The sequence below is a fragment of the Canis lupus genome, chromosome 18 (genome assembly GCF_011100685.1).
Source record: "Canis lupus familiaris isolate Mischka breed German Shepherd chromosome 18, alternate assembly UU_Cfam_GSD_1.0, whole genome shotgun sequence".
NCBI lineage: Eukaryota > Metazoa > Chordata > Mammalia > Carnivora > Canidae > Canis > Canis lupus.
Window position 1 is genome coordinate 54,323,912 of NC_049239.1, and position 134,208 is coordinate 54,458,119.

The window sequence follows — 134,208 nt, forward strand, 5'->3', positions numbered from 1 at the left end:
ACAGCCCTTGGCGCAGGTGAGGGCAAGGGAAACCAGAGAGCAAGCATGGACTGGGCCTTAATTGGGGCATCTAATCTCCTGCCCTGTTCCCCCCATACCAGGACCACCTTCGAGGCCCAGGCCCAACAAGTCCCATCCTGCAGGCATAGTGCTCTTTTACCTAAGAAAGCTGGGAGGGCGGGACTTAATCCCAAAGGCTGTGGGTGAGTCCAGGCTAAGAATCAAAACTATGGTAGAAAGATCCAACAGAAAATCCTGCGGGTCTCCCCACAAAGTAAATGCACTTGGCACCTCCACTGAGGCTATCCTGGGAAGTCTACAAAAGCTGCAGCGGTAACAACCACCCTAATCGGCCTCCCTGCTAGCAGGACGGTCAGTGAGTCAGCGGAAAAACAACTTCAGACCACGCTCACTGCTCCAAACTCTCCCAATTCCCATCCCACTTCCTCAGACCCTGTGTGCAGAGAAGCTAATCTTACCCAACATCTGACCTTTACCCTTGGTTCCCCGGAGGGGATCTCTATGCCCCTGGAATGTCCTGACAGGAATGTCTGGGGATTTCAGACATCTGTCAGTCTGACAATGTGATTTACAAAAAGTGCTTTGGGACACATGACCTCTGGGCCCAGAAGTCGGGGGAGGTAGAGACGGAGTCAGCCGCATCTGAGATTGTGAGTAATCCCCCAGAAACCTGGACCCCACAGCTCAGGTCCCTGCTTGGCCACACTGTGTCACAAACCAGGAGGAGGTCTCAAGTCGAGGGCTCCCCTGGGAGAGAACAATCCTTAGGAAGCTTCACTCTTGGAACACCTCTTCGCATTCCCCCTGCCCACCCATTCCACCCCTATGCAACCTGTCTTTTGGCTGAACGCATATCCTTCCAGATATACTGCTTTCCTGAATTCGATAAGTCATTCTAGCAAATTACCCACTGAGGGTGGTTCCGCAGACCCAGAACTTGCAACTGGTGTCTGAAATGAAGTCAGTCTTGTGGGTCCCATGCCCTCTGCCAAATTCTTTGCACCCTTCGATGTGACCACCTTACTTGGGCCTTTGTGATCTGTTCAACCCCTACCAACCAGAACTCATCACCCCTCACCTCCCTCACTCTCAAGCAAGGCAGGCCCCTGCCATAGGGCCCTAGAGAGCCCCCTTCACCAGGTACCTGGCAAGCTAACCCCCTCCTTTGGAGGGCCTTTCATTCAGATGTCACCTCCTGGCTGAGGCCTCCTCTCCTTCCTCCTCAAGCTCCCTCTGCCCCAAGCCCCTCCCTCTCTTCCTGCATGACTTTTTTCCCCTTGGCACACTATCACTATAACCCAGCACTCTGAATTGTATTCACTTTATTTCTCCTCCACCTCCTCACTGCACCATAAGCCCCAAGGACAGAGAGATGCTGTACTTTGTTCCCTCCTGTAACCCTGGGACCTAAACCGATTTCTGGCACACACTGAGCGCTCAGTTGATTCTTTGTGGGGAGGAGATCCTGCCCTGGCAGGTAGAGGGAACTCAAGACCTCACCAGGCAGGAGTGACTTTTTTTTTTTTAATATTTTATTTATTCATGAGAGAAAGAGAGAGAGAAAGAGAGAGAGAGAGAGAGGCAGAGACACAGGCAGAGGGAGAAGCAGGCTCCATGCCGGGAGCCCGATGTGGGACCTGATCCCGGGTCTCCAGGATTGTGCCCTGGGCAGAAGGCAGTGCTAAACCGCTGAGCCACCACCCAGGGTTCCCCAGGAGTGACTTTTATTTGAAGCCAGAATATACCTTATCTGGGGTTTCATCTGTAATCTGTAACAGAAAAGGAAGAGAGGGAGGGAGGGAGGGAGGAGGGGAGGAAGGGAGGAAGGGAGGAAGGGAGGAAGGGAGGAAGGGAGGAAGGAAGGAAGGGAGGAAGGGAGGAAGGGAGGAAGGAAGGAAGGAAGGAAGGAGAAAAAAGAAAACAAAAGAGAAAAAAAGAAAAGAAAAAAGAAAGAAAAGAAAAGAAAAGAAACGAAACCAGGACCCAAAGGGCCAGAGGAAGGGAGGAATAATGTGTCCTGTCAGGCCACGTAGGGGAAGCGGAGCAACAGGCCCTCATGGGGCTCCAGGTTTAGATGCTCTAGCTCAAGAGAGGCATCCTCCTCATGGCCCAGATGGGTGCTGAGCAGCAGGTTGACTTTGGCTGGCAGGCTGGTTGTGGCCGGCAGACCCGAAACCCCCAGCTTGGCAAGCTGGCCTACATCCCCAAAGTTGAGCACTATCAGGAAACGCTCATTCTGGTCCCACTGGCGGATGTAGGCGAAGATGTCAGGCCCCGAAGAGAGTGCATGGAAATCTCCGTGCAGTAGGGAGCGTTCCTTGCCTCGCTGATCACTCAGCCTCCGGAACAGGGAAAGGAGGGAACGTGGGTCTTCATTCTGGCTCTGCAAATGATCAAGATAGCAAGAAAAGATAAAAGACACCCCTGGGCACAAACTCCTACAAGCCACCTGCCCACCCTCTGCTGAGCAGGCCTAGCCCACTCAAAACCCTTACCTTCACACTCATGTTGCTACTTCCAGGTCCTGAGGCGTTGGGGAAGCTGGATTCATCCCAGAGCATGAACGGAGCCTGCGCAGGCTGAAAAACAGGGAAAACAGGACTTGGAAAAGGCCTGGGCCTGCACTCCCTCCTCCTGTTCCCAGCCTCACCCATGCAGAGCCTCCCCCATGCCCCTACTCCCCACTCTGGCCTAATTTCTGCTGGACAAGCAAAGCAGGCTCCTGCCTTGGTCCCTGCCCACACTGTGCCCTCAGCCTGGAGGGCTCTTGCAGACAGCACAAGCTAGCTCCCTCATTGCCCTCTGGTCGCTCTGCTCAGTTGTCTCACCAGATCCTCTGTGGCCACTCGATGGAAAACATCCCCCCACTCCATGTTTTTCTTTTCTTTTCTTTTCTTTTTTTAAGATTTTATGGATTTATTCATGAGTGACACAGAGAGGCAGAGACACAGGTAGAGGGAGAAACAGGCTCCATACAAGGAGCCTGACATGGGACTCGATCCCAGGTCTCCAGGATCACACCCTGGGCTAAAGGCGTCGCTAAACTGCTGAGCTACCCAGGTTGCCCCACTCCATGTTCTCTAGGCCCCTGGCCCTATTCTCTTCTGCATGGTACTGAACAGCACTGAGCACCTTTATTCTATTTTACTATCTAATTTCACCACCTTCAGCCCTTCTGTGTACTGCTGTATCCTTTGTGCATGGCATATAGGATTTACTCCATCAAACTATGGATTAACTAAATGACCAGTTCTATAAATACAGCTTGGGTGTCCAAGCTTGTGGCTAAAGCTAAATGAGTGCCTTCATGCTCTTACTGATCATGGCAGGGGCTACCGTGCATTTCTCGTACTCATATGGGTCCTCCACTCAACTATGAGTTGTGGAGGACATAGAGTCCCCTTGAATGCATCAGTGAATGAATGAATGATGGCTCCCATACTGAACACCTACCACATGTTCAGGCACTGCATTTAAAAAATATGCTCTCGGGATACCTGGGTGGCTCAGGGGTTTGGTGCCTGCCTTTGGCCCCAAGACATGATCCTAGAGTCCCGGAATCAAGTCCCACATTAGGCTCCCTGCATGGGGCCTGCTTCTCCCCCCTCTGACTGTGTCTCTGCCTCTCTGTGTCTTCATGAATAAATAAATAAAATCTTTAAAAATATATATATGCTCTCATTGAATCCCAACTTCCCCACAAGAAATGCAATAACCCAGAAGAGATGATCAAGGCTATGGCAGTGAAATGACTTGCCGAGGCCACACAGTGACGAACTAGGTGGCTGACCAGGAATCAAATGCAGCTCCCCCTGAGGCTCACATCTGCCTGCAGTCATCCACACAACCATTGAGATAGATGAACATAGCCTCCCCCACTACCCTGGGGAGGTAGCAAGCCGTACCTGGCCAGGCAGGGCAGCTGCCTCCAAGCCAATCTCGTCTCCATAGCTGAAAACTGGGGTTCCGGGCAGGGTGAAAAGGAGCAGTTGGTAGAGGCGGAGGAGATGAGCCGGCACGAAGGAAGTCAGGAATCCCGCCTGAGACAACTGCAGGAATGGATGCACTGGTGAGCCCCAAAGCCCACCTCTGCCTCCATCCGTGAACACCCCTTCCTCTAAAAGGCCTCCTTCTGCGCCTTCTACTCCACACTATGTACTCACACTCCAGCTGCACCAGCGATTGTCAGTGGCATTCAAATACTGGGTCACTAGGAATTCTGTATGCCTCCCAGTGATATCAGGGCTCGACAAGTATGAGCTAGTCAACAACAGGTCTTTGGTGGAGCCAAGTAGGCTCAAGATCTGCTGAAGGTCAGAGGACTCAGTCCCCGCAATCAAGAGCCTGCACAGAGCAAGAAAATAGGACAAAGTTTGTAAAGAGCAAGAAAAGAAAAAAGGTGAAGAAGGTTCTTGGACTAGGGATCCCCCCATTCCTGGGGCCTAGCACTCAGCTGAGGAGTTCCCATGGGGAAGCTGAGTTGGCAGGGGAGGTCTGGCACCTACCTATCTTCACTGAAGCTCTTGGTGACGTTCTGCCATTCAGCCAAGTACAAAGATGCATCCTAGAAGGAAAAAAAGCAGAGTCAAGGAGGAGCAAACACTACCAAGCCCTGGAAAGTCCCTCTGCTCTGACCCAGGCTCTGCCTCTCACAGGGAAAAGGGACTTACCGTCAGATTCTCCACGTTCCGAACCTGGAACCCATCCACACCAGCCCGCAGCCAAAAACTCAGAGCAAACTACAGGGAAGGGGGCAAAAGAAAACAGACAAAAGGTATCAACACTCCGATGCAAAAGCTTACAAAATCCAGCCCACGTCAAACCATGACCACCACGCACTTCTCCATGACCTTGGGAGAGTCACTTGCCTTGACCAGCCTCAGCCTCCCTTAACCACCTCTATCATAAAGGTTTAGCCTTCGGTTCCCTCCCTTTTTGAACTATCACTGATTCTTAACAGTACAGCATTTCACTTCTCTGTTCCACCTCAGGGCAAATCACACGGCTTCCCCTTTGGACTCCTATAGGAAAGGCCCAAGAGAAAAGGTACATTCATAAAAATAACTTCATTTAATCCTAAGCATGTGTGGCGATGCCTGGGCGTTTCAGCGGTTGAGCATCTGACTTCGGCTCGGGTAGTGATCCCGCGGTCCCAGGACTGAGCCCTACATCAGGCTCCCTTGCTTGGAGCTTGCTTTTCCCTCTGCCTGTGTCTCTGTCTCGCTCTCTCTATATCTCTCATGAATAAATAAAATCTTTTTTAAAAATTTTTTAATTAAAAAAAAAAAAAAACCCAGGCAGCCCAGGTGGCTCAGCGGTTTAGCGCCGCCTTCAGCCCAGGGCCTGATCCTGGAAACCTGGGATCGAATCCCACATCAGGCTCCCTGCATGGAGCCTGCTTCTCCCTCTGCCTGTGTCTCTGCCTCTCTCTCTCTGTTTCTGTCATGAATAATAAATAAATAAAATCTTTAAAAATAAATAAATAAATAAAATAACCCTTAGCATGTGTGGAATGCTTATATACTCATTTCAGAAATGACAAAGCACTCTCAGAGGAGCAAGGAAGCAAGCCCACAACCACAGTCAGAGAGCAGCAGACACAGGGAATGCAAGCCAAGATCCCAAGACAAATGTCCATTATTTCTCTCCCAGTGTCCTGAGGTCTGGGGAGGGTAGGAGTGAGAGAGCAAGGCCCAAGAGGAAAGAGTGAAATTCAAAGCACAGCCCCAGGGCAGTCTTGATGAAGATCTGAAAAGAGGAGTCAGCTCTGCAGCACAGGGCCAGGCCTGAAGTGAGGGCATTGATGAAGGCAGAACATTGGGGCCCACCTCCACAGCCCTGTCCCCTTTCTCAATCTGGTCCCTGTGCTCTCTCTCCTCATCTCCATTTTCATCTGAGGCTACTAGTCCTCATGCCATACTGTCTGAAACATTCCTTCATCAATAACTTTTAAGAGACTTTATTTTTTTTTTTAAGATTTTATTTGTTTATTCATGAGAGACATGGGGGATGGGGGCAGAAATATAGGCAGAGGGAGACACAAGCTCCATGCAGGGAGCCCGATATGGGACTCGATCCCAAGACTCCAGGATCATGCCCTGGGCCAAAGGCAGGCACCAAACCTCTGAGCCACCCAGGGAGCCCGAGACTTTATTTTTTTAAGTAATTTTTTTAATTTAAGGAATTTTTTAAGTCAGCTCTACTGCCAATGTGGGGCTCAAAGTCACGACCCTGAGATCAAGACTCTAGGATGCCTGAGTGGCTCAGCGGATGAGCCTCTGCCTTTGGCTCGGGGCATGATCCTAGGGTCCAAGGATAGAGTCTCCGCATCGAGTTCCCTATGAGGAGCCAGCTTGTCCCTCTGCCTATGTCTCTGCCTTCTCTCTATGTCTCTCATGAATAAATAAAATCTTAAAAAAAAAAAAAAAAAAAGGAGTCACATGCTCTATCGACGCAGCCAGGCACCCTTCCTATCAATAACTTTTTTTTTTTTTAAGATTAATTTATTGGGCAGCCCCAGTGGCCCAGCAGTTTGGCGCCGCCTTCCGCCCAGGGTGTGATCCTGGAGACCTGGAATCGAGTCCCACATGGGGCTCCCTGCATGGAGCCTGCTTCTCTCCCTCTCCCTCTGCCTGTGTCTCTGCCTCTCTCTCTGTCATGAATAAATAATTTTTTTAAAAAATCTAAAAAACAAAGATTTATTTATTTATTCACAAGAGACAGAATGAGAGAGAGAGATGCAGAGACACAGGCAGAGGGAGAAGCAGGCTCCCCACAGGGAGCCCGATGCGGGACCTGATCCCGGATTCCAGCAGGCACCCAACCTCTGAGCCACCCAGGCATCCCCCTATCAATAACTTTTAAAGAGCTGAACTAGATGACCCTAAGGGTCCTATAGAAATTTAAGTAAAGAATTCTATTTCAGGAGGATCCCTGGGTGGCTCAGCGGTTTGGCGCCTGCCTTTGGCCCAGGGCAGGATCCTGGAGTCCCGGGATTGAGTCCCACATCGGGCTCCTGGCATGGAGCCTGCTTCTCCCTCTGCCTGTGTCTCTGCCTCCCTCTCTCTCTCTCTCTCTCTGTGTCTGTGTCTATAATAAATAAATAAATAAATAAATAAATAAATAAATAAATAAATAAATCTTAAAAAAAAAAAGAATTATATTTCAGTATCACGGGGGCCAGCAAAGAGTCTGGATCTGCTTCATTTTTATTCTATCCCTGCTGAACTTGTCAATATCCCAGGACCCAATATCCCATTAGGAGCTTGGATGACAAAGTCCCATTCCCAGCCTGCCCTCTTTGCACCTATACCTTCATTCAGTGAAGGCAAATTACCGAAATGAGATTACTTAAGACCTCAAGTCCTAAGCACAACAAGCTCCTCTGAACCTTAGTTAGCTTCTTCGTTTACAGATGAGAGGTGACAGGGACTTTGTGTGGTCACAGAGAAATTGAGAACACATACAAAGTACTTGGCATTGTCCTGCACACATAAGACCACAATGCTTACAATTTCAGACTGGGCTCCACTCCAAAACACATCAAACAAGAACTGGGAAACCAGACAGAACAGGAGTCCCACAGAGAAATGGCTTCCTCTCCCAAAAGGAAGGAAAATCAAACCCAGAGTAACATCTGAGAAGTTCCTTTCCTGGCACTGTTACCATCAGAATCAAGGAAACAAGATAAATACATGGCCAGAAAAGGAACAAGCAAAGACAGATTGCCCTGTTGGCCTACCCTCCTGCCTGTGGGAGGAGTGAGCCAGTTTGGTTCCCAGGAGCAAGAAACCCCTCAGCGGGGCAGCCCAGGTGGCTCAGCGGTTTAGCTGAAGGTTTCTTGCCGCCTTCAGCCCTGGACATGATTCTGGAGACCTGGGATCAAGTCCCACATCGGGCTCCCTGCATGGGGCCTGCTTCTCCCTCCCTCTGCCTGTGTCTCTGTCTCTCTCTGTGTGTCTCTCACAAATAAATAAATAAAATATTTTAAAAAAAGAAAAAAGAAAAAGAAACCCCTCAGCTAGAGCCAGGCTGGATTTATGGGGCTTGCCAGCGGGATCAACACAGCCCCAGCATCAAGCTCCCACCTGCTGTCAGCACCAACACACTCACCTTCATCTTGGCAGCCACAGCGTCAATCTCTGTGGGGAGGAACCATGAGTCCTGGCCCTTGTAGTTGGGAGTGAGGTCCAGAATGACCCGGATGCCTGGAACAATGGAGGAAAAGGTAGTCGTGAAAAAGACTTTGGAGTTAAAAGGAAAAAAATCAACAAACACAAGGTGGTAGACTATTCCCTATGTATCATGTGGCACAAAACTTAGATTTGAGCCCAGCTTAAGATCTTCCATGAGGAAACAAAAAAATGGGGCACCTGGATTGCTCAGTGGTTAAGTGTCTGCCTTCAGCTCAGGTCATGATCCTGGATTCCCGGGATCCAGTCCTGCATTGGACTCCCTGCATGGAGCCTGCCTCTCCCTCTGCCTGTGTCCCTGCCTCTCTCTTTCTCTGTGTCTCTCATGAATAAATGAATAAAATCTTAAAAAAAAAAAAAAAAAAACACTGACTTAGGGGCTGCTGGCTGGCTCAGTCAGTAAAGCATCTGAGTTTTGATCTCAGGGTCATGGGTTCAAGTCCCATGCTGGGCAGTAGAGCCTATTTAAAAAAAATTTTTAGGGCAGCCCTGGTGGCTCAGCGGTTTGGCGTCGCCTGCAGCCCAGGGTGTGATCCTGGAGTAGGGCTCCCCGCCTGGAGCCTGCTTCTCCCTCTGCCTGTGTCTCTCCCTCTCTCTATGAATAAATAAATAAATATTTAAATAAACATAAATTTTATTTTTAATAAATAAAAATAAATCACTGAGGAAATGTGGTGCCCACATTTTGCAAGTAAGGGCACCAAAGCCCAGAAGTTCAATGACTGGACACACAGCAAGTAGAAAATCTCTGAACCGCTCAACAAACTCATTTTAGGTTGACGCCTAAGAAACCTCCCCTGGGGATCCCTGGGTGGCGCAGCGGTTTGGCGCCTGCCTTTGGCCCAGGGCGCGATCCTGGAGACCCGGGATCGAATCCCACATCGGGCTCCCGGTGCATGGAGCCTGCTTCTCCCTTTGCCTGTGTCTCTGCCTCTCTCTCTCTCTCTCTCTCTCTCTCTCTCTCTCTGTGTGACTATCATAAACTAAAAAAAAAAAAAAAAAGAAACCTCCCCTGTACCTGCCTCAGGAAAGCTCAGAGCCAGTCAGGGGTAAACCCAACAAAAATCCTATCCTGTGTTTCCCGTGGCCAAAAGGCCAAGGCCTTCTCAGCTGCTCCTCTGACAACCCCAAGACACCCACTCTTTTTCTTGGCCGACTGCAAGAGATTGTCAAAATCTTCCTTGGAGCCGAAAGTGGGGTCGATCTGTTCCAAGTTGGTCCCAGACAGGTCATCCTTCTGGTTCCTGTGAATCGGGCCCAGCACAAAGCCCTTCACCTTCAGAGTGCTCAGGTAATCCAGATGCCCCTTCAGGCCTGAAACGGGAAGGAAGGGTTGAGGTGAACCCCCGCCCCGGAGAGACCCCAGATCTCCCCTATTCTCCCCTCCCCCCCGGAACTAAGTGTGGGGTCGAGGGCGAGCTGGGAGCACGAGACTGAGAGGAGCTGAGGTAAGATCCCTCGCACATTACTTCAGAAACGTCAGCGACCGGCTTCCGGCGCCCGCCGCAGGGGTGAGGGAGGACGCTGAGTCAGCCGGCCTGGTGCAAGAGGGAGGACGAGCGGTTTCTTCAAAGGACAGAAGGGGAAGCGACGCCGCGGGGGCGCGGACGAGGGCGGGGGCGGGGGAGCCTGGGGAAGGCCGAGTCCATCTGGGCACAGGCCGGTCACGCCGGGGGCGCGCACAGAACTCACCCACGAGGCCCCCGCCCCGGGGGCCCTGGAAGGCCTGAAGGTCGCCGATGCGGTAGAGGGCACCCTTGTGCCACCAGCTCTGCGCGGGCAGCTCGCGGCAGCGCGGGGCCCGCACGATGATGACCACGGCGCCCGCCAGCATCCCGAGCCAGCCGAGCCAGAAGAGCACCAGCAGCGCCCAGCGGGTGCGCACCCAGCCGGGGCTGCCCGCCACCTTCAGCAGCTCCTCTTTGGACAGGCCGGTGAACTTGGCCGCGGCCGCTGCCTCCGCCTCGTCGTCGGCCACCTTGATCTTCACCAGCCCGTTCTTCTCGGCGCCGCCGGCCACGACCACCGCCATGGCCGCCCCGGACGCCGCGTTCATCGGCTGCTTCTCGGGCTCCAGCTCGTTCAGCTCCACCTCCTTCAAGTCCACCTCGGTGTCCTGGCTCATGGCGCCTGCGGTCAGCTGGTGGCTGGACTCCTGCTCGGCCCTCTCGGCGTCAGCTCGGCCTCGCCGCACTACGCCACCCCGCGCGGCCTCGGCGACCTCGGCTGCTCGGCGGCGGGACCCGGTCACCCCGGGGAGGAGCGGGAGCCCCGCCCCCGCCCCGCCCCCCGCCCCGCCTCTTAAAGGGGAACCGCCCGGACTGCCCTTTGTGCGCTGCACCCGTGGGCGGCAGAGGGGATGCGCCCCTCCAGCTCCTCCTCTCCACCTGTTTGCCCCTAAAGTTCCTTCAGGTGGAGGGAGCCTCCCGCAGGGGTTCCGGAGCCCCTCCCGGCGCACTCCGGAGGCGGGTGACTGACTACCCCGACCCCGTCCTCCGTTTGCCCCGGGCCCTGGGCTCAAGCCACCGCGTGGCCGTCCCAACTTCGCACGGCCACGGAGCCCGCTAAACTCCGCTCCCCCTCTTTCCCCGATCTGGCCTTGTCTCCCCAAGCCTCTGGGACTTGGCGTTCGACCAGCGCTTCCCGCAGGGCTCACTCCCCCACTGGTCCTTCAAGACTACACTTGAGTCCAGTTCAGATAATTTCATCACGTAGCAACTCTCGAGCGCCCACTACAATACTTTGCTTTATTAACGAGACTGAATCAACTCTAACCCAGCCTTCCCCGAGATGTTTTTAAAATGAACCTGTTCGGACAGGAGAGTAGAAGCTGACACTCCCTCGCCCTACCCCACCCACAGTTTTTGGCGCCAGGATGTCGGGGGCCGCTAGGAATCCGACATCCAGATCTGTAGAAGCCTGATGGGCAACCTCAGGCCTGTAGCAAATATTCCAAGGTCGGGCTTCAGTTAGAGGCATCCACCATTTTCCTACAACAGACCAGACTTTCCCCCACTTTGCAGGGCTTCCCACATATTAGCCCAACCTCCCCAGGGTGCCAGGGTTACCTTCCCCACCCACACCCACCATCACTTCACTATGCTAAACCTTGGAGGCAGCTGCAGAGGCCCTGAAGACCCCCTAACCTCCAAAGAGATCCTGGGATGGAGAGTAAGTGGGGCAAGAGACAGGTTCATAGCAGGGACTGCTGGACACTGATACCATGGGAGGCACACACACTCACTCAGGAACTTCTTGTTCCTGACCAGTGCCAGCCAGGCTATTTTTCAGAGACGAAGTGAAGGAAAATAGTTCTTTCTCCTTCTCCCACCTGGGCTAGAAGCCAAGATAGCTGTGTAGTTGGAAGAAAGCAGAAGCCAAGATCTGAAGAAACAGCAGATAGAAAGGGGAGCCAAAGGAGACCCAAGGGTGTGAAAAGGCTCATCTTCTGCCATTCCCCTTCTGCATACCAAAGCCCATACCCCACTTCCACCCTAGGAGAGCCAGAACCAATTCCTAGAGGGGAGGCAGGCCAGGGGGTAATGGGTAGAGGTCAGACGGGTGTGCAAAGATGATAGTGAATCCAAGGTGCCCTGAGCATGCCAGATAAGCACCAACCAGAGGCTCTGAACAGACTTTATTCCCAAGGGGAAAGCTCACGGTTGAGACGGAGGGTCAGAAGCTCTCCTTGAGATGGTCCAACATAACACCCCAGGGAACATTACAGCCCCCCATGTTTCAGAAAGATGAAGCCAATTCCTTCTGCGTGAAGAAGCTAGCAACTGACCTCCCCAAGGTTATCACCCCCACACACGCCTTCCACAAAGACTACCCCTGCCTCCCTCAGCGACATCAGCTTTCGAACACCTGCCAGTCTCACAGCACATGCAGCTTTGTCAGGCCTCTTCATCTTTGTGCCTGCCATTCCATGTTTTCCCTCCCTGTTCTACCGCTTGACCTTAGAAGCTCACATTCCATTCAAGACCTAGCTCAGATTACAGCTTTTCTCAACTTCTCCAAAAGAACACTTCTCCATTTACCTCTGCTACAACACATACTGTTTGTTTACTACATTTCCTTTCTGAATGTCTGCACTTTAAGACAAGTGGCAGAGGCCCCGTGCTATTTGCTGACAGGCCCCCCTACTTACAGAAGGAGCATAAGTAGGCACTCCATGAGGTTTTGGAAAATGAGTGGATAAACTACACAGTCAAACCCAAATATTTCCCTCCTTAAAAACAACAAAAGTAGCATAGGAAGATAAATGGATAAAAATGAAACAACAGGGACCCCTGGGTGGTGCAGTGGTTTACCACCTGCCTTTGGCCCAGGGCGCGATCCTGGAGACCAGGGATCGAATCCCACGTTGGGCTCCCGGTGCATGGAGCCTGCTTCTCCATCTGCCTATGTCTCTGCCTCTCTCTCTCTCTCTCTCTGTGACTATCATAAATAAATAAAAATTTAAAAGAAAATGAAACAACATTGTACAATAACAATAAACAATGTTGTATAATAGCATAAATAAGCAAAACAGGGGTACCTGGCTGGTTGAATCCATGACTCTTGATCTCGAAGTTGAGTTCGAGCCTCAGGTTCTGTGTAGTGATTACTTGAAAAAATCTTTAGGGGCAGCCCGGGTAGCTCAGAGGTTTAGTGCTGCCTTTAGCCCAGGGCCTGATCCTGGAGACCAGGGATCCAGTCCCACATCAGGCTCCCTGCATGGAGCCTGCTTCTCCCTCTGCCTGTGTCTCTGCCTCTCTCTTTCTCTATCTCTGTGTCTCTCATGAATAAATAAAATAAAAATCTTTTAAAAAATAAAATAAATGAAATTTTTAGGAAAAAAAGGAAAGGGATGCCTCTCTCTGTGTCTCTCATAAATAAATAAAATAAAAATCTTTAAAAAATAAATAAAATCTTTAGAAAAATAAAAGGAAAGGAAAACAAACCATGGCTTATACCTGTTCAACCAAAATGAAAGGAATAAATCTAGGGGAAGGAGAAGATAGGGAAAGACTGAGAAAGAACGCACAAGGTGGCTAGGGATCCTCAGATCCTTCAGTGTTTTTTTTTTTTTCAGTGTCTTTTGATACATAACTTAATATTTACTGTAGGACGGGCACCTGGGTGGCTCAGTGGTTGAGCATCTGCCTTTGGCTCAGAGCGTGATCCCGGGGTCCTGGGATGGAGTTCTCCATCAGGCTCCCACAGGGAGCCTGCTTCTCCCTCTGCCTGTGTCTCTGCCTCTCTCTCTGTCTCTCATGAATAAATAAATAAAATCTTTAAAAAAAAATTTACCATAGGACTGCAGAGTCTATCATTTGTCAAGAAGAATTCAGCCTTCAAGAGAAGGCCAGGACAAAGCAAAGATAAAAGGCAGTTCAAAGGTCCAGTGACTACATCAGGCTACACGTCTTCAGGACTTTACACTCAGGCCGGCCAGTGGGGGTTGGGCCCTGAAATGCAGAGAGCTAACTGTACAGACAACATTCCTTTCTAAACCCCTGTTGCAAAAATTCATGTCACATGTTCCCAAAAAAAATGAGCATTGTGGTTGACCCTTAAACAATGCAGGGATTAGTGGTGCAGCCAAAAATCTGCATGTAACTTTTGACTCCCTGAACACTTAACTATTAATAGCCTACCATTAAACCAGAAGCCTTACTGATAACTTAAAGAGTTGATTAACACAGCTTGTATGGTATGCATATTATATCCTGTTCTCTTACAATAAAGCTAGAGAAAAGAAAATGTTATTCAGAAAATTACAAGAAAGAGAAACCACACTGAGTGTACTGTATATATAAAAAAAAAATTTTAATCTGCGTTTAAGTGGATCTGTGCAGTACGAATCCGTGTCGTTCAAGCACCAACTATACTTGATCTTAGCCAAAATATAGGGAAGTTATTTTCCCCCATGTGTACAAAAAGGATCTCCAAAGACAGAAGGAGAGTTCAAAACTCTCCAGGAGACTGTCTGCTCCAACAAACTCTACAACTTTGCCAGAGCCCAAGGCTTATTCCAAAGACCCAGAAACAAAGCATCCAGGCTCCACTTCTAAAATATCCATTAGCCTTGGGGAGTTCAGACATTGGAAAACTGGGTGATGGCTGAAGTTAAATAACTGAGTGTTTGAAAGTCAAAAAGCACTGTGGTGATGAAAACAGAGGAGGTTCACCCCAATCAAAGGGGCTCCCTTGGCAGCTGGTACTGGAAGAACCAATGTTAGAAAAAAGTTGTTGTTACAAATACTGCACAAGGGACACTGGCTGCTAAAGAAAAGAACTACCACGGTTGTCTTCATGAAGGATAAGGACTATGAAAGCCAGAAAGAATAAAGGAAATACCACCAAAGCCATCTTTTAGAAGAAGAGAAATAAATACACCAACTGAAAAGTGTTTGGTAAATTAGACAAATGAACAATACCACAGCCAGCCTTTCTCTAATGCAGCCAAGTATCAAAAGAGAGAAGCATCAGAGATCTAGCAGATCAATGCATGGAAGAGACAGAGAAGCATTTTTAACATATTTTTCTTGGATAGATGACATCAGATATTTATTCAGTTAGCCTTAAAAGGCTGACCTAAGTCCTCCAACATCAGCTCCTTCTGCCATCGTGGTCATACAATACTGGTGGGGAGCTTCATTTTCCCATCCCCTGTGACCTTCAAAACTTTCCATCATCACATTCTTTGGAAGAAAATTACCAACTGCATCCACACTCGAGATGTGGCATTAATATCTGCCTCCTGGGGCGAAAGCAAGACTATCTCCATGAATTACTGAGCAGGTGATTTGTCTCTTCTCACTCATATATCTATCTACCTATCTATTTGAATTATTCATTAAAATTTATTTATTTAAATTTATTTTAATCATTTATTTAAACTACTCATTTATTCATGTCAGTACAGACTCATCGATATTTATTTTATATGTTGGTTTAGAATTCAATACTTTATTATTGGGGTTTTCCCTCAAATTGCGCCAGCTTTGGCCACTATGAGCTCTTTCAGATTGGCTCCTTTAAAACATTTCTCTTCCCCCTGTCCCTTGCCTTCCCTGCCCAAACACACACATCCTTTTTTTTTTTTTTTTTTTTTAATTTATTTATTCATGATAGACAGAGAGAGGCAGAGACACAGGCAGAGGGAGAAGCAGGCTTCATGCCGGGAGCCTGACGTGGGACTCGATCCCGGGACTCCAGGATCATGCCCTGGGCCAAAGGCAGGCACTAAACCACTGAGCCACCCTGGGATCCCCCACACATCCTTTTTTTTAGCACTTCCTTTTGTCCTGGCACTACAAAATGGTCCAGGCTTACCTTGTATGCAACGAGGGCCCCAGTCCTAGAATCAGCCACTTCTCCAAGGAGCCCTGGTTTCTTTTATTGGAGAATGGTATTAGAAACCAAGATTGGTCGGTCCGGGACGCCTGGGTGGCTCAGCAGTTGGACGTCTGCCTTGTCTGCCTTCGACTCAGGGCGGGATCCTGGAGTCCTGGGATCGGATTGGGTCCCACATCAGACTCCCTGCATGGAGTCTCCTTCTCCCTCTGCCTCTCTCTCTTTGTCTCTCACGAATGAATAAATAAAACATTTTTTAAAAAGAAAGAAAAGAAAAGAAGGGCAGCCCCAGTGGCGCAGCGGTTTAGCGCAGCCTGCAGCCCAGGGTGTGAGCCTGGAGACCCGGGATCGAGTCCCACATCGGGCTCCCTGCATGGAGCCTGCTTCTCCCTCTGCCTGTGTCTCTGCCTCTCTCTCTCTCTCTCTCTCTCTCTCTCTCTCTCTCTCTCTCTCTGTGTGTGTGTGTGTTTCTCATGAATAAATAAATAAATAAAAATCTTTAAAAGAAAAAAAAAAGAAAAGAAAGACCAAGATTGGGGCGCCTGGGTGGCTCAACAGTTGAGCATCTGCCTTCAGCTCAGGGCATGATCCAGTCCCACATCGGGCTCCCCTCGTGGAGCCTGCTTCTCCCTCTGCCTATGTCTCTGCCTCTCTCTCTCTCTCTCTCTCTCTCTCTCTCTGTGACTATCATAAATAAAATAAAAATTAAAAAAAAAAAAAGAAAAAGAAAAGAAACCAAGATCTGGGCATTCAGGTGTCTTCATGAACAAAAGTTATTCATCAAAAGTGTTACCGGTCATGGTGGGATATGTGGGCTTGGAAAACAAACAAACATATCAGTGTTTTCTTTTATAGTCCACATTTTAATTTTTGGTGTCTTTTTTTTAAAGATTTTATTTATATAAAAAAAAGATTTTATTTATTTATTCATGACAGATGCACAGAAAGAGGCAGAGACACAGGCAGAGGGAGAAGCAGGCCCTATGCAGGGAGCCCGATGTGGGACTTGATCCCGGGTCTCCAGGATCACGTGCTGGGCTGAAGGCAGGCACCAAACCGCTGAGCCACCCGGGGATCCCTATTTTTGGTGTCTTATTTAAAAAATCTTTTGTGGGGGGCAGCCCTGGTGGCGCAGTGGTTTAGTGATGCTGCAGCCTGGGGTGTGATCCTGGAGACCCGGGATCGAGTCCCACATCGGGCTCCCTGCATGGGGCCTGCTTCTCCCTCTGCCTGTGTTTCTGCCTCTCTCCCTCTGTGTCCATGAATAAATAAATTCAAAAAAAAAATCTTTAAAAAAATAAATAAATAAATAAATAAAATAAAAAATCTTTTTTGGGACCCCTGGGCGGCTCAGCAGTTGAGCGTCTGCCTTCAGCTCAGGTCTTGATCCTGGAATCCCGGGATCAAGTCCCGCATTGGGCTCTTTGCATGGTGCCTGCTTCTCTCTCTGCCTGTGTCTCTGCCTCTCTCCCTATGTCTCTCATGAATAAATAAATAAAATCTTTTTAAAAAAATAAAAAACTCTTTTTTGAGGCACTTGGCTGGCTTGCTCAGGAGAACATGCGACTCTTGGTCCCCGGGGTTGTGAGTTAGATCCCCATGTTGGGTGTAGAGATGACTAAAAAACAAATAAACTTTAAAAATTCTCTAAAAAAATCTTTCTTTACTTTAAGGCTTCAAAGATATTCATCAACATTTTTTAAAAAGTTTTTATTTATTTATTTATGAGACAGGCAGAGACACAGGCAGAGGGAGAAGCACGCTTCTGTGCGGGGAAGCCTAATGTGGACCCCAGGATCATGCCCTGAGCTGAAGGCAGATGCACTCAACCACCGAGCCACCCAGGCATCCCTCATCAACATTTTCTATCCAAATATGTAAGGTTTTGTTTTTGACATTTAAGCCTTTAATCTATGTTTATTTTTTAAATCCATGTTTAATTGGTTTTTATTTATGGTATAAGATAGATATAGTTAAAAGCAAAGAGAGAGAGTGCAGCACAGACTTTGTTCTTGACACTGAGCTCCTAAATCCCTTGGAATTCCTGGATAATAAGAAAGTCTTTTCTTCCAACAAGGCAACTCTTTGTGGCAGCTTTGGGGTGGGGACTGGCCACCAGGAAAACCAAGGCATGACTAGACACAGTTGTAACTTCCAGTCCTATCCCCCAACTTCCAGCAATGGGAGATGGGCTAGAGATTAAGTCAATTATCAATGGCCAATGATAATGCCTGCATAATGGAACCTTTGTAAAAACCCTAATCAATGGGGTTTGGAGAACTTCCGGGTTGATGAACATGTACCAGGAAGGTGACACACCTCAAAGTCCATAGGGTCAGAAGATCCTGTGCTTGGAACCCTTCCAGATGTCACCCTATATACCTCTTCATCTGGCTGTTTATAACATCCTTCATAATAAATTTGTAATAGTTAGTAAAGAGTTTCCCTGAGTTTTACAAGCTGTTACAGCAAATTTAGACCTGAGGGGATTGTGAGAATCCTGATTTGTAGCCAACTCAGAATTGTGGATAACCTGGGACCTACAACTTGAGGTTGGTGTCTGCAGCAGTAGGCAGTCTTGTGGGACTGAGCCCTTAACCTGTGGGGTCTGTGCTAACCCAGGACAGTTAGTGTCATGTTGCATTAAATTGTAGGACTTCCAGTTTTTGGAAAAATTAGAAAATTGCTCGGTGTGGAAACTCACACATGTGGTGTCAATACTCTGCACAGAAACAGATCATAGTAAAAAAAAAAAAAAAAGAAAAGAAACAGATCATAGTGGTGTCAACCAAGAAGAGGAAGTGAAACTGGGGTCTCAGAATTGCAATTTGGGAGGCACAGATTCCAGAGTAACCAGAAAACATGTCCCACTCATGTGGGGAAAGTAAAAGGTTTTTATGAGAAAGTAGAGGGAGTAATAACATGATTTAAATAAAAAAGGAAAGCACCCCGGGTGGCTCAGCAGTTTAGCGCTGCCTTCAGCCCTTTAGACCGGGGATCAAGTCCCACGTCAGGCTCCCTGCATGCAGCCTGCTTCTCCCTTTGCCTGTGTCTCTGCCTCTCTGTGTCTCTCATGAATAAATAAATAAAATCGAAAGAAAAAAAGAAAGAAAGAAAGAAAGAAAGAAAGAAAGAAAGAAAGAAGAAAGAAAGAAAGAAAGAAAGAAAGAAAGAAAGAAAGAAAGAAAGAAAGAAGAAAGAAAGAAAGAAAGAAAGAAGAAAGAAAGAAAGAAAGAAAGAAAGAAAGAAAGAAAGAAAGAAAGAAAGAACCACCTGTTAATTTGGTGTTGACCCATTGCACCACTTTTGGTTACTATCTAATCGATTATTCTACCCGTGCTATCAAACGAAACTGTTTCTGCTATGCAGTAGTTAACTTTTTTCTCCTCATAAAATACCAGCAGTTTTATGGTTCAAATACCAGTTGTTCTGTTGGAATTCTATGAGCAACTGCTTGTAAAAGTCACTGCTTCTGGCCCAGTTAAAGAGTGCATTAGTCAGAGAAGAAAATGGAAGGGCCCCTGGGTGGCTCAGTCAGTTATTTGTCCAACACTTGGCTTCTGCTCAAGTTATGATCTCAAGGTCATGAGATCAAGCCCTGTGTCAAGCCCCAAGTTGGGTTCCCCATTCAATGGGGAGTCGACTTGAGATTCCCCCTTCCTCTCCCTGTTCACATTCTATCTCTCTCTAAAATAAATAAATGGAATCTTTTTAAAAAAATAAAAGAAATAAAAAAATAAAATAAAACAAAATAAAATAAAATAAAATAAAATAAATAAAAGAAGTAATGGAACATCCATATTATGCAATCTGATGCCTCTGAAAACAAATGCTCTATAAAATGCTACGGAATGAATGCAGTGTGCTACCACTGTCTGAGTAAGGGAGTGTGTGTGTGTGTGTGTGTGTGTGTGTGTGTATTCTTTTCTTAAGTGACAACAGAAGGATAAACCAAAAGCCAATATAAAATGGCTACCTAGGGACGCCTGGGTGGCTTCAGTGGTTGAGCGTTTGCCTTTCACTCAGGGAATGATCCCGGAGAACCGGGATCAAGTCCCACATCGGGCTTCCTGCATGAGCCTGCTTCTCCCTCTGCCTGTGTCTCTGCCTCTCTTTCTCTCTCTCTCTGTGTCTCTCCTGAATAAATAAAATATTTTTTTTAAAAATGGTTATCTGTAAGTGCAAGGAAAAAAACAAGAAGCAGGGGATGGCAAATAAGCATATGAAAAGATGTTCAACATCATGTGTCGTTAGGGAATTGCAAACCAAAACAACAATAATATACCACACACATGTATTAGAATGGCTAAAATCCAAAACACTGGGCAGCCCCGGTGGCACAGTGGTTCAGCGCCACCTTCAGCCCAGGGTGTGATCCTGGAGACCTCGGATAGAGTCTCATGCCAGGCTCCCTGCATGGAGTCTTATGGAGTCTGCTTCTCCCTCTGCCTGTGTCTCTGCCTCTCTCTCTCTCTCTCTCTCTCTCTCTGTGTGTGTCTCATGAATAAATAAATAAAATCTTTAAAAAAAAATCCAAAATATTGACAACATGAAAGGATGTAGTGTAAAAGGAACTCTCATTTATTTCTCGTAGGATAGTGAGATGGTACAGCTTTTACAAAACTAGTTTTTACAAAACTAAACATATTCTTATGTATAATCCAGGAATCATACCCCTTGATATTTATCCAAATGAGCTGAAAAATTATGTCCACACAAACACCTGCAAATGGATGTTTAGAGCAACTTTTTCATCATTGCTAAAACTTGGAAGCAATCAAGATGTACTTCAGTAGGTGAACAGATGAATCTAGTTCATCCAGATTTATCAGGTACATCCAGATAATGGAATATTATTCAGTTCAATAACAAGAAATGAGCTACCAAGACACAAAGACCCAGGGGAGAATCTTAAATGCATATTTCTAAGCAAAAGAAGCAAATATGAAAAGGCTACATACTGTATGATTCCAACTATATGACATTCTAGAAAAGGTAAAACTATGGAGACAGAAAGATCAGTGGTTGGCAGGAGTTCAAGGGGAGGAGGGGAGGAGGGTGGGGTGAATAAGCATAGGGTATTTTTAGGGCCATGAAACTATTCTGTATCATTGTAATGGAGGATACATGTCATTATACATGTGTCAAACCCTACAGAATGTGCAACACAAAGAATGAATCTTAATGTAAACCATGGTCTTTAGTTAATAATAATGTGTCAACACTGACTCATCAATTTTAAGAGGTGTACCTCACTAATACAAGATACTAATAATATGGGACGCCTAGGGTCGGCCTTCGGCTCAGGGTGTGTGATGCTGGGGTCCTGGGATCGAGTCCCACATCAGGCTCCTTACAGAGAGCCTGCTTCTCCCTCTGCCTATGTCTCTGCCTCTCTCTGTGTCTCTCATTTATAAATAAATAAAATCTTTAAAAAAATGCTAATAATAACAGAAGTGGTAGGGGTGAAAGGAGGACAAGGAAGTATATGTGAAATCTGTCCATTTCTCTGTAAATTTAAAATTGCTTTCAAAATATAAAATATGGGATCCCTGGGTGGCGCAGCGGTTTGACACCTGCCTTTGGCCCAGGGCGCGATCCTGGAGGCCCGGGATTGAGTCCCACGTCGGGCTCCTGGTGCATGGAGCCTGCTTCTCCCTCTGCCTCTGTCTCTGCCTCTCTCTCTTTCTGTCTCCCATGAATAAATAAAATAAAAATCTTTAAAAAAAAAAAGAAGTACACTTCAAAAGAAAAACTAAAACTAAAAATAGTACCATCAGTAATTTTTTTTTTTAATTCCAGTATAGTGGGCAGCCCGGGTGGCTCAGCGGTTTAGCGCTGCCTTCAGCACAGGACCTTGAACCTGGAGACCCCGGATGGAGTCCCACATCAGGCTCCCTGCATGGAGCCTGCTTCTCCCTCTGCTTGTGTCTCTGCCTCTCTCTCTGTGTCTCTCATGAATAAATAAAAAATAAAATAAATTCCTTTAAAAAATAATAATTCCAGTATAGTCAACATACAGTGTTATATTAGTTTCAGGTGTGTGATATAATGATTTAACACTTCCATACGTCACCCAGGACTCATCAGACAAGGGCATTCCTGAATCCCCATGCCCTGTGTCACCCATTCCCCCTACCTACCTTTCCTCAGTTTGTTCTCTATAGTTAAGAATCTGTTTTTTGGGATCCCTGGGTGGCGCAGCGGTTTGGTGCCTGCCTTTGGCCCAGGGCGCGATCCTGGAGACCCGGGATCGAATCCCGCGTCGGGCTCCCGGTGCATGGGGCCTGCTTCTCCCTCTGCCTGTGTCTCTGCCTGTGTTTCTGCCTCTCTCTCTCTCACTGTGAGCCTATCATAAAAAAAAAAAAAAAAAAAAAAAAGAATCTGTTTTTTGGGACACCTGGGTAGCTCAGCAGTTGGGTGTCTGCCTTCCGCTCAGGTCATGATCCTGGGGGCCCGGGATTAAGCCCCGCATCAGGATCCCCACAGGGAGCCTGCTTTTCCCTCTGCCTATGTCTCTGCCTCTCTCTGTGTCTCTCATGAATAAATAAATAAAATCTTTAAAATAACTCATATGGAATTTGTCTTTCCCTGACTTATTTCACTCAGCGTTGCATTCACAGTGCTGCAAATGGCAAGATTTCATCCTTTTTATGCCTGAATAATATTCCATTGTGTGTATATACCATGTCTTCTTTATTCCTTTATCTGTCAATGGACACTTGAGCTGCTACCATAATTTGGCTATTGTAAATAATGGTGCTATAAACATAGGGGTGTATGTAATCCTTTGAATTAGAATTTTTGTATTTTGGTGATAAATGCCCAGCAGTCTAATTACTGAATCGTAGGGTAGTTCTATTTTTGAGGAACCTCCATACTGTTTTCCACAGTGGCTGCATCAGTTTGCATTCCCACCAACAGTACAGGGGCTCCTTTTTTTCCACATTTGTGTTATTGATTTTAGCCATTCTGACAGGTATGAGGTGATATCTCATTGTAGCTTTGATTTGCATTTCCCTCATGATGAATGATATTGAGCATCTTTTCATGTGTCTGTTGGCCATTTGGATATCTTCTCTGGAGAAATGTTTGTTCGTATCTTCTGCCTGTTTTTAACTGGATTATTTTTTTAGGTGTTAATTTGTATAAGTTCTTTATTTTTTTCATACTAATCCTTTCTGGATATGTCATTTGCAAATATCTTCTCCCATTCAGTTGATTGCCTTTTAGTTTTGTTGATTGTTTCCTTCCCTATGCAGAAGCTTTTTATTTTATGGAGGTCTCAATAGTTTATTTTTGCTTATATTTCCCTTGTCTCAGGAGACATACCTAGAAAAAATATTGCTATGGCTGATGTCAGAACCTTACTGCCTGTGTTTTTCTCTAGGAATTTAATGGTTTCGGGTCTCACATTTAGGTTACCATCAGTAATTTACAAATAGGTAACTAACATTCAGTTTGGAAGAAAAATTGAGACCTAAATGTTTTTCTCTACTTACAGAAAAAACAAATTGAGGAGTGCCTGACTAGCTTAGTTGGTAAAGCATGAAACTCTTGATCTCAGGGTTGTAGGTTTGAGCTCCATGTTGGGTGTAGAGACTATTAAAAGATAAAATCTTAAAAAAAAAAAAGAAAACTCAAATTGAATCTACAAAGTTTTAGAATAAAGGTTCAATAAAAACTAGACACAAAATAATTCTGTTCTGTATACCAGTAGCAAAAAACTAAACTAGAAAATGTTTTAAGTTGCCATTTATCCTAGCAACTTTTTTTTTTAAGATTTTATTTATTTATTCATGAAAGACATAGAGAGAGAGAAGCAGACACACAGGCAGAGGGGGAGCAGGTTCCATGCAGAAAGCCCAATGTGGGACTTGATCCCAGAATACTGGGATCACGCCCTGAGCCAAAGGCAGACGCCCAACCTCTGAGCCACCCAGGTGTCCCTATACTAACAACTGTTAACCTTAAAAGTAAAACTGGCAGTTATTTTACCAGCAAAAATGGGTTTATTCAGGAATAGCAGAGAATTGCAATTCAGAATATGTGGGTAATTTGCAACAGCTATAGTACTGAAAATACTCTTGTGATTATCCAGAAATGTTACTACTAGGTGTATACACTGGAGAAACTCTCATACAAGTGCACAAAGCAACATACTACAGATTTCACTGCAGACTTGGTTATAGCAATAAATATTTGGTAATCTGAAAAAGGGTCTATCACTAGGGGGCAAAATAGTTTGTAGAAAATTTCTAAGTAGAAAACTATAAGGACTAATTTTTTTAAAGATTTTATTTGTTTATTCATGAGAGACAGAGGCAGAGAGACAAGCAGAGGGAGAAGCAGGCTCCATGCAGGGAGCCCACATGGGACTCGATCCAGGGTCTCCAGGATCAGGCCCTGGGCTGAAGGCTGTGCTAAACCACTGAGCCACCCAGGCTGCTCTTATAAAGACTAAATCTTAAAGAACCAGGACATAAAAGACAAAATATGCATCAAAAATATAGCATTACTCTGTGTGTCTCTCATGAATAAATAAATAAATAATCTTAAAAATACATATATATATATAGCATTAAAGAAAGAGGGGAAATAGCAGATTCATCTTCAATTTTCCCCCTGAAACCAAAATATACAGTGGAATACCAACAGCCTGCATTTAAACTGACAAGTATTCAGTTGGGAGGGAGAGACACATCATTCACGGAAGTACTGCAATATCAGATTGGTTTGTGGAATGAATGGAGCAAGCCTCTATTCAATCTCCCTGTTCCAAAAATCCACTTTATAAAGTATTCTCAGGTAGAGGAGTTATGAAATATTAAATAAGAACACATACTATTCATGATCTTGGGCCCAAAAATAAATAAATAATCTAAAATTAAAGTTCTCGGGATCCCTGGGTGGCGCAGCGGTTTAGCGCCTGCCTTTGGCCCAGGGCGTGATCCTGGAGATCCGGGATCGAATCCCACGTCAGGCTCCCGGTGCATGGAGCCTGCTTCTCCCTCTGCCTATGTCTCTGCCTCTCTCTCTCTCTCACTGTGTGCCTATCATAAATAAATAAAAATTTAAAAAAAATAAAAATAAAAAAAAAAATAAAATTAAAGTTCTCACTGCAACTTGCTTCCCAAACTTTCACTCAAGGCTATATTAAAGCTGTCCCTTATGAAATTCCACATCTCAACTCTTCCAAAAACCAGTCTAATCCTGTCCTGGGACAACTTCCCAATGGCATATTTCTCCACAGTTCAGGAAATAAGGAAATTCTGTTCTCAAATTGAATTTTTCCCAGAGGTGAGTGCCCTCCTCCCAGCTCCCAGCAGAGAACTCTGTATTTGCAATCCCTTCTCCTCCATTAATGGGTACAGTGCCTCTTGCTGCCAGGAGGGGGCAGACGCTGCGTCCATCCTCAAGGAGCTTCCCTTTGTGGGGAAGTTGTTTACAGTTCAAGTATTTCTCCCAACCACTTCTTCCGGAGTTTACTCCATAGCACAGGGCATACAATCAATCAATGAATTACAGGGGGTTTATGTGGGTTAAGTAGAGCAAGGGAAGGAGTGCAGGAGTGATATTAAAACTAAATTCTGGGGGATCCCTGGGTGGCGCAGCGGTTTGGCGCCTGCCTTTGGCCCAGGGCGCGATCCTGGAGACCCGGGATCGAATCCCGCGTCGGGCTCCCGGTGCATGGGGCCTGCTTCTCCCTCTGCCTGTGTCTCTGCCTGTGTTTCTGCCTCTCTCTCTCTCACTGTGAGCCTATCATAAAAAAAAAAAAAAAAAAAAAAAGAATCTGTTTTTTGGGACACCTGGGTAGCTCAGCAGTTGGGTGTCTGCCTTCCGCTCAGGTCATGATCCTGGGGGCCCGGGATTAAGCCCCGCATCAGGATCCCCACAGGGAGCCTGCTTTTCCCTCTGCCTATGTCTCTGCCTCTCTCTGTGTCTCTCATGAATAAATAAATAAAATCTTTAAAATAACTCATATGGAATTTGTCTTTCCCTGACTTATTTCACTCAGCGTTGCATTCACAGTGCTGCAAATGGCAAGATTTCATCCTTTTTATGCCTGAATAATATTCCATTGTGTGTATATACCATGTCTTCTTTATTCCTTTATCTGTCAATGGACACTTGAGCTGCTACCATAATTTGGCTATTGTAAATAATGGTGCTATAAACATAGGGGTGTATGTAATCCTTTGAATTAGAATTTTTGTATTTTGGTGATAAATGCCCAGCAGTCTAATTACTGAATCGTAGGGTAGTTCTATTTTTGAGGAACCTCCATACTGTTTTCCACAGTGGCTGCATCAGTTTGCATTCCCACCAACAGTACAGGGGCTCCTTTTTTTCCACATTTGTGTTATTGATTTTAGCCATTCTGACAGGTATGAGGTGATATCTCATTGTAGCTTTGATTTGCATTTCCCTCATGATGAATGATATTGAGCATCTTTTCATGTGTCTGTTGGCCATTTGGATATCTTCTCTGGAGAAATGTTTGTTCGTATCTTCTGCCTGTTTTTAACTGGATTATTTTTTAGGTGTTAATTTGTATAAGTTCTTTATTTTTTTCATACTAATCCTTTCTGGATATGTCATTTGCAAATATCTTCTCCCATTCAGTTGATTGCCTTTTAGTTTTGTTGATTGTTTCCTTCCCTATGCAGAAGCTTTTTATTTTATGGAGGTCTCAATAGTTTATTTTTGCTTATATTTCCCTTGTCTCAGGAGACATACCTAGAAAAAATATTGCTATGGCTGATGTCAGAACCTTACTGCCTGTGTTTTTCTCTAGGAATTTAATGGTTTCGGGTCTCACATTTAGGTTACCATCAGTAATTTACAAATAGGTAACTAACATTCAGTTTGGAAGAAAAATTGAGACCTAAATGTTTTTCTCTACTTACAGAAAAAACAAATTGAGGAGTGCCTGACTAGCTTAGTTGGTAAAGCATGAAACTCTTGATCTCAGGGTTGTAGGTTTGAGCTCCATGTTGGGTGTAGAGACTATTAAAAGATAAAATCTTAAAAAAAAAAAAGAAAACTCAAATTGAATCTACAAAGTTTTAGAATAAAGGTTCAATAAAAACTAGACACAAAATAATTCTGTTCTGTATACCAGTAGCAAAAAACTAAACTAGAAAATGTTTTAAGTTGCCATTTATCCTAGCAACTTTTTTTTTTAAGATTTTATTTATTTATTCATGAAAGACATAGAGAGAGAGAAGCAGACACACAGGCAGAGGGGGAGCAGGTTCCATGCAGAAAGCCCAATGTGGGACTTGATCCCAGAATACTGGGATCACGCCCTGAGCCAAAGGCAGACGCCCAACCTCTGAGCCACCCAGGTGTCCCTATACTAACAACTGTTAACCTTAAAAGTAAAACTGGCAGTTATTTTACCAGCAAAAATGGGTTTATTCAGGAATAGCAGAGAATTGCAATTCAGAATATGTGGGTAATTTGCAACAGCTATAGTACTGAAAATACTCTTGTGATTATCCAGAAATGTTACTACTAGGTGTATACACTGGAGAAACTCTCATACAAGTGCACAAAGCAACATACTACAGATTTCACTGCAGACTTGGTTATAGCAATAAATATTTGGTAATCTGAAAAAGGGTCTATCACTAGGGGGCAAAATAGTTTGTAGAAAATTTCTAAGTAGAAAACTATAAGGACTAATTTTTTTAAAGATTTTATTTGTTTATTCATGAGAGACAGAGGCAGAGAGACAAGCAGAGGGAGAAGCAGGCTCCATGCAGGGAGCCCACATGGGACTCGATCCAGGGTCTCCAGGATCAGGCCCTGGGCTGAAGGCTGTGCTAAACCACTGAGCCACCCAGGCTGCTCTTATAAAGACTAAATCTTAAAGAACCAGGACATAAAAGACAAAATATGCATCAAAAATATAGCATTACTCTGTGTGTCTCTCATGAATAAATAAATAAATAATCTTAAAAATACATATATATATATAGCATTAAAGAAAGAGGGGAAATAGCAGATTCATCTTCAATTTTCCCCCTGAAACCAAAATATACAGTGGAATACCAACAGCCTGCATTTAAACTGACAAGTATTCAGTTGGGAGGGAGAGACACATCATTCACGGAAGTACTGCAATATCAGATTGGTTTGTGGAATGAATGGAGCAAGCCTCTATTCAATCTCCCTGTTCCAAAAATCCACTTTATAAAGTATTCTCAGGTAGAGGAGTTATGAAATATTAAATAAGAACACATACTATTCATGATCTTGGGCCCAAAAATAAATAAATAATCTAAAATTAAAGTTCTCGGGATCCCTGGGTGGCGCAGCGGTTTAGCGCCTGCCTTTGGCCCAGGGCGTGATCCTGGAGATCCGGGATCGAATCCCACGTCAGGCTCCCGGTGCATGGAGCCTGCTTCTCCCTCTGCCTATGTCTCTGCCTCTCTCTCTCTCTCACTGTGTGCCTATCATAAATAAATAAAAATTTAAAAAAAATAAAAATAAAAAAAAAAATAAAATTAAAGTTCTCACTGCAACTTGCTTCCCAAACTTTCACTCAAGGCTATATTAAAGCTGTCCCTTATGAAATTCCACATCTCAACTCTTCCAAAAACCAGTCTAATCCTGTCCTGGGACAACTTCCCAATGGCATATTTCTCCACAGTTCAGGAAATAAGGAAATTCTGTTCTCAAATTGAATTTTTCCCAGAGGTGAGTGCCCTCCTCCCAGCTCCCAGCAGAGAACTCTGTATTTGCAATCCCTTCTCCTCCATTAATGGGTACAGTGCCTCTTGCTGCCAGGAGGGGGCAGACGCTGCGTCCATCCTCAAGGAGCTTCCCTTTGTGGGGAAGTTGTTTACAGTTCAAGTATTTCTCCCAACCACTTCTTCCGGAGTTTACTCCATAGCACAGGGCATACAATCAATCAATGAATTACAGGGGGTTTATGTGGGTTAAGTAGAGCAAGGGAAGGAGTGCAGGAGTGATATTAAAACTAAATTCTGGGGGATCCCTGGGTGGCGCAGCGGTTTGGCGCCTGCCTTTGGCCCAGGGCGCGATCCTGGAGACCCGGGATCGAATCCCACATCGGGCTCCCGGTGCATGGAGCCTGCTTCTCCCTCTGCCTGTGTCTCTGCCTCTCTCTCTCTCTGTAACTATCATTAATAAAAAAAAAAAAAAAAAAAAAAAAAAATTAAAAAAAAAAAAATAATAAAATAAAACTAAATTCTGGGACGCCTGGGTAGTCTGCCTTTAGCTCAGGGCGTGATCCAACCATCCAGGGATTGAGTCCCACATTGAGTCCGGGATCTGGCTCCCTGCAGGGGGCCTCTGCCTAGTCTCTGCCTCTGTGTGTGTGTGTGTGTGTGTGTGTGTGTGTGTGTGTGTGTCATGAATAAATAAATAAAATTTGAAAAAAAAAAACCGAAGTGGGCCTTGCAGGCTCTGCGGGTAAGCACAGGCTTGAACCTAAAAGCAAAGGAGGAGCACTGAGGATCTTTAGCTGAGTTCAGATTTTTTTTTTAAGATTGTATTTATTTATTTGATTGAGACAGAGAGTATAACCTGGGGGAGGGAAGAGGAAGAGAGAGAAGTAGACTCCTCACCCAGCAGGGAGCTAGATAGATGCTCAGTAGCTTGATTCCAGGGTCCAGAGAGGGGAGTCTGCTTCTCCCTCCGCCCCTCCCTCTGCTTGTACTCTCTCTGTCAAATAAATACAATTTTTTAAATTTTTTTAAATTAAAATTTTAAAAAATTTTTATAAAGTGTGCCTGAGTAGCTTAGTCGGTTAAGCGTTTGCCTTCAGCTCAGGTCATAATCTCAGGGTCCTAGGATAGAGCCCCACAACAGGCTCTCTGTTCAGCAAGGAGTCTGCCTCTCCCTCTCCCTCTGTGTTTTCTAAAATAAATAAATAGAAATCTTAAAAAAAAAAAAAAAAAAAAAACAAGAAAAGAAAGGAAAAGAAAAGAAAAAGAAAGACTAGTCTGGCTATAATGTGGAGAATGGATTAGAAGGGGATAAAGTCAGGGGTACCTGGCTCGCTCAGTGGCTAGCACAAGACTCTTGATCTCAGGGTTGTGATTTCAAGACCCATGTTGAATGGAGATCACTTAAAAACAAACTCTTAAAAGAAGAAGAAGGAGAAAGAGAAGAAGAAGGAGAAGGAGAAGGAGGTGGTAAAGTCAGAGCCAAGGAACCAGGTTGGGACTCCGTAGCAGAAATCCAGGGGAGAGTGGCTTAAGTAGGGTACTGAGAAGGAGAAAAGTAGCTGCTGACATCTAGAAACTAGCCTAGCACTTTCAACAAGGCCTTCCTTGATGTTCTCATGCTGATCATACTTTCAGAATACCAACATAAGATGAAGATACTCTGTGATCAAAACAAGCCCATTCCATAATCACATCTGAACATAGAAAAAACATGAACATTGTCCAAATCACAAAAGTCCAAAAAGCTTCTTATCATGGCTAATATGAATGACTGTTGCTTCTTTACCCATCATCCATTAGCCTCATTCTAGTCTTCCCTCCTTCTAGGTAAGACTTATTAAGAGACCCAATAATAAAACAATGCCACTTCCTAAAAACATTGAATCCAGAGCCTCACTTGCTTAAACCCTCCCCAAAATCACCTAACACAATCCCAAGTCCTATAATAAGTTCTTTCTAACACCCTCCGACTACCTACCTAACTACCCTGCAGTTTCCCATGGTATGTGTTTTTTCTCACTGTAATAAGTAATAAATCCAAGTTGCTCCAATACAAATATGTTCCCAGCAGTGTTTGGATGGAGAGCATTTACAGTGCATCAGCAAGGGGCACAGTAACCAACTCTGGCTTAGACAATTGAGCAAAAGAGAGCACATTGGATAAGGAACAGGCTTGTAGGAAAAGACAATGAATTCTGTTTTGGACAAGTTGAGCTGTTTATGGGCCATTCCAATGAAGATGTCTGGTAAACAGTCAGATACAAGGATATGCAGACCAGGAGATCCTGGGGTGAGATGATGTTGGGGACATGGCAGCATAGATATGGTAAATGAGGCCAAGGTGATGGGGAAGTTGCTCTAGGCAGAGCATAGCAAATGAGAAAACAAGAGGACCTAAGACAGAACCCTGAAGAAAGTGTAGGGATAGATCGTATGAATGGTCAACAAATAAGAAGAGGAGACCCAGGAGAGTGCAAGGTCCCAGAAAGCAAGGGTAGAGATCATTTCTGGAAGAAGGGCAGGTCAATAGTGTCAAATGCTATTGAGAGGTCAAGAAAGATTGAAGTATTTGGGGCACCTGGCTGGTTCAGTTGTAGAGCATGTGACTCTTGATCTCTAGGTTGTAAGTTCCAGCCTGGAGATTACTAAAAAAAAAAAAAAAGATTCAAGTATCTTCTAGGATTACGTGAATGAGGTCAGTAGTGGCCTTGGTGGAGGGGTGGGTACAGGAGCTAGAGCACGGATGGGTTCAAAAGAGAAGAAGAAAGGACATCACTAGAATGGGAATGGGGCAGTTTCAGAGATTTCTATTTTGTATTTCCCACTGTGATAGCTCTATTTCCCAGGCCAAAGACCCTAATGTGGCATTATTCCAACTCCAAGTGTATCAACCCTGTTAAACACCCAGGGACCAGGAAAATGATGTATGGAGTACACAAAGCAAGATCCTAGACAGCCCCTACTCCAAAAATCAATGGAATACATTGTCCTCAGATAGAGGACATATCCGATGTTAAACTGATAAGAGCAGATACCACGCTTGATCTTAGCCAAAATGCCAAGAATCTATACTACCTGTATCAACCTCCCATCATCCCTCCAGTCCCAAAGCTTCCTCCCGCAGTGCACAAATGCAACATGTGAGCCTGGCATCCTTATAATCTTCAACATCCTCATCTTCCCTGAGACCAGGCTAATCCTTCCCAATATCAAGCTCCACCACAATCCAGATAATTCTGTTATCAAATTGGGACCGTTTCTGGGACGCCTGGGTGGCTCAGCGGTTGAGCGTCTGCCTTTGGCTCAGGGCGTGATCTTGGAGTCTGAGGATTGAGTCCTACATCAGGCTCCCTGTATAGAGACTGCTTCTCCTTCTGCCTGTGTCTCTGCCTCTGTGTGTGTGTGTCTTTCATAAATAAATAAATAAAATCTTAGGGATCCCTGGGTGGCGCAGCAGTTTGGCACCTGCCTTTGGCCCAGGGCTCGATCCTGGAGACCCAGGATCGAATCCCACGTCGGGCTCCCGGTGCATGGAGCCTGCTTCTCCCTCTGCCTGTGTCTCTGCCTCTCTCTCTCTCTCTCTGTGTGTGACTATCATAAATAAATAAATAAATAAATAAATAAATAATTTTTTAAATAAAATAAAATCTTAAAAGTAAAATTTAAAAAAATGGGACTGTGTCTCCACTGAGGTTTAAATAAAATAAAATCTTAAAAGTAAAATTAAAAAAAAATGGGACTGTGTCTCCACTGAGGTTACTGGCAGGTCTCCCAATTCCTGCCAAAGCAGTGGTTATTTGCATATCCTCCTCCTCCGTTAGGGGAGGCAGTGCCTCTTACAGCCAGGTGGGGGCAGAGTTGCTCACCCAGCAAACTCGCCTGACTTCTCTGAGCAAGGAGCTCATTCCATTTGCAGGGCAATGAATTGGGGCTGGAAAAAGGTCATTCAAAATTTATGGAGATAGGGCAGCCCCGGTGGCTCAGCGGTTTGGCGCCGCCTGCAGCCTGGGGTGTGATCCTGGAGACGTAGGATCGAGTCCCACATCAGGCTCCCTGCATGGAGTCTGCTTCTCCCTCTGCCTGTGTCTCTGCCTCTCTCTCTGTGTCTATGAATAAATAAATAAAATCTTAAAAAAATATGGAGATAAACTAATATATACTGGGTCCTCCTTAGTCTCTTTCATTCTGCCAGGCAACAGGTATACAATGATGATTTACATAGGCATGATCTCTTGAACCTAAAAGAATTACAGTGGGAGGCAGGGTGGATCAGGCTTGGTGAGGGAGCAGTGGTTTAAAAAAAAAATGGCAAGGAAAGCAGGGCTCTTAACAGCTATATTGATGGTCTGGTCTTTAGCCTAAAGACTATGGAAGGACACTGAAGGATTATGAGCTGAGAAGAGAGACCTGACCACAATCTTTTTTTAAAGATTTTATTTATTTATTCATGAGAGACACAGACAGAAGACAGAGACTCAGGCAAGAGAAGCAGACTCCACTATGGGAGCCCATTGTGGGACTCGATCCTGAACTCCAGGATCACACCATGAACCTAAGGCAGACACTCATTTGAGCCACTCAGGGGTCCCCTGACCACAAAGGTTTTCTTTGGAATGATCACTCTGGCACCAGTGTGGAAAATGGATTGACTAGAAGGGAGGAAACCAGAGTCAGGGAACCAGATTACATTTGCTGTAAAAATCACAGGAAAGGGGCACTTGGGTGGCTCAGTCAGTTAAGCATCTGCCTTCAGCTCAGGTCATGATCTGAGGGTCCTGGAATTGAGCTCTGCTTCAGGCTCCTTGCTCAGCAGGAAGTCTGCACCTCCTCCCTCTGCCCCACTCACCACCCCCCAGCTTGCTCACACACTCTCTCTCAAATAAACTCTTTAAAAAAGAAAGGAAGAAAGGAAGAAAAGAAAAAAGAAAAGAAAACCACAGGATGAATGGCCTGAATTAGGGTAGTGGAAGGGTGGGGCTTGGACAATTGGGTGGAAACGAAGAGTGAGTTGAATTCCATTTGCTAAAATAGTGTGTCTGTGTGAAAAATCTGTGGAAAAGTTGGTAAGTTTGTGGACCAATCAAGAGATAACACTCATCCAGGGACGCCTGGGGGGCTCATCGGTTGACTGTCTGCCTTCGGCCCAGGGTGTGATCCTGGAGTCCCGGGATTGAGTCCCACATTGGGCTCCCTGCATGGAGCCTACTTCTCCCTCTGCCTGTGTCTCTGCCTCTCTCTGTTTCTCATGAATAAATAAATAAAATCTTAAAAAAAAAAAAAAACACTCATCCAGAAGGCAACTGGATGTACAGCTATGAAGCGCAGGAAAAAGATCCTGGGCTGGAGTTATAGGCATAACGGTGGTCATTAAAATCATGGGAGTGGAGGGGTGCCTGGGTGGCTTTTTCAGTTGAGCATCTGCCTTGGGCTCAGGTCATGATCCCAAGGTCCTGGGATTGGGCATGTTTGGCTCCCTGCTTCTCTCTCTCCCTCTGCCCCTCTCCTACTTGTGCATACGTGCTCTCACTCTCTCTTGCTCTCTGTCAGATAAATAAAATCTTTTTAAAAAAAATAAAGGCCCTCTCTGTCTGAGTAACATGACAAGTCCTCCCTTTGACCTCAGCATTCCCTCTCTCCTTCCCTGCTTAACATTTACCATGGCATTTAACTCTTAACATAGTATTTTTTTTTTCTCTATCTACTCATCAAAATATAAGCACCAAGGGAGCATAAGGAGACTGTCTGCTTTGTTCTTGTTATATTTCCTGCACCTAGCAGGTGCTCAAATAAATATTGGTAGAATAAATATTAACTGAATGTCACCTGTGATCTTCAAGGGCCAAGAACACTGCCTTGTTTGGTGCTTTTTCCCCTTACCCCCCTTGGAGCTTCCAAAAAGAGCATATATATTTTTTTAAGATTTTATTTATTTATTCATGACAAACACAGAGAGAGAGAGAGAGAGAGAAGCAAGCTCCATGCAGGGAGCCTGATGTGGGACTCGATTCCAGGTCTCCAGGATCACACTCGGGGCTGAAGGCGGCACTAAACCGCTGGGCTACAGGGGCTGCCCTCATATGGGTTTTTGACATCCCCTTGCTTTTGAGTCACTAGGCAAGAGGCTGCAAACTCACACTTAGGCCACCTTTGACTCACAGGCATATTTGGATTGGCTTATACAATGTGCTTAAAATTTTCAAGTTAGATGGGAGCCATCAAAATGGACAAATTAAAACACAGTTCTGGGTTTCTGCAACCTCTTGGTCAGATTTTCCACACAGAGATGATGTTTTAACAGGACAATAACCAGCTGAGCTAAAAAGCTGCCTACCTTGCCACCGACCCCTCTGGTTCATATCGCTTATAGCATTATTTACATATCTACAGGTGTATAAGTTGCAGATCCCAGACCCAAATTCCCTCTTTCCATTCCCATTGCCATCATGCTTGTTAGCACAGAATCCACTTCCCTATTGCCTAAACTACTATGACAATCTAATCAATGTCATTGTCTGCATTTATCCCTCCATTTATCAATTTCCTATCACCTCCCTGCTCAAAAACCTGTTTTTACCCCTCATCATCTATAGTTCACATAATCTTTGCATTCCAGGCCTTCCTCATTTGGCCTTCCCCAGGAAATCTTTTCCAGTTTTATATTATACAATTCCCCTTCAGCCCATCTTTCATTAATGACATCCATACTCTTCCTTTCTGTTCCAGCTGCGAGCCCATGCTCAAATTTTCTTTACCTGAAATCCTCCCCCCACTCCCATTCCTGCAGTCTATCTACTCTTCAAGGCCAGGCATTCTATAAAGCATTCCCAACTCCTATTCCCATATACAACCCCCCATATCCTATCTACCTATTCTGGATTTTCTGAACTGTCCATAGTTTGTTTCATTACATGCACATATTTTGTTTGTTTAAGTAATCTCTATCCCTAGCATGGGGCTTGAATTCAGGACCCCAAGATCAAGAATCACTGACTCTTTCAAATGAGCCAATCAGGCACCCTCATATCTTCTCTCTCTTTTTTTTTTTTTTTTTATTCAGAGTCAGAGACACAGGCAGAGTCTCTCTCTCTCTCTCTCTTTTTTTTTTTTTGTTTTTATTCAGAGGCAGAGACACAGGCAGAGGGAGAAGCAGGCTCCATGCAGGGAGCCCGACGTGGGACTTGATCCCTGGTCTCCAGGATCACACCCCAGGCTGCCGGCGGCGCTAAACCGCTGCGCCACCGGGGCTGCCCTCTTCTATATATCTTGTTAAAACTTCTCAATCATGTATTTGAACGAGCAATTAATATTTACTGAGTAAATAAACTTATTCTAGTCCCTAAATGTATTCAAATTGGAATTCTCTCAGTTACTCTGGGACACACATAGGGGCAACGCTGCGCCCAAAATAGTGACAATTGGTTTGGCGGGAGGAGGGGCAGAAAAAAAAATCTTAGACATTAAAGAGGTTTCTGGCCCTCCAAAGGGTCATCATACAAATATACAGTGTACCGTTGGTATTAAAGTTTCATTAGCGGGATTGGAGAGAGTAGTCTTTTTAAGACTCCTGGGGAGCGGGGGAGAGGATATTGAAAAAAAAGATCGAGATACAGTCCCAGGGAACATTCCATCTGTTCTCTGTGCATTTGCCGGCTCCCTGACTACCTCGAGCAGTAACTGTGTGATCAGAGCAGTAAAGCATAGTGGTCCGAAGTGCAGGCACTGGAGTCAGACTGAATAAGGGCCCCTTACCTTTAAAATAGGGCCAGTTATGGGCCAGCTTGGGATTTGGGAGAATTAAAGTAATCAATTAAAAAAAAAAAAAGTGGGATCCCTGGGTGGCACAGCGGTTTGGCGCCTGCCTTTGGCCCGGGGCGCGATCCTGGAGACTCGGGATCGAATCCCACGTCGGGCTCCCTGCATGGAGCCTGCTTCTCCCTCTGCCTGTGTCTCTGCCTCTCTGTCTCTCTCTGTGTGGCTATCATGAATAAATAAAATCTTTAAAAATTAAAAATTAAAAAAAAAAGTAACCAATTCCTGTAGTGTGCTTAAAATAGCGCTTCCAAAATTAGCGAATATTAGCCCAATTCCCAGCGACAGCGGACCAGACAGTAGGTCCTAGATGGCCGCTCAGGAAAAATCAGAACCTGTCAGAAAAGCGGAGCACTGACGGCCAGATTCACTTCCAGGCAAGGGACCCCCCACCCCCACCCCCTAAGGACCCCGCGCACCAGGCTAGGCGGCGGCCATGGAACCCAGATGACACCAGTCCAGGATTCGGGAGGTGCGGGATCCGCGGAGGCCGCACACTGGTTTAGGGTGTGTGTGGGTAAGGGGGGTGCTCAGGGCAGGGTGCCGGGACAGGCAGCCGTGACCGAGGCAGGGTCGGTGCGAAGCCTCCGCCCTTCAGTCCCAGGGGAAGCCGGGTACCAACCTCCCAGGAGAAGACCAGACCGCCCGCGCGCTTCCCTAAGGCGCATGCGCACCTTTTTCGCGCCCCAGCTCCAGGCGGGGCTCACTGAACTCCCGCCTTCCCAGGAATTCTCTACCCACAACCCCCCGGGTTCGCGCGCCCTCTCCTTATGCGCCTGCGTCGCCATAGTCCCGCCTGCCCCATCCCGTGGGCCCTTGCGAGGTGGTATTTAAGTGTCTCGCTGCGGTCCTTCGGCCTCATTTTTCCATGGCAATTGGTAAGCTTCGTTTTTGCTTTATGTTTTTTTTAAGTGACTTGAGCAGAAAAACTGGGTGAGCGTAGGATGCCTGAGCACTTTCAGTTTCACTCATTGATGGGCGAGGGAGGGATGAGAGATCTCGGCCGTGGCCTCGATTGCAGGGAGCCGCGGCGGAGCTTTGCGGAGCACAAAATGGCGGTGGCGGGCCGCACAGGAGGCCCTCTCTGTGATGAGAACCTTTCACAGACCTGTACTGATCTCCGTGAGGATAAAAAAAACTCTGAGGAGGGCAGCCCGGGTGGCTCAGCAAGGTTTAGCGCCGCGTTCGGCCCAGGGCGTGATCCTGGAGACCCGGGATCGAGTCCCACGTCGGGCTCCCTGCATGGAGCCTGCTTCTCCCTCTGCCTGTGTCTCTGCCTCTCTCTCTGTGTCTCTCATGAATACACAAATAAAATCTTAAAAATCGGAGACGGGCCTTGGCACAGCCGGAGTCCGACACCGTCGTAGCTCCGGAAAACAAAGCGCTTGTGAAATGAACGGCTGTTGATTTAATATTCTTTGGTCTGCAGGTTCCAGGCGCGCTTGGGAACGCCGAAGAATGGAAAAGAACCGACTTGCTAGAGTAAGTGTGACAAGCTTTACCGCGTTCCTCTGTTGTAGGGTTCAGAGAAGTCCTGTGGGATGTGCTACGGGGATGATACTAGGAATTGAACTCTCTCTTTCTGATGGGTTGGTGGAGAAAATGTAAAGATTCTGAGTAGCACCATTCCGCAGCAAACGTTTGCGTTTTTAGCGCGGACTTCTAGGAACGAACATGAGACAGACTGCAAGGTGTGGAACTAAGTGAGGGGTGCGCTTCGTTTTTTTTTTTATTTTTTCAGATGTGGTTCAGCTCCAAAGACCTTAAAGTTTGGAGGATGAGATAAGACCTGTCTCTATGAACTAGGCATTACCGCGGTGCTCCGGGTGGGTATGCAGGGATTTCCGCAGGTGTGGGCGGGCATGGTGTCTAGGTGGGGTTGCTTCTTGTTCAAATTGTGCTGACCACTCTATGATGAACATAAAAAAAAGACAAGCATATGGCTGAACTTAGAAGTGATGTCATCTTACTGCTGAGAAGTGGGCCAAGAGTACTTAAGGGTCTATGACTATAGTCATAGAAGTGATTATTGCTAGGTACATGTAATGCTTTCTGTTTCTGCGTGTAGCATCTCTTCTCTAAGCCTGAGAAATCCAACTGACCTCCACAGTGAATACAGGTAATAATTGTTCAAATGGGGGGAGGGGTTGGAGAATTCTCTCCAGTTTTGCCTACAATCAGAAGAGCAAATGTCCAGTGGAGCAGTGTTGCCTTTTTGCTCCTTCCAGCTTGTTCCTCTTGGAATGACTTTTCCTGTGGAGGGAGAGAGCAGCCCAGCTGTATACTTCTTGTGAGGCTATGCTCTCCCTTACCCCATACGTCACTGTCAGATGATTTGAATAGATATGCTGATCCTCTGTGAGGTACAACAATTAATAGCATGTTAGAGTTCTGATGACAGTTTCTGTTACCAAGGAAACTTTATTCCATCCTAATATTTTTGGGTAACTGTTTGTTCACCTTTTACAGGTTGACTTGATGGTGATCCATTCATCTATTCACAGTAAGAGCTTTTCCCAGTATTGTGATTAGTTAGCATATATGTGAATCCATAATCCAAAGGATGATGTTATCATCCTAGAGTTTTTTTGGTTTATTTGAGCAGAGACTTGATTGGCCCATATAGATTACTGGTTCTTTTTTGTTGTCTGTTAATCTTTTTTTCTGAGTGATTTTTTTTTTTTTTTTTTTTTACAAGTAGGCTCTGTGCCCAACATGGGGCCGAAACTCAGGACCTCAAGATCAAGAGTTGGGTGCCCCACTGAGCCAACTGAGCCAGCCAGGCATCCTTTGCTTTATTTCTTCTGGGTACTCCCTTGATCTGTCCAGGGTTGAGCTCTCCAAAAGCAACATTAAGGATGGTGAGTACTTGTAACCTTAATAGTTGTGGCTTGTCCCGAGTATGTGCCGGTGAGGAGAGCAAGCATCCTGTCTTACCCCCTGTTCAGTTCCAGAGCCAGTAATGGTGAACCCACTGGGACTGACTGGGAGAGAGGATGAGAATTTGTTCCATAGGGAACAGTCTGAGGCACAGCATATGCCTGTTAGTAACATTTGTTTGGCTTTTCTTAGCTTAAATCCAGTAGCCATAGCTAAAATAGATTTTGAATCTTCACTAATTTTTTGGATCCTTCACTAATTATGTGATCTCTTTCAGGAGCAGCTTGTTTCCTGTATGCTACCCCAAAGTCTCCAGAGTTAACAGGTTAGTTGATTAATGTCTGTGGCTCATGCCACCAAATCTGCAGTTTCCATGATGAGTCAAACTAGCTCACTATGACTTACACAATGAAAATAAGTGAACACCTGAGAAACTGGAGACAGCAGGAGTGGAGGGATGCTATGTGGAAGGGCCTTTTTTTATTCACCCACATCTTCATCCTCTAGGTCCTGTTACCTATAACCTGCTTGTTTGCTGAAAGGTGAGTAGTTTCCTTATGTGGTACATGAAATACATTGGGCAGAAAAGTACCCTTTTGGGAGCCTAAATCCATGATGACTTATGTGGAATCTCGTTCGGCTGATAACTTGCTGTTGAGACTCGGAATTCTGACTTTCCTAGGAATGATAGTTTAAGTGGGAAGAATTTTTATTGCTAGAGGTAAGCATTACTGATTCCCTTATTTGTATCAGGTCCAGTACCTTGTGTGGGACTCAAGAATGATTTGAGGTAAATGCCTTTATAACCCTATTATTTGGTTGCTATAAATTGGGTGGGGGTGGGGGTGTTTGGTGGCACTTTGGTCTTGGTAGTTGTAAGAAGACATTACTGGTTTACTCCAAAGTTCTGTCTGGCCATTCTGAACCACTTGCAACAAGCTCCCCCTCACCAGTGATGAATTCAATACCGCCCCAGTCTGATCACCGTGACTGAAAGGTATTTTCTGAGCAGTGAGCTTGTCTTGCTGAGGTGACAACGGTGAGAAATTTATCAAGTAGGTTTTAAGCCAGTAGGAAGTCTTGTGGACTTACTGGTGGTTACTGAAAAATATGTGCTGAAACCTTAGCTCATGATGAGAGGCTTAGTTGTCAATCATTCTTTTGCAGGAACCCTAAGCCATTTTTCTGTTCAGCTCCAGTCTGAGGCAAGTAAATCTACATACAGAGTAACCCAAACTAGAAGCTCCCAGTGAAGAAACAGTCACATGTCTTACCTCCTGTCCTAGTCCCAGAGCCTGTAAAGGTGAACCCACTGGGGCTGGCTGGGGGAAGGAAGGAGATTTGCTCCAGAAGGAACTGTCTGAGGGATCATAAGGGATTTCTAAATATGGGAAAGGGGAATTAATCATTTGGTGAAGTCAACTGTACGTACTTCTTTGTAGGTCTAAAGAAAGAAGGATCCCTGGGTGGTGCAGCAGTTTAGCGCCTGCCTTTGGCCCAGGGCGCGATCCTGGAGACCCGGGATCGAATCCCACGTCGGGCTCCCGGTGCATGGAGCCTGCTTCTCCCTCTGCCTATGTCTCTGCCTCTCTCTCTCTCTCTCTCTCTCTCTGTGATTATCATAAATAAATAAAAAATTTTTAAAAATAAAGAACAAAGCTTTTATGTAACAGGTATGTATCTGTTTAAATATTGGTGTTTCGTATTTAATAGACCAGGATAAACGAAAAATGTACCTAGAAAAAGGCTTTTAAAATGTGACCTAGGGGACATCCGTGGGTGGCTCAGTGGTTTAGTGCCTGCCTTCAGCCCAGGGCATGATCCTGGAGTCCCGGGATCAAGTCCCACGTGGGGTTCCCAGGAGGGAGACTGCTTCTCCCTCTGCCTGTGTCTCTGACTCTCTCTCTCTCTCTCTCTCTCTCTATCATAAATCAATCAAGCAATCAGTCTATCTTTTAAAAAAAAAAAATGTGAACTAGGGGCAGCCCGGGTGGCTCAGCAGTTTAGCGCTGCCTTCAGCCCAGGGCATGATCCTGGAGACCCGGATACAGTCCCAAGTCAGGCTCCCTGCATGGAGCCTGCTTCTCCCTCTGCTTCTGTCTCTGTGTGTGTGTTTTAGGGTTTTACTTATTCATTAGAGACAAGCAGAAGGCTCCCTGCAGGGAACCTGATATGGGCTAGAACCCAGGGATCACAACCCCTGGGTTGTGACAGATGATCAACAATGGAGCCACCCAGATGCCCTGAGCACACACCGACCATTGTGCCTTGTTGAAATGTTGGCTGGGTTTGGGTGATTAACTTTGGTGGGCTTGGCTGCAGGCACTGAAAGTCAGTGGGACATATGGACATCAAGGATTCCTTTATTCAAAAAAATAGCTGTCAGATTCTGGTGTTCCACTGCCCTTTTTCTGCACACGAAACTTAAACATGGTTGCTGTGGAGTCGGGTTGGTCTGTAGGAACAGATCTCTACAGCCTTTGAATTGCTGTTCTGTGGTGAACCTCCAGGTCTCTGAGTTTATTCCCTTTTTCTGGATTCCTCGTGTTTTTTTTTTTTTTTTTCCCTCTAGTTGTTTTTTTTTTTTTTTTTTTTTTTTTTTTTTTTTTATGATAGTCACACAGAGAGAGGCAGAGACACAGGCAGAGGGAGAAGCAGGCTCCTTGCACTGGGAGCCTGATGTGGGATTTGATCCCGGGTCAGGCTCCCAGTGCATGGAGCCTGCTTCTGTCTGCCTCTGTCTGTGTGACTATCATAAATTTTTTTTTTTTTTTTTTTTTTTTTTTATGATAGGCACACAGAGAGAGAGAGGCAGAGACACAGGCAGAGGGAGAAGCAGGCTCCATGCACCGGGAGCCCGACGTGGGATTCGATCCCGGGTCTCCAGGATCGCGCCCTGGGCCAAAGGCAGGCGCCAAACCGCTGCACCACCCAGGGATCCCTATCATAAACTTTTTTAAAAAAGGGCACTGCTAGAAAGCCTACCTTGGCCAATCATTGTCAATTTATGCTGTTGGTATATAGTTTGATTAGATTAATTGTGCTTGTGTCTCCATTACTTTCCATGGGAAACCAGAATTTCTATTCACTTAGGACATCTGGTAGGAGTGTCCAGTAAACATAACACTAAATCTTTTTTTCTACCTGTACCATTGTATCTGGCCATAAATTTAGGAAGTGGAGTTAAGATGTGACTGGGTACTTGAGAATTTAGAATCTCCTTCAGATGGTTTATTCCCACACATACCTAATTTTTAAAGATTTTAGTGTGAGACCTAGTGGGAGGGGGGGGAGACTCCACTGATTACAGAGCCCAACAGGGGAACTGGATCCCAAGATGCAGCTGAGTCACCCAGGTGCCCCCAAATGCTGCATTATTTTAGAAGAGTTTATTCATGAGCGAGGCATAAGCAGGCCCCCTGCAAGGATCCTAATGTGGGTCTCAAACCCAGATCCTGGGATCAATCAGCCTGAGCCAAACATGCTCAACCACTGGGCCACCCAGGTGTCCCAATACTGCATTTTTCTTTCTTCTAAGCCTGCATTTTAACTGTCCCTGGACAAGTTGGCTTTGGATGAAGGACAGTAAAGGAAGTTGTCAAACCTGAAACACTAGGTGGTAGTTGTAGGTGTGCTTAGATCAATGATTCTTTGTCTGCAGAGCAGCTACATAGTTTTCTACACCTGGAGGCTCAAATCTGCACACTTCACATTTTCACAAACTCTATCTCCATCCCACCAGGCAATTCTGGCTGCAATGAGTAGTTCTCATAGTGAACATTCTATTCAAAATGAGAGGATGGATGCCAAATGATGAAATTGGATTCACTTTCATATACAAGTTTTTAAAGTATATTGTGTCAGAATTACAGGGCAACTTAGGGATGCCTGGGTGGCTCAGCCAGCTGAGTGTCCAGCTCTTGGTTTTGGCTCAGGTCTTGGTCTTGGGGCTTGATATTTGTAACATCTCTATCCCTTAACCATGGGAGGAGGTGCTAGGAATCAATATACTCAGAAGAACAGAGGAGGGGAGGGCCAGCAGTTAGAATCCTACTGTTCAACCATTAGGCCAGGCTGTTACCTCTGGGAGCCTGGAGGCCACTGCTACCCTAATCCAGCCCAGAGAAGTGGTCTAGGCCAAAACAGGAGCCAGGCCATATTCACCAGGAGAGTGGTTGACAAGACTTCCAGGAACACTACTTTCACTATTTGGCAAATGAATTCAAATTCAGGTCCAAGTCAATGGCTACTTTGGCTGAAAGATGAGAGGAATAATAGACAACTTGGAGAAATGTGGGAGGATGACAGGCCTGGCTTGTGTTCCTGATGCCTCAGATCTCTCCCCTGAGCTTCAGGTGTGTCCACTCACCCCTTGACCTCCTCACTTGAAACCCAACTGGACGTTGAGACACCGGATTCCCTGCCCTGCTCAGATCTGCTACACTCCTCTATCCCCCACCCCTGTAAATGGTCACAGCGCTGACAGGCTGCTGTGCCCAAACCTAGCAGTGTACTCAGAAGAGCCACGGCCTTGCTCTTGCTTTTATTGACTGCTGTTGGGTTACATTTTAGAAGAAGAGGAAAAAGGAAAATAAGACCGCCAATACATAAGATTTGAGCACTGTGGTTTTCAACCAGGGGTGATTTTGACCCCCAGAGAACATTTAGCAATCCCTGGAGATACTTCTGATTGTTACAGCTTTGGGGGTGCCATATTACTGGCATCCAATGGGGAGAACCTACAATGCACAGGAGAGCTCTCCACCACGCCCCAAACAATTATTCAGCCAAAAATGTCAATAGTGCTAAGTTGCAGACACCCTGAGATACATGAGAAATGCTGGCAGAGAACGAGAATCTGATTTGGTAAGGTGGTCAGGGAAGGCATCTCTTGAGGAAGTGACATCTGAGCTAAGATGGGAAAGAAGGTGGAGAGATGTGGAGGCTGAGGAGCAACTCATGGAATGAAATGGAGTCATTCAGAATGTATTTTGGAGTAGAAGCAATAGGACTAGCTGATGGATGTGGAGGGGAGATGAAAGATGTTCCAGTGGGGACAGTGGGAACCATTTTGGATAGAGGGGAGTCTGAAATGCCTCCCAGACATCCAGGGAGAGAGTCCAGCAAAGGTGGTATGGCATAGGTTTAGAAATACGGGCTCCATAGCCAGGTTGCCTGACTTTGGAGTCCTGCCACTTACTAGCCGTGTGACCTTAAGAAAACCACCTAACCTGCTGTGGTTCAGTTTCCCCATCTGTTAAAGAGGGAAAATGATAGTAACTACTTCTCTCTCAAGGCTGCCAAGGGGCTAAGACCAATTAGCAAAGAGTGAAATTGGTGGCCAAAAGGAGAGCTGGTGCTTCTTTTCCAGGAGCTGCCCAAATCCATCCCAGAGTTGCCACAGGAAAGTGGGTCCAGTAGAGCCGGCTCCCAGAGGCAGCACTCTCGGACAACCCTGCAACCGGCCTCCCACAGGACCTCCCCATCTGTGACTCTACTTGGTATGACCTCTTGTTAGGTGTTTGGATACCTTCTGTCAAGTTCCCCAGCCTCTTTAGGACTGTGGTTGTTAACTTGTAGGCTAGTGAATGGGCCTAGGGGACGCTAAGGATCTGCCTGGAAATTGTATACAAAATGAATATACAGCAACTCATTTGGGTAAAGCTTTAACAGATTCTCAGAGCGGTTGGGAAATGCAATAAAGTTAAAATTAAGGGGATCCCTGGGTGGCTCAGTGGTTAAGCATCTGCCTTTGGCCCAGGGCTTGATCCTGGAGTCCCGGAATCAAGTCCCACATCGGGCTCCCCTGCTTTTCCCTCTGCCTGTGTTTCTGCCTCTCTCTGTATCCCTCATGAATAAATAAATAAAATCTAAAAAAAAATTAAAAATAAAGTTAAAATTAAGAATCTCTTCAAGTTGACTAGGCATTTTTTTTGACTTGCTCTATATTGTGCTAATTTTTAAGTTTATAACATCTGCTTAAGAACACCAAAAAAGGGTGTGGCTCAACAATTGAGCCTTTGGCCCAGGGCATGATCCTGGAGTCCTGGGATCAAGTCCCACATTGGGCTCCTTGCATGGAATCTGCTTGTTCCTCAGCCTCTGTCTCTGGGTCTCTCCTGAATAAATAAATCTTTTTAAAAAATGGGAGGGGAAATGTTAAAAGCCTTTGAATATTATGCAACAGTTAACAGAATATTGGTTTCATGAAAGTAAATAAATTTAGAATATGCACCTGGAAAGAATATTCTTCCTTGGCCTCACTTTGCCTGTCCTCAAAGCCAGTGATTCTCTGTGAACTCTACCACTTGCCTCCACTTCTGCAGTCAGAGCCCAAGGCCCAAGGCTCTCGCCTAGATGATCACAGGATTCTTCTCCCTGTTTTCCCCAGGAAACTGAACGTCAGGAAGGCAAGGACCCCATCTGATTTTATTATTGCAGAATGTGATCAACAAGCACAAACAAGTGAACAAAAGGCCTCCCAGGAGCAAATGTAATCCCAAGTTCTTATGGCACCTGCACCATCAGTCTCCCTTGTGTAGGAAGAAGAAGGGGTAACAGCAAACTGGGTGAAGGAGCCACTCCCCACTTGTCCTGGCTTCCGAGGAAGATGCCGGCTGCTGCAGAGTGCAGCCCTGTCTGGGGAACTGCCCACCACAAGATCTATGATCTGTGTTCCAGTACAAAGGCTGTAGCCTGGGCAGAAGGTGAAGCCTGCTCAGCTCGCGGGCTGTGGCTTGCCTGAGGTTGGGTCTTGCAGAATTTGGAGAAAGTTGAGATGAAAAGAAACTGAATTTGGGGGGCACCTGGTTGGCTCAGTGGTTGAGCGTCTACCTTTGGCTTGGGTTGTGATTCTGGAGTCCTGGGATCAAGTCCTGCATCAGGCTCCCTGCAGGAAGCCTGCTTCTCCCTCTGCCAAGTCTGCTTCTGTCTCTCATGAATAAAATCTTTTTTAAAAACCTGAATTTTGCTTTTGCCCCTGTATTCGTGTTTACTGTTGTCACAGATTACCACACTCGGTGGCCTAAGACAAAACTTGTTATCTTACAGTCCTGAAGGTCAGGTGTCCAAAACGGGTCTCACTGGGCCAAAATCAAGCTGTGTTGGTAGAGTTGCGTCCCAATCAGGAAGCTCTAAGGAAGAATCTGTTCCCTTGCCTCTTCCAGCTTCTAAGGGGCCGCCCATATCCATCTGATCACCTTCCATCTTCAAGCCAGCAATGCCTCATCCATCTTCTGCATGCCCCATCATTCTGACGTTGGCTCCTGCCTTCCCTCTCCCTGATAAGGACCTTTGTGATTACAGGGCCTACCAGATTATCCAAGATAATCCCCCAAACCCTAATTTAACCATATCTGAAAAGTACTTTTTGCCATGCAACGTAACACACTGGAGAGGCCCTGAGAATCAGGATCCGGGCATCTTGGTCTTGCTGCCACGCCCTCTCAATTCAGCACCTCGCTGGAGGCTCTGGGTTTACTTACGGGGACCTATAGAGACTGCGTCTATTAACATCGGGGACACAACACTGAGAGCCGTGTTCTCTAAAAGCACAGATCACACACATTCTGCTAGTTGAAAGCCTGTCCGGGAAAAAAGTTCCCACCAGGTCACTTCGACCCGGAGATTCGGATTCTATTTCCAGCCTGGGTATAGATCTTGTGAAGGGGGTTTGGGACAGAACGTTCCACATTTATATAATACAGTTTCCAAGGAAACGGGACCCCAAGTCCCTTCTCAGCTCGGCCTGATCTCGATCCCTTTCCTACAGCCGGACTTTGCTTTGAGCCTACGAAAAGAACTGCTTCGCTCAAGTTTTATCTGCGCTGGCCGCACCCCCTCCCTCCCACCCGAGTTTAGGATCCGGAATCCCAAAGGCCTTTCTCGGGGCCTCTTTTCCCCTCTGCGAAGAGCTCACGGCGTGGGACCGGAGAGCGCGGACCGCAAGTCGTAAGGGGGCGGGGGGTGGACGTTACAATCCCGGGGGCGGCGAGGGGAACGCAGCCCTCTGGGCCAATCCGCACCGCCAGCCCTAGCCGCGCGCACGCTGCGCTGGTTCTCATGACCCATTTAACAGACGCCGACGCGGTCGTCCAAGCTCTGGGCCTCGTGTTTTCAAGTCACCAACTAGGCAGCGGGGATCCCAACCCGGTTCTTCGGACTCCGAAGCCTGTGCGTGGGCAGCCGCCGCCTCGCCAAATAAGGGACCCGGGCGAGGGGTGCCGGCACCCGCCACGCCACCTGCTACCCACCAACCGAGACCGCCGCCCCACCGACCCCCGGAGGCGCCCGAACGCTTGCAGACGGGCGGACTGTCGCGACGGCCTAGGAGGAAAAGAGGCCACGCCCACGTGGTCATCCGACCTCTGTGTGGGCCAATCCCGAGAAAGTAAAAACAACGGAGGGGCGGGGTTATGCAAAACATCTAGGGCCAACTGGCAGGCTAAGGAGCAAAGAACGCTATTTAAAGTCCTTTAGGGACCTCTCTCTCTGTCTCTCATGAATAAATAAATAAAATCTTTAAAAAAAATAAAAAATAAAAATAAAGTCCTTTAGGGGGCAGCCCGGGTGGCTCGGCGGTTTAGCGCGGCTTTCAGCCCAGGGTGTGATCCTGGAAGGATCCGAATCGAGTCCCATGTCGGGCTCCCCGCATGGAGCCTGCTTCTCCCTCTGCCTGTGTCTCTGCTTCTCTCTCTGTGTGTCTCTAATGAATAAATAAAATCTTTAGAAAAAACAAAGTCCTCTAAAAACATTAGCTATTATTATGAATAAGACTATTGAGAAATTGAATTTAAGAACGTTGCATATTGCAAAGTAATCTAATCATTAGACCACAAAAATCACAACACTCGGAAAAGCTATACTAACAGTAAGGCTGCAGGGGAAGCCAAGAAACTTCTATCGCTGGTCTTTTTTTTTTTTTTTTTTTTAAAGATTTTTATTTATTTATTCATTCATGAGAGACACACAGAGAGAGAGAGGCAGAGGCACAGGCAGAGGGAGAAGCAGGCTCCATGCAGGAAGCCCGATGTGGGACTCGATCCCAGGTCTCCAGGATCACGCCCTGGACCGAAGGCGGCGCCAAACCACAGAGCCACCCGGGCTGCCCCTATCGCTGGTCTTTTTTTTGGTTGGGTGTGATATTTGTTCTTACCTACTTAATGTTTGACCCATTATTTTAACCCACAATAATATGTTAAGTGGACCTTCGGAATTAGAAAGGGTGATAGTAATAGGAGTTTTTCTGGCTTGTTATCACAGTTCTTTTAGGGATGGTGTACTTAGCGCCCTCCCAAAGAGATAAAGATTGTTTAAGGTTAGTACTGAGTTTAGCTTTTACTTTTCGGTTTTTGTTCTGTAGTAGTTTTATGACTTATTTATTGGGATAATATTTAGTCAGGAACTACGAAATTTAGAAAGCAGCTTCTTGGGATCCCTGGGTGGCGCAGCGGTTTAGCATCTGCCTTTGGCCCAGGGTGCGATCCTGGAGACCCGGGATCGAATCCTATGTCGGGCTCCCGGTGCATGGGGCCTGCTTCTCCCTCTGCCTATGTCTCTGCGCCTCTCTCTCTGTGACTATCATAAATGAAAAAAAAAAAAAAAACTTTTAGAAAGCAGCTTCTCGCAGTTTTTAAGATTTTGTGTATTTATTCATAAGAGAGAGGGAAGAGGCAAAGACCTAGGTAGAAGGAACAGCAGCCCTGCAGCATGCAGGGACCCCGTTGTGGGACTCGATCCTGAGACTCCAGGATCATGCCCTGGGCTGGAAGGTAGACGGTTAATTGCTGAGTGTCTCATTGTAAGTCAGGTCCAGCACACAACAGGCCTAGGCCAGCCGGGTTGAGCCAGTGGTCTTCTGTTATAATACCGGGTAACATGGAGAGCTTAAAAAAAGTAAATGAACCACTCCGTCCACCCTCGTCAAATAACTTATGAATCATAAAAAGTGCACCTTTTCTAAAGGTATAGTAATGCCGGTGCATAAAGTGCAAGAAAAAGCTATTGCAGTTCGAATTGGGAAAATCCACTTCGTAAACACTGTCCTGTGTTTTTTTTTTTTAAATATTTTTTTTAATTGTTATTTATTTATGATAGTCACAGAGAGAGAGAGAGAGGCGCAGAGACACAGGCAGAGGGAGAAGCAGGCTCCATGCACCGGGAGTCCGACTTGGGATTCGATCCCGGGTCTCCAGGATCGCACCCTGGGCCAAAGGCAGGCGCCAAACCGCTGCGCCACCCAGGGATCCCAACACTGTCCTGTGTTGATGACAGCTGAAACAGGTGAAGTAGTGACTGCCTGTTTCTCAACCGGCCAGCAACTTAACTTGGTTTCTCTCAGGTTAAGCAGTGTTCCACGAAACTCTTTCTGAACTCAAGATGTTTTAAGGAATAACAGCGAAACAACTGCAAGGAGCTCTGTTGGGACTCGATCCTGGGACTCCAGGATCCCGCCCTGGGCAAAGGTAGGCGCTTACAATGAGAAAACCCACCCAAAAGAGGCTCCTGCAAGATAAAGGATTTAAATGTAGAACTTTTTTTTTTTAAGATTTTTAAAAATTTTTATTTATTTATGATAGTCACACACACACACACAGAGAGAGGCAGAGACATAGGCAGAGGGAGAAGCAGGCTCCATGCAGGGAGCCCGACGTGGAATTCAATTCCTGATCTCCAGGATCAAGCCCTGGGCTGAAGGCGGCACTAAACCGCTGAGCCACCCGGGCTCCCTAAATGTAGAATTTTAAAGATAAGGGCGAATTTAGGTTTAGTTTAATGCTGTGCTATTTCAATACCAGGTTGGGGGGGGGGGGGGCGGCAGTGCCCAAGGAGGCCAATAGCAGGTATAGACTGTGAAGTAGAGCCAGGGTGATTGTTTCCTTGGTAATACGACGTTAAGATAAATGTGGAATGTGATGCCCAGAACTCGCACCAGCAGCTCTGCAGCTGAGCTGCAAACGGAGGCTTGTTTCTCTGTAGAGGCCTGTGCAGGCAAAAGTGGGATGTTTTTATTCTTACTGGTATCATCTCAAACAGTCAAGTTTTTGCTACTCTAATTTCAGAGAAGAAAAATCTCTCCATAAGAAAACAGTAGTCACTCAAAGAAGGGGCTGTCCCGACGTTGTAAAGTAGCCGTTTGTCCCTGGGAGAGAAATACTGTTTTAATTTTGCAGATTTTTATTGTCAGTCAGAACTGATTTTCACCATCACCAAACCTCAAGATGAGGAAAGAAAACACGACGTCCCTACCTCCACTTTCCAGATTTCTGCTTTAAGATCGTCAGTTTCATCTTCCCCATCTTTCTTCCTTTTGTCCTTTACACTCGAGGTCGAAGCCATGTGCCTCATTAGTGATTTGAGTCATTTCTAAAGTGTGCTTTCTTGTTCAGAAGACAAGATGTACATGATGCTTTGGAATAGGGAGACGGACTAGGCCTGGCTCCCCCGGGCGACGCGGTCTGGCTAGGATGCCTTCCGCTCCAAGTGCAAAACTGTCAAGTTACTCCGGATCAGGAACAGGTGTCTCCAGATTCCCTCTTCCTAAAGCAAAACCAGTTGGCGCAGGCAGGGGGTCCTTACTCTTCCCTCTCTCTCTTTTTTTCTTTCTTTATTTTTATTTTTATTTATTTATGATAGTCACAGAGAGAGAGAGAGAGGGGCAGAGACACAGGCAGAGGGAGAAGCAGGCTCCATGCACCGGGAGCCCGACGTGGGATTCGATCTCCGGTCTCCAGGATCGCGCCCTGGGCCAAAGGCAGGCGCCAAACCGCTGCGCCACCCAGGGATCCCTTTCTTTAGTTTTTATTTATTTAAATATCTACACCCAACGTGGAGCGCCAACACGATCCCCAGATCAAAAGTCGCAAGCTTTTCCCAAGTCACCACCAAGTTCCCTGGTTCCGGCTGCTAGAACTCCCGGAGGCGGCGACCGTCCAGATCCGCTCCGCGCGCGCTGGTGACGCAGACGCTGCGCCGGAAGTGCGAGCAGCGGGCTGCCGGGCTCCGTTATGGCGGCCGCTGCTGGGGCACGCTGGAACCATGTGTGGGTGGGCACCGAGACCGGGATTCTGAAAGGTGGGTGGCTGGGCCCGGCGTGGGGAAGGTGGAGGGTGGCCCCCGCTCGTGACCGCGGCGCGATTGACGCCCGCCTCCCGCAGGGGTGAACCTTCAGCGCAAACAGGCGGCGAACTTCACGGCTGCTGGACAGCCGCGGCGCGAGGAGGCGGTGAGCGCCCTGTGCTGGGGCGCCGGCGGTGAGACTCAGGTGAGCGGCAGCTGTTCGGTCCCGAGCTGGGGAGCCAGGGTGCGGCAGCCCTGCTTGATCGTCATCCTGCCCTCTTCTACCCGCAGATCCTGGTGGGGTGCGCCGACAGAACAGTGAGGTTCTTCAGCACCGAGGAGGGTCGATTTCAGGGCCAGAAGCACTGCCCCGGTGGGGAAGGCACGTTCCGAGGCCTCGCCCAGGTCGACAGGTAAGACCGAGCCCCTCGCTGAACGCTCAGATTGTAGGAAGAGCGTGGAGACTCCCTCAGGAAGGCCGAGTAATGACAATCAACCCATAGTGCCACGGACTGGGGCGGGTGACAGGAACCTGTGTCCTACCTGTAACAAGCATTTATTGAATACCTGCTGAGTAACAGGCATGGGGTGAAATGCAAAGGCTGCAGGTAAACCAGATGCATCAGTGAAGTACCTGCCTTCATGGAGTTTGCATCCTCTAGAGTTTTGCATTCTGGCTCCATAATCTTTTGGGTGACCCTGAGCAGGTCATTTAATAGTTTAAAGTATGTTTGAAAACAGAGACTAACAACCACCAACAACACGGTGAAGTTCTCAAAGTAAAGGATAGGAAAGTGCTACCGGTTAGGTAACTTGCCAAACGTTTTCTTTTTCTTCCAAAGATGGAGAAGGCTGTGAATGAATAAGCTGTGTAGGTTTGGTGGTGTTCTGACAAGTGAGATGTAGAAATGTCTGTGTGGGTGAGACATTTGCACTGGGCCATGAAGGATGGGCAGAATTTTGACCGGAAGAGAATAGAGTAAATGCATTTTAGAAAGAGGCTACCACCTGGGCAGAGGCCAAGGATTGGTGTCAGGCTACACTGTAATTATGGGAAAGATAAACAGCATTTGGGGGTTGAAGCCGAGGATGTATTTTTTACTTATTTATTTATTTACTTACTTACTTACTTACTTACTTACTTACTTAAGATTTTATTTATTTATTCATGAGAGACACACACAGGCAGAGACACAAGCAGAGGGAGAAGCAGGCTCCATGCTGGGAGCCTGACTTGGGACTGGATCCCGGGTCTCCAGGATCACGCCCTTGGGCTAAAGGCGGTGCTAAACCGCTGAGCCCGAGGATGCATTTTAATACAATATGAGCAAGCTAGGTAGGTATTAAATGTCTTTCATAGCCAGGCTGAGATTTTTGCGCTTGTGATTTGCAGGTGATAGGGGGTATTGCGTTTGAGCAAGGAAAATGGATTGGAAAGAGCCGTGGGGAGGCTGTTGCCACAGTCCAGGCAAGCGACACAGCCTGAACCGAGGTAGAGAAGGTGGGCAGACATGAGAAAGAACATAGGCTCAGATTCTGCAGCTCCTATTCCTGGGAGAGACTTGCTTGGGGTTCATGGGAGGGGTGCATACTTTGAGGGCAAGATTGATATTTACCATCTGGAACTCCAAACAGGGAACTCGAGGGAAGAAGCTAGTGTTTGATTTTGGCCAGATCCTAAATTTAGACCAGTCCCACTTCACCAGAGCTACTGATCCTGACTCCTGGTGACCCACTTAAGATTCAGAAAGACCAGCAGGGCCAGGTGCCCCCAGACATAGCTGTGGAATAGCAAAGGCTTTCTGCTTTGGAGTGTCACAGACTTGATTTCCAGCTCTGGTTCTGACATTTATAGTTGTGTAGGCAAGTCTTATCATTTCTGAGAGCTTTAGTCTCCTCACTCACAAAACTGATAAGCCCTCCTCTTGTTGAGGATATTAAATAACAGACCTGGAAGGAGAGAATCTTGTAATAAATCTGGGAGTGGGTCCACTGGGGTCTAGAGATTACTTTTACACTTACTTTTCTTTTTCTTTCTTTCTTTCTTTCTTTCTTTCTTTCTTTCTTTCTTTCTTTCTTTTCTTTCTTTCTTTCTTTCTTTTTTCTTTCTTTCTCTTTCTTTCTTCTTTCTTTCTTTCTTTCTTCTTTCTTTCTTTCTTTTTCTTTCTTTCTTCTTTCTTTCTTTCTTTCTTTCTCTTTCTTTCTTCTTTCTTTCTTTCTTTCTTTCTTTCTTTCTTTCTTTCTTTCTTTCTTCTAAAAATTTTATTTATTTATTCATGAGAGACATACAGAAAGAGAGGCAGAGACACAGGCAGAGGGAGAAGCAGGCTCCATGCAAGGAGCCCGACATGGGACTTGATCCCAGGTCTCCAGGATCACGCCCTGGGCTGAAGGCAGCACTAAACCACTGAGCCAGCCGGGGTGCCCTACTTTTCTTCTTTTAACCTAACTCTATCCTCCTCTGTCTGCAGCACCCTCATCACATGTGTAGATTCTGGGATTGTCCGAGTCTGGCGTGAGAATGACAAGGAGGCATCCTCTGACCCAGTAAGGCTCCCCTGGCTTGCCAGTGATGGTTGGGGAAGGTGGGGGCCAGGAACCAAGTGAGGGCTTTGGGGTAAGAGGATTAAAGAATTAAAGACTATGGAACTGCTTCTCATCTCCCCTCCTATCTCCTCTTCTTTTCAGCTCTTGGAACTGAGTGTGGGTCCTGGGGTGTGTAGGATGCGCCAAGACCCAGCTCACCCCCACATGGTTGCTACGGGTGGGAAAGAGAATGCTTTGAAGGTGTGGGACCTACAGGGGTCTGAGGAACCTGTGTTCAGGGCCAAGAATGTAAGTAACGGGTGGGAGGTTCTGGGGCTGAGGCCACTGACTGAGTCAGAGACCAGGTGGGCTTTAGGGGATGATGATAAAGGGCTGAAGGAAAGGGCCTATGAGCCTCCCACAACTTATCTCCCATCTACCCACCCCTGACCAGGTACGGAATGACTGGCTTGACCTGCGAGTTCCCATCTGGGATCAGGACATACAGTTTCTTCCTGAGTCTCAGAAGCTTGTCACCTGCACAGGGTACCACCAGGTGAGGCACCATCCCACTCCTGCCTCCTGGGCTTTCTCTCCTGGAGAAATAGCCTCCCTACACAGGCTCAGTCCTCATCATTTGGCACAGCTATCCTTCTTAGGCTCTGTCCCTGAGTTTTCAGAGAGAGCCTTTCCCCCATCCATCCCAGCCCCATGGCTGAGCCAGTGACCTTCTAGTGCATTCTAGGACGAGTGTTCTGGACTGTGACCCTTTATTTCCTATCTGGAAGGGAGGAGGGAAGAAGAGAATGCCCTTTTCATAGTAGAATCACAGGGTACAGGTGTGATGAGAGGACACTGGGTTGGGTGGCAAGAAAACTGGGTTCTGGTTTTGTTTTGTTTGTTGTTAAGATTTTATATATTCATGAGAGACACAGAAGAGAGGTAGAGACATAGAGGGAGAAGCAGGCTTCTTGTAGGGAGTCCAATGCGGGACTTGATCCCAGGACCCTGGGATCATGACATGAGTTGAAGACAGATGCGCAACCACTCAGCCACCCAGGTGTCTCTGGGTTCTGTTGGTTTTTTTTTTTTTAAGATTTTTTATTTATTCATGAGAGACAGGGAGAGAGAGAGAGGCAGAGACATAGGCAAAGGGAGAAGCAGGCTCCATGCAGGGAGCCTGATGTGGGACTTGATCCTGTATCCTGGGATCATGCCCTGAGCCAAAGGCAGATAGATGCTCAACCGCTGAGCCACCCAGATGTCCCTGGGTTCTGGTTTTGATGCAGCCTCTGATTTGTTTGGGATCAAGGCCTGACCCTTGTCAGCCTCAGCTTCTCAGCTTTATAGGAGGAAAGGAGGGTCCAACTGGGGATCTTTACAGCCGTCCTTATTTGAGTCCTAAGACCCAGGCAGGATTGGGTCACTATTTGCCCCATTTCCTTTACTCCTGCGTAATGAAATCCGATCTTGTTGATTTGCCTCTGTTCAAACACAGTATGAGGCTTTTTCTCTCTGTTGTTTAGGCTAAATTTCTCTGAAATTCAGTACTCTGACAGTTGGACTAGCTTGCTGCTTTTTTTATTTTTCTTTTTTTAAGATTTTAATTATTTATTTACAAGAGACACAAAGTGACAGAGACATAGGCAGAGGGAGAAGCAGGCTCCCCATAGAGAGCTCAGTGCAGGAATTGATCCCAGGACCCTGGCCAGGATCACGACCTGAGCTGAAGGCAGATGCTCAACCACTGGGGCCCCAGGCATCTCCTGGCTTGCTTTTTCATCCCCAGATGAGAGTATGAAGGGATAGAATGTTCACACATGCAGACCATGGGAATGCTGCCACCCCCCAATCTGGGGTAACTCTTTCCTCAGCCCTGCCCGTTCATGCTCCTAAGCAGATCTCCGCTGCCTGACACTCAGAGGAAAGGGGGTACATTTCAAATAAGAAAGTTTCTAAAAAAAAAAAAAAAAAAAAAAAAAAAAAAAAAAAAAAGAAAGTTTCTCTAAGAGTAGGTCATAAATAAAGCAGTGTGTGAAGGAGGGGGTAAAGATGGGGAGAAAACAGAGCTGGGGGTATATGGCATGAAGGTACTCTTGTGATACCTTGGTGTCTCTAGGTCCGTGTCTATGATCCAGCTTCCCCGCAGCGGCGGCCGGTCCTAGAGGTCACCTATGGAGAGTACCCACTTATGGCCATGACCCTCACTCCTGGGGGCAAGTAAGTGTTGAAAGGACAAAGATTGGGGCTCAGAGAGGACTCATGGGGGCTCCTGCTGACCCCACCTGCCTCTGGTCTCCTCCTTAGTTCTGTGATCGTGGGGAATACTCACGGGCAGCTGGCAGAAATTGACCTTCGACAAGGTGAGTGGATTAGGGAACCTTGCAAGAGGACAAAGGGTGGGAGGAAGGATGGGATTCCCTCTGAGGGGGTGCAGTGGAGTGGCTGAGCCCTCATTCAGGTGCCTATTGCCTGGGTTCAAATCCTGGTTTCACCAGAAGCTATATGATCTTGGACAAGTGGTTTCAACTCTTTGTGTCTTCTAGCTCCTTCACCTATAAAATGGAGACATACCGGTGAGAATTCCTGTCCTAGTTTAATATCGAGGAATTATTGAAACATAGGGACACCTGGGTGGCTCAGTGGTTGAGCATCTGCCTTTGACTCAGGGTGTGATCTTGGGATCTGAGATGGAGTCCCACATTGGGCTCTTGCAGAGAGCCTGTTTCTTCCTCTGCCTGTGTCTTTGCTTCTCTCTCTGTCTCTCATAAATAAAATCTTTTTAGAAAGCATATTGAAACATAAGGTGATTGGGGATCCCTGGGTGGCGCAACGGTTTAGCGCCTGCCTTTGGCCCAGGGCGCGATCCTGGAGACCCGGGATCGAATCCCACGTCGGGCTCTTGGTGCATGGAGCCTGCTTCTCTCTCTGCCTCTCTCTCTCTCTCTCTCTCTCTCGCTCGCTCTCTGTGACTACCATAAATAATTAAAAAAAAAAAAAAAAAAAAAGAAACATAAGGTGATTGAAACAGTAAACAACTGGGGCACCTGGGTTGGCTAGTTGGGTAAGTGTCCAACTCTTGATTTCTGCTTAGGTTATGATTTCAGTGCTGTGAGATGGAGCCAACAACCCGCTTCACATTAGGCATGGAGCCTGTGTAAAATCCCCACCCCCTCTGCACATGCACTCTTTCTCTCTCTAAAAAAAAAAAAGAAACATTTAATGGTTGTTGGCTGGCCAGCTAGTGCTGATGCCTCCTCCCTTCCCCAGGGCGCCTACTGGGCTGTCTGAAGGGGCTGGCGGGCAGTGTCCGAGGATTACAGTGCCACCCTTCAAAGCCCCTCCTAGCCTCCTGTGGCTTGGACAGAGTCTTGAGGATACACAGGATCCAGAATCCACGGGGCCTGGAGCATAAGGTGAGAGCTGGTTGCCTCGTGTGTCCCCATCCAGGTTTTTGTTTCAGTGTGCTTGCCTCCCTAAGGCTCCTGATCTTTTGTAGGTTTATCTCAAGTCTCAACTGAACTGCCTTCTTCTGTCAGGCAGGGATAACTGGGAGGTAAGCAGCTGGTCTGTGGGAGTAAGGACACAGGTGTGAGCATTTCCCTGGGGAGAGAAAAAAAAAAAAACAGTGGCTGGAACTGTCTCCTTGTCTGCCAAGTTACTGAAGTTCTCTGAGGAGTGTTAATAGTTATATTCCTGATAGGGTTACTGCCGAGGGTTGACATAGCATGGATGGGAATAGTGTCTGGCAGCAGGAAATAAAAGCGATTATTTCCCAGCTGGATCCTTCTTCCCTGTGTATCTGTTTCTGTGTCCCTGACTCCTCTAACCTTTCTCCCCCTGCCAGGATGAGCCCCAAGAGGCCAAAAAGGCACCACCGGAAGACACAGAGACAGATGAACTTTGGGCCTCCTTGGAGGCAGCTGCCAAGCGGACGCTCCCTGATTCGGAGCAGACCCAAGGGGCTCTCCAAACCAGACGGAGAAAAAAGCAGCGGCCTGGGTCCACCAGCGCCTGAAGAGCCTATGCTCACTTTGTAAATAAACAGCTCAACACCCGCCATGACCCTGAGCCTTTTGTGATGGGAGAAAGGAAAGAGGGGTGGCTGCTCCCTACACTGGTGCAGTAGGATATCTGACGTCACAAAAGCCAGGCCCGGGAGCCTGGTGGGTTGGCGTGGGTGGCACGGAGTTGGGGGCCGCTCGGGGCCATGGGCTGCTGCCAAGACAAGGACTTCCAGACGGATGAGCCGGCCTCGGAGGAAGTCGAAGGTGGGACCCAAGACACACCAACGGGCCCCAGGGAACGGGAGAAGGGGTTGCTCTGACAGGACCGCCCAGGAGGTTGAACCCCGGAGGGCAAAGCAGAGCTCAGCGGCTTTATCATCTCCGCAGGCTCTGAAGAGGTCCACATGGGCCCGCCCGACCACCGGAATCAGAGGTCGAATGAAAGCCTCCTGATCACTGTGCTGTGGCGGCGGCTATCCCTGTTCAGCCGTCGGGGCTCAAGCAAGAGACAATCCGCCCAGAGTCAAAAGCAGGGATTGCAGGAGAGCAACCAGGAGGGGATCCTGGAGGAGCCGGAGAAGGGGTGACCCCAGCCCTGCTCTCAGTCTGCCCCAGCCTCCAGAGAATAAAGTTTCTAACGTGTACCTGCCCAGTACAAGCGCCCCTGCTGCCCGTTTTGCGGATGGCTTTTGGGCACCGCAGGGGCTGCGGGCTCTTTAAGGCTCCTCTGCTGAGATTGGCCCAGCCCCCTGGGCTCCGGCCCTGGCTCCTCGGGGGCGGGGTCGCGGGCGGCCTAGCCAATGGGAGGGCGGAGTCGCTCCGGCGTTTGGTGGGAGGGCGTGTCTCTCGGTCGCCGGGCTCCGAGAGGCGTAGCGCCGCCCTCCCGTCACCGGGGGTGGGGCTACGTGTGGGTGACGTGGCGGCTCCTAGTCTTTGGTCGGATTTCGGCGGATTCGGCGCTCGGGGAGGAGGCGGTGACCACCCAGGAGACTGTGGCAGTGGTGGCGGCGGCAGGCGGCAGAGAGGAGGTAGGACTCGCTCCAGAAGGGGCCTGGCTGCCGTGTCCGCTCCGGGCAGCGGCTTTCCGGGGGCGGTGACGTGAAGGGGGAAGGGAACCTGGGGCGAGCGGGCTAGTCTTGCCGGCCGGGCTCGGGGTGAGGGAATACTTCGCCGTCCAATCAGGAAAGCCCCTGTTGAGAAAGACGTCGGCATTAGCCAATCACTGGTTGCAGTCCCCCAGGAGGCGGGACTTGGGCGGGGGAGGAACTTCCTGTTTCAAATAAACACCCAGAGATTTCCCCCCCCTCCGCCTACCGAAGTGTGTCCCCCTCAGGAGGCCGGTCACCGTTTCTCCCTGAGGAGTCGAAGGGATCTGCGGATACGAGAGGGCCCGGTTAGGACCTAGGGCAGTTGCACAGGGCGGGCTGGAGCCTCGGGGCCCCGGGACCTGCCTCTGGCCCCGTCTCGGCTTCAAGGCCCCCGGCCCCGCGCTCTGGCCGCCCGAGCCAAGTTGGAAGAGTCTGAGGAGCTGGACCGGCTGGGCCAGAGAGCGGGGCCCTGCCCGCCGCCGTGGGCCGGGCCCAGAATTTGCGGGTGGCTTTTGGGCGCGAAAGTCCGTGCCAAGTGCAGAAGGGGCCCAAGGATTTGCGGTGGGGACGGGGGATTTGTGGGGAAGGAGGCCACCTGGGGAATGACACTCTGCCCTCCACAACAGTCCGAGGTTATGCGTCTCAATGATCCCGCGGAAACGCTACGGGTCTAAGAACACGGATCAGGGTGTCTACCTGGGTCTCTCAAAGACACAGGTCCTGTCCCCTGCAACTGCTGGCAGTAGCAGCAGCGACATCGCCCCTCTGCCCCCCCCAGTGGCCCTGGTCCCTCCCCCTCCCAACACCATGTCCTGCCGAGATCGGACCCAGGAGTTCCTGTCTGCCTGCAAGTCCCTGCAGAGCCGTCAGGTAAGGACCAGGAGTGGGAAAGGCAGGAGTGAGCCTTACTGAAATCTAGGAGAGGCTGTGCTCCAGCACTGTTGATTGACATGATGGAGAACTGATCTGGCTTAGAGGGGGCAGTAGGATCTACTAAGCAACAGAAAAGGGGTGGATCAGCTGTCTAGGAGCAAGGACTTACGCTGTTTTGTGAGAAATTACCCCAGAGGGTAGCCTTGCTACTCTGGAAGGAGTATCTCAGGATGAAAGGTGGCTGCGGTATATTTGATTTGGATAAGAAAGAGGTTCTAGAGAGAGCCTTTAGCTCAGAGACAGACACTTTGAATTCTAGTTCTGGAATAGTCCCATCATAAGTTTGCTCTGTGGCCACAGGGAAGTTAGTCTAGTTGGGCCTCAGGGTTTTTTGGGTGTGTGGGGTTTTGTTTGTTTGTTTGTTTTAAAGTAGGCTCCTGTCCAGTGCCGAGCCCAACACAAGGCTTGAACTCCTGACCTGGAGATCAAGACTGGAACTGAGAGCAGGAGTCAGAGGCTTAGCCAACTGAGCCACCAGGCACCCCTGGGCCTCGGTTTTTATATCTATAGAATGAAAAGAGCTTTCTCAATAAGTAATTTTTATCAAAATTACTTTAGAGTGCTTTTTTTTTTTTTTAATTAGATTCCCTTTTTTCAGTCCAGACGTCCTAATCAAAGTGGGACCTGAGTGACTTTAGATAATAGATAATTACTTTAGTAATTTTAGATATTTTTATTGCTCAGCACTTAACAGCCGCTCTTCCGTATGATCTCCAAGAGCTTTCTAGTTATCCTCTTTGATTTCCTGATTGGAGGAATAGAATGGCAATAGTGCTTATCACTTATTTAGGGCTTACAACGTATGGGGTATCTGACTAAAATACTCTATAGTCCTATGTTGTGTGATCTTACCAACAAGAATAGGTGTGTGGATTTTCTTCATCTTATACAAAAGGAAAAGAGATTCAGAATGGTTTAAGGCACTTACCCCAAACCTCCCAGCTGATAAATGGTGGAGTCAAGATTTGAACCTTGGTCTACCCATGTTCAAATCTGAGTTCTAAATGACTGCTACTGATAAGATTAGACTACCTGGTGAGGGTACTAGAGATAATTGAGTTGGACGCTTGAGGAACAGTGGCAGCTGGAAGTGAGGGGGCACTAAACCTTTACCTCTTCATGTTGCATTTCAGAATGGAATCCAGACAAATAAGCCAGCTCTGCGTGCTGTCCGGCAGCGTAGCGAATTTACCCTCATGGCCAAGTAAGTTGAGAGAAGTTATGTTGTGGGATGATGCAGAGTTTGGAGAGGCGTAGGCTTGCCTTCAGTGCCCTTGGTATGAGGGAGGAAGGGCTGCATTGGTTAAGCTGGCGCTAATGGGGGAATAGGCCCTGTCCTTCCCATCCCTGTGGTGCCCTCACTAATGCTCATTTCCAGGCGCATTGGGAAAGACCTCAGCAACACATTTGCCAAGCTGGAGAAGCTGACAATCTGTGAGTGTTCTTGGGGTCTTTCAGAGATGGGGCAGTGAACCAGAGAGGGCTGAGGAACCATACTCCCTGAGCCTTGTCTTTGACCTCCCACGTTGTGGCCTCATTGTCTCTGCAGTGGCAAAGCGCAAGTCTCTCTTTGATGATAAAGCAGTGGAAATTGAAGAGCTAACTTACATCATCAAACAGGTGAGCTATTAGCTATCAGGAGCTAGCCTTCCAAAGAGATCACTAGGATGATTTTCCATTGTCCTGGAAGTCCAGAGCAAGTTTCTAGAGCCAGCCCCAAACATCCTGCTCATCTGTTCAGTCAGCGGACACTTACTGATCATCAGCTGTCACTTGCCTGGAAAACTTGAGGCAAGATTTCCACCTTAAGAGCTTATCATCTGTAAGAGATATCTAGCCCCACAAACTCATAGCAAGTAGAAGACAAGTGGTCTAGACCTTACAAAAAGATAAATGAGACAGTCTGGGGATGCTGGAGAAAATTTTATAGAGGGAGTGAAATCTGAACTGGTTTCAAGGCTTGCATAGAAGCAGTGCAAGAACGTTCCAAACAGAGGAAACAGTGTATGCAGTGGCCCAGCTTCTAAAAGAGAAAGTTTAAGTGTTTGTTGACAAGTGTGTATTCAGATGTTATTTGCTCAGGAAGGCCTATCCTGAGTGTGTTGTTGAGTACCTCACTGTTCCTAACTAAGACGTCCCTTACCTTGCTCTATTTCCTTCTTATACCATTTGATACTTTCTAACATTCTCTATCATCAACTTACCGATGTTTGTTTTTGTTCCCTCTCATCTACCTCATCCCACCACCACCCCTAACAAAGAAAAAAGTTGTAAGTGCCACAAGAGCAGAGATTTTTTTTCCTGCTTGTTCATGGATGCATCCCAAATGTCTGTAATAGTGTCTGGTGTAGACCAGGCACTTACTATTTGTTGACTGGATGACTGGTGGGCAGGAGATGAGGCTGGGAAGGTAGTTTGGTGGCTGGTTGTGAAGATCATTGTGGGCCTTGGTAAGGGAGGATGGAATCAATGCCATAGGCTGCAAAGACAATCAGAATCTGGATTCCAAGTCTATCTGAAAGACACCCCCCCTCCCCCAGACAGCAGAATCTGTACAGTTGTGATTCCTTCCTTTCCCAGCACAATGTCATGAAAATAAAATGTGAAGTTGAACGACCATGGAGGGGGAAAAAAAACAGCCTGGAGCACGGGCAGGCAGAGAGGCTAGGGAGGAGGCTCTGCTCTAGTATGAAGGTAACATGGCAGAGACCAGGGCAGACATGTTCAGGGGGTGCCTGCAGGGTGGAAGAGAGAAGATGCCGTGAACTTTTGGGGCACTATTGTGTAGGCTTTGAAGACAGTTCAAATCCCAAGTTCACTAGTTATGGTGTAACATTGGGTAAGCCACCTGACTGCTCTGAGCCTCAGCTCCCTTATAAATAGAAGGGGGTTAATAACAGCATCTATGTCAGAGGGTGGTCATGGGGATCCAGTTGTTTATTTTTGGAGTCACTTTTTTTTTTTAAGATTTTATTTATTTATTCATGAGAGACACACAGAGAGAGAGGGAGGCAGAGACACAGGCAGAGGCAGAAGCTGGCTCCATGCAGGGACCCTGATGTGGGACTCGATCCCGGGTCTCCTGGATCACGCCCGGGCTGAAGGCTGCACTAAACCGCTGAGCCACCTGGGCTGCCCTGGAGTCACATTATTGAGTGACTTAGCTGCCTGGTTCTGGGGGGAGTCAGTCTGAACAAGACAGGTGTATCTGCCTCGGGGAATTTCCCCTTTAAAAAAAATTTTTTTTTAATTTACCCTTTTTTTTTTTTTTTTTGAGACAGTAGGGGGAGGGGCGGAACAGAGAGAATCTCCAGTAGGCTCCATGCTCAGCACGGACCCCATCTCGGGGCTCAATCCCAACCCTGAGATTATGACCTGAGCCAAAATCAACAATCAGTCACTCAACCAATTGAGCCACCCAGTGCCCCAGGAATTTCCTTTCTAAATGGGTGAACCAGACACTAGACAAGTAGAAAAGTTTCAGGGTGGTGAATCTCTTTAAAGAAACAAGGGAAATGAGAGCAGGCCGGGTTGCTCAGCGGTTTAGCGCTGCCTTTGGCCCAGGGTGTGATCCTGGGGACCCGGGATCGAGTCCCACGTCGGGTTCCCTTCATGGAGCTTGCTTCTCCCTCTGCCTGTGTCTCTGCCTCTCTCTCTCTCTGTCTCTCGTGAATAAATAAATAAAATCTTTTTAAAAAAAGAAAAAAAAAAGAAACAAGGGAAATGAGTTTGTCAGGGTAGGTAATTAATGTGAAAAAATAAATAAAATCTTTTTTAAAAAGGAAAAAAAAAAAGAAACAAGGGAAATGAGTTTGTCAGGGTAGGTAATTAATGTTGATGGGTTGATCAAGTATAGCCTCTGAGAAGTGACATTGAGACCCGAATGGTGAAGAAAAAGTCAGTCATCCAAAGATCTGGTGGGAACACTTTCCAGAAAGTGGGAATAGCAAAGGGAAAGGTCCTGAAGGGTGGGCCACCTTAATGCATCTGATAAACATGAAGGAGGCCAGCATGGCTACAGCATAGCAAGTGAGAAAGAGACTGGGAAGTCAGGGAAATGGACAGGGTCAGACCCTAGAGAGTCTGTGTCAGCCAGGTAGGGTATTTGGTTTGTGTTCTAAATTTAGTGGAAAGCTCTTGGAAGATTTTTTTTTTTAAGATTTTATTTATTTATTCACGAGAGACACATAGGGAGAGAGGCAGAGACGCAGGCAGAGGGAGAAGCAGGTTGCATGCAGGAAGCCTGACATGGGACTCGATCCCGGGTCTCCAGGATCAGGCCTTGGGCTGAGGGCAGGACTAAACCACTGAGCCACCTGGGCTGCCCCTCTCAGAAGATTTTAAGCAGACGGATGATGGCTCTGTTTCCGGTTCAAAAGCTCACTCTGGTTGCTGTGTTGAGAGTGGATTGTCGTGGGCAGGCTGTAAGAAGGTCATTTAGGAAGCTCTTGGTGAGTATTGAGAGAAGGTGATGGTATGGTCTAACGTAGGTTTAGCAGAGAAAGAGGTGAACAGCCTAATTCAGATTATCTGTTGGAATTGACTGGGTTCTCAGTAGGCTCCTGCCAGGGTCCATATGGATTAAGTGGGAAAGAGAGAAATTGAGGATGGCTCTCCAGTGTCTGGTCTGAGCAGCTGGTGACTGGTGGTGCCATTTACCAAAATGGACAAGGAGAGAGAAGGCGGAACAGCTTTTGGTGGGGAATTAGAAATTGTTTCTGTGTTAAGGACAAAAAATAGTTGTAAGCTGCTTAATATGTGTGTAGCAAGCATAGTAAACAGACAAAAGGTGCTCAGTGCTTGGTAAGTGATCAGTAGAGTGTGGTTGTGTTGTGGCATATAAGATGGGTTAAGAGGTGGGAATCTCTGACTAGAAGCTTCTAGTTTGGGCTCCTCACTGGGAAGTGGTACTGCTTTCTAAACCAGAACTCTGCGGAGAGGAGATTTTATTGGGAGAAACCGTGGAATGCAGTTTTGGATGTGGGGCTCTAAGGGGACCGTGTCAGCTCCATAGGGACAGACCAGTTGGCGGTGGGTATTGCCCACGGGTCTCAAGAATGGTTGTTGGTAGAATACTAAGTGGGGGGACTATTGGAAGAATTCTAGAAGTTTCCGAATCTAGGTTGTCTTCAGCCTGATCCTTGGACTCACTATTCCTGACCTATTCTTCCCCACCCCACCCCTATCTCCTGGGCAACCTTTCTCTGCCACTCCCCAGCCAACTTCATCTCTCTTGTCTTATGTGGCCCTTGGCAAGCCCATTCGGGGAGCAGAGGATGCCTTGGTCGGGTGTAGAAAGCCTGGCTGTGCTACTTTACCTCATTGTGTGTGATCTTGGACAATTCACAGCTTTTACTCCTTTGCAATAGTAATTCTTGACAGGAATTCTGTATATAAGAAGTATTTTGTTGGTGCTTCCTGGAAACTACAGAGACTTTGACTCTTCCCTTCACCTGACTGCTGCCACAGGTGCTTTGTTGGTCAGCATGCTCCAGGTGTGAAATTTTGGTCTTCAGAGTAGTTCTGTGGCCATGTGCCTGGCCTCCTGAGGTGGAGTTGGGCTGTAGGATGAAGGGGGTAGTCAGCTAAGCATCTGCCTTCGGCTCAGGTCATGATCCCAAGGTCTTGGGATCAGGCCCTGCATTGGGCTCCCTGCTCTGCCTGCAGATCCCTCTGCTTGTGCTCTCTTTTTCTTTTTTGTCAAATAGATAAGTAAAATCTTTAAAAAAAAAAACAAAAAGGAGGATCCCAAAAACCGTGGCTCAGCAGTTTAGCGCCTGCCTTCAGCCCAGGGCATGATCCTGGGGTCCTGGGATCAAGTCTCACATCGGACTCCTTGCATGGAGCCTGCTTTTCCTTCTGCATGTGTCTCTGCCTCTCTCTCTCTGTGTCTCTCATGAATAAATAAATAAAATCTTAAAAAAAAAAAAAAAAAAAGAATGAGACCGTATTTCTCCTTTTCTGGCTCTACTCTGCAGGGACTGAACCAGAGCAAGGTCCAGAGCTTGGAACCTCCCAGCAGGCCCTTCTGGTCTGACTTTGAAATACCCACACCCCTGCTCGTAACTTCCACTCTGTCCTCTGTGCCAGAGGTGTCCATGTGGGAGAGACATTGGCTGAGGACCCTTTTGTTAATAGTTTTTCTTTGGCTCTCCCTAGGACATCAATAGCCTCAACAAACAAATTGCCCAGCTTCAGGATTTTGTGAGAGCCAAAGGCAGCCAGAGCGGCCGGCACCTGCAAACCCATTCCAACACCATTGTGGTTTCCTTGCAGGTGGGACCTGGGGTCCGTAGAGGGGGAGGCAGAAGGGAGAAAGGTGTTGTCTCCTTTGGCCGACCCTCTCTTCTTTTCTTCTAGTCAAAACTGGCCTCGATGTCCAATGACTTCAAATCAGTTTTAGAAGTGAGGACAGAGGTAAGAAGAATCTATGTAAGGGGTAGGACTCGGGATAAGGGCCCAAGGGGAAATTGGGGAAGAAACAAGTGCAGGGGTGAGGTTAACAGGGTCCTAGGCCAACAGGAGAGTCTCTCTCTAACACCTGCTTTCCAGAGGCCTCAGGACCTTTGCATTTCTCCCCCAACCCCAGAACCTGAAGCAGCAGAGGAATCGGCGGGAACAGTTCTCCCGGGCACCTGTGTCAGCCCTGCCCCTTGCCCCCAACCACCTGGGTAAGTCACTGGCAGTGCAGGGAGCCCAGAGGGGTAAGGCTCAGTTACTTTGGCTGTGACGGCATCCTCTAATCCTGTGAGGGCAGGGCTTGCGTAGGAGAATGGACAGCCAAGGGAGATGCCAGGATTTTTCAGAGATCAAACCTGATTGCTGGCATTCATGACCTGCACTTCATCTCCCACATTCTCACTGTTGGGGCTGAATTCAATCATGGGCAGTAGAATGACAGTTTCCAGTATTCTTTTAATTCATTCAGGTTCTCTCATCTAATTTTCACCACCACCTCTGAGAAGGCAACTATTACTATGCTCCATTTTATAGGGGGAGGAAACTGAGCTCTAGAGAGGTTAGATGACTTGTCCAGGGTCACAAGGCTAGTAAGTGGCAGAGCTGGGATTCAAATCCAGGCCATGTGGGCTTTGAACCTTTCAACCACTAGAAAGTGCTTTTTCTTTCTTTCTCCAGGGGGCAGTGCTGTGGTTTTGGGAGCAGAGTCCCGTGCTTCTGGGGATGTGGCCATTGACATGATGGACTCTCGGACCAGCCAGCAACTACAACTCATCGATGAGCAGGTACCTGGGCTCTGAACTGGGGAGGAGATGCTCCTCTGTCCTCCTCTGCAGGCCACCAGCAAGTGTTTGAAATGTACCTTGAGTAGAGTGGCAACCTGGGAGGGTCCTAAAGAGGCAGGCCCTGCCCTGAGGAAGCTCCTAGCGCTGACGTGTGCTCTCCTTCGAAGGATTCCTACATCCAGAGTCGGGCAGACACTATGCAGAACATCGAGTCCACAATTGTCGAGCTGGGCTCCATCTTTCAGCAGTTGGCCCACATGGTCAAGGAGCAGGAAGAAACCATTCAGAGGTAAGACTCTCTCTCTCTCATCCTAGACAGAAGAGCCTTCTCTTCCCTGTGGGGTGGCATCTTAAATGTTCCCAGGGACAGCTGGATGTCCTTTGGAAGAGTAGAGTGAGTCTGGCCCACCCAGGGAATCCATTCAACAAGTGTTGATGGAGCGCCTGTTTTTTGTCAGGTGCTATTCTAGGTACAGGGGGTATAGCAGTTAGTAGATGAGTGAAGTCTCTGTAGTTTAGGTGGGGAATTCAGTAGGGTGGGTGAGGACAGCTGTTCAAAAGAGTTGACATGAACTTTTCAGGTAGTGATAAGCTCTACACTGAGAATTACAGTGGGATGATGTGTGAAGAAAGGGGCTAAGTGATTCTTCTTGATGGACTCCTAGGCTTCTTCCATATTTTGGCTGTTGTAGATAATGCAGGGAACATAGGGGCGCAGATATCTTTCTGAGTTAGTATTCTCTGTTCCTTTGGATAAATGCCCAGAAGTGGAATTACTGGATCATGTGATTAATTCTATTTTTAATTTTTTGAGGAACCTCTACACTGTTTCCTATAGTCACTGCAGCAATTTGCATTCCCCCTAACAGTGCGTGAAGGTTCCTTTTCTCCACATCATCACCAGCACGTGTTGTTTGTTTGTTTCTTTCCTTTTTTTTTTTTTTGATACTAGCCATTCTGAAAGGTGTGAGGTGGTACCTCATACCTCATTTTTTTTTTTTTTTTAAGATTTTATTTTATTAACTCATGAGAGACACAGAGCGAGCGAGAGAGAGGCAGAGGGGGAAGCAGGCTCCACGCAGGGAGCCCGATGTGGGACTGGATCCCAGGTCTCCAGGATCAGGCCCTGGGCTGCAGGCGGCGCTAAACCGCTGCGCCACCGGGGCTGCCCCCTCATTGTGGTTTCATTTGTACTTCCCTGATGATTGCTTTTTTTTTTTTTTTTTAATTTTTATTTATTTATGATAGTCACAGAGAGAGAAAGAGAGAGGCAGAGACACAGGCAGAGGGAGAAGCAGGCTCCATGCACCGGGAGCCTGATGTGGGATTCGATCCCGGGTCTCCAGGATCGCGCCCTGGGCCAAAGGCAGGCGCCAAACCGCTGCGCCACCCAGGGATCCCCCTGATGATTGCTTTTGAGCATCTTTTCATGTGCTTGTTGGCTGCGTGGATGTCTTCTTTGGAAAAATATCTATTTAGACCTTCTGCCCATTTTGCAATTGGATTTATTTGTTTGCTTGCTTGCTGTTGGGTTGTATGAATTCCTCATATTTTTTGGATATTATCTCTTTTTTTAAAGATTTTATTTATTGGGATCCCTGAGTGGTGCAGTGGGTTGGCGCCTGCCTTTGGCCCAGGGCGCGATCCTGGAGACCCGGGATCGAATCCCACGTCGGGCTCCCGGTGCATGGAGCCTGCTTCTCCCTCTGCCTGTGTCTCTGCCTCTCCCTCTCTCTCTCTCTCTGTGACTATCACAAATAAATAAAAATTAAAAAAAAAAGATTTTATTTATTTATTCATGAGAGACACAGAGAGAGAGGCAGACACAGGCAGAGGAGAAGCAGAGGCTTCATGCAGGGAGCCTGATGTGGGACTCGACCCCGGGTCTCCAGGATCAAGCCCTGGGCCAAAGGCAGCGCTAAACTGCTAAGCCACCAGGCTGCCCTATTTTTTGAATATTAGCCCCTTATGGGATATATGATCTGCAAACCTTTCTCCTTTTTTTTTTTTTTTTTAAAGATTTATTTATTTGTGATAGACATAGAGAGAGAGAGGCAGAGACACAGGAGGAGGGAGAAACAGGCTCCATGCCGGGAGCCCGACGTGGGACTCGATCCTGGGACTCCAGGATCACTCCCTGGGCCAAAGGCAGGTGCTAAACCGCCGAGCCACCCAGGGAGCCCCTGCAAACTTTTCTCCTTTTTTTTTTTTAAAGACTTATTTATTTATGATAGACATAGAGAGAGAGGCAGTGACACACAGACAGAGGAATAAACAGGCTCCATGCCGGGAGCCTGACATGGCACTTGATCCCGGGACTCCAGGATTGCACCCTGGGCCAAAGGCAGGTGCTAAACCGCTGAGCCACCCAGGGATCCCCACCTTTCTCCTTTTTAGGAGGAGAGAACTTTGTTGATAGTTTTCTCTGTATAAAAGCTTTTTATTTATTTATTTTTATTTTTTAAGGATTTTATTTATTTACTCATGAGAGACACATACAGAGAGAGGCAGAGACATAGGCAGAGGGAGAAGCAGGCTCCATGCAGGAAGCCCAGTGTGGGACTCCATCCCGGGACTCCGGGACCACACCCTGAGCCAAAGGCAGACATTCAACCGCTGAGCCACCCAGGCATCCCTGTGTAAAAGCTTTTTAATTTGATGTACTCGCATTTGTTATTTTTGCTTTTCTTGCCCTTCTGGTGTGGAGTCAGGTCCAAAGAATATTGCTAAGTGATGTCAAGGAGCCTGCCACCTATGTTTACTCTAGAATTTTTACTCGATCCCAGGACCCCAGGATCACACTCTGAGCTGAAGGCAGACACTCAACTGCTGGGCCACCTAGGCATCCCACCTTTGATCCATTTTGAATTTATTTTTGTGCATGGGAAAGAAAGTGGTCCAGTCTCATTCTTTTGCATGTAGCTATCTAGTTTTCCCGACACTATTTATAGAAGTGACTGTCTTCCCTGTTTATGTTCTTGCCTCCTTTGGTGTAGATTAATTGATCTTATGTGGGTGGCTTTGTGTCTGGGCTCTCTCTCCTGTTCCGTTGATCTGTGTGTCTGTATTTGTGCCAGTACCGTGCTGTTTTGATGACTATAGTTTTGTAAGTGTAGTTTGAAATCAGGGAGTGTGATACTTCCAGCTTTATTCTTTCTCCAAATAGCTCCAAATAGCTTTGGCTATCCAGGGTCTTTTGTGATTCATAAAACTAGTGTAATATTTGATAAGGTTGGATTTAGGCTTACCATTTTACTATTTGCTTTCTTTTTCTTTTTCCTGGTTTTTTTTTCTTTGTTGTTGTTGTTCCTTTGTTCCTCCTTCCCTAATCTTCCCTTGAACAACTGAAATTTTTTTCAGAATTCTGTTAAACATTTTTTAGCTACATGTCATTGCCTTGCTTTTCTTTTCTTTTTTTTTTTAAGTGGCTGCTCTAGGGATTACAGCATACATCATCAGCTCTCACAGCTTACTTCATATAAGATATAAGAACTTTAGGGGTGCTTGGTGGCTCAGTCACTTGGGAGTCTGACTACAGCTCAGGTCATGATCTCAGGGTCATGAGATCAAGCCCCATGTTGGGCTCTGCGATGAGTGTGGAGCCTGCTTGAGATTCTCTCTCTCCCTCTATTTCTGGCCCTCGACCCTATTTATACACACATTCATTCAAATAAAAACACCAATAAAAAAATACAACAAAGAACTGTCCAATCCTGTCATCTAGCCTTTATGCTCTAGTTGTCCTAATCTGTGCACCTACATACCTTTGAAATCCCATAATCCAGTATTACAGTTTTTGTTTACAAAAATTAAGAGGAAAAAGTTGTATTTCATATTTACTTCTGTGTTTACCATTTCCCTTTTTTCCTCCCCTCCATGGGGAGCCTGTTCTCCCTGTCCCTCTGTCTGCCACTCTCCCTACTTGTGGGTTCTCTCTCTGTCAGATAAAAAATAAAATCTTAAAAAAACAAAATAAAACAAAGAATGAAGGTGGGGGTGCCTGGCTGGCTCGGTCAGTAGAACGTGCAGCTCTTGATCTAGGGGTTGTGAGTTCAGGCCCCATGTTGGGTATAGAGCCTACTTTAAAGAAAAAAAAAGGCAAAAACCACATGAAACAAAAAAGAAAAAGAGATTGAAAGTGAAAAAAAGAAATGTTCAAATAAAGGGAAAGTAAAAGAGCAGATCTGGGGCATCTGGCTGGCTCAGTCTGACTTTTGATTTCGGCTCGGTCATGATCTCCATGTCGTAAGATCCAGTCCTATGTTTGACTCCATGCTCAGTGTGGAGACTGCTTCTCTCCTTTTCCTCTCCCTCCTCCTCCCTCACTCAAATAGATAAAGCTTTAAAAAAAAAAAGAAAAAAAAAGAAAAGAAAAACCCAAACAAACAAAAAACCAGAAAACTGCAGATCTGCGCTACAAAAATGCTATGGAAAGTTCTTCAGGTTAAAGAGGGAAGGGCTACCAAATGGAAACTGGCTATCTGGAATGGTAAAGACTGAACAGAGAGACCTGGAATGGTAAAGACTGAACCACAGAGAACAAACTGAAGGCTGATAAGGAGCAGGAGATGGGCTGGATGGGTGATGGGCATTAAGAAGGGCACTTGTGATGAGCACTGGGTGTTTTATGTAAGTGATGAATCACTAAATCCTACTCCTGAAACCATTATCACACTATGTGTTAACTAAGTAGAATCAGGTCATGATGATGAGGGACTTGATCCTGAGACCCTGGGATCATGACCTGAGCCAAAGGCAGACACTTAACTGACTGAGCCACCCAGGTGCTATCACCTTCATTTTTTTTTTTTTTAAGATTTTATTTATTTATTCACGAGAGACATACAGAAAGAGGCAGAAATACAAGCAGAGGGAGAAGCAGGCTCCATGCCGGGACTCGATCTAGGGACTCTAGGATCACACCTTGAGCCAAAGGCAGGATCACACCTTGAGCCAAAGGCAGACGCTCAACTGCTGAGCCAACCCAGCGCCCCCCCTCACCTTCATTTTTGAAGGATGTTTTCCCTGGATATAGAATTTTGGGTTTACAGTTTTACTCTTAGGCATTTTAAATGTATCACTCTACTGTCTTTTAGTCTTTCTTCTTCTTAAGGAGAAGGCAGTGGTAACTTTATATATGTAATGTGTTTCTCTGGCTGCTTTGCAGATTTTTTTTTTTTTTTTTTGTCTTTAGTTTTCTGCAGTTGACTATTCTCCAAATGTCATTTTCTTTGAATTTCTCTTTCTTCGGAATCTCTGAGCTTTTTGAATCTGTACATCTATGTCTTTCACAAAGTTCAGGAAACGTTTAGCCATGCCCAGTTCCTCAGGATGTTTCAATGTTCTCAGTTCAGTAAGAGGGAAAGCCAGTACAGAGAGCAGAGGAAGAGATGTGGGAGGGGGAGGAGTCCACATGGCTACACATTGCTGCCCACTTGCTCTTAGGCCTTTTGGCAATATCAGATCGTGATTGATCCTTATTCCCCATGGCACCTAGCAGAGAGCTTCCACCCTAGGTTATTGATCATGTGAGACTGGGGGAAGACCTACATTTGCATAAAGCAGGTTTCTCAGCACCAGCCCATTAAGCAGCTTCACATATTTAATTGGCCAAGGTAAAGACAATGGGTCCCTAGCCATCTCACCCTTGGAGATTCCTATGCCATAGGTATGAGTGGAGTGGACTTCAAGGAATCTCCATTTTATATAAGCCCATAGGGAGTTCTAATGAGCATCCAAGTTTGAGAACCCACTAGTTAACAGGATGTTTGTTTATTTATTCAACGACTATGGTACCAGCCATTTATAAGGTGCAGTGAGTCTAGCTGTCTTGGTCCTAGAATCAAGAGCTGATTCTTACCTGGCTTAGCTGAGACCTAGGGAACTCCTTACTGGGTTGTTCCATAAACACTATCACTCCTCAAGCTGTGATGTTGTTGTTGTTGTTGTTGTTGTTGTTGTTGTTGTTTTTATGATAGTCACAGAGAGAGAGAGAGGCGCAGAGACACAGGCAGAGGGAGAAGCAGGCTCCATGCACCGGGAGCCCGATGTGGGATTCGATCCCGGGTCTACCAGGATCGCGCCCTGGGCCAAAGGCAGGCGCCAAACCGCTGTGCCACCCAGGGATCCCTATTTCGGTTTTTTTAACAATGTTTTATTTATTTTATTTATTCATGAGAGACAAAGAGAGAGAGGCAAAGACACTGGTATAGGGAGAAGCGGGCTCCATGCAGGGACCCCTGTGAGGTAGTCTAGCTGGATCTGGGGACAGGAAAGCGTAAAACAGTTCTGGTCCTCGTGGAGCTCATGTCTAGCAGAAGGGATGAATATGGATAATTACTGCTCATCGTTTACTCCGTCATTTCCCTTTGCACCCCAATTTGTAATTGACAAAAATCTCTATCTAGAAAAGTTGGGAGGATGGTACAAACACCTATTTCCTTTTCACCCAGAATTGCCAATTTAATTTTTTCTCACATTTGCTTTCCCTTTTTTTTTTTTTTTAAATTTTTATTGATTTATGATAGTCACACACAGAGAGAGAGAGAGAGGCAGAGACACAGGCAGAGGGAGAAGCAGGCTCCATGTACCAGGAGCACAACATGGGATTCGATCCCGGGTCTCCAGGATCGCGCCCTGGGCCAAAGGCAGGCGTCAAACCGCTGCGCCACCCAGGGATCCCTGCTTTCCCTTTTTTCATCTGTGGAGTGACGCTTCAAGTCCATGCCAATGTCCAGCTCCTTAGACCCATGACTAACTGTCCTTGCCCGATTCATTCATGACTTTTTGTGTGGCAAAGTGGCAGTTTTCCAGTTCATCCGTTGTACATTTATTAGCTGGCATCCTTCTGTAAAGCAGGAGCTTTCTCAAAATATTACTAGGAATAATGGGTTTCTTTCTCATATTCAATGTACTGTATGTAATCCATTACCATCATCTTTTTCATTAGAGTCTGATTTCCTAAACCTGGCCATGTGGAACTCCTTATTTTTTTTTTTAATTTTTATTTATTTATGATAGTCACACAGAGAGAGAGAGAGAGGCAGAGACACAGGCAGAGGGAGAAGCAGGCTCCATGCACTGGGAGCCCGACGTGGGATTCGATGCCGGGTCTCTAGGATTGCGCCCTGGGCCGAAGGCAGGCGCTAAACCACTGCGCCACCCAGGGATCCCAATGTGGAACTCCTTAAAGGCAGCTTCTGTAGCCTCTGAACATGACCCAACTCCTGTCAATCATTATGAAGCTTTGGGGAAACATATACTCTGAAAACTAAAGTCTCAGATCTCCTAGTCAAGGTCAAATTGTCTTTCCAGTTCTGGACTTACTGTTATCTTCTGTTTAACCTTCTTTTTGTTGTCATCCCCAACTTATACTCACCTTCTGATCCTCTGGGTTTCCATACCTCTCCTTCAATCGGGTCACGTATCCTTGCTATTCTAACTCCTAACTCCAGCTCCTTTTTTTTTTTTTTTTTTTTTTTTTTTTTAAGATTTATTTATTTATGGGCACCTGGGTGGCTCAGTCAGTTAAGTGTCTGCCTTTGGTTCAGGTCATGATCCTTAGGTCCTGGGATCGAGCCCCACATCGGGCTCCCTGCTCAGCGAGGAGTCAGCTTCCCTCTCTCCCTCTGCCCCTCCTTCCTGCTCGTGCTCTCTCTCTCTCTCTCAAATAGGAGGAGGGTGGGGCAGAGAGGGAGGAAGAGGACAAGGCGGCTCTGCACTGAGCAGGGAGCCCAACATGGGGCTCATCCTTATGACCCTGAGATCATACCCCGAGCCAAAATCAAGAGCCAGATGCTTAACCTACTGTGCTACACGGGTGCCCTGAGACTCCAGCTTCATAATGCTTGATTCCTTCTCTCTTTCGTTTTTCTTTTTTTTTTTTTTAATTTTTTTTTTTTTTAATTTTTATTTATTTATGATAGTCACAGAGAGAGAGAGAGAGGCAGAGACACAGGCAGAGGGAGAAGCAGGCTCCATGCACCGGGAGCCTGACGTGGGAATCGATCCCGGGTCTCCAGGATCGCGCCCTGGGCCAAAGGCAGGCGCCAAACCGCTGCGCCACCCAGGGATCCCTCTCTTTCGTTTTTCTTACTCTCCATGAGACATTCCTTTGTCCTCCTCACTATGCTAACTTTTCCCATTTCTTCAGCCTTCTCCTTTCCAAGCCCCTATTTTCTGCCCTCCTCATTTCTGTCTTCTCCCTACTACCGTCTCCTGAGTATCCCCATGGATTGCTCATTTTTTCCCCCACCAGAGTACCCTCCCATTAGTTTTCATTCATGGACTCCCATTTAAAATCTTTCTTATGCCAGACTGCATTTACTGTGCATCTGTTTCCGTTAAAGCCATTCTTAATTGCCGAGATGAGCTTTCTTGGGTATGAGAAGACATTTGCGCCCACACTGAGACATGAAATTAAGTCCAAAGGTAGGAAACCTGATACTTGAGTTAGCCACTCTGACACAAATAGGGAATCATGCACAGTCCAGGCTCCTGTATTTGACATTTTGTTTAAATTTAGTTACTTATTTAAGTAATCTCCATACCTAATATGGGGCTCGAACTCATGACCCCGAGATCAGGAGTTGCATGCTTTTTTTTTTTTTTTTTTTTAAGATTTTATTTATTATTTGATGGAGAGAACACAAGCAAGGAGAGTCACAGGCAGAGGGAGAGAGAGAGGTGGGCTCCTGAGCCTGAGGCAGACACTTAGCTAACTGAGCCACCCAGGCACTCCACCCCCCTTTTATTTTTTTTAATTAATTAATTAATTAATTAATTAATTATAGAGACAGAGAGAGAGAGAGGCAGAGACACAGGCAGAGGGAGAAGCAGGCTCCATGCAGGGAGCTCTATGTGGGACTTGATCCCAGGTCTCCAGGATCACACGCTAGGCTGCAGGTGGGCTAAACCGCTGCGCCACCAGGGCTGCCCTCCACCCCCTCCTTTGAAATATTTATTCAGGATACCTGGGTGGTTCAGTGACCAACTCTTGGTTTCAGCCCAGGTCATGATCTCAGGGTCGTGAGATCAAGTCCTGCATTGGGCTCCTTGCTCAGTGAGGAGTCTACTTCAGATTCTCTCTCCCTCTCCCCCAGCCTCCTCTCAAATAAATAAATAAATACAATTTTTAAAAAGATTTTATTTATTTATTTTGAGAGACAGAGCTAGAGCACAAGCAGGGAGGAGAGGGAGAAGCATGCTCCCTATAGAGCGGGGAGCCCGATGTGGGGCTCCATCCCAGGACCGTGGGATCATGACCCCAGCAGAGGCAGATGCTCAATGAACTGGCCATCTGGCACCCCCAATAAAATCTTTTCGGGGTCCTTTTTTATTAAATAAATTAAAAAATTTATTTGGGGCACCTGAGTGGCTCAGTCGGCTCAGTGTCTGCCTCTGGCTCAGGTTGTTATCCCAGGATCCTGGGATCAAGTCCCGCATCAGGTTCCCCACGGAATATGCTTCTCCCTTTACCTATGTCTCTTTCTCTCTGTCTCTCATGAATAAATAAATAAAACCTTTAAAAATAAAAAAATTTAGGGATGCCTGGGTGGCTCAGCAGTTGGGGACCTGCCTTCAGCTCAGGTTGTGATCCTGGGATCCAGGATCAAATCCCACATCAGGGAGCTTGCTTTTCCCTCTGCCTATGTCTCTGCCTCTCTCTCTCTCTCTCTCTCAGTCTGTATCTCTCATGAATAAATTAATAAATGTTTTAAAAAATTATTTTAAAAGATGTATTTATTCATGAGAGAGCGAATGCAAGAAGGGGGGAGGGGCAGAGAGGGAGGGAGAGGGAATCGGAAGCAGGCTCCCCAGCAAGCAGGGAGCCCAATACAGGGCTCAGTCCCAGGACCCTGAGATCATGACCTGAGCCACAACCAAGAGTTGGAAGTTCAGCCAACTGAGTCACCCAGGTGTAGGAGTCACCCTGGGCTCCTACATATGAACAGAAAATAGTTCGCAGGCTTCATGCCTACCTCCTGTGGCCCTGCAGCTTGCACCCATTGGCCCAGGTTTTCTTTTCCTGTTCCAGCTGGATTACCAGGCTACAGCTTTCCGTCCTCAGGACTTAGTGCATGCAGTTTCTGTTCCCACGGACTCCCTTTGCAAAGACCAGGGATTTTCAGGATTGCATATGCAAGGTGGCCAGGAAATGTTTTATTTTCCTCAGCAGTCTCTCAAGAGATGGCGCTTCCTCTGAGGACTTCTCTGTACCTTGGAGAGACATGTTCTCTGAATTGTAGGGCTTTTCTTATCTCTTGACTTCCTGTCCAGATCAAAATGTTTTTCCCGGGATCCCTGGGTGGTGCAGCGGTTTGGCGCCTGCCTTTGGCCCAGGGAGCGATCCTGGAGACCCGGGATCGAATCCCACGTCGGGCTCCCGGTGCATGGAGCCTGCTTCTCCCTCTGCCTCTCTCTCTCTCTCTCTCTCTCTGTGTGTGACTATCATAAATAAATAAAGAAAAAAATATTTAAAAACAAAAAAAACAAAAAAAACAAAATGTTTTTCCCCCATCTCAGTAATGTTTTTTTTTTTTTTTTTTAAGATTTTATTTATTCATGAGAGACACAGAGAGAGAGAGAGAGGCAGAGATCTAGGCAGAGGGAGAAGCAGGCTCCATGCAGGGAGCCTGACATGGGACTGGATTCTGGGTCTCCAGGATCACACCCTAGGCTGAAGGCAGGCACTTAACCACTGAGCCACCGAGGCATCCCTCCTGTCTCACTCAGAACCAGAATTTCCTGACTTTAATGGTCTGTGAGCGTTTTCTCCCATATTACAAACGCAATATTATTCATTAGACAAAAATCAATAAATACTAAGAAGCAAAAAAGTATAATAGCTAACATCTTAGGGGCTCATAGTGTGGGTTGGGCACTTTGTTAACTAATTTGAGGCCTACAACAACTAGAGATGCAGTGTTGTTGTTAACCTCATTTTCCCTCTGCAGCTTAAGAAAATGAGTCTGGAGGTTAAATGACTGGCTCAGAATCACAAGCTAAAGAGTTACAGAGCTGATTTTCAAATCAGAGCGAAGACTTATTTGCGTTACCCTTCCAGAGTTTTTTCTTTTCTATTTTCTCTTTTTTAAAGATTTTATTTATTTGAGAGAGAGTGAGAGAGGATGAGTAGGGAGAGGTGGAGGGACTGGGAGTAGCAGGCTCCTTGAGCACAGAGCCCAATGCGGGGCTTGATCCTGGGACTCCAGGGTCATGACCTGAGCCAAAGGCAGATGCCCAGCTGAAAAAGCCACTGAGCTTTTTCTATACGCAAGTATATATGCACAAAAATGGGGATCCTATTGTATGTAAATACTTTTTACATATTGTGACCATCTTTCCATGTTGGTAAATACACTTCAACAGCATACTTTTTAACCCAGTATCCTTCTGTTTCCTCCTCTTTCGGCCCTGTCTCCAGGATTGACGAGAACGTGCTGGGCGCCCAGCTGGATGTTGAGGCTGCCCATTCAGAGATCCTCAAGTACTTCCAGTCAGTCACCTCTAACCGGTGGCTCATGGTCAAAATCTTCCTCATCCTCATTGTCTTCTTCATCATCTTTGTGGTCTTCCTTGCCTGAACCCTCTCAACTCTGAGGCACTCTGAGCGGGTTTGGAACCCCTTTGGGAGGGTGGCGGGTGGCCATTGCTGCCACTGAGCCTGTGCAGGGTGCTTGGGAGGAAGGCCCTGTTTCCCTGGGACTGCTGAGAATGGCCAATGCCCCTGACCCTTTGACTCTGGCCACCCTGTCCTCCCCTCACCACCCTCAGGCCCTCGAAACACACACAGTTCTGGATGTGTACTCTGCTGTGAAGTGGCTGGAAGGGAGCAGAGGCCAACTAGGGGCTGGTAGGGGAGGTTGTCTCCACTAGGTAGGAGATTTTTAGAAACTCCCCAACCTCTTCCAAAGGAAACTTTGGCAGCAAGGGGAGATGATGCCCTTCCCCTTCCTGAGAGTGAGGAAAGGAAGTGAAACTGCCCCCGGGACCAACTTTCCCATCTGGGTTAGAATTTGACCTCTCTCTTCTTCCTCTCTCCACTACGTGAGGCAGGGGGCCCTGAGCCCCTCAGCTGCCTGCACAACCCCACCTTTGGCTGCTGGTGACTCTCAATCTGCCAAATGCGCTGCAGCCCATTTTCTCCCAATTACAGCAAGACTGTCAGCCTCATTAGCCATGTTGTCATTTCTGGGTGGGAGCGTCGAGGGCCTTCACAGCCTGTGGAGTGAGTGTGCTGCCTAGTACCAGAACTGCAAAGCTGGGCTGATGGCTCTGAGGGCCGAGCTTTGGGGTGGGTGCACACAGCTGCCTCTGGGCTGGGAACAACCAAGTGCAGCAGCGTTTCATTAGCATGGAAACGTCAGAGGGGGAAGCACTACCCCAGAATGGGTCCCTGATTGGTGCCAACTTCCAGGATCATCTCCAGTAGTACTTGTACCTGTTTCAGCTGCATCCTCTACCCAGCTGGCCCCCATTTTTCCTTGAACTGGATGACGCAGGAGCTCTGCCTGCTGCCGGGAGTGAAAGGTGAAGAACTGGTTTCCCAGCTCCAGCTGAGGCTCTTGGTCCACTCCAAGCCTCTCACCAAATCCAAGCCAGTGACAGGAGAATGAAGGAGAAACCTGCCTGCAACACCCACCCTCCAGGGAGATTAATACACTTCTGGGCCAGGAGCCACAACCACATCATTCTGAGATTACTGCGGTCCCCCCACATCTCACACACCCTAAAGGAATTTCAAGTTACAGAGAACCACCAGCATACTGAGAGCTGACCCTAGAACTTTGGCAGGCTGGAGAGGGGAAAAGGAAGGAGAACGTATGTCTTTTCTAGGCCAGCATTTTACTATTTCCTCTCTCCCTGGCCTCTGTTCAGCTGGTGGTCTCAGTTGCATCTCCACTGCCCAGCTGACAGTGAATGTATTTCCGGCACAGCACTTCAGGGGTGGGTGGGGAGGTTGTGAAGACAATTGCTTGCCAAAGCTGGATAAACGCACACTGTCAATTGACTTCTTGGAAGGATGCATAGGTTGGAAGTTCATTTATATCACAAGTGTTTGTGGAGTTATTGGCACATGCCAGGCCGAGTTCCTGAGCCAGGAGCTGGAGAAAAAAGGATGAATTAGTCAAGGTCCTTGCTCTCTCGGGGTTGACATTCTAGTTTTCTGTTGCCCGGCAATCTATAGACAAGAAAGGGTATCTATCCGGCGCTGGCAGAGGCCGGGCTGAGACTTCAGTACTGGCTGTGTGCGGCTAGGGCTCCGTGAACGGCCACTGACCACCCCGCTCCGGGAGAGTCGGGTCGCCCGCTGCTCGGAAGCCCTTCGTGTGCGGCCCCCTCCCGTGTTCCTCCCGGAGTCCCGGGCTGCGGCAGCCTGCTCTCGGCTCCGGCGCTCGCCCCGGAGGTGCTGGCGGAGCGACGGAACGGAGGGGGCAGGCGGCGGGGCGGGCCGACGCGGGGCGGGCTGGACGAGCGCGGGTCTCGGCAGGCCCGGGAGAGGCCGAGCCCCGCCCCCGGCGCGGCTGTGGCCCGGTGCGCACGCGCAGCGGCCGCGCTCCCCGGCGGCTCCGCCCACCACCGCGGACGTCGGCGGCGCGCGACGTAGTTCGCAGCATAAATGCGGCGGCGCCGGCGGTAGGAGCGCTTCGGCCCGGGCGCCCGGGTGTTCGCGCGTTCGGCGGAGTTCGGCCCGCGCCTGAGCCGGCCTCGCTTCTCGCTGCGCCATGGCGGACGAGGGGAAGGCCTACAACGGTCAGTGCTGGTCGTCAGGCGGGGGCGAGGCGATCGGGGGCCCGGTGGGCGGCGCCGGTGTAGGCCGCAGCCCCGCGGCGGGAGGGGCGGGAGGCGCGGGAGGCGCGGGAGGCGCGGGAGGGGCGGCGGCGCGGGAGGGGCGGGGGCGAGGCCGAGGCCGCCTGCGGGTCGGGCCGCACTCGAGCGGGGCGCCGGCCGTGTTGACGCGGGAATCGTGGCGTTGCGCGGAGCTTCGGCCCGGGGCTGCGGCCTGGCCGGGGGGGGGCGATTCCTTTGAACTTTGTGGGTGGTGATGCCTGTCAGTTGGATTTGGCGCCCGGACTCTGCCTTTAATAGGAGTCCGTGCCCGGCTCATCGGCTCCCTGTGTCGTTTCCCACCGCGTCCGGTCTCTTGTCCCGCGTCCCCTGCGGCCTTGGCTTTGGCTTTAGTATTCTAGACTTCCACACCGGTTCGCTGTGCTCGCCCGAACACTACGCACGGTTTTAGTCCGGAGGAGTGGTGAGGAGGAGCACATGACAGCCGGGTTGAGTCCTGAGTCGTCTTCCCCGAGCTTGAGGGAATTCCACTCCCAGGCCTCATTTTCTATCTCCGTAGGAGGTGGTGACCGTACTTACTTCCTGGGTTTGCCCTCCTGTTCAACGAGATCATTCGTATCAAGTGCCCGGGGCATAGTGCCTGGCACTGAAGAAAGTTCTCAGTGAATGTTTGCTGCGCCTTATATTCAGTTGTGGTGTTTTGTTTTGTTTTTTGCCCTCCCCCCCGCCCCCCGTCATTTCTTAAGGTTCATTGTTTGCAGAACACTAGGCATGAGGCGTTTGGGGAGTCAGGGACCTTTTTGTAAGATGCTATTCTTACACCCCAGGATTCAGAGGGTCATGTTCCAGGGGAGCAGTCCAGGACCCTTGGCTAAGCTCCCTAGTTGCCACTAGAACCTGAATCTTAGGAGTTGTCTCCTAAGTTAAAAAAGCATTTTTTGCCAAGGAAATAAACAGCTCATTCCCAAAAGTTCAGAGTGGCAGTTTGAGAACAAGAATTTTAAAGAAGCCCTTAATTTTATTTGTAACTGACGCTTGTACTCTGCGCAAGGGAAGCTTTGTTTACTGAGAGCTGATGTGATCGTCGTGATTGGTTGATTTAGGAGATGTTGAGCGAGGTCACCATCCAAGTTTTGAGAAGGCTTAAATAGATTTGGGAAACTAAGAGCAAGCAGATTTCAGGTGACTTTTCAGGGGTCTAGTTCCACACTGGGTCCATATTCTACTCACACTTCCACATTGTGCCTTTCCCGGTCTGTAAGTTCCAGTTCCTGAGTCCTTTTTCTAAAGCCCTGCCCTGTCTTCCAGTGATGTTTCGCTCCTGCTGCCATGCCACAGAGAGGGTTCTCCTCTCAACAGACAGAAGTTTGCATGGAGGTGGGCTCTGTAGTTGGTGTGTATCTCATTTGATAGCACAGGCTGCTTGCTACTGTGATTCCCACAGCAGGGTAGCTGGGCTGACAGCATGTTTCTAATGGATGTCCTTTTTAACCCCAGAGCATGATGACCGTGTTAGTTTCCCTCAAAGAAGAAAGAAAGGCCGGGGTCCTTTCCGGTGGAAGTATGGCGAGGGGAACCGGAGGTCTGGAAGAGGAGGTTCTGGCATTCGGTCTTCCCGCCTGGAGGAAGATGACAGAGATGTGGCAATGAGTGATGCCCAGGATGTTCCCCGAATACGACAGTAAGCGACCAATTGATCTGGTTTGAGAGCTCAAACCAGATTTATTTATATAGCTTTCTGCTGCCCACACCATTTCCCTTCTCACCTGGAAAAGTGAGGGATGTCAGGGCCAGTTTAATGGTTAAATAGTTTTAGCTATAATCCTGACAACAGTGTGGGAAGCCTTTGAGAAGACATTCCTAGTGTTTGCGGACATTTTATTCTCTGCTTCCCCACAGCAACCCCTATCCTCCCCGACCCAACCGTCGAGGTGACAGTTGGCATGATCGAGATCGCATTCATGTTACTGTGCGGAGAGACAGAATTCTTCCAGAGAGAGGAGGGGCTGGCACCAGCCAGGATGGGACCTCGAAGAACTGGTTTAAGATTACAGTGAGTGTCTGGGGTGCCTGGGTGGCTCAGTCAGTTTAGTGTCTGTCCTACACTTGATTTCATCTCAGGTCATGATCTCAAGGTCATGAGATCAAGCCCCACGTCACCTCTGTGCTGGGCATGGAGCCAGCTTGAGATTCCTATTCTTTCTCTTCCTCCCTCCTCCTCTCCCATTCCCTCTCCCCTCCCCCCTCCCCCTAAAAAGAGATTACACTGAGTGTCTGGGGAAGTAGATGGTGCAAGGGAGATAGGGGGCTGGGCTCAGCGTGTAGGTCTTTACTTTTCACACAACAAAATCAATCTTCACTGTTTTCTCCACAGTCGGGTGTCCAGCCTTTCTCCTAGAACACCTAAGAGCAGGTTCAGAAAAGGAGTTAGAGGGGGGATAAGCAGGATGAGGGGGATGGGGACACCATCTAAAGGGAAATGTGGGGGGCAGCCTGGGTGGCCCAGCGGTTTAGCGCCGCCTTCAGCCCAGGGTGTGATCCTGGAGACCCGGGATCGAGTCCCACGTCGGCTTCCCTGCATGGAGCCTGCTTCTCCCTCTGCCTGTGTCTCTAATAAATAAGTAAAATATTATAAATAAGTAAATAAATAAATAAGTAAATAAATAAATGGAAATGTGCTAACTGGTTGGGAGGTGGAGTAACCCATCCAAATGTCTCTATCTGGCTCAAGCCCAGTATGGGGCTTGGGGTCCCTTAAGTTCTCTGAGGGGTGGGCCAGGTCTAAATCATATCTAAGAACTTTTAGAACCAAATAGTTTGGGGAACCTGGGTGGCTCAGTCGGTTAAGCATCTGCCTTCATCTCAGGTCATGATCCAAGGGTCTTCGGATCAAACCCCAGCAGGGAGCCTGCTTCTCCCTCTCACTCTGCCTGCCCCTCCCCCTGATTGAGCGCGCGCGCTCTCTCTCTCTCTCTCTCTCTCTCTCTGTGTTAAATAAATAAATAAATGAAATCTTAAATTTAAAAAAGGAACCACATAGTTCTATTTTCTTGAAAAATACTAAGTTTAAATGGGCAGAAAGGAAGGTAAGGAATCTGTGTCTGACTTGAGTAAAAAAAAAAAAAACTTTTAACTGGCCCTTCCTTTAGGAAATGTCATAGAAGTTGGCAGAAGGTGTGAAAGGAGCACTAGGTTGAGTCTGTTGGTCAGCCTTTATTACATGATATTCCTTCTCTCTCATCTAGATTCCCTATGGGAGAAAATATGACAAGTCATGGCTCCTGAGTGTGATTCAGAGCAAGTGCAGTGTCCCTTTCACCCCCATTGAGGTGAGATAAGGCCCAGGTGGCTGACTGGGCACCAAGGAAGGTGAGGGGCCAGCTGGACCAGGGGCCCCAGGCTCCCAGTCTCATGCTCTTGTTTCTTCCTCTTTGTGCAGTTTCACTATGAAAACACACGGGCCCAGTTTTTTGTGGAGGATGCCAGTACCGCCTCTGCATTGAAAGCTGTCAACTATAAGATTTTGGATCAGGAAAACCGAAGGGTGTGTGTAAAGGGCCTGGCTTGGCTGGAGTTGGGTCGTGGTCCTGTGGCTTAGGCTTTCCCAGAATTCACCTTGCTCTCTGTGTCTTCCCTGCAGATATCTATCATCATCAACTCCTCTGTCCCACCCCATTCTGTACAGAACGAACTGAAGCCAGAACAAGTAGAGCAACTAAAGGTGAGGCAGGCTCACGTCATGTGTCTCCTCTCTAGTTCCACCAGTTCTCACATCCACAACCCCTCTGCACAACCCGAGTGACCGCTGACCCCTTTTCCTTCTCCTGTAGCTGATCATGAGCAAACGATACGATGGTTCCCAACAAGCACTTGACCTCAAGGGTCTCCGTTCAGACCCAGGTATGACTAGCAGCGGTCATTCTCAGAGAGGTGGAGGCAGAGGGGGGTCTGTCGGGCGGGGAAAGTTTGAGAATAGTTTGGTATGAACTCTGACGTGGGAAAGTCCTCTCAGACTTCCTCTCTTTCCTTTATGCTGCCTGAAGACTTGGTGGCCCAGAACATCGATGTTGTCCTGAATCGCAGGAGCTGTATGGCGGCTACGCTGCGAATCATTGAGGAGAATATCCCTGAGGTGAGGCTTTTGTCCTGCTTAGAGATGGGAGGAGGCAGAGTGGGACAGGTAGAATGGGGCTAGGAGGCAGATGTGTCTCCGAATCCTTTGTTGGCAGTGCTTCCTCTAATCCTTTCTCTGCCTGTAGCTCTTGTCCTTGAACTTGAGCAACAATAGGCTCTACAGGCTGGATGACATGTCCAGCCTTGTGCAGAAAGCACCCAACCTGAAGATCCTCAACCTCTCCGGAAATGAGGTGAGACCTGAGGGTCTGGTTATGTTGTGTGGGGCGGTGAGTAGAGGGTGCAGAGGGCTCGCCTGCTGACAGCAGAAGGCACGGTGTGGGGATCTCACTGGCTCGGCTCCCTCATTGGGGTCTCCTGCCCACTCTCTCTGCCCTCCTCTCCGCAGTTGAAATCTGAGAGGGAACTGGACAAGGTAAAAGGGCTGAAGCTGGAAGAGCTGTGGCTTGACGGAAACCCGCTGTGCGACACCTTCCGAGATCAGTCCACCTACATCAGGTCAGTTGTAGCCTCTGTCTCCCCTCCTGGGGACCTTCACCCCCTGGGAGGCTGAGCTAATGTACCCTGACCAGTGCCCGTCTGCAGGAGATGTGCAGCCCTGAGCTGGAACCACCTGTCCTTTGGGAGGATCACATGCTCCTCCCTTCGTCTGTCTGTGTGTCCCAGTTTGGCCCCGAGGTCTCCTTACCTTCCTTCTCACCTGACTACCTGTTTGCTGTTCTGTGGTCTTTCCTCTTCCCAAACACAGCCTTTTCTAGAGTCTCCCTACTCTCCTGTTCCAGGAAGGGCATCTCCTGCTTTGTGGCATGACCATGGGGTATCTGTCATCTGCCCCATACATGGAGCTGCCTTATGCAAGAGCCTGCTGTCCCAGGGCTGAGAAAGCCTTTCTGCCCTGGGACTTCCTGTTGATGGGCCTTTCCTTCTTTGTTCTGCGCTAGCCCCTCTTGCCGTTTGGCCAAGAGGGACTCTCTTCTCACGGTCCACGTGCCCAAGGCCACCGTTGCCTGGGCTTTCTCCCTCATGCTGAGGTTGAGGCCTCCTCGGAGCTGGTGCCATGCATTCTGTCTCTCTTGCCTGGAGCTGTGTGAGCTGGGCCCTCCCTGGAGAAGAAACCTGGGTTCCCCAAGCTGTGTGAGCAGAGCTGGGGCCCCGCCGGCAGGCGAGGGAAGCCCAAGGCAGGTGCTGGGCGTGGAGGCCACGGGGGCATAGACTGCGGAGGAGACAGAGCACTGACCCTCTTGGGGGCGCTGCCCCGCCCTCACTCGCACACCTCACGTCACCCTGCTTGGCCCCGGAGGATGGCTGGTTAGCCAGAGACGGGTAAGATTCCTCAGGGAAGGAACAACCTAAGACAGGCACAGTCGCAGAGGGGCCATCAGGAGAGAACTTGGGGGCCAACAGAGGTGGGGCACAGACCCTCACCCCCCCAACTCTGCAGGGGCCTGAACCCTCACCCCTCCTGAGGGAGGTCTCCTGCCCCCATGGCTGCTTCACATCCCACGCCCAGCTCAGATTGGGACCCAGGTAGCAGACAGAGACCTGGCCAACAGCAACTGCCCTCCGGCCGCAGCGAGAATTTGTTTCCCGTCTGTACCTTGGACCAGGGAAAGAAGGGGCAGCTGAAGGAAAAGGCTGTGTCGGGTGTCCTCTTCCCTTTTTTCTTCCTTGTTTTTCCTAAGGCCTCCTTTGGCCTTTGCTTTCTTTCTTTTTACTCTCTCCCCTCCTCTGTGTCCCCATCTCTCCCTGGCCTTGGCCCCATCCTCCCTTCTCTCTTTCTCTTCTTCTCCTTCTCCATCTTCTTCCTTCACCTCTTCCTGACCCCCTACCTTGCTCATTTCCCTGCCCCAACATCCTGTGCCATCCCTGTGGTGTGTTCTGGTCTTGGCTATGGCCAGGCTGGGCAGAACTGATGGATACCTGTTGAGGCAGCGGAGCCCCTGGGCTCCCACCCCATTCCCTCCTCCCGGGGCTGCACAGGTGAGTAGGTGGAAGGTAAGGGGGGCAGGGAGGGGAAGGAGGTCCTGGCTTAAAGCCTGGGCTGGGAGTGCTGCTCTTGTGGCGCTCGGGTCAGGCAGCAAGAAGAGCGTCTGCCTTCAAGGCGGTTGTTTCTGGGTGCCCCGGGTGAAGTGGGGAGTGGGGCCTCTTTCCCCAGAGCTCAGAGGCTGGGGAGGAGTGAGAGGACAAGCAGGACGGGGTGGCTAATCCCTTGGGTGTTGGAGTATTTGCTCCTAGAGCAGCTCAGGAGGCACGGTGGCTCTGAAGCATCACTCACTTCTGTCCCGTTTTTGACAGCGCCATTCGAGAACGATTTCCCAAATTATTACGCCTGGTAAGTCCATAACTTTTTCAGTTCTTTTTAATGACCATAGGCTCTCCCTCCCAAAAGGTCTTTGCTCACGTGGGTTTGTAGGACCGTTAACTTGGAGACCTGGAGCCCTTTGAGAATCTGGCAAAAGCTATAATCCTTAGAAAAAGACCAGTAGACAAGAGTCACATCTCTTAGGGTCCCTGAGCCTTTTCCACGTCTCCTAGACACTTTGATCTCTGACTCCTCATTCCTGGTTCGCCCGTCTCATTACTTCTCAAGCCTTTTCTCTCTGGTTATGCTGTCGATTTCCACTTTCCCCAGGATGGCCATGAGTTACCCCCGCCAATTGCCTTTGATGTCGAAGCCCCCACGATGTTACCGCCCTGCAAGGTAAGAAGGGGGGATAGAGTTTGAACTTGTGTTGTGTCAGGTAAATAAGAGTGACGTGGTCCTGATAACCTGTGTGATTCCAGGGAAGCTATTTTGGGACAGAGACCCTGAAGAACCTGGTCCTGCACTTCCTGCAGCAGTGAGTATTGCAGGGCCCCTGAGGCTGGGAGAGGAGGGCTAGCTAGCCCCAGCACAGCTGACCCTCGGGAGCAGTCAGGTTCCCCTCCACACCACGGGGCTCAGGCTTTCCCTTTTGTTTTCTCCACAGGTACTATGCAGTTTACGACTCTGGAGACCGGCAGCGGCTACTAGATGCCTACCACGATGGGGCCTGCTGCTCCCTCAGCATTCCCTTCACCCCCCAGAACCCTGCCCGGTGAGTATCCCTGCCCAGAGCCTGCCCAGGACCAGCATCTCTCAGCAGCTGCAGGCAAGCGCCCGCCAGCACTCCTACTGCTCTGAGCCCTGCCTTTCTCCGCTTATTCCTCTAGAAGCAATCTGGCCGAGTACTTCAAGGATAGCAGGAATGTGAAGAAGCTCAAAGACCCGAGTAAGTGTGTGATGTGAAGGGGGCAGGGCAGCATGGGAAGGGGGGCAGATGGGACTTGGTCACAGGGTCCAGGAGACTGTGGTAGCTGCTAATCTTGAATTCTCCTCTCGCACAGCCCTGCGGTTCCGGCTGCTGAAGCACACACGTCTCAACGTGGTGGCCTTCCTCAATGAGTTGCCCAAAACTCAGCATGACGTCAATTCCTTCGTGGTAGACATAAGCGCCCAGACCGTAAGCACCTGTTTCTGCTGCTACAGAAGCCTGAACTGGGTGAAGGGGCAGGTACAAGGCATGGGGACCTCAGGCTCGGGCTGGAGCCTGTGTGCTGACCAGCGCCTCTTCTCTTTCAGAGTACGTTGCTGTGTTTTTCTGTCAACGGGGTCTTCAAAGAAGGTGAGAATCTTTGGAGTTTGGGGTGTGCAGAGTGGGCCCTCCCGCAGCTAGTTTTGTTCTCAGCACTCTCCATTCCCTTCCTTCTCCTTCCTGAGCTCCTCCTGTTCTGCCCAGGCCATCTCCATGAGGCCTACCATCTCCACCTGTCTTTTCTGTCTGGGAAATGGGACAAGTCTGAGGATGAGGACACAGACTTTGGGGTCAGGCAGTAGTGAGTTTCTATTCCAGCCTTGGTCCCATGTGGGCAACTTATGTTATCTCTGAGTCTCAAATTCTTGATTTGTAAAAGGGGGTTAGTGATAGCCATGTCATAGGGTGCTGTGGGGAGCCAGTGAAGTGCCTGACACAGGAGCTGGCTCACTAATACTCCTGGCGGGCTAACTGTGGTGGTGGTTGTCCTCCCTGGCCTCTGACACTCCTCTTCCCCTCTGCTCCCCTGGATGCTCATAATCATCAGTCTAGTCTACTTCAGTTTAGTTGTATCAAGTAAGACCATGATTGGAGAAGCTTTTTGTAAACATGGCGTAGCTGATTCTAAGGGGTCTTTGCCGTTGTTGACATTGCAGTGGATGGAAAGTCTCGGGATTCTTTACGAGCCTTCACCCGGACATTTGTCGCTGTTCCTGCCAGCAATTCAGGGTAAGTGTTTGGCTTTCCACATGGGTTCCCAGTCCCAATCCATGGCCAGCAAATGGGAGTTGGTGGGGGAGGCGTAGGGGAGCCAGTCCTCAGGATGTTTTCAGAATTTCAGAAAGCTGAGGGGGAATCAAGAGGAGGCTGTCACAGTGGTGGTGAGCTTAGCTCTGGAGCCAGATTGTCTGGATTTTTCATCCTGGCAAGTTTCCTCATCTAGAAACTAGTATAAGCTACCTACTAACTACTTCCTTGGTCTGTTGTGAAGATAAATGGGGAGAAGAACTGTCCTGAATTGGAGGAAATGTGTAATTCTAATGTTTGGCAGCTAACCCTATACTCAGGTTCTGTGGGAAGGGGCATAAATGATAAAAGGCAATGACCAAGAATGGGCAGGAGGACTTTGGGGATATTGAAAAAAATCTGTCAAGTGTGAGAACAGGAGTAATTTTGGGAAGATGAGGTTGGCTGGCTGTCCAGCTGTTTAAAGTGCTTTTTGTCCCAAAGACTGTGCATCGTAAATGACGAGCTATTTGTGCGGAATGCCAGCGCTGATGAGATCCAGAGAGCCTTCGCCATGCCTGCACCTACACCTTCCTCCAGTCCAGTGCCCACCCTGTCCCCAGAGCAGCAGGAAATGCTGCAGGCATTCTCTACCCAGTCTGGCATGAATCTTGAATGGTCCCAGAAGTAAGTGCTGGGCATGTGTAAGAATAGGGGTAAATGGAGGTAGGGGTGGGAATGAGTAAGGAGTGCTCCTTGGGGGATCCCTGGGTGGCTCAGTGGTGATCCTGGAGTCCCGGGATAGAGTCCGTCCCGCATTGGGCTCCCTGCATGGAGCCTGCTACTACTCCCTCTGCCTGTGTCTCTGCCTCTCTCTCTTTCTCTGTGTGTGTGTTTTTCATGATTAAATAAATCAAATCCTAAAAAAAAAAAAAAAAAACCTAAAAAAAAAAAAAAAAGTGCTGCTTAAATTTTAAAAGCCAAAATTTATAAATATGGCCCATAAAAAATTTTGGCCTATGCCTACATCAGCATAACAAACTTTTTGTATTTTTTTTTTTTTTAAGATTTTTATTCATAAGAGACACAGAGAGAGAGGCAGGAGGGAGAAGCAGGCTCCATGCAGGGAGCTAGATGTAGGGGACTCGATCCCAGGTCTCCAGGATCACACCCTGGGCTGAAGGTGGTGGCATTAAACCACTGAGCAACCCGGGCTGCCCTACTGTTTTTAATACTGTTCTACAAGTTACTTTTTTTGCTTATCCCATTATTGTCTTTCCCTATCACTATAAAAATTACCTTAGTAATCTTGATCCATTATTTAATACTTCTTTGTATCCAATAGACCAGTGATAGACATTTGGATTTTTACTAATTTTTCATTTGTAACACATAGTGCAAGAGTGTATAGAATTGTTGGCACATATGGTGGGGGTTAATAGGGTGGATTTTGAAGTGGTCAGGGTGAGTGCGTTATTCTGGTTCTGATGGGGGGTTCCTGCTCTTCCACCACTCCAGGTGCCTTCAAGACAACAACTGGGACTACACCAGATCTGCCCAGGCCTTTACTCATCTCAAGGTAAGTTTGGGGACTTCAGTAGCAAAAAGGCGAGGGATCTCTGGGCCTTAAGAGGTCAAGCCAGGGGAGGGAATGGGGGAGAGGGCCTGGATCTGACCTTTTCTTTTTTTCTAAGGCCAAGGGCGAGATCCCAGAAGTGGCGTTTATGAAGTGATCTGTAGTCCTGCCCCAGAAGAAGCTCCCTGTAAAATAGCCCTTGGATATTGATGTCTCCTTGTCATGGCTGTCGTCTCCTCTCTGGCCCCGAGGCCACCCCGTGACTGTGACTCAAGAGGAAGGGCTGCTGGATCCCTCTCCTCACCTGCCTTCTGGAAGACTTCTGGAAGCCTTCCAGAAGATTGAGCCTCACTGGTGCCAGGAAGCCAAAGCTTACTTTGTAGAACTGACACTAAACTCCCCGAAGGACTTAGGTGCTCTGTGTACTTAACCCCCAAACCTGCCCTACTTTTTAAGATAAAGAGTGATATTGTATTTTGTGTCCTGCTTGCTACATTGTTTTTGCCTCGCTCTTGCCGAGCACGCGCGCGGGTCTGGGGTGAAGGGCCCCCACCCTGTTGCCGCCAGGGACTAACCAGGGCCAATTGCCCGGAAGCTCAGGGGCGGGGCTTTCCAGCCGGAAGTCCTACCCCGGAAGCGGCGCCGTAGCCGCACGGGCCATGGGGGCACCTGGGGGCTTGTGTTCCGTGCGGCTGCTAGTCGCACTGCGGTCTCTGCCGGCGCGCCAGCTCCTGCACGACGTGGCCCCGCCGCGGGACGTGCTGCTCTTTGAGCACGAGCGGGGCAGCTTCTTCGCCGTCCTCGGCCTGTTCTGCGCGGGCCAGGGCGTCTTCTGGGCCTCTCTGGCCGTGGCAGCCTTGGCCCGACCGCCGGCCCGGGCGCTGCCTCCAGACGCCGAGATCCCAGACCGCGGCCGCTTGGACCTACGCTCCACACTCTGGCGCTACGGTCTGGCTGTCGGTTGCGGCGCCATTGGTAAGGCGCGGGCTGGCTTCCCGCCACGGGGACGTGGGGCGGCAGGGCACGACCCGCCCTGCTCCGGCACGGACGGGGCGGGACTCCCGACCTTCAGGCTAGGAGGAGCTGTGCCCCTCATTCTGCGAGCTCCGGACCGGTCTCCTTGCCTTTAAAACGAGGGTGGACATGAAGGTTGTTGGGGGGATGGATGAACACAAGAGTCACGTGGAAGAGTTCGGTAAATGTTACTATCAGCACAATTTTTTAATTCGGAGGGCACTGGAAAGGTTGTTACTTACCTCTCCAGTGAAAACCCCTCACCCCAAGCTTTGGTTTTCCTGCAGGTACCCTGGTACTTGGTGCTGGTCTTCTCTTCTCCCTCCGTTCTGTGCGTTCAGTGATGCTCCGGGCTGGAGGGAAGCAGGTGACCCTCACCACTCATGCCCCCTTTGGCTTGGGTGCTCATTTCACCGTCCCTTTAAATCAGGTATCCTGCATGGCCCACCGCGGTGAAGTCCCCGCTATGTTGCCTCTAAAGATCAAAGGCCGGCGCTTCTACTTCCTCTTGGACAAAGCTGGACATTTCCCCAACACAAAACTCTTTGACAATACTGTAGGTGCCTACCGCAGCTTGTGAAGAAACCACCTCTGGTCACTCATCCCTCCCAGAGGGGAATAAAAACTGAACCTTAGGGATGGGGTGACAACCAAGGTCACAAGGGGGCCCAAGGTTCATTAGCAAATAAAAGGGTGGCCATCCCAAGGGCAGCTGATGGTACCTCTTACTTCTGTTCCTTGTCTGTTGAGCTTTCACCATATCCTCCCATCCACCTGCCTACAGTGCTTTAACACCAAGAACTCAGTACCAAGATGAAGGGAAAAAGTAATATAATATTTTGGTACAAAAACAACTGTAGGACGAGAGGTGGAGGGGGCCTAGTATCATGTTTCCCTCGTGGAGGGCAAAGGGGCTCCCAGTATAAACAGGGCCACGAGGGGGCAACAGGACTGTAGGCACTTGGGCACCGAGTCTTAGGCTGCAGGCAGCATCCTTTGGTTACTCTTCAGGAATGGGAAAGGCGAGACCCAACGAGAGCATCTGTCTCAGAGCTCCATTCAGGGTCCCCCTGCTCCAGGGGCCGGAATGGGGTGGCTTCAGACTTCCACTGCACCACCTGAAGCACCAAGACCACACACCACAAAACCAGATTCACCCAAGAAGAGGTCTGTGGGAAACAGGAACAGGAGTGTGAGGAGTGCGGCCATCTTACCCACTTCCACCCACATACCGCTATTCTCTATTCACTGTCAGGTCAAAAGCCTTTCAGCCCCTTGGAGCCTCTTGCTTCAGGGCACCCCCACAACTACAGATGCCTCTAGGAACCTGCAGACCCCTGGGTCTCCACCCGGTCTTTCATATCCCGGGACCTCACTTCAGCATTGTGTAGGTTGGAGTAAAACTGCAGAGCGGTTCCAGGGGGTGTCCATGGAACTTTCTGGGCTTCGGAGCAGCTGTGAGGTCAAAGAGACGGTGGTGAGAAAGAGGGTTATAGGCTCTCCTCTGCAGAAGGAAGGCCATCAGCCCCATCCAGGGTTCCCTCCCACTCCCATTACCTAATTGTAATGTTCAGGGAGACGATGGATTTGCAGAGAGAACGGGTGCCAAACCGAAGGATACAGGCGGACACTAAGACCAAGAAGATGGCTACACACGAGATGACCAATGCAATGCGGAGCCCTATGGGGCCTCTAGGAGGAGGGAGAGAACCAGCCTTGTAGTTGAGATGGGACTACTCCCAACTCAGCCCCCGGCCCTCAGGGTAGGGCAGTCACCTGTGGGAGTCCTCGATGCAGCTGCTGTAGACCCAGAAGAGTAGAAGCAGGAGACAGTAGAGGGCCAGGAGGCCAGAGACCCCAGCCACAAAGTAGCAAACGGACGGGGCCGAAGGTTGGGATAAGGCCGGGAAGGAGCCATTCAGGGCGGCCACACCATACAGGGGACAGCAGCCACTGAAGGAGCCCTGTGAAGAGAAGCTGCTGATCCCTACCCACATTTCAGGTGAAAGCCTTGGCGCAGGCTCAGGACAGGTGTGAGGGATAACCTAGGGGAGGGCCACCCTAGGAAGTTCTATATGCACTGTCCGGGCCTGTTTCTGGGCCCACAGACTGATGGAGAGGGCCTGCTGGGGAAGTCAAACCTGCAGTGGCCAGAAGGATCAGGAAATAGGCGGTGGTTATAAAAGACAGTGAGCTTCGGAGAGGCCTCACAAGTTCTGGTCTTCCCTCTTCAGAAATCCTACAGTAAAACCAGAACTTGTGTAACCTTCGGCTCTCTCCGGTGTTTTCTAATCCGTAAAACCAAAGATCCCTAACGGTGCCTACTTTCTGGCTACACGAGCGTGTTTGCGAACACGACTGCCTGGCTGGGGAAACCCTCTGCTTTACGCGGCCGTTTCCTACACGGCTCTTCGGTCGTTCACACACACTGGGCTGTGATCGTGCGGTAGCCTGGTCATCGCCGCCGCACCGAGCTTTACTTCCTGGCGGAGCTCGGCACAACCGTGTCTCATTTAAAGGACGAAGGCAGGGCCTGGGCCGACTTCTGTTGCAGAACCGGGCAGAACCGGGCACGTTAACGCCGCCGGGGCTGACAGGCCGGGCTACGTCTGGTGCCTTAGGTCACTCCTGAGGACTCGTCCCTTTGGCGAGGGCCCGGCTGCGAAGCGGCACACCGGCGGGCGGAGCCGCAGAGCGCCGTGGGCGCCGAAGCATCGCGGCCGCAGACCCGCGAGCCCTGGGCCTCACCCGGCCCGCCCGCTCCGAGGAGCAGAGGAGCAGCCCCGCGGGCCCGGCCCCGCCCGGAAGACGGCGCCTGCCTCCCCCACACCCGTCGCCGCCTGCCCGCCCCGCCCCGCACCTGGGTCCGGGTCAGCGTCGCGGCCGCCACGGCCCCGCACAGAAAGGCGGCCGCGAGCAGCAAGAGCTCGAAGCGCTGCGGCCAGAGCAGCGCCATGGCGCCCCCGCCAGCAGGAAGCGCGGCCGCGGGAGCAACCGCCCAAGCCCCGCCTCATCCGGCACGACCCACGAGCGGCAGACGTCACTTCCGGCACGGGGCTTTATTCACGGAAGCGGCGGCCGCCCTAGAGCGGGAGGTACAGCGAGTAGTCCGAGAGCGCCCAGCGGCGGGCCGGGCGGCCGGTGCGGCCGATCATCGGCAGCTTCTGCACGTAGCGGGAGGCCGGGCTGGGCCCGTACGGCACGGGGAAGGCGGTCTGGAAGAGGCGCCCGCGGCACCGCCTCCCGGCCTGCCGCCCCGCAATAATAAAACGGAAGTACGGGGCGCCGCGCGGGGCGAAGCGGCTCTTCTGGAAGACGTCCCGCGTGCCGGCGCCGGGCCCCTGCTGCCGGGGCGCCCCCCGCGCCCGGTGCACGCGCGGAAGCGGCCGGCTCTCGGAGGCGGCGGGCGCAGAGGCGGACGCGGGGCCGCCGCGGGGGCTCTCGTCGCCCTGCGGGCTGACCATGGCGTTGGCCGTCAGCTGGGGCATCTTCCGCACCGAGTCCGGGGCGGCCGCCGGCTCCTTCTTGTCCCCGGGCGGCCGCAGAGTGGTAGGAGTCGGCTGACCCGTGCCAAAGCGGGTAGCCAAGCTGTCCCCGAAGAAAGCGTACAGCTCCTGGTAGATGTCCGCCAGCGTCACTGACGGGGAAGGATCCTCCGGCCCCGCGCCTCCTGGCGGTAGCGGGTGGACAGACCCAAAGCCTGGCTCCGCGCCGCCTCCGGAGGGAGACTCCTGCAGGAGCAGGCTGTCCCAGGGCAGGTCGTCTGAGCTCCGGACCCCCCTGCCGCTTGGGCCTCCCTTGTTGGGCTCTGCCGCCTGGGCCTTCATCTTCAACAGTCGCTCTACAGCCACCTGCAAGAGCAGAGGGACTGGGGTAGGCAAGAACTAGGAGCAACCCGGGCCCATAAAGATTTAGGGCAGGTGAGCTGCTGAGTTCGAGCAGGGAAGAAGGGAGGCTGGAAGGGGCAGGCACCCACCAGAATGGCTCCATAAACCTTGTGCCCATCCGCTTTAACCTGGGCGTTAGAGACGGAATAATCATCTAGCACAGCCTGCAGATTTGTCCAGTAAGTGGACAGGTGTGGGTACAGGACTCGTTCCACTGCCTGGAAGGGAGAGAAGGAACACAGTAAAGCACCTCTTTGTTGCTTGTTGCCCCTCAAGTACCCTTTCCCATGGAAGACCTATTTTTATCTCCCATATGAAATTCTCAGCTTGGTATATTCCACCAACATTTACTTGGAACCCGCTGTATGCCCAAGCCTTTGCTAAGCACTGGGAATAAAGGTCAGGTACAAACAATATAAAGTGACCCTATGATCACTGACCTGTATGACAGGGGCTAAGAGGGTATAAGTCATGCCCATTGCTAACAGACCAATTTAATTTGCCAACTCTTAGCCTATATAGTCAGTAGGCAAGTTTACATCTTGCTGAGGTAAATAGACTCAGTTCAAACCACTTGCACAAAACCAAACAACTGATCATAGACCTGGACTCATCATGCCAAATTTTAAATCCTGTGATTAATTTTCAGGAAAGCAATTGAGATTCCACAGAGGAGACCTCTGTTACGTGCTTTGGTGGGTGAGAGTTCTTCGGTTGGTCATCCACAGCCTGAGGATTTGAAAATGTTAAATCAGCAAGCTCCTAGAGAAATATAACTCACCACTGCCTCAGCTATAAAAACTTAAATAATTTTCTAACTATATGGGACGCCTGGTGGTTCAGGAGTTGAGCGCCTGCCTTCAGCCCAGGGCGTGATCCTGGAGGCCGGGGATCGAGTCCCACATCAAGGTCCCTGTATGGAGCCAGCTCTCAGCCCAAGATCACGCCCTGAGCCAAAGGCAGATGCTCAACCACTGAGTCACCCAGGTGTCCTTAGATTCCTTTTAAAGTCTATACTATAGGGTAGCCCCGGTGGCTCAGCGGTTTAGCACCGCCTTTGGCCCAGGACATGATCCTAGAGACCTGGGATCGGGTCCCATGTCGGGCTCCCTGCATGGAGCCTGCTTCTCCCTCTGCCTGTGTCTCTGCCTCTCTCTGTCTGCCTCTCTCTCTCTCAAGAATAAATAAAATCTTAAAAAAAAAAAAAAGTCTATACTATAGCCTATTTAAGTTTATCTTACAAATGTAATGGTGATTTACTATTAAAATTCTATAAATAAGGGCATCTGGATTGCTCAGTCCTGACTCTTAGTTTCCATTTGGATCAGGGGGTGAACTTAGGGTCACAAAGCATGGAATCCACTTGAATCGACTTGTCCCTCTCCCTCCGCCTCTGCGTCTCCCACTCCCACTCCCTGCACTGCTCTTAAGTGTGCAAGTTCTCAAAGATTTTCTTTACTTAGAGAGAGGGTGAGAACTTGGGCTCTCCCTAAATAAAGAAAATCTTCTTTAAAAATCCATAAATCTGGGCAGCCCGGGTGGCTCAGCGGTTTAGCGCCGCCTTCAGCCCAGGGGCTGATCCGGGAGACCTGGGATCGAGTCCCACATCAGGTGCCCTGTATGGAGCCTGCTTCTCTCTCTGCCTGTCTTTGCCTCTCTCTCTCTCTGTGTCTCTCATGAATAAATAAATAAATAAAATCTTTAAAAAATAAATAAAAATCCATAAATCACATTAACGGAAAAAAGCAGACAAACCTTAGGATCAATTCAAAAGATAAAGAAAAAGCATTCAATAAAAGTTCAACATAAATGATAAAACCAAGAATATAAAGCAGTATGAAATAATTTTCTTCATCGGAGAAAGGTTATCAACACAAGGTACATCAGCCTAAGTGGGAAGGTTATTAGCACTTCTCTTAAAATTGGAAATGATGGGATCCCTAGGTGGCGCAGCGGTTTAGCGCCTGCCTTTGGCCCAGGGCGCGATCCTGGAGACCCGGGATCGAATCCCACATCGGGCTCTCGGTGCATGGAGCCTGCTTCTCCCTCTGCCTATGTCTCTGCCTCTGTCTCTCTGTCTCTCATGAATAAATAAATAAGATCTTTAAAAAAAAAAGAATGAGGCGCCTGGCTGGCTCAGTGGGGAGTGTACAACTCTTGATCTTGGGGTCATGAGTTTGAGCCCCACGGTAGGTGAGAGATTACCAAAAGTAAATAAGCTTAAAAAATATTAGAGGAATTGATCCTTCACATGATTAACATAGAATGGGCAGGAATTCATGAAGTGGAGGATATATTACTATCTGCCTGGCACGACTTTTTAAAGAATAAGACATTAATATACAGAAAGTCAGTATCAATTAGCCTGCCCTCGGGCAAGAGCTTAATACCTGGCAGCAGCAAGCACAGACCATTTTTTTTTTAATTTTTTTTTTTTATTTATTATTTATGATAGTCACACACACAGAGAGAGAGAAGCAGAGACACAGGCAGAGGGAGAAGCAGGCTCCATGCACCGGGAGCCCGACGTGGGATTCGATCCCAGGTCTCCAGGATCACGCCCCGGGCCAAAGGCAGGCGCTAAACCGCTGCGCCACCCAGGGATCCCAAGCACAGACCATTTTTATGAGAAGAGACAAATATTGTTTTCTCTAATCCTAAAGGAGAGATATTATGGCTCTGTGGGAAAGGCTATGGTCCTCACCTTCCAGCCAAGGGCATGCAGCCCCACCACAGCCCCGTAGTGAGAGCAGAGAGGCCGCACGGGGTCTGCCAGGACCTTCTGCAGGGAGAGCAGGATCTGCTGATACAGGCCACTCACGAGATCCCCATGAGTCCTAAGGAAGCAACCTTCAGTCAAAGAGGACAATGAGGCCCGGGGCTGCCCAACTGGACTCAAGCCCAATCCAGAGCCCACAGAGAAAACAGCACTTGTGTGGCCCACTGGGGTGAGTGAGCAATGGGGCTCCGGGTGACAAGACTACCTGAAGGGCCGAAGGACCAAACCCTTGGCCCTTGGTGTTTGCCATCCATGTGCAGACTCCCAGGTTGCCACAGCTTCAAGGCTGAAAAGCTCTAATGGAAGAGGTTCCCTGACCTCTCAACATCCAGCCTTGAAGCCACACATTTCACCTGATTTTGACTACAAACTCCTCAGCCCTGGGGCCACCCCACCCTGTGTACGGCGAGGCCCCATGGCTACCAGAAGATGTGGCTGAGCAGGAGGGCAGCACCATCCCGAAGAGTCCAGTGGTCATTCAGAGGGTTGATGGAGGCAGCCAATGGCTCCAGGACACAGTAGAGGACGCTGCCTACAAGGGAGCGAACATAGGGCCCCAGGCAGAGGTGGGGGTTCCGAACCAGGCTCCGGGCTACTTGCAAGAGCCGATGCAGCTGCTCCAGGTCGTGGCTTACAGATTTTACCTGTTTGTAGAAGACGGTGGCTGAGGGGCACATGAGGGTGCAGGTTGGAGCCTGCTGCTCTGATGGCACCTGCCATGAGCCCTACACAATGCTGGGTCACCTCCCCCCGCAAAGCATTCTCCTCTGCCCCAGCCTGGTCACTCACCCCACTGACCACGTAGACAAAGTAAGGCAGGAGTGCTGCAATCTTGGAGTTTGTCTGCAGATCCTGGAGAGCAATCTGAAAAGGATTACACTGGATCTACCAGCCCTAAATATAAACTGACTTTTTAAAAAAGATTTACTTACTCATTTATTTTTATTTATTCATTTCAGAGAAAGCACAAACAGGGGGAGAGGCAAGGGAAGAAAGAGAAGCAGACTCCCCGCTGAGCTGGGAGCCCAAGTGGGCTCGATCCCAGGACCCTGAGATCATGACCTGAGCCAAAGGCAGGCCTTTAACCAACTGAGCCACCCAGGCACCCCTAAACTGACATTTATTAAAGGATGATTGAGTACTTACACATTAAAATTTTCAATGTCAACACTCTCTGATTCAGCAACTGTATTTCTATCACTTTAACACACTATAAGAAACACCCACTGATACACATACCCACTCACAGACCTGTCTGTAATAATATGAAATTGAATGCAACCTAAATGTCCAACATGTTTTTTAACTGAGAAAAGCAGCTGTTCTAAAACCAGGTCTTTACTATAATACCACTTTAGTTTATACTAAAGTAATCATAGTTAAAAAATAGCAATTGGAGATTCTCACTTTCCAGTTCATATATTTTATTTTGCAATATTTCTATAATGAACATACTGGTGTTACTTTTCTAAGCAGAAAAAAAAAGAGAGTTAAGTTAATGAGAAAAACTCTCTTAGGCCTGAGTCTCTATTACTTATATACTCCAAACCCCTCTAGATAAAGCTCCTATACTCAGATGCTGTGAAAGCAAACTGGCTAGGAAGGAGCTCAGCTCCCAAGCCCTCCATCCAGCCATCTGCACTGTCCTAGAGAACCAGAGCCAAGCTCCCGAGGCAGGAACATATGGTGGCAACATTCCCAATTCTGCAGGGGAAGCGGCAGCAATGGCCAGACACCTGAAGAAGTACAGGATGTAAACCATCAGAGAAAGGCCACATGGTTGAGCAGAACCCCCAGCTAGCACTCACCTGTCTCTGGATAGGAGAGGACCAACCAACCATAGGTAGTGTCCAGCACACTCTGGGGAGTCCCAGAGGCTAAAGCAGCAGGGTCTCAGGGCAGGCCTGGCTGGGCCCCCTGACCAGGCTCCCTCTACTTCCCTTCTCTACCTCTCAAGTACAGGCAAATGAGAGCTGCAACGTGGCTGCCCCATTTGGCCCCAGGTCAACAGACACCCTAAAGTGGAGGCTCTGGAACTAAAGTGTGGGGGTACTGAGCCCCGCAAATGGCCCTGCTGAGAACAAGGGTTCCTGCTAGAGTGGGAAGACGAGTCAGTCCTGGAAGAGCACCAGCCCCCGAGCATGACACCCCCACCGAGAGCAGCTTCCAGCCACGTCAGTCAAGTGGTATGGGGTGGACAGGAAGTAGGCATCCGAAAGAGTTTCGTGGGAACCTGAAAGCTGGACTCTACGCCCCAATTTTGGCCCACTCACTCACCTTCATCAGCTGTGGATCATCCCCCAGCACAGCCCGAGTCACCTGCTGGTAGTACTTGAGAAGGTCATCAGTCAGTGAAGACACAGCGCTGGGCACTATGGGAAGATGGGCAGAAGGTGGTCCGGGTGGAGAGCCTAGCTGGCCTCCCCTGCCCGCTCTCACTCACCCTCCTACCCCCACCCCACCCCCGCCAGAAACCTGTTCAGACAGGACTCCCAGAGCACGGAGCCACCAGCTCCTCAGAGCAGCCTGTTCAGCCCTGACCTTGCAGGCTTTTCCACACCCCTCTGCTCTGTACTCTACCTAGGCAGATTCCTGCTCAGTCCTCAATCTCTCCTGGACACCTGCCCTCAGGGACCCCAGTTGCCCAGACTTCTGTGCTAGCATCCAACACCCATCCAACCCATGACTGGTTCCAGGTCTGGGCTCCTATCTCCAAATCCGAGCCCTCTGGGCCGGGACTGTGCACACTCAGAACAGGGTATCAATAAATATTTGTCAGATGAACAATCAGAGGTATGGGATACCCCCCTCAGTTCCAAAGGGAGGAAAGTTCAGGGAGTCTGTTCCTCACACTACACCTTACCTGATCCCTGCGGTGCCAGGTTCCCTTTGCCGTCCAGGTAGGAGACGTGAACTAGAACCAGAGCAGAGAGATGGGTCAGCCTAGGGTTTTGCCTGTTGTAGCATCACCCACGCCTCTGAGCTCTGCTCTATCCACCAGCCAGCCCATCACCCCTCCTCTGACAACCCAGTTTCGGCCCTCCACCCCCACCATAGGACCTCAGCAGTCACCTCTCACAGCTGTCTCGGCACAGCCTTTTGGGATGTTGGTGGCCAGGGCCAGCTCCACCAGGTTCACTTCTCGGTCCTCAGGAAAGTAAAGCTCACCCTCTCTGGCAGGGCGCAGGGGCAGCACCTCCTGGGATCCGTAACCACACACGGCCTGAGCAAAGAGAGGATCAGAGGGCAGGCTGAATCCAGGGAGGGAGGAGGCACTCTACCAACCAGGGAAAAGAGTCTATGCTTGAGGGAGGTCCAAAAGTACTGAAAAGGGGGCAGCTTGGGTGGCTAAGCGGTTTAGTGCCTCCTTCAGCCCAGGGCCTGATCCTGGAGACCTGGGATCCAGTCCCATGTCGGGCTCCTTGCATGGAGCCTGCTTCTCCCTCTGCCTGTGTCTCTGCCTTTCTCTCTCTCTCTCTCTCTCTCTCTCTGTGTGCCTCTCATGAATAAATAAATAAAAAATCTTAAAAAAAAAAAAAAAAAAGTCCTGAAAAAGGGGAGACACCTGAGGCTTCAAGCCTACTGCTGGGCATCTGGCTGGAGCATCCAGTGCTCACTGGGTCAGAGAGGAGAATTTGGTCCTCCCAGATTCGTACAGGCTGCGCCCCACACCCCCATGCTGCTGGTCCTTATACTCACCCAACTTTGATAACACTACTCTTTTTTTTTTCTTTTAAAGTAGGCTCCATGCCCAACATGGGGCTCAAACTCACAACCCTGAGACTAGGAGTCAGGTCCTCCACCAAGTGAGTGAGCCAGGCATCCCAACACTACTCTCTGCTACACGTGACCTTCTTCCCTCAAGGCCTTGGCCCACAACAACTCTTCAGGACACTTTAATACCAACATTGTGCCCAGGCTGTTCCCTTACCCTCCTTTTGGCCCAATCCAATGCAGGCCTCACAACAGGCCTCTGCAGCCTATGCTCAGCTCACCTCCACACTGCTCCATCGGAGGGCCCTGTTGAAATCCTCAACAGTCAGCTTCCGCCGCTTGGTGTGTTTCATGAATTGAGAGCTATTCTGAGAGGGGAGGAACAAAGTAAGGGGACAGAGAGCAGGGGGTTGGAGTCCCCCAAGGAAGAGATACCCAGGCGACAAGAAGGACACAGGAATCGAGATCAGAAAACCCAAATCCAGCTCTGGTCTTGGGCAAACAGCCCCCAGAGTAATGCTCCCACTCTGTGACCCAAGTTCTCACAGGCAGAATGTGCACATGAACTCGCCTGGTCAGCCTGGCACGGGTGTTGGGAAGATGGACACGTGAGAAGATGCCCAACCACACTCTATTGGCCAGAAGGCTCAATGGGAGCTCTGGGAGGGTGGGGGCCACCTCCACGGTGTTCCCTCACAGCAGAGTGGGTGCCAGACACACACCTGCTGACTAAATCCCCACGGGGGGTGTACAGGGGAGCTAGGGAGGCGTGCTGGAAGAGAAGGGGAGCGGACCTGGGTGGCCTCCCTGAGCCGGTAGCACACATCCTCCGCGAGCAGGGCCGCCACCTCATCGCTCAGCTCCAGGCCCGTGCTCTCGGCCATGAGCCGGACCGATTCCCGGGGGATCTCCACAAACCGCCGCTCTTCCCGCTCCGACATGACGCTGATGGAGCTGGGGGCCAGAAGAGAAGGTGTCAAAAGCCCCCCTGGGCCCCCTCGGAGCCCAGGAGCCTGACTCCAGGCCTTCTGGGCCAGTCTTATGGCTCTGGCTCCAAGATCCCTGAACAAGGAGCCACCGAGGCTCTAAGCGCTGAGGTGAAGCATGAGAAAAAGCCGAGCTGCATCAGACAGGAGTGCTGCCCGACAGGGGCCTGGCCTCGGGGACGGGGACGGCACTGAACTGGGTCCCGGCCACGCCTTACCACTTCCTGAGCCAGATGTGGCTGAACTGTGGCTGAGATCCTCATCAGCCTGAGCCCTCCTGGCCCAACCTGTAAAACAGGCAATCATCCCCACCCTCCCTAACTCTGAAAAGTTGCTGTGAGGACAAAGTGAGCTGGTGTACAGGGAAGCCAGGGACTAGAATGCAACACCACCCAAACAGAGATGGAAGATGTAACCGGGGTCAGTTAAGTATAAACTTCATGTCTTGGGATCCCTGGGTGGCGCAGCGGTTTAGCGCCTGCCTTTGGCCCAGGGCACGATCCTGGAGACCCGGGATCGAATCCCACATCGGGCTCCCGGTGCATGGAGCCTGCTTCTCCCTCTGCCTATGTCTCTGCGCCTCTCTCTCTCTCTCTCTCTCTGTGACTATCATAAATAAATTAAAAAATAAATAAATAAATAAACTTCATGTCTTCTTCCTTCTGATTATTGCTACAGGTGCTACCAACTCTCTCTTTCATTTCAACTCTCAATGAAAACACTACTTCTCCCTTGCTCAAAAATCTTCAGGCCTGGGCACCCGAGTGGCTCAATGGGTTAAGGGTCTGCCTTTAGCTCAGGTCATGATCTCGGGGTCCGGGGATGGAGCCCCACACTGGGCTCCCTGCTCAGTGGGGAACCTGCTTCTTTCTCTCCCTCAGCCCTTCCCCATGGCTCCTGCTGTCTCCCTCAAATAAATAAAATCTTTAAAAATATATCTATACATAAATATTCAGTCCTTCCCCATTGATTCTTTTTTGTTGTTGTTAAGATTTTATTTATTGGGATCCCTGGGTGGCGCAGCGGTTTGGCGCCTGCCTTTGGCCCAGGGCGCAATCCTGGAGACCCGGGATCGAATCCCACGTCGGGCTCCCGGTGCATGGAGCCTGCTTCTCCTTCTGCCTATGTCTCTGCCTCTCTCTCTCTCTCTCTCTCTCTCTGTGTGTGACTATCATAAATAAATAAAAATAAAAAAAATAAAAAAAAAGATTTTATTTATTTATTCATTAGAGACAGAGAGAGGCAGAGACACAGACAGAGAGAAGCAGGCTCCACGCAGGGATCCTGACATGGGACCCGGGACTCCAGGATCACACCCTGGGCCGAAGGCAGGTGCTAAACCACTGAGCCACCCAGGGATCCCTTCCCCACTGATTCTAAAAGAAACTCTAAACTCCCCAGCTTGAAATTCTGTGTTTGGTCCCAAATCCCCACAGCTGTTCAAGTGAATGGATCCCTCCTCCCAGTGAGCCCAGCCTAGTGTGCTCCGGCCTGCCCCATGCTCACCACCAGCTCTGGCTGGTCTGTCTCCCTCTTTCCTCCAAGCCTCTTTGGCAAGGCAAATCCAGTCTGTCCTTTAAGGTCTTCCTGCCCATATGCCACCGAGGACTATCGGGCTTTTAGAGCTGGACTATCTCCCAGTTTGGCTGCAAGGCCTAAGAGCAGGAACCTGCTCTTCCGCTCGCAGGAAATGGCAGAATAAGAACGCAACAAAGGGGGGCACCTGGGTGCCTCAGTCAGTTACGTAGCTGCCTTTGGATCCACCTTGGGCCCAGGTCATGATCTCAGGGTCCTGGGATCAAGCCCCACATTGGGCTCCCTGTTCAGCTGGGATCCTGCTTCTCCCTCTCCCTGTGCCCTTCCTCTAGCTCATGCTTGCTCACTTGCTCTCTCTCTCTCTCTCCTTCGCTCTCTCCAATAAGTAAAAATCGCTAAACAAAAAAATTCCTCCCAGTGGCTCTGCATTGGTTTTGGAATAAAGAACAAACCTAGGGCAGCCCGGGTGGCTCAGGGATTTAGCACTGCCTTTAGCCCAGGGCGTGATCCTGGAGTCCCAGGATTGAGTCCCACGTGAGGCTGCCTGCATGGGAGCCTGGTTCTCCTTCTGCCTGTGTCTCTGTCTCTCTCTCTCTCATGAATAAATAAATAAAATCTTTAAAAAAATAAATAAATAAATAAAAAATAAAGAACAAACCTAGGGACACGTTTGGTTCAGGTTGTGATCCTCCGGTCTTGAGATCGAATCCCTCATCAGGCTCCCTGCAAGGGAGCCTGCTTCTCCCTTGGCCTATGTCTTTGCCTCTCTGTATCTCTCATGAATAAATAAATAAATAAAATCTTAAAAAAAAGAAAAAAGTGGGACACCTGGGTGGCTCAGCGGTTGAGTGTCTGCCTTCAGCTCGGGGAGTGATCCTGGAGTCCCAGGATCAAGTCCCACATCAGGTTCCCTGCATGGAGCCTGCTTCTCCCTCTACCTATGTCTCTGCCTCTCTTTCTGTCTCTCATGAATAAATAAATAATCTTTGAAAAAATAATAAAATCTTAAAAAATAATAAAAGAACAAACCTGGTTCCCAGGTCCTGTGTGTCCACTTACTTCTACAACCCTTCTTTCCCTCTTGTGCTCTGCATTCCCACCATGGCCTCTTTCCATTTCCCCAAAACACCTGCTATCAGGATGTTCATACACTGCTCTTCTTCACTCTCCTCCTCCTCCATCCCAGTTCTGTCTAGTGGACTCCTAGTTGCTCCTTCACATCTCAGTTGAAATGACACTACTTGCTCAGGAAGTCTTCTCAAACCTCCACGCTGCCCCAATACTTTGCCTTCACAGTAGTGATCACAATTTTTTTTCCCCCGCAATTTGTAATTACATATTTGTATAGCTTTGTGATTAACACCTACCTTCCCACTAGACCGTAAGCTCCACACCAGCTAGGATCATGCCTGTTTGCTCACCTTTGCATCCCCAGCGTCCCGCACGGTGTCAGCACATAATACGCCCTCAATAAACACTGGCTACAAAAACAAATAAAAAAAGCTGTGTTTTTTTTTTTTTTTTCTAAGCACATGCTATGCCTAAGGCACAGAGCTAAGTGCTCTATACGGCGTATATTTCATTTTATCCTCATTAACAATGAGATGCGTATTATGTAAATGCCATGTCTATTTCACAGCCAAGGAAATCAAAGCTCAGAGAGCTTAAATACTCAATGACTTGTCCAAGATCATCCAGCAAGCACTAAGTAGGGAGCAGGGACTCAACTCTTGTTCCTAACCATCAGCAGTGGCGGGCTGTGCCGGGGAACAAGGCCTGGATTCCCAGCCCGAAGACTTGGCGCTGGAGACCCGCCAATGGATAATCCCGAAGTTTCTGCTTCCCCATCTGTAAAATGCGAGTAAATAGTCCTGCCGACGCGGAAAGCGCAGAGGGAGCTTCCTTACTAGGGCCCACATTAAGACGCACAAAGTCTTAATGACCAAGGTCCCCCCTCCTCAGCCTCCTCTTTGCATCCGCAGCCACGAGCCACCCTGTAAAGAGCGTGGGCACCGACCGCCACCCGCGTCGAGGGTGCGCATCCTACCCCCGGGCCTCGCTTCATCCTTACCACTTGAGCGGTGAGGTGCAGTGGGGTGGAGGAGGTCAGGGGTTACGGAACTTGGGTCACGTGGCCAGCGAAGGGGGCGGACCCCCGCGGCGCCGGCCCTAAGACCACTGAGTGCGCAGCCCGCAGGGCGGCGAGGAGTGTTCGGGTCCGCGAGGACCTGCTCACCACAGGGCTCCCGCGCGGCGAAGGAGGCTTCCGAGACGGCCGCCGCGGCGGCTGCTCCCACTCGCCCTGCTCACCCTAATTCCCTCTCTCCGAGCCCAGGACCCACCTTCCAAGAGCACAGCCAATCGGCGAGCGCCTTACAAAGTTCCCGCCCTCCCGGGGAGCTTCCCGCCACGCGATTGGTCCTTGGAAGGAGCTGTAAAAGCATCTGGGCGCCAGGGGTCACGTGACACTGAAGACTCGGGCTTCTTAAAGCAACAGCGCTTGGGGGTTTTCGAGTCCGTACCTATGGTTTCGTGTATGTTTCAAAAGCGTATTGTCGGGGATCCCTGGGCGGCTCAACGGTTTGGCCCCTGCTTTCCGCCCAGGGTGTGATCCTGGAGTCCATGGATCGAGTCCCACATCGGGCTCCCTGCATGGAGCCTGCTTCTCCCTCTGCCTGCATGCCTCTATGTCTCTCGTGAATAAATAGAGAAAATCTTAAAAAAAAAAAAAAAAAAAAGGCGTATTGTCAAGGAAAGCGTCCCCATTCTCTTGGTCCTGTCTGCTCCTGAGTTTCCGAGTATTTGCATTTACGCAATTGCAGCGAAACTTTAAACTTTGGCGCCTAAATCGGTTTTCTTTGCCCGCTTGGTGGAGCTCAACTTACCTCTCCATCACCTGCACTTCCTTTTCCCAGTAGGTATTCTCTTCGGGCAGAAGGGTCTTCTCACTGCCCCAAGCTCATGTGCAAGCTGCAGATTCCAGGGCTGTGCTCATCCTGGCACATCACTCCTGGCATCCTCACTCCTGTTCAGTAAGCCAACTATAAGCCCCTCACCTGACTAGCAGACTTCCTTGGCCATTTTACGCGCACACTTTCCTGAACTTGGGCAGTTAGTTCTCAATTAAGAACCAAATGGGCTAAAAAAAAAAAAAAAAAAAAAAAGAACCAAGTGGGCTTAGTGAGTTAAGTTACAGTATTTGGAGTCAGACCAACCTGGGTTCAAATTCTGTCACTGCTTTGGGGCAAATTACCTAACCACATTTTCACTCAACTACAAAATGGTACTAATACCCACCCCGCAGGATTACTGTAGATTAAATGAGATAATATCTGTGAAAGCACGTGGCAGACAGTGAATTAATTCCTTTATGTTCATCCAAGATGAGGTGGTTTGCAATGGGCTGTTCATTACAGAAGGGAGTATCCCGGGTCGTCTGGGTGGCTCAGCGGTTGAGGGTTGAGCGTCTGCCTTCAGCTCAGGGCGTGATCCTGGGATGCCTGGATCCAATCCCGCATGGGGCTCCCTGCATGGAGCCTGCTTCTCTCTCTGCCTCTCTCTCTACCTCTCCCTGTCTCTCATGAATAAATAAAATCTTAAAAAAAAAAAAAAAAAGGAGTATCCCATGGGAAAGCATGAATGTACACATCCTCACCCTTCCTCCCTCTCAGGGTTAGATGCTGCTGCTTCTAGAAAAGATCCTCCCAGGCCTAGAGCGGGGGGGGGGGGGGGGGGGGGGGGGGGGGGGGGGACACGACGGGACTCAAATGGATGTGGCTGAAGCTGCCATGGCAACACCGCCTAAGGGGACTGTGACCCTGCTGAGTCTCCTCCAGTTATATTCAGAATGATGTTTGGAGTAGTTTCAGTACTGTGTTTGAACATTGGAGTGTCTGCCCACCTCTGCATTAAGAGGAGGGGGGGGCTCTTCCACTGTCCTGAGTCTGAGATCAGCTTAGTGAGATCTGGGCTGCTGGCAGATAGTCTTGCTGAGGTGTTAGTAGTCTGGATAGCCATTGGCTACCTTGGAGGCAGGAGACAACGGTAGAAGGCCCTGGGGCTTGTAGGATTTAGTAAAACTATTCAAACTGTCTGGGGCCCATCCACGCCCAACCTCAAGAGGCCAAGGAAAAGTGGTAGTGAGACTCACATAGCCACAGGTAAGAGAAAGGTGGGTCCCACTCACTCGTCAACTACCTAGTGCCTGGCAAAAAAGAAGCTATGATGGCTTTGGAGCCAGACTGACAGTTTAAAAGCAAAAGCAGTAGTTGGCCGGTTAGCTCAGTTGGTTAGAGCGCGGTGCTGATAAAAGCAAAAGCAAAGCTCCACAACTCACTAGCTGTGTGACCTTGGTGTTACAGTTTATGTCTCTAACCTACTTTATCAACTGTCAAGTGGGAGAACAGAACCTTCATGGAACAGTTGTAACAACACAATAATGTGTGTAAAAGATTTGGCAGGGCAGCAGGGGTGGCTCAGCGGTTTAGTGCCACCTTCAGTTCAGGGTGTGGTCCTGGAGACCCGGAATCGGGTCTCACATCGGGCTCCCTGCGTGGAGCCTGCTTCTCCCTCTGCCCATGTCTCTGCGCACCCCACCCCCCGCCCATGAATAAAAAGAAAAAAAAAAATCAAAGATTTGGCATTAGCAGGCAGATACTCCTGTTACCTGTGACCTTTTTAAGAGGCTGTAACTTTCAGTTACAAAACCTTAAGAGGGGATCCCTGGGTGGCTCAGCCATTTGGCGCCTGCCTTTGGCCCAGGGTGTGATCCTGGAGTCCCAGGATGGAGTCCTGCATTGGGCTCCTTAAGTGGAGCCTGCTTCTCCCTCTGCCTGTCTCTCTGTGTCTCTCATTAATAAATAAAAAACATAACATCTTAAAAAAAAACCTTAAAAGATATGAATCCTGCAGACTATGTCCAGGCCACCCGCACTTGATCCCTTTCCCCACAAGGCTGGTGCCCTTTTAGTGGGTGTCACACCCCACATCCTCACTGCCACCCACGTGCTCATGTTCAATGAGCCCCTTCTGTCCATCAGTTGCTTCTATTCCAGGCCTGATGTTACTTTCAGGTTACCCCCAACACAATTTGCAGATTACTAGTTCCATTTGAGGGCATGGGAAGAATTTTGCTCAGTGCGAGGAGTGAGGTTCACAGCTTAGGGGAAGTCCCTACAACCTGGGTAATCAACTCATAGTACAACAAAGTGATAGCACAATTTTATTTTATATTATTTTAAAGATTTTATTTATTTATTCATGAGAGACACAGAGAGAGAGAGAGAGAGAGGCAGAGACACAGGCAGAGGGAGAAGCAGGCTCCCCCTGGGAAGCCTGACGAGGGACTTGATCCCCAGATTCCAGGATCACACCCCAAGGTGAAGGCAGACGCTCACCCGCTGAGCCACCTGGGCACCCCTGGGTGGCAGAGTCCGTTAAGCATCCCACTCTTGGTGTCGGCTCAGGTCATCTCAGGGTCATGAGATTGGGCCCAGAGTCGGGCTCTGCGCTCAGTGACGTGTCTGCTGAGACTTTCTCTCCCTCCCCCCTCCCACTCGTGCTAAGATAAATAAATAAATAGTTTTAAAAAAAGAGAGAGAGGGCAGCCCTGGTGGCTCAGTGGTTTGGCGCTGCCTTCAGCCCAGGGCACGATCATGGAGCCACCGAATCGAGTCCCACATCGGGCTCCCTTCGTGGAGCCTGCTTCTCCCTCTGCCTGTGTCTCTGCCTCTCTCTCTCCGCGCCTCTCATGAATAAAATCTTAAAAAAAAGAAAAAGAAAAAAAGAGATAAATAATTTAGGAAAAGCAAACAGGACACAGTAATTAAAGCACATGCTATGTGATACACTGTAGAGGTATAAATGGAAAAGCCTGCATCAGTCTGTGCAGGGATGGTGAAGGCAGGAAGAAAACTACATTCAAGTGCCATTTTCTTACCATGTTCCTGCCAATATTCTGGATGCTTCATATCAGGGTCTCTAGACCTTAGCATGATTGACATTTGGGACCAGATAATTCTTTGTTGGGGGGAGGGTGGATGCTGTCCTATATACTGTAGGACGTTAGCTGCATCCCTGGCCTTTACCCACTAGAAGGCAGTACCATCCACAGTTGTCACCAGTTGATAATCACTGCTTCTTTTTTTTTTTTTTTAAGATTTTATTTATTTATTCATGAGAGATACACAGAGAAAGGCAGAGACATTTGGGAGAAGTAGGCTCCCCACAGGGAGCCTTGATAGGGAACTCGCCAGAACCCCAGGATCACCACCTGAGCCAAAGGCAGATTCTCAACCACTGAGCCAACCACATGCCCCGATAATCAGTTTTTTAAATTTATTTATTAAATATTTATTTATTTTATTTATGATAGACAGAGGGGGGTACAGAGACACAGGCACAGAGAGAAGCAGGCTCCATGCCGGGAGCCCGATGCGGTACTTGATCCCGGGACTCCAGGATCCTGCCCTGGGCCAAAGGCAGGCGTGAAACCGCTGAGCCACCCAGGGATCCCCAATCACTGCTTTATATGCATTATATCATGGTTATTATAATCAACAGTTGAGGGTCTATCATGGGCCAGGCTCTCTACAAGCCACTTGTACATGTGATCTCACACTAGCAGCAACCATCCAAAGAGGGTTAATGAGAAAACATAAGGCCCCCAGCTAGGACTGGAACCCAGTTCTGCACCAATTCAAAGACCACGCTTTCTATGACACAGCTCTACTTTCCAAGGAAACAAAAATGCTGAAAAAAATTTTAAAAAGAATTGACTGAGACTTGCTAGAGTAACAGGCAGTAAGCAGACAGGCTGGGAGAGGACATCCCAAGACAGACAAATTGTATTACAAAAGCAGAGTGTGAGCACACTGTGAGGGAGGGTAGTGTGTTTATTTAGTCTTTCAGTCATTTCATAGATTTTGGTTTATGTCACCCTAATGACAGTTTGGGCCCGCTCACATTTTCAATTCAGCTTAGTGACTGATTAATATATAAAGACTTCTGTTGGGGCACCTGGGTGGCTCAGCTGGGTAAGCATCTGCCTTTGACTCAGGTCATGATCTCGGCTCAGATCACAATCTTGGGGTCCTGGGATCAAGCCCCACATCAGGCTCCCTGCTCCATGGGGCGTCTGCTTCTCCCTCTCTCTCTGCCTTTTCTTCTGCTATATTGTCTCTTTCTCTCTCAAATAAATAAAATCTTAAAAAAAAAAAAATGTTTGCAGATCCCTCCTAGGAAGGGCTGCATTGGGAAGCCATAGTCTGGGTCATTACTATCCTCTTATTTCCCTCTCCCTCCTCACTATCTTGTCTTCCCTCATGCCCAGCTCTACCTTTGGCTACTAGTAAAGGCGAGGGCAGGGCGAATATTCTGAGACTAGATCAGGACTCAGAGTGGTTCTAATGACAATGCCATTTGCTAGAAGCCAAAGACCTAACATTAGGGCCTTCCCTTCACTGAAGTCAGTGGTAGCTCTCTGCAGAAGGGATAGTCAGATCCCCTGGGTAGCTGAGGCTACTTGAGGCAGCAGGCCACCAAAAGGGAGGCTAGCAAGCAACTGGCCTCCAGCCTTTTCAAAGAAAGAGTTGTTCTTACCAAAGAAAGGAGATGAAACCTCCATGAGAACAAGGACCTTTTATGGTTAGAATGTACAGTCAAAAACCTGGGGAGTGGCTAAGCATCAAGAAGAACGAGATATTTTCTGTGGACAAGGAACCTTCTCTGCCTCCCCACAGCAACCAGACTAGGCTTCTGGACGATATGCGGAGCATGACCGTCACAGCTCCTAGATGAGGACCAAACAGAGCAGGAGGCCCCGGTGCTCAGCTCACAAGCCCTGTAAGGACAGGAAAAGCACACCAGTTAGGCTCAGGCTCGGGGCAGCCATCACCATGCACTTCCCATCTCATGAGGCACAGGTCCCGATCTTCCAAGCAGACAGTCATAAGAGTTTCTTTCATCTGTGACTCGAGCATTAAGTCCCACATCCACCCCCTGCCTCCACACACCCCTTTCTAGGCAACAACCCTGGACACACGATCAGGCACTCACCCAAGTAATCGTCCATCAGAGAGCCAATAGCAAACTGCAGGAGGGAAGGCAGAAAGGAAACAGAGCCTAAGCAAGCATAGAACTAACTTCTAGCCCAGCCCCAGGCCTTCTGCTCACCCATCCCCTCTTCCTGGCAGAAGAAAACAAAACCCCCAGGAACCCTGCATGGTAAGAAAATCAACAGCTGCCAGCTCTGCCTGGTACAGGTAAGAAGGTAGGCAAGAGACTCACAATGTCATTCTTGTCCACACGGGTCCCCACAATCTTCAAGCGGATCTCATCATCCTGCTGAATCACAATGTCCTGAGGAAGAGTAAACAGGATACTCAGATACCTACAAGCCAAAATTTCTTGGAGGGCTCATTCTTCGTCCTTCTCATGGACTTCTTCCCCACTCACCTCATCCATTGTCTTATAACATGGTGGGTTGGAGTTGGGGTCAAACTCCATCTCTGATGGGATGGACTGAAAGGAAAGCAAGACAGAGCTTTACAGGAGTGCTTCCAGAGAGAGTCATGACTGGCTTCTCTCCTTAGCACCCCCAGCACGCCCAGACTTACATGTCGAGAAATGAAGCAGGACATTGGTCCAATTTCTGTGAAAAGTCCAACCTAAGAGGACAATGGGGGACTTTGTTTTTCTTTTTAAATTTTTATTTATTTGAGAGAGAGAGAGAGCAAACGTGTATAGACAGTGAAAGGGAGAAGTAGATTCCTGCTGAGCAGGGAGCTGGCTGCGGGGCTCCATCCCAGGATCATGACCTGAGCCGAAGGCGGCTGCTTAACCGACTGAGCCACCCAGGCAGGCACCTCGACTTTGCTTTTTCTTTTATCCTCAAATTCACCTAAGCTTCCCAACTTTATCTAATTCCTAATAATATTCTTCATATTTTGAATCCACTCTGAATTGTATCATTTGCTTTCATGTCTCTTCTGCTGAGATTTCATTTCAAGTTACGCAAATACAGTGCACTAAAGAGCCAAGGCCTGGCACTTGTCGGTCCACAATCTGACCACCTGTTGATCACATGACCTTGGCCATTAGACAACTTCTAACTTCTCCAGGCGTAAGCTTCTATAAAAATGGATAAAAGCATGACCTTAGTCACCGTTAGGTTTTGGACCTTACCCAACCCATAATAAGTATTCAATGAATGGAGACTACTATTGCTGACAACTCATACTGACTTACAGGACCCCAAGGGAGGTTTCTGCACCATTTGACAGGTGTAGAAACTGAAGCAAAAGTGACTTACCCAAGGACACAGAGTTAGCAAGAGCAGTTGGGACCCATCCCCCATCTTCTGAGCAGCCACCCAACTGCCTCCACTATGTATGGACTCACCTTGTTGACTTGAGTGACAACAGCATCCACGACCTCCCCTTTAAAGGGCCGGAAAACAATGGCCTTGTACTTAACTGGATAAAGGACAAACCCTCGGCCTGGCTGGATCACACCAGCACCAATATTGTCAATGGTGGTGACAGCAATTACAAAGCCATACCTGTAAGGAGGATGAAAAAAAGAAAGGCATCGTGTGTGCAAGAGCCTCTAAAATCATCTACAACAAAAAAAAAACAAAAAAATAAAAAATAAAAAAAAATAAAATCATCTACAACAAATCAGTGATGATGGGGGTCAGGGGACGGCACAAAGGGAAATAGATGGCACCCCTGCCCACAGAACTTCATGTTGGGAGAAGAATACAGATCAGTATCTATAACTTTTTTTTTAATTTTTATTTATTTATGATAGTCACACACACAGAGAGAGAGAGAGAGAGGCAGAGACACAGGCAGAGGGAGAAGCAGGCTCCATGCACCGGGAGCCCGACGTGGGATTCGATCCCGGGTCTCCAGGACCGCGCCCTGGGCCAAAGGCAGGCGCCAAACTGCTGCGCCACCCAGGGATCCCCGATCAGTATCTATAATGCCAAACACTGCTCTCATGTTTCACAATAAATGTCCAAGGAGACTGCAGTCCTTAAGCCAAGAGACTTCAATCTTGAGGATGCCTCAGAATCACCTAAGAGGAACTTCTTAAAACACAGATTCCCAGAGATCCCTGGGTGGCTCAGCGGTTTAGCGCCTGCCTTCGGCTCAGGGTGTGATCTCGGAATCCCGGGATCGAGTCTTACATCAGGCTCCCTGCATGGAGCCTGCTTCTCCCTCTGCCTGTGTCTCTGTCTCTGCCTCTCTCTCTATCATGAATAAATAAATAAAATCTTAAAAAAAAAAAAAAAAAGTCTGCGGAGTAAACGAATGACCAGTCTCTGCTGAAGTAAGTCTCGCGATCCAGAGGGCACCTCGGGAACCCAGGCCGGAAGCAAGTGACTGCCTCGGGTGCCTGAGAGGGTGAGAGGGTTCCCCGGGGCAGGGGGCAGGTGGCAGGTGCTTGCAGGATGAGTAGGAGTTGGGTAGAGGCTGCAGATCAGGCGGCGCGAAGCACTCGGGACTCACTTGCCGGTGCAGGTCCCCTCCACCTCGGTGAAGAGCTTCTGCTTGACCGTGTTGAGCAGGTTGGGGCCGAAATAGCGCGGGTGCAGCAGGATCTCGTGCTCCAGGGAGATCTGCGGGGAAAGCGGCATGGAGACCAAGCAAGGACGAGGAACAGCATCTCCTCGTCCCGGAGCCCCGCTTCGCTCCTCCTCTTAACCCTGCCCTCGCGGCCACCCCGTGCTCCGCGTACGTGATAGAACATCCTCCCAGCCGGGACCGGACAGCAGCCAAACCCAAACTGCCTCGGTGGTAGCCGCGGTTCTCACGCAACCGGAAACACGCACCGCCCCCGGAACCCTGCTTCCGGGCCTGTCCCCGCCAAGTGGGCGGGACTCCGCTCCCTTCGCGGACCCAATTGGTCATCGCTGTCGTGGGCGGGAAATCGGTGAGGCCCCGCCCTTCCGGCCCAGGTCCTCTGCGGCGCAAATGCTGGCTCTTCTAAATGAACAGTTTCCTGGCCTAGGAGGGATGCGCGATATACTGTTAAACGGAATTAATTAGCTAATAAAAGACAACGTGAATACAGTGCTTTAGCAGAACGCATTCGTGTGGCAAATATTTGAAGGCTGCCTTCACATAGTAAGCATCGTAAGGAGCTGTCTTTATCTCATTTCATGTACATAGCAACACCACTAGGCAAGCTTTACAAATGAGGGACCAGGCTCAGAGAGTTGAGGTCACTTGAGGGTCACGATTCAAATGTGCAGTGTCTGACCTCCAAGACCCTTGCGTATTTGGACATTCCAGATTTTCATGCAGTCATTTGTTCAATAAAATGGAGCACCCCACTCCTTGCTGCAGGTAGTTAGGAGATGAAGCAGCCAAAATCAGAGCCCAGGAGTCAGTCCTCCCTCCGGTGTGAGAAACCAAGTCACTGCACTCCTCTTTCCCGTTTCCCCCCAACCCGCTGACACACACGCATGGGGGGCTTAGAGAATTGATTGGTTTGTTCCCTCAACTCTGCCCACTTTTTTGTAGACAGTCGCTTTGCTAAACTCCCCTCAATTAACCGGAGTGATAATGCAATCTATTCCCTGTTGAGACTGACTGATAAAAGGGCCATGCAGAAAGAGGCAGAAACCATGAGACAGACCCATGAGTAAGGCTCAGCCAGGGCAGCTGGTTCTAGAGCCGGACAATCCTTTTTTCTTTTTTTTTTTAAGAGCCGGACAATCCTTAAGGCTTTGAGCAAACTCCCAGTTGCCTGAGTAAGGTTTTTATGGTGGTTTTTTTTTTTTTTTTATGTTGTAAATAAAAGATCCTGACCCACCCTACAGCAAGAACAGACACTTCACGTCTGCTTCCTCAGAACTGTCACATACCAGTTCGTATGGACACTGTCCATTTCCTGGAATAGTTGATCCCACCAGTCTGCCACTAAAACTCCATGGGGATCCCTTTTGAAGGATCAGGCAAGGAGATCCCTGGGTGGCTCAGCGGTTTGGCCCCTGCTGGGGGCGCCCAGGGCGAGTTCCTGGAGTCCCAGGATGGAGTCCCACATCGGGCTTCCTGCGTGGAGCCTGCTTCTCTCTCTCTGCCCCTCTCTCTCTCTGTGTCTTTCATGAATAAATAAATAAAATCTTAAAAAAAGAAAGATCAGGCAAGGAAGCAGATGAATGGGCCTCAGCAGTCCTGACTTTTCCTCTCTTCTTTCCCAGCCATCCTCCCCTTAAAGGCAATCTTAAGGACAGTGGTGTGCTAGAACCAGCTACAAGAGCCATCACCTCCTGGGGTGCATTGCTGGCTCAGTTGGTACAGCATATGACTCTTGATCTTGGGGTTGGGAGTTTGAGCCCCACATAGAGAGACTTCTTAAAAAAGTAAAATAAAATCTTAACTTCATCTCTTCCTAATTATTTTACCACAGTTTACTATTATCAATGCTCTTTACACCTATTGTGCCTCTGTGGTATGGTAAAATATAATTGCATATGCAGGTATAAGACTTCCGGTTACTCCGGTAGCCTCACCAGCACTCGGTACTTTTTTTTTAATATTTTATTTATTTATTCGAGAGAGAGAGAGAGAGAGAGGGAGGCAGAGACACAGGCAGAGGGAGAAGCAGGCTCCATGCACCGGGAGACCGATGTGGGATTCGATCCCGGGTCTCCAGGATCGCGCCCTGGGCCAAAGGCAGGCGCCAAACCGCTGCGCCACCCAGGGATCCCCCAGCACTTGGTATTGTTAGCAGGGTTTATTTACCTATTCTATCTACTGTGTAGTAGTATCTCATTGTAGTTTTAACTTTCACTTCCCTAATGACTAATAATATTGAACATCTTTTTGTATCTTTATTTGCCAAGAGTAATGTATTCAAAATTCAAGTTGAATCATGTCACTCCCCATCTTAGAACCTAATGGCTTCCCAGGGTACAAGAGGGCTTTGGCTGCCTCCATTTTGACCTCAAACTTTGTTGAGTTCTTCATTCCAGCTAGTCTCTGGGCTCCTGCAGAGACCCTGAGGGCAAACCATCTCTAGAGGGAAACCAAAACTACCCCTCAAGCAGAAAGGACAGTCCTGAGCCAGCAAAACCCCACCCACAATTGCCTGCAAGACAATGATCCATTTAACCTCCACCTACCTGCCCATACGCACCCACCTTTGCCCAGCATTTTCCTTGTATAAACCTAGGGGTATTTTCAGCACTTTGGAGACAGTCTTTGAGATGCTAATTAATTTCCCCAGTGTTGGTCTCCCTGAAATAAATTCCTTTCTTGTTTCACCACCACTTGTTTCTCTGCCTTTGGATTTTGTCAGCCAAGAGTGGCTGAACCCTTTCTGTCTCTGAGCTCCCCAGGCATGGGGTGGCCATGATAAATTTTCTCCAAGCCTTGATCTCTTTGCTTCCAAAGCTTCAAGGTCAGAGAGAGACAAGATAGGATAGAAAGAGAAAACAGCAATGACTTAACAATCAACTGTATTGAGATTAGGCATACAAAGAAAGACTACTGGGCAGCCTGGGTGGCTCAGTGGTTTAGCGCCTGCGTTCAGCCTAGGGCATGATCCTGGAGTCCTGGTGTCAAGTCCCACATCGGGCTCCTTGCATGGAGCCTGCTTCTCCCTCTGCCTGTGTCTCTGCCTCTCTCTCTGTGTGTCTCTCATGAATGAATAAATAAAATAAATAAAATAAAATAAAATAAAAAGCTCAGAGTTTTAAAAAGTCTACTGGAGGATTGAGTGATCTTTTGCTATCTCTTTTTAGAGGAGCCCTTGTGATATCTGTCACTTGTTTCCTAAAGAGAAACAGAAGCAGCAGGTCCTGCTGGAGGGCAATCTCTGAGCAAGGATCATCCATCCCAACTGCCCCCTTCCTGGTTCTGGGCTCCACCTACTGTGCAACCAGTTCTTCCAACAGCTAGGATAATCCTGCACCGAATCCAAGTCTAAATCCTCTGGCCATTGGTTCTACAACAACCCTAAGAACCCCCTTGCAGATACTCTAGGAAGATAGATTCTACAGAATAGTTAGAGCTAGAGTTTTGAAGGCAGACTCAAATTCAATCTCAGCTCTGCCTTTTATTACCTGTGTGACCTTGGCCAAGTTACTTAATGAAGCTGAAGCTGTCATTCTGTCTAGTGGAGAGAGGAAAAGCTATTACAGAATTAGATTATATCTTTAGCACACTGTTAAGCATTTAACAAATGCTAAATAAATGGTAGATGTTTTTCTAACTTCGACTAATACTCAAACACATAGAAGCAAAGCTTTACAAGCTTTTTCCTTGGGGGACAGTTACTACTAGAAGTATGAAATTTCTTCTGGTGTTTATTTATTTATTTTCTTTCTAAGATTATTTATTTGAGAGAAAGAAAGCGAGAGGGAAGAGAGCTTCCTCTCTGCTTCTGGAAGCAGGGTAAGGGTCAGAGAAGCAGACTCCCCACTGAGCAGGGAACCTTATGTGGGGCTTGATCCTAGGACTCCAGGATCATGACCTGAGCAGAAGGCAGACGCTCAACCACTGAGCCACTCAAGCATCCTGAGCATATGACTTGATCTCACGTTGGGCATGGAGCTTACTTTAAAAAGAGAAAGAAAAGAAAGAAAGGAAGAAAAGAAAAGAAAAGAAAAGAAAAGAAAGAAAGGAAGGAAGGAAGGAAGGAAGGAAGGAAGGAAGGAAGAAAGAAAGAAAGAAAGAAAGAAAGAAAGAAAGAAAGAAAGAAAAGAGAAAGCAGAAACCACGCTCTTTATTCTCCTGTCCTGGGAAATGTTAGAGTCTTGCACCCATCCTTCCCTCCCATCAGCACCGTCCAGACAGCTCCAGACACAGAGAAGCGCATTCTTATCTCTTCGTTGTAAACTGTCTACAGGGATCAGGCTAAGGACAGTATGAGACCATTCGAGCAGCTGCTTGTTCTCGGACACCACCATTACCGAGCCAGGAGTCTGGAACCATCAGACTGGGTAGTGAGGCAAAAGGGCATCTTGCCATTTGTGAGAGAGGGAGGGACCTTCAGGAGATACGTGCACTTCAGAGAGGCGTACCTGTTGCCCACCGTCAGGTTATGGTGGAGCCGAGGCCCCTGAGTATCACACCGGTCTGTGGTGGTGTTCCCTGAGCACAACATCCTGCTGGGTGACCGGCTTCCCGCCACGGAGCTGGTCCCCGCCCTCCTACGGCCTCAGGTAGATGGGGAAGCTCAGCCAATCAAAAGGTCTCTGGGGCAAAGAAGGCGGGACGAGGAGGAAAAGTTTAGGACAGGAGCGCCCTCCAATCCTGCGCCTCGCTGCCTGAGCAACGGCCACTAGCGCCCCCTCGCAGACGCAGCGGACAGCGAGCCAATCCGTGCGGAGGGAAGGCCGATTGGAGCCAATTGAAACTGAGAAGGTGGGAAGGGGCGGAGTCCGCCGGTGGTGGTTCGCTGGTGGGTGAGGGATCTGCTTTCTCTGCTAGTTTCCACCCTAGGACTTCTTAGCCCCTGGAATGCGAGAGAGAGAGGCTCAGGGGAGTTCCTGTTGTAGGGCATAGAGGTACCTTCCGGCAAGGCCTGGAAGCAAAAGAGATTCCTAGTTGGAGGAGCTGTTGGAAGCCACCGGGTGGGCATCGAGGAAGCGGAGGCTGGCTAGGGGCGGGACTTCCGGGGCGTGGTCTTGCGCGTGGGGGCGGGGCCAGCTGCTGAGGTTGGGCCGGTGGGCGGAGCTACAGGGAGACCACTGGGTGTGACCTAGGAGAAGGAAGGGTAGTCATTTAAGCGGGCGTTTTGAGGTCAGGAAGGCGTTGCCATTGGTTTTGGGGTGGCAGGTGATAGCACAGGACTGAGGGGAAGGTTGCTGGGGAGGTTACCTGCCCTAACCTACTGTCCTCTCTTCCCAGGGAGCCACTGGTGGGGACCTTTCTAGGGTCCTGTTCCCTCCGTGGGGTGCTATGGAGTTCCCAGACCACAGCCAGCAGCTGCTGCAGAGCCTGCGAGAGCAGCGATCCCAGGGTTTCCTTTGTGACTGCACCGTAATGGTGGGTAGCACCCAGTTCCTGGCCCATCGGGCCGTGCTCGCTTCCTGCAGCCCTTTCTTCCAGCTTTTCTACAAAGAGCGGGAACTGGACAAGAGGGATCTGGTGTGCATCCACAATGAGATTGTCACGGCCCCAGCCTTTGGTCTGCTTCTGGACTTTATGTATGCTGGCCAGCTGGTTCTGAGGGGGGACACCCCTGTGGAAGATGTGCTGGCAGCTGCCAGCTACTTGCACATGAATGACATCGTTAAAGTGTGTAAGCGGCGGCTGCAAGCCCGGGCCCTGGCAGAGGCAGACAGTACCAAGAAGGAGGAGGAAACAAACTCACAGCCCCCTAGTTTGGAGTTTTTGTCCACTTCCCGCGGCCCCCAGCCTTCGTTGGCATCTGCTGAGACATCAGGCCACTGGGGCAAAGGGGAATGGAAAAGCCCTCCAGCTCCCTCACCAACTGTCTGTCCTCCAGATGAGCCACCAGTGCCCGGTGGGGCTGACACTACGCAGCCTGGCGTGGAGGTTGACTCACCACATCTACAGGCACCTCCTCCACCAGTAGCTGATGTCTCTCTTGCCAGCCCCAGTAGCTCCACGGAGACCATCTCTGCAAACTACTTCTCTTCTAGCCTGCCAGCAGTTTCAGTGGAGCCACTGGCCCCCCTTGATGTGGGTACTGAGAGTCTGAGGATGGTAGAACCGAGGGGTGCTGGAGGACCATTGCCAGGCTTCTATCCTCCAGCTGCAGCAGCAGCCCCAGTCCCAGCCCCAGCCCCAGCCCCAGCGGAAGCTGAGCTGGTCCAGGTGAAAGTAGAAGCTATTGTGATTTCTGATGAGGAGCCCGATGTGTCAGAGGAGCAGCCTCAGGGTGTTGAGGGACTATTCCCAGCCGGAGGAGCAGTGTATGGCGGACAGCCCCCTCAGCCAGAGACTTTCGAGGAGCCAAGAGCAGTGGGACTGGAAGAGGTGGGGCCAAGTGATCATTTCCTGCCCCCAGATCCTCACCTCCCCTACCACTTGCTGCCAGGTCCAGGGCAGTACCATCGAGGACTGGTGACATCGCCCCTGCCTGCTCCCCCAGCCCTGCATGAGCCACTTTACCTGCCTTCTGAATATGAAGCAACTCCAGGAAGTTTTGGGGTTTTTACTGAGGATGTGCCCACTTGCAAGACATGTGGGAAGACCTTCTCATGTTCTTACACACTAAGGCGACATGCCACAGTGCACACTCGCGAACGACCATACGAGTGCCGCTACTGCCTGCGCAGCTACACACAGTCAGGGGACCTATATCGTCACATCCGCAAGGCTCACAATGAGGACCTGGCCAAACGCAGCAAACCAGATCCAGAGGCTGGCCCCCTCCTAGGTGTGCAGCCCCTGCATAGCTCCCCTACAGCAGACAAACAGAACAACAGCGCTGGAGGGCCACCCAAAGATTTTGTACTTGGCCCCAAAAACTGACATCTGCAGGAGCATCATAAGCTGACGCTAGAGCTGCTCTTGCCTCATCAGGGGGCAGCGTAGGTTAGAAACCTCTCATTTCCCCTGCTGGGGGCGCAGAATGAACATCCTGCCCTGGCTGAAGATTCACCCCGTTTTTGCTTTACACAGCCAGACAGCAGGACTCTTGGCGCAGTGCATCTCAGTCCGCTCCTCTCTACGGGCACTGGGAATTTTTCTGAGGTGTAATCACTTCTCACTCTGCCTTCTGGGCCATAAAGCTAGCAGTGAAAATATCTCTTTGAACTGGTGTTGGTTGGTTTATTCCACAAACCTGCATGCCTCCTGATTCTTTCATACCTCTCCTGCAGACCTTTTAGGAATCTGACATCTGTACGGGGGTGGGATTCCGGTCAGGTTGCTGATGAGGGAAAAAGAAACAGGCAGAGGGACATGTGGACTTGGCTTAGGAGAAGGGTACTAATTAAGGAATCGTACCCAGTGATGGTTTATTGTTGCAGTTGAGCTCCTATGCCTTGGGCTATGCTGAGGACTCCATAAAAATACTCAATTCTCAACAACTTTATAAGGCATTAGCATCCCCTCCCCTTTTCTTCTTTCACAGGCAAGGAAACCTAAGACTCAGAAATCAACATGTTCAAGGTCAGAGGGTGAGTTAAGGGACAAGCCTGAATCTGAGTCATGGCTTCAAGCATCATGCCCACTGTGCTGAGTTAGAACATTATTGAAGAGTGTTTGGCTTTGCTTTGCTCCCTTACCCCTTTACCTCTGCTTCCAATGTAGAAAGTCTTTGGCTCACTGTTTCAACAACAGATACTGACTGTATCAATGACTGGAAATGTTTGCCTATGTGTCCTAATATGAATTGAGGTCTCTGAAGACAAGGAACCAAAAGGCAGAAAACACAAAGCTCAGTTGTCGGGGAGGGAGAGGGCCCGTGGTATGGAAAAGATGAGTGCTTGGGCAAAATGAAAGCAAGGGACTCCAGATGAGGGAATCTTATCATCATTCCTCTGGTTCACCTCCCTAACCTAGAAAGCATGAGGATGGCATAGAGAAGTCCAACTACTCTACTGAGGTCATACAGGTGGTTACTGGCAGTAGAGACATTAGAGAGATGAGAGTCTGAGGTGTTGATGTAGGCTCTGGGAGCTCTGGGAAGGTCAGAGAAAGGCCTGCCCTTCTGTTCTCTGTGTAAACAGTGGTGCCATAGGGGGAGAGAGCTCCTGAAAAACACTTCTCTATTTTGCACACAGAGTGCAAAAAATGCAGGAAGGAAAATCCAGGAAAAGATGAAAGTGAGTAAATTTTCTGAATTTCTTTTCCCTCTTTGGATTTGCCTGTCCCATTCAGCCCTGTGAGCTCTGGCCAGCAAGCTTCTGTTTCTGAGTTCGGGGAAGGAGGGCCAAACATCAGAGGTTTGGCCAAAGGAAGCTCCTTATCTGGGGCATCGAGGGAAGCAAACCGTTGATGCTTCCCATTTTCATGGCTGAATAAATTCTATGCCTTTCACTTTCCTTGTGTTGGAATAACCTTTCAGTTTGTCTTTCAAATGGCTAATTTTATTTCTGTGAATACATTCCTACTTTAACTCCTTGGCATCAGTAACAAGGCAAGATACATGTATATACAATAAGTTATTCCAGCACCTTTTCCAGTCTTTCCTAAATATCAAAATGCCTGAAAACAATCAGTTGCCTTTAAAAGAGTAAATTTTGTGGTATGTGAATTATTTAAGATTTTATTTGAAATGAGAAAGATCAAGATAAAGAGAGCCCCTGGGATCATGACCAGAGCTGAAAGCAGATGCTTAACCAACTAAGTCACCCAGGCGTCCCAGTATGTGAATTATATAAAAATTATATATATGGAGAAAGAGAGAAAAAAACAAATCAGCTGCCTCAGATCATCAATTCCTTTTTTTTTTTTTTTTTTTTTTTAAGATTTTATTTATTTATTCATGAGAGACACAGAGAGAGAGGCAGAGACACGGGCAGAGGGAGAAGCAGCATCCTCGCAAGGAGCCCAATGCCGGACTTGATCCCGCCACCAGGATGACACCCTGAGCCACCCAGGCATCCTAGAACATCAATTCCTAAAAACAAGGCATAATAGTTGTGTCTATATGTGTATACAATGTACATAATTTCTCTAGTCAGTCTGGAAAACACAGTAACCATTGTCTTGGCCATGTGTCATTCCTAACTAAAGATCTTTTGCTTGGTGAGATTCTCCTCCAGAGCAAGCATTTGCTTTTGGTTCCCAGCATGAAATGCAGTTTTCACTGGAGGTGGCAATTAGGAATCTGCAAGATGTTTAAAGCAGCACAGCAGTCAACACAAAAGGCCACAGTTGTCTCACATTATCTGCTGGACGCCAGGAACAGTTTCTGCCAGCCTGTAGAGGTATAGAGAATTTTCTCATTTCTGCTGCTTTCAGTCTCATCCATGGATTCAAGGAATCACAGGTGAGCTCATCTAATCTCTATGCCAACATTGGGTCCTCCTTTTTTTTTTTTTAAGATTTTATTTATTTATGCATGAGACACAGAGACAGGCAGAGACAGAGGCAGAGGGAGAAGCAGGTTCCATGCTGGGAGCCCGAAGTGGGCCTCTATCCTGGGTCTCCAGGATCACGCCCTGGGGTGAAGGCGGCGCTAAACCGCTGCGCCACCGGGGCTGCCCTGGATCCTCCTTTTGTCAGTAAAACCACTACTTGAAAAAGAATTTGGGGCGCCTAGCTGGCTCAGTCGGTAGAGCATGCAACCCTTGATATCAGGGTCATGAGTTTGAGCCCCATGTTGGGTGGAGAGATTACTTAAATAATCTTAAAAAATAATAATAAAAGAAAAATAACTCATTATCCCCAAAGGAAACCTAGTCTATTGTTGGATAGTCCTAATTGTTGGATAATGTTGCCTTCTACTGAGCCAAAATCAGCCTCCTTTTATGAGAGTATGGGTCAGGCTCCAGCCTATTAAGAGTTTCACCCTGAGATACTGTTTTTGAGCTATAAGCTGATTTAGTTTTCAGACAAACACCTTCTGCTCTCCAGCTTTAGAGATACGATTCTTTGTTTTGTTTTTAAGATTTAAAAATTTTTTAAAGATTTTATTTATTTATTCATGAAAGACACACGGAGAGAGAGGCAGAGACACAGGCAGAGGGAGAAGCAGGCTCCCTGCAAGGAGCCCGATGTGGGACTCGATCCTGGATCCTGGGATCATGCTCTGAGCCAAAGGCAGACGCTCAACCACTGAGCCACTCAGGCACCCCAAGATTTAAATTTTTTTTAAGATTTATTTATTTATTTATGATAGACATATATATAGAGAGAGGGGCAGAGACAGGAGGAGGGAATAGAGAATTTTCTCATTTCTGCTGCTTTCAGTCTCATCCATGGATTCAAGGAATCACAGGTGAGCTCATATAATCTCTATGCCAACATTGGATCCTCCTTTTTTTTTTTTTTTTTTAAAGATTTTATTTATTTATGCATGAGACACAGAGACAGGCAGAGACAGAGGCAGAGGGAGAATCAGGTTCCATGGCGGGAGCCTGACGTGGGACTTGATCCCAGGACTCCAGGATCGCGCCCTGGGCCAAAGGCAGGCGCTAAACCGCTGCGCCACCCAGGGATCCCCGATTTAAATTTTTTAAAAAGTAATCTCTACACCCAATGTGGGGTTGGAACTTACAACCCCAAGATAAAGAGCTGCACACTGTAACTACTGAGCCAGCCAAGTGCCCCTAGAAATGTAATTCTAATTTAGGATTTCAATTCTTTTTCTTTTTTGGGGGAGGGTGGATTTCAATTCTTTTCTTAACTGGCAGTTTTGTAAATGTATGCCTTCACTTGCTGCCTATTGATTGCCTCTTCTATCACCAGACATTTGGCCAAACTTAGCTTCACAAAAGTCACCATTTCAGTCATTTGGATTGGATTTTATTTATTTTTGTTTTAAGAGAGGGAAGAGCACATGAGTGTACAAGGTGGGGGATGGAGGATGGGCGGGGGTGGGGACGAAAGAGAGAGAGAGAGAGAGAGAGAGAGAGAGAGAGAATGAATCTAAAGCAGGCTCCACACCAGCAGAGTCCAATGCAGACTTCCATTTCATGACCCTGAGATCATGACCTGAGCCAATATCAAGAGTCAGATGCTTAACCAACTGAGCCACCCAGGGACCCCTGAATTTTTATTTTAATTTAACCAAAGCCAATGTTTCCAAAGATCATTTACCTGGGCATATACTATTTGTATTGTGAAATATATTTACTTTTATAGTTGGGTCTTTATTTTTTCTTTGCAAATGATATGAAGTGTTCCCAAGTCCCTTCCCCAATGATCAGTAAGCAATTTTGATATGTGCCTCTATAAGAACTCTTGAAAAAAAACAAAAAAAAGACCAAGTACCATTATCATACTCAACAAAACTGACAAAAATTTTTTTCCCCAGACAATAATTCTTTTTCAAATGTCTGTATCATATTTTATTTATTTTTAAGATTTTATTCATTTATTCATGAGAGACATACAGAGAGAGGGAGGCAGGGACACAGGCAGAGGGAGAAGCAGGCTCCATGCAGGGAGCCCGACATGGGACTCGATCCTGGGTCTTCAGGATCAGGCCCTGGGCCAAAGGTGGCGCTAAACCATTGAGCCACCTGGGCTGCCCTCTAAAATGTTTTTAAATACCAGTTTTATTTTTCCTTATTGATGCAGAAGATAGCTTAGTGTAACATCAAGTCTGGTGGTGGGGGGTGGGGGGGGTGGGGGGAGAAGATCAGAAAGCAAAACTTGACCGAAGCAAACATGCAACCATGACATAATTTTGTCAACAATCTAGGTCTAGAAATTTAAGCAGCTTGGGAAAGGAATGAAATATTCTATTTTTGTTAGTTCTGTCCTTGGAATTACAAGATTTTTGGAAGAAAACCTTTTTGTTGTAAGTTCTATTATTTAGGGATATGAGGGGACACAAAGAGGAGCCTGGCTGTTTGGGAGAGAGAAGGGGCTCACCGATTAAGGGAGAACTCATGCATACTTGGCAAGACTAAGGGTTTTGGATTTTTTTGTTGTTCTTCTGAAATCTGTCCTTATGTGATAGCTAATAACACATATTTACTACCTCCACTCATAAAGGTAGAGGCAGTACTACCTGGTCTCATCTCCTCTGTAGAACCCATACATTGTGGACATTATTTACAAGTACACAGAATGACAAAGGAGCTCTTGGTTGATGGAGCCCCCTACTGAGACATAACTGTACCAGGTCTGCAGCCTGCACCGATAAAGCTTCCAGAAAGTTCCATGGGGTGCTTATGCATAAGGGAAGGATAACCCTTCCTATTTCCCTCCTCTGTAAGGAACTGAGCTCTTACAAAATATAAGGTGACAAATGAAAAACAGATTTATGTCTTTATCCTCTCTTTCGTGGTATTGTTTCAAGAAGACTCAGCAATCTGTTTTTCCTTTTTTTTTTTTTTTTAGAAAAATGAGCATACAGATATGCACGTATTAAAAATTAAAATGTTTGTTTGGGTTTTTTATTTTTTTGGCATGAGAGCTGAAGAATTATTAAATACTTAAGTGCTTGACTCAAGGTTTTAAGATAGAAGAATTCAATGAAAAAATAAGTAAGTATACTGTATGAATGCTCTAAGTATGAACACTAGCAGGGACTAGAAATTATCACCAGAAAAAAATAGGAACCAGGTATTTTTGGGGCAGGGGTACAAAGAACTGGAATGTATGTGGAATATTAAGGATAAGGAATTGATTTAGTCAAGGAGGTTAATTTCAAATCTTTCCTTTTAAGTCATATGGGTCCAATTTATAATCATCTATTTCACAAAAATATATTTCCAAGTTTGTGACTTGTGTGACTTTGGCTTTGGGCATGAGGAAACAAAGAAAAAACTTTTATCATTCTTTCATCCTTTACTAACCTTCTTGTACTGTATATGGATACATGTAAAAATATCTATCATTAAAATCTATGTCATAGAGGATTAACTGCATTTATAGCTGATTTTATTTCTCAAGGCAAATATCCCCAAGAATATCATGTATGGAAAGCTATACAAATACATAGATTGACTTCACCACCACCAAAAAAAAGACTGTGTAAGTCCCAAAGAATTTGTGCAGAGCTAGAAACAAAACAGAAATCCACCCGCGTCAGAGGTATGGGGTTAATTTCTCTTGCGGAGGCTTCCCTCAATTGGTCTTTAACTTTCAAGTTCAAGTGGAGGAGCATCATTCTTCTTTGTTAACCAAACATGCCCAGGTAGAGCTGCCTCTCTTTCTGATGGTAGCTACTGAGTTCCGACTGTGTTAGCTGGAGGTACCGCCGGACATTGGCATCTTAGAATAGGGCAAAGAAGGCAATTAGAGACAATTAGAACATAATCACAGCTTGGGGCAGGAAAGAATTGTTCACAGGATCCTTTTTTTTTTTTTAACAATCATTTTATACTTTTATAGAGTCAGATCCTTTTTTAGTCATGGCTAAAATTAAAAAAAAAAAAAAGAGTCTTTTAAAATGTTCAAAGCAGGGATCCCTGGGTGGCTCAGCGGTTTAGAGCCTGCCATTGGCCCAGGGTGTGATCCTGGAGTCCCGGGATCGAGTCCCGCGTCAGGCTCCCTGCATGGAGCCTGCTTCTCCCTCTGCCTGTGTCTCTGCCTCTCTCTGTGTCTCTCATGAATAAATAAATAAAATCTTAAAAAAAAAATGTTCAAAGCAAACATATTGATTAAAAATACTTAGGGAAAATACCAAGTTACTGTTACTGGCTTCTGCAAGCTAGCATTTTTACCCCCACTTTAGGGATGTGGTTATTTTACAAAAATAGGTCAGAGATAATCCCAAGTGACATCCGGAATAAATGATATAAACCAGCACTATTATTTCAAATCAAGATTTCAGTCTTTCAAAGAAATTACTAGAGAAAGTAGGTTTGAGGAGGACCAGATTTCTGAATCTAAAAAGAATCATTTGAGTTTATTTAATATCATGCTAGAACAAAATTTTTTGGTGGGGGGAGGTGTGTGTGTAAGTATGAGAATAAACCTATTCTCTGGGAGAATACATTTGTTCAGATCTACAAAATATGCAGAGTATTTTTTACTCTCCAGAGCCCAGGAATCTTCCTGTGAACAAACATAAACGTGGGTATAAGACTTAAGCTGGAAAAAAAAGAAAGAAAGGAAAAAAAGACTTCAGCTATTTTAGCTCTTCTATTTTTCTTTTTTTTTTAAGATTTTAATTATTTATTCATGAGAGACACAGAGAGAGAAAGAGGCAGAGACACAGACAGAGGGAGAAGCAGGCTCCATGCAGGGAGCCCAAGTGGGACTTGATCCCAGGACTCCAGGATCATGCCCTGAGCTGAAGGCAGGCACTTTAACCACTGAGCTACCCAGGTGTCCCTATTTTAGCCCTTCTTTGATGAGGCTTCTTCTCTACCTTTAGTTGTGGAGTTTGTTCTGCCAGTCTTCACTTCAGGTTGATTTCTGGGGTATTGAGGATGCTTTGGTAAGTTACCTAGTTGCATTTGTGGGACAAGGTGAGCCTAGGGTCCCCCTACTCCACTGCCATCTCCTCACCCTCCCCTGCATACTTCTGTTGCTAAAAATCTTTCTCAGATCTCAATATATCATAACTATTCTTTGCAATAGTAAATCTCATTCATTAATACTAGTGTGTTTTTTTTTTTCTTTAGAAATCTCTGTACAGGGAGAAAAATCTCTGTACAATCAGGACTGACTGGTTGTTAATTTCATAATGAAAGAGAATTTGAAGAAATAGTTGTTGTCACAACTAGAGAGAGTCTAAAGATACTATACCTGGCTAGCAGTTCATTTTTGTAATGAACTTACTTGAAAGTAAGAAATATGGACAAATGCCTCATGTTTTAGGTCTTTATTAATTCACAGGGGCTTGCCCACTCATTTATTCTATTACTATTATTATTAAGATTTTATTTATTTTTTAATATTTATTTATTTATTATGAGAGACAGAGATCGAGAGAGAGAGAGAGCGGCAGAGACACAGGCAGAGAGGCAGAAGCAGGCTCCATGCAGGGAGCCTGACGTGGGACTCGATCCTGGGTCTCCAGGATCACGCCCCGGGCTGAAGGCGGTGCTAAACCGCTGAGCCACCGGGGTGCCCAAGATTTTATTTTTAAGTAATCTCTACACCCAACATGGGGCTTGAACTTACAACCCTAAGATCAAGAGTCACACATTCTACCGACTGAGGCAGCCAGGTGCCCCCTACCCCCCATTCATTTAGAGAGTTTTCTAAGCCAGAATGCAAAATGGGAGACAATTTTCAGGGCTGAACACAGGAATGTATCTGTAATCCACTTCACAATATCCTTACCTTGGAAACAAAGTACCAAGTTTAAAATTCTGTCTCAGTAGACTTGCCCTTTTTCTAGGTCATACCTGGGCTCAGTTGAGCTAAAGGATAAAACGATAGCTAAAGCAAAGGCCAGACCCAGTGTGGGAGCTGACCAAAGTGAGGATCATCAAGTGTATTCATTGGAATCCAGATCCTGTTTCAGTTACAATCTCGGAACCGGAACTTGAAAAACAATGATTTAAAATCTCTTTCACTGGGGGAAGGAGGGGAAATTATACATGCGCCTGTTGAAGCATAAATACTTCTGGAGGGTATACAATGGTGCTTTCCTGTGGAGGCAAGAACATAAGGATAGAAGAAGGCCAGTTTATCAAACACCTCTTTATACTTTTTGAATTTTGAACTATGTGAATGTATTATTATCTATTCACAAACATTCAATAAATTGCAAAAGTAAAATAAAATATTTCCCACCCCCAGACACCACCTGCACAGGACAATTTTGTTCTTAGTACCTCAATCCCCTTCTCTCTTACCTTTTGGCTGCCTGTTGACAGCTGCCTGGAGGTAGTGCTGAGCCTGGTCATAGTCCTGCAGATGAAAGAAGGCCACGCCAGCCCGATACAAGGCCTTCGCATTATTGGGTTGTCGTTCCAGGACTTTCTGACTGTATTCTTTCACTCGTTCGTAGTTTACTGGCTCCATCTGAAGGAGACAGGCTAACAGGCCAAATGAAAGGACGAACAGAAGAGGGAGGAGGGGGTAATTACACTCAGTTCCACTGACCAACTGGAGATAGCACCAGAGTACAATACCAACAATATGCACTCATCTGATTCATTCATCTACATGTCTACCTGCTGTCAGACATTCTTCTAGATACTAGGACTCCCACAGTGAACAGCTTTACATACCTTATAACTGGCTTTAATAACTACTGAATATGGGATGCCTGGGTGGCTCACTGGTTGAGCATCTGCCTTTGGCTCAGGTCATGATCCTGGGGTCCTGGGATCCAGTCTTGCATTGGGCTCCCTGTGGTGAGCCTGCTTTGCCCCCTGCCTGTGTCTCTGCCTCTCTCTCCCTCTGTGTCTCTCATGAATAAATAAATAAAATCTTAAAAAACAAACAAGCAAACTACTGAATGCTTACTATGTGCCTAGTGCTGGGTTAGGTCCAGCTATAAAACTGAGAGGAACATACTTTAAAATTTATTTGAAATGTTTCTTATTTCTTGTCTTGAACCCCCATTTAAGCACAATTATTATTGTACTGCAGCTTTTTAAAAAGATTGTATTTATTTGAAAGAGAGAGAGAGAGTGAGCACAAGCAAGGAGAGGGGCAAAGGGAGAGGGAGAAGCAGGCTCCCCGCTGAGGAGGGTGCCCAACTTGGAGCTCGATCCCAGGATCCTGGGATCCAAAGGCAGACATTTAATTGACTAAGTCACCCAGGCGCCCCTGTACTATAGCTTTATAAACAAAAAGCATTGCCATCAATTGTGTGAACAAAACAACAAAAAAAAATTGTATGGGATCCCTGGGTGGCGTAGCGGTTTGGCGCCTGCCTTTGGCCCAGGGCGCGATCCTGGAGACCCGGGATCGAATCCCATGTCGGGCTCCCAGTGCATGGAGCCTGCTTCTCCCTCTGCCTGTGTCTCTGCGCCCCTCTCTCTCTCTCTGTGACTATCATAAATAAAAATTAAAATTAAAAAAAAATTGTGTGAACAAGTAGTAAGCACTGTGCTTTGTACTTGACAAAACATTATCTCATTTAATCTTCTCATCCACTATGAATTTGGTGCTACTATCTTGATGTAACGGACAAAGAAATCAAGGTTCGGAGAGATGAAGGAACTTGCCCAAGATCCTACAGCTTCTAGGTGGAATATGAAATTTGAACCAAGGACTCTCTAATTGATTCATCATTCTTTTTTTCTTTAAGATTTTATTTATTCATGAGAAACAGAGAGAGAGAGAAAGAGAGAGAGAGAGAGAGAGGTAGAGACACAGGCAGAGGGAGAGCAGGTTCCATGCAGAGAGCCTGACATGGGACTCGATCCCGGGTCTCCAGGATCACGTCCTGGGCCAAAGTCAGCGCTAAACTACTGAGTCACCTGGGCTGCCCTAATTCATCATTCTTGATGATCTACTACTTCACTACTACCTCAGATTATATAAGGGGACTTCAAAATACAAATCTGTTTAGGGGCCAATGCTCAGCCTTTCTATAATTAAGAAGCGAAATGTGTTCCCTATTCATGACTGTAGGAATTAGACATAGTATTATTTAATCATGATGTGGAGAAGAAAGGAGAATCAGGGTTTCTGAGGACATTAAAGGGCAGGGGCTTACATCTGTAGCCCTTCTACAACATCCCCACCAAGTGGTCATATGGCTTATACTTAACTGATCCATCATTGTAGCTTCATTAATTATTTGACAACTGGCTATGCAGCACTGACCATATGCTAGGCAGAGCTAGGAACAGCGGGGAAAAGGAACAAGACAGATATCCTGATGAGTAAACACCCCTTGTATCCTAGCCCCCACATAGGAGTACACAATAAACAAATGAATTTTTTAAAGTATTTTGAGGAAAACAACTATGCTGGGATACAGTGAATTAAGTCAGAGTGATGCTTGATTACACAAAGCCTCTTGAAGAAAGTGACTTTTGAGGGCACTTGGGTCGCTCAGTGGGTTAAGTGTCTGCCTTGGGCTCAGGTCATGATCCCAAGGTCTTAGGATTGAGCCCCACATCAGGCTCCCTGCTCAGTTCAGCCTCCTTCTTCTCTCCCTCTGCAGCTCCTCATGCTTGTGCTTGCTCACGCACTCTCTCTCTCTCTCTCTCTGTCAAATAAATAAAATCTGTAAAAAAAAAAAAAAAAAAAAAAAGACTTTTGAACTAAGATCTGAATGCCCAGGGTCATTCAAGGAACAGGCCATTCTAACTGAGAGAGAAGAGATCCCCAAAGCTGGAAGGCAGAAATACATGTGCTTTGCAAATTCAGCGTATGGAGGAGCCAGACCATGTCAGGTCCTGCAGGTAAGAGAGTTTGGTTTTTTTCCTAAGTGTAATGAGATACCACTGGAGGATTTTCAACCGTGACATGATCTCATTTCCTTATCTGTAAAATGGTGATAATCACAAGTACTTGGTAGAATTTTTTTTATATATTTTATTTATTCATGATAGAGAGAGAGAGAGGCAGAGACACAGGCAGAGAGAGAAGCAGGCTCCACACCAGGAGCCCGACATGGGACTCGATCCCGGAACTCCATGATTGCGCCCTGGGCCAAACGCAGGTGCCAAACCGCTGAGCCACCCAGGGATCCCCCTTGGTAGAATTTTTATGAAGATGAGAGATATTGTAAATAAACTGTCCCCCACATTATAGGCACTCAGTAAGTGAAGATGGTTAATTGAGTAAATCTTTATGGAGTATCTCCTAAGCACCTCCAAGCAGAGGCTCTACAGATAGCTACGCCACCTTAGCCTTCAGATCCACCTATAGAGTTAAGATACTCTTTTTTTTTTTTTTTTAAGATACTCTCTTTAAAAGTGAACATTGACTCTCTTTAAAAATGCTCGTGCCTGTGGTACTCACTGTTCCCATTCTCTTCTTTATTCCTCTCACAGTGCTTCACATTATCTATTTTCTATGTTACCTTTGTTAATTGTCCATCTCCTTACTTGAATATATGTTCCACTACAGCAGTGCTCTTTATCTGCCTCATTAGACTCCTTTATCCTTAGTATCTAATAAATGTTGAATGAATAAAAGCACAAGTATCTAATAAATGTTGAATGAATTAGCTACTATAATTGCTATTACTGGTACTTGAGTCTAAGCATAGAGCTGGACACACAGTATA

The 134,208-nt window shown here is 48.2% G+C and overlaps 11 protein-coding genes, 1 long non-coding RNA gene, 8 other non-coding genes and 3 pseudogenes across 40 annotated transcripts in view; 14 read left to right on the top strand and 9 right to left on the bottom strand.

Annotated features, from left to right (window-relative positions):
* Positions 1-1,951: 1,951 nt before the first annotated feature.
* SLC3A2 (solute carrier family 3 member 2) lies at positions 1,952-10,492 on the bottom strand. The gene is given in 9 exon segments (NM_001314120.2): positions 1,952-2,404; positions 2,517-2,600; positions 3,927-4,070; positions 4,185-4,365; positions 4,527-4,585; positions 4,692-4,760; positions 8,134-8,228; positions 9,354-9,527; positions 9,906-10,492. Coding segments are annotated over 9 exon segments (1,602 nt in total). The 5' UTR covers positions 10,339-10,492; the 3' UTR covers positions 1,952-2,041.
* A 13,758-nt stretch (positions 10,493-24,250) lies between these two features.
* On the bottom strand, positions 24,251-24,431 carry LOC119864319 (annotated as a pseudogene).
* Positions 24,432-27,658: 3,227 nt separating this feature from the next.
* On the bottom strand, positions 27,659-27,839 carry LOC119877262 (annotated as a pseudogene).
* Positions 27,840-31,154: 3,315 nt separating this feature from the next.
* LOC119864318 lies at positions 31,155-31,331 on the bottom strand (annotated as a pseudogene).
* Positions 31,332-37,616: 6,285 nt separating this feature from the next.
* Positions 37,617-37,692, top strand: LOC119864359. Its single transcript, XR_005373697.1, has one exon. It is a non-coding gene; the product is annotated as a small nucleolar RNA SNORD26 (small nucleolar RNA).
* A 284-nt stretch (positions 37,693-37,976) lies between these two features.
* LOC119864358 lies at positions 37,977-38,051 on the top strand. Its single transcript, XR_005373738.1, has one exon. It is a non-coding gene; the product is annotated as a small nucleolar RNA SNORD27 (small nucleolar RNA).
* Positions 38,052-38,395: 344 nt separating this feature from the next.
* On the top strand, positions 38,396-38,470 carry LOC119864357. The gene has a single exon (XR_005373737.1). It is a non-coding gene; the product is annotated as a small nucleolar RNA SNORD28 (small nucleolar RNA).
* A 505-nt stretch (positions 38,471-38,975) lies between these two features.
* Positions 38,976-39,102, top strand: LOC119864306. The gene has a single exon (XR_005373701.1). It is a non-coding gene; the product is annotated as a small nucleolar RNA SNORD22 (small nucleolar RNA).
* Positions 39,103-39,318: 216 nt separating this feature from the next.
* LOC119864355 lies at positions 39,319-39,385 on the top strand. Its single transcript, XR_005373736.1, has one exon. It is a non-coding gene; the product is annotated as a small nucleolar RNA SNORD29 (small nucleolar RNA).
* Positions 39,386-39,558: 173 nt separating this feature from the next.
* On the top strand, positions 39,559-39,628 carry LOC119864360. The gene has a single exon (XR_005373698.1). It is a non-coding gene; the product is annotated as a small nucleolar RNA SNORD30 (small nucleolar RNA).
* Positions 39,629-39,895: 267 nt separating this feature from the next.
* Positions 39,896-39,964, top strand: LOC119864361. The gene has a single exon (XR_005373699.1). It is a non-coding gene; the product is annotated as a small nucleolar RNA SNORD31 (small nucleolar RNA).
* Positions 39,965-40,194: 230 nt separating this feature from the next.
* LOC100688091 lies at positions 40,195-40,319 on the top strand. Its single transcript, XR_005373700.1, has one exon. It is a non-coding gene; the product is annotated as a small nucleolar RNA SNORD22 (small nucleolar RNA).
* A 10,562-nt stretch (positions 40,320-50,881) lies between these two features.
* Positions 50,882-57,595, top strand: WDR74 (WD repeat domain 74). 2 transcript variants are annotated; one of them, XM_038564224.1, is made up of 12 exons: positions 50,882-51,022; positions 51,106-51,212; positions 51,299-51,420; positions 53,479-53,554; positions 53,696-53,842; positions 53,988-54,089; positions 55,653-55,753; positions 55,841-55,896; positions 56,080-56,109; positions 56,804-56,949; positions 57,033-57,089; positions 57,381-57,595. In XM_038564224.1, the coding sequence occupies exons 1-12, from the start codon at positions 50,956-50,958 to the stop codon at positions 57,549-57,551; spliced, it is 1,182 nt and encodes a 393-aa protein (XP_038420152.1). In that variant the 5' UTR covers positions 50,882-50,955; the 3' UTR covers positions 57,552-57,595. The 2 variants fall into 2 exon arrangements, with proteins under 2 accessions (XP_038420152.1, XP_038420153.1); XM_038564225.1 differs by lacking the exon at positions 56,080-56,109.
* A 58-nt stretch (positions 57,596-57,653) lies between these two features.
* On the top strand, positions 57,654-58,195 carry LOC119864278 (testis-expressed protein 54-like). Its single transcript, XM_038564226.1, has 2 exons — positions 57,654-57,804; positions 57,928-58,195. The coding sequence occupies exons 1-2, from the start codon at positions 57,744-57,746 to the stop codon at positions 58,125-58,127; spliced, it is 261 nt and encodes an 86-aa protein (XP_038420154.1). The 5' UTR covers positions 57,654-57,743; the 3' UTR covers positions 58,128-58,195.
* Positions 58,196-58,325: 130 nt separating this feature from the next.
* STX5 (syntaxin 5) lies at positions 58,326-78,982 on the top strand. 5 transcript variants are annotated; one of them, XM_038564220.1, is made up of 11 exons: positions 58,389-58,568; positions 59,340-59,498; positions 60,695-60,765; positions 60,940-60,995; positions 61,111-61,181; positions 65,721-65,837; positions 65,922-65,978; positions 66,151-66,232; positions 66,699-66,805; positions 66,973-67,094; positions 78,231-78,427. In XM_038564220.1, exons 2-11 carry the CDS (start codon positions 59,436-59,438, stop codon positions 78,388-78,390), a joined length of 906 nt encoding a protein of 301 aa, XP_038420148.1. In that variant the 5' UTR covers positions 58,389-58,568; positions 59,340-59,435; the 3' UTR covers positions 78,391-78,427. The 5 variants fall into 5 exon arrangements, with proteins under 5 accessions (XP_038420149.1, XP_038420148.1, XP_038420147.1 ...); XM_038564219.1 differs by having other exon boundaries at positions 58,390-58,568; positions 59,407-59,498; positions 78,231-78,982; XM_038564222.1 differs by having other exon boundaries at positions 58,430-58,568; positions 59,255-59,498.
* A 1,417-nt stretch (positions 78,983-80,399) lies between these two features.
* NXF1 (nuclear RNA export factor 1) lies at positions 80,400-91,060 on the top strand. Its single transcript, XM_038564234.1, has 21 exons — positions 80,400-80,560; positions 82,094-82,277; positions 82,496-82,649; positions 83,842-83,925; positions 84,036-84,140; positions 84,237-84,317; positions 84,427-84,496; positions 84,640-84,728; positions 84,856-84,963; positions 85,119-85,228; positions 87,026-87,062; positions 87,363-87,431; positions 87,515-87,570; positions 87,700-87,807; positions 87,923-87,981; positions 88,097-88,212; positions 88,332-88,374; positions 88,941-89,013; positions 89,515-89,697; positions 90,529-90,589; positions 90,705-91,060. The coding sequence occupies exons 1-21, from the start codon at positions 80,533-80,535 to the stop codon at positions 90,741-90,743; spliced, it is 1,857 nt and encodes a 618-aa protein (XP_038420162.1). The 5' UTR covers positions 80,400-80,532; the 3' UTR covers positions 90,744-91,060.
* LOC119864280 lies at positions 90,366-92,128 on the bottom strand. The gene is made up of 2 exons (XR_005373670.1): positions 91,843-92,128; positions 90,366-91,710 (listed from the first exon to the last, which is right to left on the bottom strand). It is a non-coding gene; the product is annotated as an uncharacterized LOC119864280 (long non-coding RNA).
* Positions 91,201-92,321, top strand: TMEM223 (transmembrane protein 223). The gene is made up of 2 exons (XM_038564236.1): positions 91,201-91,561; positions 91,888-92,321. Exons 1-2 carry the CDS (start codon positions 91,246-91,248, stop codon positions 92,178-92,180), a joined length of 609 nt encoding a protein of 202 aa, XP_038420164.1. The 5' UTR covers positions 91,201-91,245; the 3' UTR covers positions 92,181-92,321.
* A 93-nt stretch (positions 92,322-92,414) lies between these two features.
* Positions 92,415-94,617, bottom strand: TMEM179B (transmembrane protein 179B). The gene is made up of 5 exons (XM_038564235.1): positions 94,461-94,617; positions 93,377-93,564; positions 93,158-93,292; positions 92,977-93,055; positions 92,415-92,769 (listed from the first exon to the last, which is right to left on the bottom strand). The coding sequence occupies exons 1-5, from the start codon at positions 94,554-94,556 to the stop codon at positions 92,608-92,610; spliced, it is 660 nt and encodes a 219-aa protein (XP_038420163.1). The 5' UTR covers positions 94,557-94,617; the 3' UTR covers positions 92,415-92,607.
* Positions 94,618-94,640: 23 nt separating this feature from the next.
* Positions 94,641-106,842, bottom strand: TAF6L (TATA-box binding protein associated factor 6 like). Of its 7 annotated transcripts, none has more exons than XM_038564230.1 (13): positions 106,574-106,842; positions 106,244-106,350; positions 105,924-105,983; positions 102,775-102,934; positions 102,262-102,348; positions 101,339-101,489; positions 101,130-101,180; positions 100,544-100,638; positions 99,056-99,118; positions 98,690-98,910; positions 98,192-98,324; positions 95,577-95,705; positions 94,641-95,451 (listed from the first exon to the last, which is right to left on the bottom strand). In XM_038564230.1, exons 3-13 carry the CDS (start codon positions 105,929-105,931, stop codon positions 94,684-94,686), a joined length of 1,866 nt encoding a protein of 621 aa, XP_038420158.1. In that variant the 5' UTR covers positions 105,932-105,983; positions 106,244-106,350; positions 106,574-106,842; the 3' UTR covers positions 94,641-94,683. The 7 variants fall into 7 exon arrangements, with proteins under 7 accessions (XP_038420158.1, XP_038420155.1, XP_038420159.1 ...); XM_038564227.1 differs by having other exon boundaries at positions 99,056-99,130; positions 106,574-106,841; XM_038564231.1 differs by having other exon boundaries at positions 99,056-99,130; positions 105,870-105,983; positions 106,574-106,841.
* A 5,279-nt stretch (positions 106,843-112,121) lies between these two features.
* On the bottom strand, positions 112,122-120,139 carry POLR2G (RNA polymerase II subunit G). Of its 3 annotated transcripts, XR_005373671.1 has the most exons (9): positions 120,030-120,139; positions 119,540-119,713; positions 115,017-115,126; positions 113,902-114,061; positions 113,118-113,168; positions 112,957-113,022; positions 112,789-112,860; positions 112,558-112,591; positions 112,122-112,342 (listed from the first exon to the last, which is right to left on the bottom strand). XR_005373671.1 is itself a non-coding variant. In XM_038564244.1 (8 exons), the coding sequence occupies exons 1-8, from the start codon at positions 115,255-115,257 to the stop codon at positions 112,329-112,331; spliced, it is 519 nt and encodes a 172-aa protein (XP_038420172.1). In that variant the 5' UTR covers positions 115,258-115,459; the 3' UTR covers positions 112,122-112,328. The 3 variants fall into 3 exon arrangements, 2 of the variants coding, with proteins under 2 accessions (XP_038420172.1, XP_038420173.1); XM_038564244.1 differs by lacking the exons at positions 119,540-119,713; positions 120,030-120,139 and adding an exon at positions 115,246-115,459; XM_038564245.1 differs by lacking the exons at positions 112,558-112,591; positions 119,540-119,713; positions 120,030-120,139 and adding an exon at positions 115,246-115,482.
* Positions 119,859-122,236, top strand: ZBTB3 (zinc finger and BTB domain containing 3). Of its 7 annotated transcripts, none has more exons than XM_038564242.1 (2): positions 119,859-119,882; positions 120,369-122,236. In XM_038564242.1, the coding sequence occupies exon 2, from the start codon at positions 120,420-120,422 to the stop codon at positions 121,959-121,961; it is 1,542 nt and encodes a 513-aa protein (XP_038420170.1). In that variant the 5' UTR covers positions 119,859-119,882; positions 120,369-120,419; the 3' UTR covers positions 121,962-122,236. The 7 variants fall into 7 exon arrangements, with proteins under 7 accessions (XP_038420170.1, XP_038420167.1, XP_038420166.1 ...); XM_038564239.1 differs by having other exon boundaries at positions 119,874-119,919; XM_038564238.1 differs by lacking the exon at positions 119,859-119,882 and adding an exon at positions 119,898-120,025.
* Positions 122,237-123,929: 1,693 nt separating this feature from the next.
* TTC9C (tetratricopeptide repeat domain 9C) overlaps positions 123,930-134,208 on the bottom strand; it is a 12,347-nt gene continuing 2,068 nt past the window's right edge. The window contains exons 2-3 of one of the 2 annotated variants that reach the window (XM_038564247.1): positions 130,868-131,050; positions 123,930-124,358 (exon numbers count right to left, since the gene is read on the bottom strand). In XM_038564247.1, coding sequence (XP_038420175.1) covers positions 124,324-124,358; positions 130,868-131,050 — 218 coding nt within the window. In that variant the 3' untranslated portion in view covers positions 123,930-124,323. Of the gene's footprint in view, positions 124,359-127,390; positions 128,328-130,867; positions 131,051-134,208 lie in introns of those variants that run through there. The other variant, XM_038564246.1, reaches the window with a different exon arrangement.

Bases quoted from the DNA above. Each gene is read 5' to 3' on its own strand.
- WDR74 (XM_038564224.1), top strand. From the start codon at position 50,956: ATGGCGGCCGCTGCTGGGGCACGCTGGAACCATGTGTGGGTGGGCACC. The intron at 51,213-51,298 runs GTGAGCGGCAGC...TTCTACCCGCAG, and splicing joins GCGCCGGCGGTGAGACTCAG to ATCCTGGTGGGGTGCGCCGA. The intron at 55,754-55,840 runs GTAAGTGTTGAA...TCTCCTCCTTAG, and splicing joins ACCCTCACTCCTGGGGGCAA to TTCTGTGATCGTGGGGAATA.
- LOC119864278 (XM_038564226.1), top strand. From the start codon at position 57,744: ATGGGCTGCTGCCAAGACAAGGACTTCCAGACGGATGAGCCGGCCTCG. The intron at 57,805-57,927 runs GTGGGACCCAAG...TCATCTCCGCAG, and splicing joins GGCCTCGGAGGAAGTCGAAG to GCTCTGAAGAGGTCCACATG.
- STX5 (XM_038564221.1), top strand. From the start codon at position 58,341: ATGGGAGGGCGGAGTCGCTCCGGCGTTTGGTGGGAGGGCGTGTCTCTC. The intron at 60,996-61,110 runs GTGAGTGTTCTT...TTGTCTCTGCAG, and splicing joins GCTGGAGAAGCTGACAATCT to TGGCAAAGCGCAAGTCTCTC. The intron at 65,838-65,921 runs GTGGGACCTGGG...CTTTTCTTCTAG, and splicing joins CCATTGTGGTTTCCTTGCAG to TCAAAACTGGCCTCGATGTC.
- NXF1 (XM_038564234.1), top strand. From the start codon at position 80,533: ATGGCGGACGAGGGGAAGGCCTACAACG. The intron at 87,063-87,362 runs GTAAGTCCATAA...CACTTTCCCCAG, and splicing joins TTCCCAAATTATTACGCCTG to GATGGCCATGAGTTACCCCC. The intron at 87,432-87,514 runs GTAAGAAGGGGG...GTGTGATTCCAG, and splicing joins CGATGTTACCGCCCTGCAAG to GGAAGCTATTTTGGGACAGA.
- TMEM223 (XM_038564236.1), top strand. From the start codon at position 91,246: ATGGGGGCACCTGGGGGCTTGTGTTCCGTGCGGCTGCTAGTCGCACTG. The intron at 91,562-91,887 runs GTAAGGCGCGGG...GTTTTCCTGCAG, and splicing joins TGTCGGTTGCGGCGCCATTG to GTACCCTGGTACTTGGTGCT.
- TMEM179B (XM_038564235.1), bottom strand. From the start codon at position 94,556: ATGGCGCTGCTCTGGCCGCAGCGCTTCGAGCTCTTGCTGCTCGCGGCC. The intron at 93,293-93,376 runs GTGACTGCCCTA...CCCTCCTCCTAG, and splicing joins TGCATCGAGGACTCCCACAG to AGGCCCCATAGGGCTCCGCA. The intron at 93,056-93,157 runs GTAATGGGAGTG...TTGACCTCACAG, and splicing joins TCCCTGAACATTACAATTAG to CTGCTCCGAAGCCCAGAAAG.
- TAF6L (XM_038564228.1), bottom strand. The intron at 102,349-102,774 runs GTCCGCTCCCCT...CTCCCCTCTCAG, and splicing joins GGCTCAGGGAGGCCACCCAG to AATAGCTCTCAATTCATGAA. The intron at 99,131-100,543 runs GTGAGTGAGTGG...AATCCTTTTCAG, and splicing joins ATGATCCACAGCTGATGAAG to ATTGCTCTCCAGGATCTGCA.
- POLR2G (XM_038564244.1), bottom strand. The intron at 113,023-113,117 runs GTAAGTCTGGGC...CTTTCCTTTCAG, and splicing joins CCTGCTTCATTTCTCGACAT to TCCATCCCATCAGAGATGGA. The intron at 112,592-112,788 runs GTGAGTCTCTTG...TCCCTCCTGCAG, and splicing joins GTGTGGACAAGAATGACATT to TTTGCTATTGGCTCTCTGAT.
- ZBTB3 (XM_038564242.1), top strand. From the start codon at position 120,420: ATGGAGTTCCCAGACCACAGCCAGCAGCTGCTGCAGAGCCTGCGAGAG.